This window comes from Quercus lobata, chromosome 4 (genome assembly GCF_001633185.2).
Source record: "Quercus lobata isolate SW786 chromosome 4, ValleyOak3.0 Primary Assembly, whole genome shotgun sequence".
Taxonomy (NCBI): Eukaryota; Viridiplantae; Streptophyta; class Magnoliopsida; order Fagales; family Fagaceae; genus Quercus; species Quercus lobata.
This window is the reverse complement of record NC_044907.1, coordinates 95,651,624-95,795,802: the sequence shown is the minus strand read 5'-3', so window position 1 is coordinate 95,795,802 and position 144,179 is coordinate 95,651,624. Positions and strand designations below refer to the sequence as shown.

Sequence of the window (144,179 nt, the reverse complement as noted above, 5' to 3'; positions counted from 1 at the left end):
TATAAATTGCTATTTTTTTTTTCATTTAAACTTTCATTATTTTATAAGGAAATGAAAAAAAGAATTATGGAAAGTTATGATTAATAAAATATAAATTATAAAGTGAACACTCAATTTTAATTTTTGATATAGAATTGGTTGTTGTTCTAGTCTTCTAGAATTTTTCCCTATAATAAAAGTCAATCCAAAACTTGACATTTTTTATGGGAAAATTTTACTCTTTTTTTTTTTTTTTTTTGTAAAGATAAAAAGTAATAAAGCCATTTTGCTCTCATATGGTATTTTTTGTTTAAAACTCTGTGGCCAACACACTGCCCACGAATAGCAAAGTAGTAAAGAATGACTCCCACCACTCAAAGAAAAGACAAGGTATATAAAGAACTTTTTAATTTATTTATAACTATCGATAATTCCATTAAAAACTTTGAATAGTGGTTGGAAACCCCTTTTTTTTTTCTTTTCCACCAAAATAAAATAAGTCAGAAAGACAAAGAAAAAAATATATATATTTTAAGATCCCAAGAGAATATAGATATACATAAAGACCCATTGAGACCCTTTTGAGATAGCTTTTGTTTCCATCATCTTGTGACTTGTCTTTCACTTTATACATCATCAGCAAAACAGAGAGAAAAAAAACAGTGAGTGATCATCATGACAAAGAGGGCGGTGCTGATAGGGTGCAACTACCCAGATACGAAGGCAGAGCTGAGAGGTTGTATCAACGATGTGAAGAGGATGCACCAGTGTTTGGTGGACAAGTATGGATACTCAGAGGAAGACATCAATGTTTTGATTGACACAGATGAGTCTTACACTCAGCCAACAGGGAAAAACATCCGCAGGGCTTTGAAAGATCTGGTGCGATCGGCTGAGCCTGGAGATTCGTTGTTTGTGCACTACAGTGGCCACGGGACTCGTCTGCCAGCGGAGACTGGTGAAGATGATGATACTGGATATGATGAGTGCATTGTTCCCTGTGATATGAATCTCATCACTGGTTAATATCTCTTTCTTTCTCATCTTTTTTAATCTTCTTTTTTGTTTGTGTTATGGTTCCTTTTTGATTGTTTACTTTATTGGGTTTCTTTTTTCATTTTTCTTTTTTCTCTTTTCTTTTTCATAATTCTGATGACTTTGATTTCAGATCTCTTTGTCTGATTGTGGAATTCTTGAACATGATCTAGAAATGGTCCTAAGTGATGCGTAGGTTTTCATTAGAAAAAAAAAATAAAACAAGAAATCTTTCTTGAATTTCTCGAATTTAAGGAATGAGATGTGGATCATGATCCGTGACCCCTGGTTTTTTGTCATTTGATTCTCAATCTATATTTGAATTACAAATAAAACATCATGATAAAAAACACCAAGAGAAATTTATGGAAGAGGCAATATGATCTGTTTTTCCAATGCTTGAAGGCAATGTCTCTTGGGTGAAATTTTTCCTCAAAAAAGTTTTCTTTTTTATTTTTTATTTTTTATTTTTATTTTTATTTTTATATTGGGAGTGCTTTATTTAGTAACGTGCGTTGGAATTTGGAACCTTGGAAGAATTCAATTCATCATAATTATTATTAGCACCTTGACAGCTCAAAAGGATCATGGCATTTGAATGGTTGAATCTCATCTTTCCTGATCAGAAAAAAGGGATGCTAGATGCTAACGCTTAATAGGGCTGTGTGTGTAAACAGATGATGATTTCAGGGATTTGGTAGACCAGATTCCAGAAGGTTGCCGGTTGACCATTGTCTCTGATTCATGCCACAGCGGTGGCCTCATTGATGAGGCTAAGGAGCAGATTGGGGAGAGTACAAAGCGTGACGGAAATGGCTCAGGCTCAGGCTCTGGATTTGGATTTAAAACTTTTCTGAAACAGAGTGTGGAAGGTGCATTCGAGTCCCGTGGAATCCGCATCCCACATCGTCGTCATCATGAGGAGGAGGAAGAAGATGTTGACAGAGATATTGCTTATGGGGAGCACGGCTATGTGAAGAGTAGGTCTCTGCCACTCTCCACTCTCATCGAAATACTCAAGCAGAAAACCGGTAAAGATGACATTGATGTTGGGAAGCTGCGGCCAGCACTTTACAACATCTTTGGGGATGATGCAACCCCAAAGGTGAAGAAGTTCATGAAGGTAATCTTTGACAAACTTCAGCATAGGCAAGATGAAGGTGAAAGTGGAGAGGGCGGTGGGTTGTTGGGAATGGTTGGAAGTCTGGCTCAAGATTTTCTCAAACAAAGCCTGGAGGAGAACAATGAGGGGTATTCAAAGCCAGCCCTGGAGACACAAGTAGGTAGCAAGAAAGAGGCTTATGCTGGATCAATGCAGCGAGCACTTCCCGACAGTGGAATTCTGATTAGTGGCTGCCAGACTGACCAAACCTCAGCTGATGCTACTCCTGGAGGCAATGCTGCTGCAGCTTATGGAGCTCTTAGCAATGCAATTCAGACCATCATCGAGGAGACGGGTGGTGAAATCACCAATCAGGAGCTTGTTTTGAGGGCTAGACAGCTGCTAAAGAGCCAGGGTTTTAGCCAGCGACCCGGCCTCTATTGCAGTGACCATCATGTTGATGCTCCTTTTGTGTGCTGATCCACAAGTTTTTTTGATGTATTCATAGTGGGAATAAATTACAACGTGTTTTGGCATTTTGGTTGAGGTGTGTCTGTCTGATGTAATTGTATTGCTTTGCTTTGGATTTGGTAAATTAATCTATTCAAAAAGGATTTTCTATTTCATCTAATATTTAAATTAAAACAGTATGGTTTTTGATACAAAATTAGTTCAAGCAGAACTATGATCAATACAGCCTAGTAACCTATCGTCTTTTCACCTTTCGTGACAATGTTGACAATATACAAAATTGGAGCCAGATTCCAGAATCAAAAAAATCACAATGAATGGGACTGCACAGTGCCTTTGGATGGTGCAGAGTATGCCTTTAGTGCCTTTGGAGTGATAACGGATTCAAACCGCTATCACTTTGAGCAAAAAGCTGTTCATATCAACCGTCGATATCTTGTACCCATGCTAAATCTGCAATGTGCGCAAATAAAAATTATATTGATTTCCCCCATGTTTGAATTCCACCGAAGAAATAAATTCGATCAGGATACAAAAGATATGTAGTTGGAGGCTTCATTCATGAGCTCTCTAAAGATGTATTTTTGGATCTTTCCCCCTGATATCAATAATATAGTGTTGTGGAGAGAGAGAGAGAGAGAGAGAGAGAGAGAGAGAGAGAGAGAGAGAGAGAGAGAGCAACCTTGAAGCACTAATTCAACCACTGCATTGGGGGAAAATTATTAAGTACTCTTGGAGTATCATAAATGCGTATTTTTCCTCTCACATGAATGGTGGGTCCCACCATGAATTTAATTAGTGAGATCTACCATTCATGTAAGAGGAGGGAGTACGCATTTATAATACTCAGGAAGTACACAATTATTTCCCTGCATTGGGAACAAGAAGCCCAACTATTCGGCGATTGTCTGCAGTAGTTTCTATATGCACCACATGCAGCAAAGGTTTTCAGACCCGGACCGTTCATTGAACCGTAAAAGGGAGAGGTTCAAGGGTTTTGAGGTCGAACCGAGGTCGAACCGGGGTCGAACCGTAATGACGTCATAATTAATTTAATAATTATTTTAAATATATATAAAAACATTAAATTAATAAATAAATAAAAAAAATTTAACTAGAATAGTCTAATTCATTTAGAAAATGAAAATGTTGTTCACATTCCCCTATATTTCAGTTGTGTTGTGCAATCCAAATGAACATTGTTATAATTTTGTCAAGCCTGCATTTACAAATTACAAGTATGTGAGAAAATAAATTAAGAAAAGAGAGAAATCATTATTCTTAAAAAATGCAATCCTCAAACAACACTTAAAAATATAAGTGGGAGTTCAAAGTTTCAATAGGCTGCAGTTTGCCAACAGTGTAAACAATGCTTAACTTAAAGTTTAAAATATTATTAAAAAAAAAAAAAAAACTTTTAATAATAACAACCTACATCCACAAGTATACAAACTTTTATTTAGAAAACTGAAAGCCACTTCCAAGTATCTGTGCAGAGTCTTTTAGTTAATGATTGTTGAAACTTTCACCAAATAGTAAAGCAGCATTTATAGCATAAATTTCGCAACTAATATTTCCATAATTAACTATACCAAGAAAAATTCTCACAATACCTGTTGAAACAGAAAAACAACTCCAAAACTAACCATAAGAACCCTCATGAAACACCCTTAAAAAGCCCAAAAAAACCAACCAAATCCCTTTGTAAAACCCAACCAGTCCCAGGAAATTTCACAACCAAAATCCCAGCAAAACCCACTGAATATATCACCAAAAACAGCCCCCATGAACCCAGAAAAATTCACAACAATCATCAAAAACAGCCCCCACGAACCCAGAAAAATTCACAACCAAAATCCCAGCAAAACCCACTGAATATATCACCAAAAACAGCCCCCATGAACCCAGAATTTTCACAACCAATCACCCAAAACAGCCCCCTTGAACCCAGAAAAATTCACAACCAAAATCCCAGCAAAACCCACTGAATATATCACCAAAAACAGCCCCCATGAACCCAGAATTTTCACAACCAATCACCCAAAATAGCCCCCTTGAACCCAGAAAAATTCACAACCAAAATCCCAGCAAAACCCACTGAATATATCACCAAAAACAGCCCCCATGAACCTAGAATTTTCACAACCAATCACCCAAAACAGCCCCCATGAACACAGAAAAATTCACAACAATCACCAAAAACAGCCCCCATGAACCCAGAAAAATTCACAACCAAAATCCCAAAAAACCCACTGAATATATCACTAAAAACAGCCCCTATGAACCCAGAATTTTCACAACCAATCACCCAAAATGAACCTAGAAAAATTCAATTAAAACCTCATTGCAAACATAACACAGGACACGAAATTCTTAGCCAAACACCATAGGAAATCAACCAAGAAAAATTCTCATAATACAACTACACATTGTGTACAACCTTGTTTCTCATAATAATGTTTTCCAAGTTATAGTACACAAACATAATACAAAATATAAAATACATAGAAATTATCTCTAAAATGTTACAGTACACAAACAGAATACATAGAAATGTTTTCCAACCTTCTTACAAAAAGACAGAAATTATCTCTAAAATACAAAATATAACTTCAAAGTTCAAACATAATTATCATAAATCATAAATCATCAATGTCCAAATCATCATGCTCATCATCATTCCCTGGAAATCCAGGAGGAGGGCCAATAGGTTGTCCAAATGTTCCCAAATCAATTCCTTCAACCTCACTGCTATCATCTACAGATTCTATACACAAGGTTGAACAAAATAAAAAGAAAAATCATAATAATGTTTACACAAGCTTAAAAAAATAAAAGGAAAATCAATATAGGTTATTATATTTTTTTTACATATAAACTAACCTTCAATATTAGAAGAAGGCCCTGCACTTGCTGGATATGCACCCTCTTCATAAATTGCATTCTCCAACTCTTCATAATTAAGATATGGGTCTTCCTCTTCCACAAATACCCAAAAATCAGTTTTGTCGATACTTGCATAATCAATGGGGTCAAAATTAAACTTTTTGTTGTAAAGCCTGCATCATAAAATGTCATGCTCATTATTGGAATTTGAACATAATTAGTAACTAACAATTACATTAAATAAATGATTTTTAAAAAATTAATATAATGACAAGATATAGCATTTAGTTACCTATGTTTCAATCGCAAGTTATGATGAACAAACACAAGATCATTGAGCCTTTGATGCTCCAATCTATTTCTCCTCTTAGAGTGTATTTGGTCAAATAAACTCCAACAACGCTCACATCCAGAAGAAGCGAAAGTTTGGCTAAGGATTCTAATTGCCAATTTTTGCAAGTTTGGAGCATCAACACCCCACAACTTCCACCATTCATCTAATTTTCATAACACAACATAATCTAATATTAATTAACATAAACATATAGTCCAAGACTAGATTCTCAACATATAGTATTAAAGTAATTAGATTCCCTACTACATTACTTGAATGCAACACTAATTACTTGAATGCACACTATATCCTTTAATAAACATATGGTATTAAAGTAAACTAATTACTTCTCACCTGGATGAGTGGTTGTGCTTGTTGACAATGCAAGCTCTCTATCAAAGCTCCCAATACGGTCTCGAAAATATTGGGTTTCCTTAATTACCTTCTCTTTGTCACCATCATATTTTGTCCCAATATAGTCCAAAACAGCCATATGTACTGCTGGTTTCCGGCAAAAATTCTCCTCATCATATTGAAAAGCGGGATTTAACCAATATGCAGCAGCATGAAGATCTTTACGCAAATGTTTGTCCCAACGGTTTTTTATAATTGAGGTGTATGGCTTGTACAAGTGCTTCTTCATTCAGAAGATCTTCTTGATTCCCAACCGTGCTCTATGCATGCCCTCATACACATATCCTATTGCAGGCCTTTGATCAGAATCAACAATCCGTAACAAACGAATGAGCGGCGATGAAATCTTGACAAGAACATTAATATCATCCCAAAAAGAATTATCTAAAATGATAGAAACTACTTCTTTTGCCTTTGACTCTCTTGCTAATCTATTGTCCACAAAGAACTTGCTAGTCACTAAGGCTTGCAAGTCATGCTTATGCACATGAAGACTTCCAAATGAAAGAAAAGTAGTAGCAAATCTTGTTGCTCCTACACGTACAATATCTGTCCAATCAGGTCTCTTCCTCAACCAAGCAATCAAAGCTACATGATTATAAATAAAAACTGTAATTTTGGATGCACGTTTTTTAAGTCTCTCCACATGAGGCATGTCTCCCATATCCTGCAACACAAGATTCAGGCAATGTACTGCGCAAGGAGACCAACTAATGGTCTTATACTTTTCACACAACAATTTACCAGCAGATACATAATTGGAAGCATTGTCGGTAACCATGTGAACTATGTTTTTTGGACCAACCCATGTAACTACTTCATCAAACAGTTTATATAAGTTTCTAGTACTCTTCACAATATCTGAGGCATCAACTGATTTTACAAATACCATTCCCCTAGGACAATAAACAAGGAAATTAATCAATGACCTATGTTTAGTATCCGTCCAACCATCAGCCATAAGTGTACATCCAACTTCTGCCCAATGCCTACGTTGTGACTCAACCAACAACTGAACCTCTTTCTTTTGATCCCTCAACAAAGGGACCCGTACAGCATGATAAGATGGACCTTTGTAGCCAGGACCAGTAGCAGCTACAGCATCAATCATCTTTTGGTAGTACACTGAATTGACTACATTAAAAGGTATGCAATTGTCATACAGAAACCTTGCAATAGCTATATCAGCTTGCCTCACCCTTTCTTTACTTTGGAACACACTTTTAAGACTAGGTTGAGCTCCTGGAGTAGTTCTTGGAGTAAAATAATTATCCACCGGATTTGTACCCTTTCTTTTACCTAAAACAAGTTTTTTAGGCAACCCACTACTATACACCTCTTGAACATCTTCATCTTCTTGTATATCACTATTTGTGGAAGGCACACTAAACATTTCTGCTTGACGTTGTTTTTCAGCTTTTTTCTTCAACTCAAACTCCTTCACATATTCCAACATTTGGTATCTCACATCATGAGAAACCTTTTTACATGATCCAATATCACCTTTTATCCCCGCAAGGTGTTTTTTCATCCTATTAATACCCCCACCTTTATATGTTTGCCTACAATACATACATGTGAAAGTATTTCGTCCCTTCTCATCCGCCCCAAGGCTAAAATGTTCCCAAGCCGGATCAACCTTTTCCCTTACTCTAGAGCTAGACTCCATTACATTGGAATCAACTCACCCGGTCTCTGTTTCCATTTTAATCTAAAAGACTAAACAACCAATCAAACATGCATAGACCCATCAATTTTTGAAATACAAATAGTCAAAGAATCACAACTTCATACACGAAGTCAAATTAACAAACTAACATACACAAAGTCATAGATTCAAAGAATCACAAATTGATCTATAGGTGCTAATATAGAGAGAATCATAAACTAAGCCAAATTGTTGTACCAAGCACAAAATAAAATGAAATGAGAATCCAAACTTTAAGTCTCTCTCCAGCTCTCAAATTCCCCGATCAACCAAATGTGGGATATAAACCCATTAACTTAGTCCACATATAAGTACAGCCAGATAGAATTAAACTCAATCAGAAATTCCAATCCTGTCACATTCCAAACTCTTACTACTTCATCACAAAACTCATCAGAATATCGCAATTCAGGTCTAATGCAATAACCAAAGACAACCCACTAAAGGAGAGTTCAGTCCACAATTCAAATCAATCATACCCATATACACAATTCAGCATAGAAAGGAGAATTCAATCAACTAAACCGAACAAAAAACATAAGTAATGCCAAGAACACAACTTTTTTTCTAAAACTGCAAACACGATCTGTTGTGATTGGAGCTACATCACTTTCACAAAGTGCTTCTTTTCATAACCAAAGAAGTCCACAATCCAAGTCAAATAGTAATGCTAAGGACACAGCATTTATAGCTTTATAGCAACATTTTACTACAACTCCTAACATGATCCATTGTGATTGGAACAATATAACTTCTACTAGGTTCACAATATGCCATGTCAGCCATTGTGAAAAATATTGTCCCTATGCCATTTCTGATTCCAATAACACCAATCATAACATGCCAATTCTTACTTGCATCACTAAGACTTTATATTCTATTATTCAAAACAAACAGCCAATCAAATCCATACCCACATTCATCATAACAAGAAACAAAAACAACAACAAAATTTCCAAATAAGTTAAAATCCTGTGTTCCATCGTGATGCTTTCAGTCCATTCATACACGATATGGTCAAGTTTGTTGTTCAAAATAAACCATATCTTCCAAATCAACAATGCTTTTAGCAAAAAAAAAATCAACAATCATCATCCACATTTTCAATTGACCCAAATCATCAACAATCAACTTGCAAAAATTAACAAAAAAAAAACAGATTAGGGGTAATAAAGTACCAAACGACGGCGACGGCGACGAGGCACAGAGTGAGCTGCGACGGCGACGAGGGAGAGAGGCAGAGATGAGCGTGAGTGAGTGAGCTGTGATCTGGGCTGACTGCGATCTGGGCTGAGCTGCGACGGCGAGAGAGTGATTGAGACTTTGAGATCGAACAAAGGTGGAACAACGGCGATCTGGGCTGAGCCAGAACGGCGGTAGGATTTAGGGTGGAATGACGGCAATTTGGGCTAAGCCAAAAGAAGGGTGGAACGGCGGTGGAACAAGGGTGGAACGACGGTAGGATTTATGGTGGAACGGCAGTAGGATTTATGGTGGAACGACGGCGACGAGGGATAGAGGCAGAGACGAGAGAGTGAATGAGACTATGAGAGAAGTGAGGGTTTCGTGTGATTGAGAGAGTGAGGGTTTCGGAGTGTTCTAGAGAGAGGGTTAAAAAAAAAAAAGGTTGAACGACGCCGTATAGGAGGGGAAAAAAAAAAAAAAGGCTGGAACGACGTCGTTTTAAGGCTGAAGTAATGCACCCGTTCAAACCGTTTGAACTGCCCACGGTTCACAGAACCGGACGGTCGGATCGCGGTTCAGACGGGTTCATGCTTTTTTCGCATGGAACGGTTCCTTACCTTAAACGGACCATGAAACAGAACGGTTCTCGGGTTTCCTGGTCGGACCGTACGGTCCAGTCTGGGTTTAACAACCTTGCATGCAGCTGCTTGTGGCTTTGGGGGGCCTACATAACATTTCAGTACTCATTGATAAGTAATTATTTAAGTAGACAAAATATACATTAGTGCTCACAATTGAATTGAAAAAGAATCATTCATGGGGAAAACATGATCTCTTTTTTCTCTCCCCTGTAGGAGTTCCTTCTCTCTCGACATGGAGCAAGCCTTTTCTCCCTTAAGCTTTAGAGCCTAAGGGTGCTTCCTTCTCACTTTTCTAGTTTTCTTTTCTTACTACCTCGCCTCTATTTTACCACATGACATGGAGCAAACCATCGTTGACAGCCTAAAAAACCTACAGCTTACTAAAGAAGAGGAGGAAGATATTTTCATATCATTCAATAGCACACCAGACTTGGTGGGAGAATGTGCACTGAGTTTGTTTGGGAGATTGCTGGTAGATCGCCATCAAAATCAGCGAGCCCTGAAGAATACTTTGAGATCGGCATGGAAGATGGGTTCTGACCTTAGAATAGTTGAGATTGGAAATAATATCTTGCAATTCAAATTAAGTTCAATGTGTCGGCTAGAGTGGGTGGGGAGAAGTGGGCCTTGGAATTTCGAAAATAATCTCCTGCTCTTATGCCGATGGAGAAGGGGTTTATCATCAGCCAATTTGGTCTTCACTCATGCACCATTTTGGGTCCAAGTTTAGGGCTTACCATTCGAGCATATGACAGAAGAAGCTGGACGTGTATTGGTGGCAAGATAGGAAGAGTCATTAAGGTAGACAAACGGTCATGGCAAGCAGACCAAGCTAAGTTTATGCGAGTATGCGAGTAAGGGTAGACTTACCCATTGAGAAACCATTAAGAAGGGGTGGATATGTTACAAATATGGATGGAGAAAGATGTTGGGTATCTTTTAAATATGAGAGATTGTCCACATTCTGTTTCACCTACAGAAAGATTGGACATGATGAAAAGCATTGTGGTATGATGATTGAGAAACAACCATTGGAGCGTTAATATGGAGAGTGGATGAGGGTAGGGGGAACATCAAAAGGAACAAATGAAGGATCCAGAGCCTCGAGAAGTAGAAGTCACAAACCAAAGAGTGGAGGTGAGCCAGGAACAAAGTCCCTGACCACGGTGGGGGACCTAGTTGTTTCCATTCAAAGTGGAAATGAAGGGAGCGGTAGCCTGGATGGAAAAGACAACCTTGAAGAAAGGAAAAATTTTGAAAAAGAGAGACATGATGGAAGGTCAGATTGGTGTGTAGCAAGCAACTAGAGTGGATGGGAAAACTTCGAATCTGAGAAGCAGGAATTAAGCAAGGAAAAGGGGTCACGTATTGCACAAAAGGTAACTAAAAGTTTTCAAGTCAAGGAGTTGTTCAAAACTAACGAGGAAGAGTTATCAATAGTGGGCCAGTCCATGAAGCCCAATAAGGATGAGCAAGAAGTAACAAGTCCACTTAAGCCCATGACAAGCAAGGAAAACAATGAAAGTGGAGATGTGCTAGTCGGCCCAAGTAGAGGAAAATGTGGGGCGGGTAAAGGGAATTTAAAAAAGATTGCTATGGAGGTTGGAAAGGCCTATGAAGCTAGCATGAAGACCTAGGAGGTATTAGTGGGTACGAAGAGGCGGGAGAATACAAAGGAGCTAGCAGAAAGTGATGGCCGGTTCCAAAAGAAAAGCTGTGATGGTGAAGGTAAGAAAAAAGAGAAAATTTGTGAGGAAACGCCGGTGGCTACTAGGCAGTACCACTGAGAGTAATGATTTCCTTAGGATGGAACTGCTGAGAGCTTGGGAACCTCTAGACAGTTAGAGTGTTGGGCGAATTAGTCCAACGGTGGGATCCCAAAATTGTTTTCCTTTCGGAAACAAAAATAAAGAAGAAAGCAATGAAAAAAGTAATGGAAAAAATCAATTTTGTTAATGGGCTTATTGTGCCTAGAAAGGGTAGGGGAGGAGGTTTAGCAATGCTGTGGAAAAGAGAAGTTGATTTGGAAATCATGGGATATTCCAGAAGCTTTATTGATGCGATTATCACAGAACAAGGTTCAGGTTTCAGGTGGAGAATTACAGGTTTTTATGGGAACCCAAAGGCACATAGAAGGAAGGAGTCGTGGGAAGAACTTGCTGCTTTGAACAGAAAATTTCAACTCTCTTGGTTGTGCTATGGTGACTTCAATGAGATTCTGTCTGGGGAGGAAAATATTTGGGAGGTGGGGGGGGGGGGGCGCTCCAAGATCCCAAAAGCAAATGGATGGCTTTAGGGAGGTGGTTAATGCCTGTGGTTTTAAAGATTTGGGATATAGCGGTCCTGATTTCACGTTGTGTAACATGCAAGAAAGGGAAAACCACATATATCTGAGGTTAGATTGAGCTCTCGCCACCAACGAGTGGATTAACTATTTCAATGGAACAAGAACCCTCCATTTGGTAGATTCGACCTCTGACCATTGTGCTTTGTTGATTGTCGACTCCATTGCTGTGTAGCCCTCACAAAAGCATAGGTTCCATTTCAAGGAAATGTGGACAAAAAAAGAGGATTGTAAGGAAATCATAAAAAATGCTTGGGAGGGGTGCTTGCACCAAGGCACACCTGAAGGCATAGCTACATGTCTTCAAAATTTTTCAGCAGATTTGGTGAGATGGAATAAGTTGGTTTTTGGTTATGTGCCTAAGCATATCTAGAGCAAAAGGAAAGCTCTCAATGAGTTGACTCTCCAAGATAGAAACGGAATCATGGGGAAGGAGATAAACAGTTTACGAAGGGAGATTAATGATCTTCTTGATTGCGAGGTGATATGATGACATCAGAGGTCAAAAGTTCTTTGGTATGGTCAAGGGGATCGCAACACAAAGTTTTTTCTTTCGAAGGCTTCTCAGAGGAGAAAGAAAAATACAATTAGTGGCATCTGGGATGAGCATGGAAACTGGTGTAATACAAATGAGAGCATTGTAGCAACGGCTATTTCTTACTTTGAGACACTGTTTACTACCTCTCACCCTAGCAGAATTTCAGAAGTCACTGATACAATCCCTACCAGAGTAATTGATGAGATGAATCAGAGATTGATTTCAACATATACAAGGGAAGAAGTGGAAGCAGCTCTGAAACAAATGTACCCCACAAAAGCCCCAGGACCTAATGGTATGTCTGCTATCTTTTTTCAAAAATATTGGGATGTGGTAAGGAATGATGTTACGTGTATGGTTCTGAATGTGTTAAATTCTAATATGTCAATTGCTGATATAAATAGAACCAACATTACCTTGATCCCAAAAATCAATAGTCCATCCAAAATGTCTGATTTTCGGCCAATAAGCTTAAGCAGTGTAGTATATAAGCTGGTATCTAAAGTAATTGCAAACCGCCTAAAAAACATCATCCCTCAGATTATATCTAAAAACCAAAGTGCTTTTCTTTCAGAGAGACTCATTACTAACAATGTTTTAGTCGCCCTTGAATTAATGCACTATCTAGAACATAAAAAGGAGGGGAAAGAAAATTTTATGGCGGTTAAGCTCGACATGAGTAAGGCCTATGATCGCGTGGAGTGGGGTTTTATTGAGAAAGTAATGGAAAAAATGGGCTTCCATGAAAAATGGATTCAACTAATTATGCAATGCATTACTACTGTTTCCTATTCTGTGATTATCAATGGAGCGGTCCATGGATGTATTTTCCCTACAAGAGGTCTCCAACAAGGAGACCCTTTATCTCCTTACTTGTTTCTGTTATGTGCAGATGGTTTCTCATCATTAATTAAGGATGCAGCAAGGAATCATATGTTGAGTGGAATCTCTATTTGCAGGGGATGCCCTATGGTTACTCATTTATTTTTTGTGGACGACAGCTTACTGTTTTGCAAAGCTACTGATCAAGAATGCCATAAACTCATTGAGATCATTGAGCTTTACAAAGCTGCCTCTGGTTAGAAAGTAAATGTTGAGAAGTCTTTTGTTTTCTTCAATCACAACACTCCTCATGAAAAAAGGTGTGAGGTGTTAAACATCCTTGGCCCAATGCAAGACATTAGGCATGGTAAATATCTGGGGCTTCTGTCCATTATTGGAAGATCTAAAACCGAAGTATTTGCAAAAGTGAAGGAAAAGGTTGGGAGGAAATTGGCAGGGTGGAAGGGAAAATTATTGTCCATTAGAGGAAAGGAGATCCTGATAAAGGCCATAGCGCAAGTGGTACCCACTTATACTATGAGCTGCTTCTTAATCCCGAAAGGGTTATGTGAGGAGATTGAAGGAATGATAAGAAAATTCTGGTGGGGGCAAAGACAAGAAGAGTCAAAAATTGCGTGGGTGAGTTGGGAGAAAATGTGTAAAGCGAAGTCAAATGGTGGAATGGGTTTCGTAACTTCCAAGCCTTTAACCTAGCAATGCTTGCTAAGTAAGGATGGAGACTCTTGTCAAATCCGGACTCTTTTTGTGCCAAAGTCTATAAAGCTAGGTACTACCCAAATGGGGATGTTTTAAATTCAAAGCTGGGTTGCAGTCCTTCTTATACATGGAGGAGTATTTTTAAAGGCCTGGAAGTGATCCGGAAGGGTACTCGATGGAGAGTAGGCAATGGAAGGATAATTCATATTTGGGAGGACAAGTGGCTCCCCACCCCAACAACCTTTAAGGTAATCTCTCCCCCTCGGCTTTTTGATGATTTCCCTATGGTTTTTGCCTTAATTGATGAAGATACTAGAAGATGGAAGGTTGATACATTGAAGACTTTATTCCTCCCTTTTGAGGTAGAAACAATCCTCAATATTCCACTGAGCTATAATCTTCCAGATGACAAAATAATTTGGGTGGGAAACAAAAGGGGGTAATTTTCAATGAAAAGTGCATATTACATTGCCCTCACTGTGATAAACTCATCAGGAAGTGGAGAGTGCTCTCATGGTGATCCTAGAACACCCATTTGGAAGCGGATTTGGCAATTAAAAATCCCCCCAAAAATAAGAATTTTCACATGGAAAGTTTGTGTTAATGCCTTGCCAATGATGTTAAATTTAAGAAGGAGAAGGGTGAACAAGGATGGAATGTGCTCCGTGTGTGGACTGGAAGCTGAATCTATTCTCCACGCTTTCTTCAAATGTGGTGTTGTGAAGGAAATATGGGATCAGTGGAAGGAGTGTCCAATTGTTATTGGGGTTGAAAATCTAGATTTCTCTGATTTGGCTTTAAAACTTTTATATACAAGAACTCCTAGAGACCTGGAGCTTTTGGTCGTGGTAGCTTGGGCAATTTGGCATAATAGAAACTTAAGAGCGTTGGAGGCAGTCAATCAAGGGGCTGATCAGGTCTAGAATTATGCAGTAAGTATGCTCTTTGATTATAAACAAGCTGCGATGTTTTTTTTTTTGTTGGGTCCTTCGTCCTGTGAGGTTTGTTGGAAAAAGCCTCCAGCTGGGGTATACAAGATAAATGCTGATGGGGCAATTGCAGATGATGGAAGGCGTTTAAGTATAGGAATGGTTATAAGGGACTTTAGAGGAGAGGTTGTTGCTGCACTTTGTAGAGTACTTCCAGGCAATTTTTCTGTAGGGGAGACTGAAGCTTTAGCAATCAAGGCAAGGATCCTACTTGCAAAGGAAATGGACCTTCACCAAATTATTGTTGAATCTAATTCACTCTCAGTAGTTCAAAGCATTTCTTTCAAGGATTTCAGAGGAGAAATCGACTATATTTTCCATGGTATTCTTAGTTTCCTTGAAGGGTTTAGCAGCTGGCAGGTCCGGCACCTGAAAAGGGATTATAATAGGATAGCGCATGAGCTTGCCCGTTTTGCTAGATGTAATGATATTAACTAGGTGTGGAGAGGTGTCTCCTCCAGTAGTGAGAAACCTGATCCACATGGATCGCTTGGAACTAGGCTGCTCTCTGTGCTTTGTTGTATTTTAATTTCAGGTCTAATGAAAGTCTTCTTATCAAAAAAAACAAAAAAACAAAAAAACAAAAAAGTCCTCACAATTGAAGGACCAAAGCCAAAATGTATTACTTTCTAGCAAGCCAAAATACAGTCTTAATACCTCTACATTTTAACATGATGAACTAAAATATTAGGGTCAGAAAGAAGTATGCTTATTACTAGACAAGACATGTAAACACAGAATTCCCAGCCCGCCCCATCTTCGTTGATGGGTGTGGTTAGCTGAAGCATTTTATGTTCACAGTTTTGCATTCAAATAAATTGAAGGATTGAAGTCTTGAAGCAATAGGCTTGTTTGTCCCAAAATGTTAGAGAATTTGATTGGTTCCTATTAAAGAGAGATTTTATATAGTTCTATGAAAGTTATTAATGCTACACTTAGTTTTTTCTTTTTCTTTTTTATAAGAGTGCTACACTTACAAACAATCATTAAAGAGTGATTTTCATTATTACTTGAGCATATAATCTCATGAGAATTATTAATCACTTCCTTAGTGAGATATTTTTACAGTATTCTATGTAGCAAGGGAGAAGGGAAAAAAGTACAATGATTTTTTCTTCTTCTTCACTTCTAGAGGAATCCCAATGCTCAAGAAGTTTTAAACTGCAACCTATATATAAAATATTAGATCAAGATCCTCTTTATTTGCTGTGAGATGGAAATGATTCATTTCTTATAGTAAAAAATAAATGGGTAAATTACATTGTACCTAAATGGAGGTTTGGAAAAATATTATGTGTATTTGTGTATAGGTTGGTAGGATGCTCCTTTGAATTGCATGGATTAAAAGACAGGATTGCCCTAATCCCATTTTTTTGATACCAAATAAAGAACATTCATTCGTTAAAAAGCAGTCTACAGGTCAAACTAAAAAGTTAAGTCAGGCCTAAGCCTACAAAAGTGGACTGGGAATACAGTTGTGATATGGGCCATATACAATGGGCCCTAATGATGGGCTCGATTAACATCTTTATGAGGCATTTATTTCAACTTTTGACATTCTTCTTGCCATGTTAAGAATAAATTTCTTTAAAAAATATTATTATGTTGTGGTAACGGGTAACCTAATGGACAATAGATTCCATTTTTTTAACGGCTCTAATTTCACGGACATGAATTATCTACTTTTGTTGAACCTTAGTGTTTTAATCATGATTTTGAAACTCAGATTGTTAAAAGAACCAGAAAATGGAGAGGTTCAAGATTTTTGAGGTTGAACCAAGGTCAAACTATGATGTGTCATTTAATTTTTAATGAATACGATATTTCAATTGTATTTATGCATATTAATTTTTCATTCTTTACCAAGAGAATACATGTGGCCCAATGAAGTATAATCCAACCTATCATTTTAGTGCCTTCTCTTGTGTTATTGGCCAACACATGGGCTTCCTTATGGGCCTCTTGACTTACAAATTGGTCCATAAGTAGCCAAAAATAAGCCCACTCCTTATCCTCCATATCATACTCATTCAATTTTTCCTTATAAAATACATAGGCTTAGCCCATGTACAAGATAAAATAATACAAATAAACCCAAAGAGGGCCTTGTGGGCTTTTAAAGTCTTTAGAAAAAATGAGCATTAACAAATGTCATATCACACCACATCTAGAAGAGAGAGGAAGGAATATATATATATATATATATATATATATATAATGGTAAGAAAGATTAGCTCACATTCAAATTTAGGTTTTAAAGTGAATATTTAGTAGGTGGGTGATTTGAAGGAGATGGAATCACAACAAAGTTGTCTAGTGAGACCGAACAAGTATAGCTCTAGTCAAGGGTGTAGTTATCTATCAAGAAAAGGGAAAACCTTTAGTGTGAATAGGCTAATTAGTGGGGATGCAATTAGGGGTGTACTTAGTGTGGTTTGGTGCGGTTTTGGGTCATATTTAGCATTGCACCATGCAGTGCAGTTTGGGGGCAAGTGTTTGTTAGTGAATTCCACCAAGTAGAATGAGGAAGACTCCCATGCCTGCACTCATGGTTGAGTAAAGAGTTCTACTAGGTACCTATTAATGACTCCTATAGTTGTGCAAGGTAGACTACAATGTTCGCCCTAACCATGGTCGAGTAAAGGGCATACTATTGGTGATGGTGATGTATGACACTTGGATTGTTAAGAAAAAGCTTCTATTCAAGAGAGAGATTAAAATTGAAGTACCCCTAGTGACTCCGTAGCTAGAAGACTCACACATGAAGAGGGAAATTTGTTGTGATATTCACGTGTGAATAGTGTGGTTGGCTAAGGAGTGAAGTTCCACATTGAATACTAATAAGAAAAGTAAGTGGTTAATTGAATACAGTTAAGCTCATACCCATAGGGTTAAGCCTTTTAGGTCAAGTGGTATCCATATGTTATATTAAGGGTTTAACTTATCTCCAGTACTTTTTTACTGGAATCTCCTTTTGTTTTAATAAGAGACTATCACGTCACCCACTAACTAAATAAAATGTGGAAATTAAACCCACCACCACTTGCCATTATATATTTAAAACAAAATGATACGTCCAATTAAAAAAGTACTAGAGATAAGTCAAACTCTTATATTAAGTACTCAATTGGAGTCTCTCGAAGGTGTTAACATCACAACACAAGGAAATAGGGAAAACGATATAAATTATAAATTACTATTTTTTTCATTATTTTATAATGATTGATAGAATATAAATTATAAAGTGAACACTCAATTTTAATTTTTGATTTAATATTTGTGTAAAAGGCACAAAAAAACATTAAATTAAATAATTAGGATATAAATTATAAACTGTAGCCACATCATAAAGTTGTGAAAATAGATATAGAATTAATTGTGGTTCTAGAATTTTTCCTTTTAATAAAAGTCAATTCAAAACTTTACATTTTTTATGGGAAAATTTTACTTTTTTAGGGGAAAATTTTACTCTTTTTTGTGCAAAAGATAAAAAGTAATAAAGCCATTATGCTCTCATATGGTATTTTTTGCTTAAAACTCTCTGGGCAACACACTGCCCATGAATAGCAAGTAGTAAAGAATGACTCCCACCACTCACAGAATAGAAAAGTTAAATAAAGAATTTTTTAATTTATTTATTACTATCAATAATTCCATTAAAAACTTTGAATAGTGGTTGGAAACCCCTTTTTTTTCTTTTCCACCAAAATAAAATAAATTAGAAAGACAAAGAAAAAAAATTATTTTAAGATCCCAAGAGAATATAGATATACATATAGACCCATCGAGACCCTTTACAGATAGCTTTTGTTTCCATCAATTGTGACTTGTCTTTTGAGGTAATTTGCAGGATAGCATTAGTGAGGGAAAGAATATGATAAGTTGACATGCGTTAGAAACAATACTGGAAACTAGCATCTCAAGTTTTAAAGGCTCGATTTCAATCTAAATATTGAGTCTTAAATACTCAAGTTCCACTTGCTAATCTAGGGTTTTTTTGCCATATAGATCTTGAGTCTTATAGACTCAAGTTTGTAAACAGTAAATCCGAGTTCACAAGACTCGATTTCTATAGTGAAATAGATCAAAACAAATCAAATCAGGCAGGAACAGAGAAACAGAGAACAGAGGAACAGAAGAACAGAGAACGGAGGAAAAGATCAGGAAGGAAGAAGAAGGAGAAGGAGAAGAAGAAGAAGAAGAAGAGGAGGAGGAGGAGGAGGGGAGGAAGAAGAACAGAGGACCAAATCGGGCAGGAAGAAGAAGACTCAGATTTGGAAGGAAGAAGAAAAGAACTGAGGAAGAACAAGAAACAAACTTGTTTATGGAATGGAAAGAATGGGAACTTGAGTTTTAAATCCTCGATTTCCACGTGGATTTTTTTCCGTATCAAACTACCATCACATGCAATTCGAGTCTTACAAACCCGAGTTGAACCTTTTAATTCGAGTTTAGAGTCTAGAGATGCTAGTTTGCTATATAGTTTTGCAAACATGATAACTAACTAAAATATTTCAAAAATAATGTTAAAAGCAAAAAAAAAATTCGAGCAAACAGTGAGTGATCATCATGACAAAGAGGGCAGTGCTGATAGGGTGCAACTACCCAGATACGAAGGCAGAGCTGAGAGGGTGTATCAACGATGTGAAGAGGATGTACCAGTGCTTGGTGGACAAGTATGGATACTCAGGGGAAGACATCACTGTTTTGATCGACACAGATGAGTCTTACACTCAGCCAACAGGGAAAAACATCCGCAGGGCTTTGCAGGATCTGGTGCGATCGGCTGAGCCTGGAGATTTGTTGTTTGTGCACTACAGTGGCCACGGGACTCGTCTGCCAGCGGAGACTGGTGAAAATGATGATACTGGATATGATGAGTGCATTGTCCCTTGTGATATGAATCTCATCACTGGTTAATATCTCTTTCTTTCTCATCTTTTTAAATCTTTTTTGTTTGTGTTGTTATAGTTCCTTTTTGATTGTTTACTTTATTGGGTTTCTTTTTTCTTTTTCATAATTGTGATGACTATGATTTCAGATCTCTTTGTCTGATTGTGGAATTCTTGAACATGATCTAGAAATGGTCCCAGGGTATATTCCTAAATGATGCTTAGATTTTCATTGGAAAAAAGACAACAAAAAATCTTTCTTGAATTTCTCGAATTTAAGGACTGATGTGGATCGTGATCCGTGACCCGTGGTTTTTTGTTATTTGATTCTCAATCTATATGTGCCTTACAAATAAAACATCATGATTAAAAACATTTAGAGAAATTTATGGAAGAGGCAATATGATCTGTTTTTCCAATGCTTGATGGCAGTGTCTCTTGGGTGAAATTTTTCCTCAAAAAAGTTTTCTTTTTTAATTTTTTATATTGGGAGTGTTTTATTTAGTAACGTGCGTTGGAATTTGGAACCTTGGAAGAATTCAATTTCATCATAATTATTATTAGCTCCTTGACAGCTCAAAAGGATCATGGCATTTGAATGGTTGAATCTCATCTTTCCTGGTCAGAAAAAAGGGATGCTAGATGCTAACGTTTAGTGGGGCTGTGTGTGTAAACAGATGATGATTTCAGGGATTTGGTAGACCAGATCCCAGAAGGTTGCCGGTTGACCATTGTCTCTGATTCATGCCACAGCGGTGGCCTCATTGATGAGGCTAAGGAGCAGATTGGGGAGAGTACGAAGCGTGAAGGAAATGGCTCAGGCTCAGGCTCAGGCTCTGGATTTGGATTTAGAAATTTCCTGAAACAGAGTGTGGAAGATGCATTTGAGTCCCGTGGAATCCGCATCCCACATCGTCGTCATCATGAGAAGGAAGAAGATGTTGACAGAGATATTGCTTATGGGGAGCACGGCTATGTGAATAGTAGGTCTCTGCCGCTCTCCACTCTCATCGAAATACTCAAGCAGAAAACCGGTAAAGATGACATTGATGTTGGGAAGCTACGGCCAGCACTTTACAACATCTTTGGGGAAGATGCAACCCCAAAGGTGAAGAAGTTCATGAAGGTAATCTTTAACAAACTTCAGCATAGGCTCGATGAAGGTGAAAGTGGAGAGGGTGGTGGGTTGTTGGGAATGGTTGGAAGTCTGGCTCAAGATTTCCTCAAACAAAGCCTGGAGGAGAACAATGAGGGGTATTCAAAGCCAGCCCTGGAGACACAAGTAGGTAGCAAGAAAGAGGCTTATGCTGGATCAATGAAGCAATCACTTCCCGACAATGGAATTTTGATTAGTGGCTGCCAGACTGACCAAACCTCAGCTGATGCTACTCCTGGAGGCAATGCTGCTGCAGCTTATGGAGCTTTTAGCAATGCAATTCAGACCATCATCGAGGAGACAGGTGGTGAAATCACCAATCAGGAGCTTGTTTTGAGGGCTAGACAGCTGCTACAGAGCCAGGGTTTTAGCCAGCGACCCGGCCTCTATTGCAGTGACCATCATGTTGATGCTCCTTTTGTGTGCTGATCTACAAGTTTATTTGATGAATTCATAGTGGGAATAAATTACAACGTGTTTTGGCCCTTTTGGGTGAGGTGTGTCTGTCTGATGTAATTGTACTGCTTTGCTTTGGATTTGGTAAATTAATCCATTCAAAAAGGATTTTCTATTTCATCTAATATTTAAATTAAAACAGAAAGGTTATTGATACAAAATTAGTTCAAGCAGAACTATGATCAATACAGCCTAGTAACCTATCGTCTTTCACCTTTCGTGATAATGTTGACAATATACAAAATTATATCACAAAAAAATTGGAGCCAGATTCCAGAATCAAAAAAATCACAATGAATGGGACTGCACAGTGCCTTTGGATGGTGCAGAGTATGCCTTTTTCTTTTTCTTTCCCCTCTTTCCTCTTCTTCAGTGACAACCTTGCATGGGCTCCTTTAAACATTTTACGTTCCCTGCTTCAAAAATGTTGCATCTTGGCAGGAATGATAACGGATACAAACAGCTATCACTTTGAGCAAAAAGCTGTTCATATCAATCGTCAATATCTTGTACCCATCCTAATTCTGCAATGTGCGCAAATAAAAATTATATTGATTTCCCCCATGTGTGAATTCCACAGAAGAAATAAATTTGATCAGGATACAATAGAAATATAGTTGAAGGCTTCATTCATGAGCTCTCTAAAGATGTATTTTTGGATCTTTCCCCCTGATATTAATAATATATTGTTGTGGAGAGAGAGAGAGAGAGAGAGAGCAACCTTGAAGCACTGATTCAACCGCTGCATTGGGGACAAGAAGCCCAACTATACGGCGATTGTCTGCAGTAGTTTCTATACGCACCACACGCAGCCGCTTGTGGCTTTGGCGAGCCTACATAACATTTCAGTACTCATTGATAAGTAATTATTTAAGTAGAACAAAATATACATTAGTCCTCACAATTGGAGGACCAAGCCAAAATTTATTACTCTCTAGCAAGCCAAAATACAGACTTAATACCTCTACATTTTAACATGATGAACTAAAATATTAGGGTCAGAAAGAAGTAGCTTATTACTAGACAAGACATGTAAACACAGAATTCCCAACCCGCCCCATCTGAGAAGGCCATGCAAAGACTAATATATAGTCACATTTGTCTCTCCTCATACTAGCATCCAAATTCTTACCCTTGAAAATTTTGCTATTTCTCACTTTCCAAAGACACCAAAGATACAGACATTTATCCGAATGGGTTGTCAATAGGGATTCAATTTCTTATTGTTGACCAAAACACACACACACAATACGCAGCAAAGCAAGACTCTATAAAAAAAAAATTTTGGGGGGGGGGGGGGGGGTTGCCTTGAACCCTAAACTACTAAAGTTTTGCAATCAATACTCTTATTTGATATTAAGTTTACCCTAAAACCTAAACTACTATGTTTAATTTATTTGAAATTAAACATAAATTTGGACAGTGGGGTAGACATTGCAAAATAATCACAAATAAAGGTGTTTATTGCAAAATTTTGTAATTTAGGATGCACACTGCAAATGGCCCAAAAAGATTAGGATAGATAGCTGTGATTAACTATTTGATGCAGGAGACACAGGAAGATTTTTATTTAGTATTATTTATGTTTGCAAGTCAATTGCATTTTTATATTTTAGGTCCTAGTAGTTTATTAGACTATTAGTATTTCAATTTGAAAGCAGGGCTATTTTTGAAATAAGGAAATTAAGGTTTCCTACGCCAATTAGAACTACGGTTTAACAATCCTTTATAAGTAACCTATTGTACTCCTTGAGGAGATGGTTGATATTTTGATAAATGAAAAAACAAATGGCTGTTTGGTCTCTTTGGTCTGGTGCTAACACCAATTCCACCCTTGGTGCTGACTCCTAGTGGTTTTCCCACTTGGTGCTGACTCCAAGCTAGGACTCATTGGTCATATTCTTTTATTTTCCTATCTTTCAATTTTATTGTTAAATTGTTCTGGTTGCCCTGTGTCACTCTTATTCCAAATCAGGACGAAATACCCAAAAATAATCTTTGATGGAGCTCAAGCTCCCAAATTCCCTTTTCCAGGATTAAGAACATCTATCAAGCATTCAAAATTACAATACGCAGAATCGGAGAAATAAGCATCCAATATCAATATCTTATTTATCCAAGAATCTACTCCTGGATCCCTTGACTGGTGCCTTCTCAATGGCAAGAATCGACTTGAACTGAGAATTGAACATTAATAATTTTCTGTATCAAACATTATCCTAAAAATTATACTTTTTCCTTTACCCCATCACAAACTCGATCACCTTTCGAAATTTGGATAATGACTAAGCAATTAGGCTAAGGGATAAACTACCCCTTTTGATAGTATCAGTTGGACGACATAGCTTTGGGGACAAGGAGGAAACAAACTAAAAGAAAACTTAGTAAAATAAAAGTAGCTTGCTTTTGCTGTATCGTATTTTCTGCTGCTTCACTCAAAACCGGAGCAGTGATGTGGAGAAAAGGGAGGTTCAGGGAAGTAGTTCCAATGGGTTAATCTTGGAAAGAACATGTACAAGAGTGTTCAAAACCTCTATTAAGAAGGAAGAAAGAAAGATAGACTAGGCAATTGAAGTAGAGTACAACCTAGAATCATGGAGATAGTTTGACATTCTAGTGTCTGCATGACACAACTTGTCACATTATTTTTTTTTTAATTTTTAATTTTTGGATTAGTACAAACTTGTTTCACAATTAATATCCAACTTCCAACTCTAAATTTTGTTCACCTTCAGATGCAATGAACTCTGAACTTTAACCTGAACATAAAAATGTTTACCTTCTATTTTCTTGGTAAATAAATGCAGAACTGAGTAGGACTCTTTTGAATCTTGAACACAGTTAATACCAAGTTCGAAAACAGGCTTCCTTTTAACAACTATTTGCTTTGCAAATTACAAAACCAGCACAGATATATTAATTGAGAAGCAGGTGAAGCAAGGTTACCTGCTTAGAAAGGGCCTTCTCAATAGTGCCCCAAACAGGAAGGATGATCCCACCCAATACATTTACTTCCTGTATTCTTCTGCCAGTTTGACAGTAGTCACCAAGCTTACAATTGGGGCCATGCATGCACTACAAATAAAGATAAATAAGCTACAAGAAAAAGAAAAAAAAAAAAAAAAAAAAAAAAAACAACCAGAATCGACAGGCATGTACACCAACCATTAATTTAGGGTATCAGGTTTAGAAATTAAAAATCTACAGTACAGATTCTTGCACTAGTACAGGATAGATGACAGTTTAATTAATTCTAAAGACTCATAAAATTTTAAGAGAGAAATTCAAGTAGTTAAGGAGGTAATACAAGGAATCCTTTGCACTTACTACTCCAGGGTTCTTACTTATTTATATAGGCTAAAATTTAAGCTACACCTAATGTAATTATGTTAGTTCCACACCACTTAATAACTTTTTATTGGATGAGTTTTTGAACAGTCCAACATTGCATTATAGTATCTCCTTAAACCCTCCACATAATTTAAAAAATATCAAGATGATTAAAAATCAATAACTACTAAATCTAAAAAATTTGTTAACATTTCAAGTTTTTCATATTTTAGAATTGTACATAAAACATAGTTTTTTTTTTTTTTTTTTTCTTTACAAGTAATAGTGCTTCATTGAAAATAAGAATAAACAAAAAGGAGAACCCCAAGTACACAGGCAGTGTACTTTGGATACTACATATAAAATATGTTTATGGATCGAATGGTAAAAAACATCCAATTGGCATGCAATTTGGCATTCGTATTAAAAACATATAATCTAACATTGGGATTCTCTTAGTCTTGTACAACACTTTTTTGTTAAAAATTCCGTTACTGCTAAATAAAAATTTTGCACCATGCGGTGTGTAAACTAGATAATGCTGAAAAAATAATGAGTTTGCAGTATCAAACATTTATGAGTCTCCACCTGTTTAGTCGGAACAACTAAATGTTAATCTTCATAGTCCAGCAAGACTTTTTAGGAAATATTAGGTGGAAAGAAATGATGAGCCACATTGTTTCAGCATATACATCTAGTTGAAGGTGGCTTGAACAGCATTGTTACAGAATAGCGAGTGAGCAATTCATGCCTTTAATCACAAATATAATAGCAATTTTCAATATCAAGTCATGTACACCTAATTAGCCAATTATTCATATGAAATTGATCATTAATGTTGTTCTATGCAGACATCACTCGACTATATATACAAAAATAACTTCATCAACACTCTCTACCTGTTTAGATGATACTTCATATTCATCTTCCCAACCACTACGAGCTTTCTCTAAAGATGATAATTTTCTGTACTTGTTTTTAAGCTCTGACAGGGTCATTTCCCTGGAGAACATAAAAATAAGGTGGTTAGAAATTAGAGGCTAAAGTGCAATGCTTAATAAAGCCAGGTAACTACCAAGAAAAAAACAATATAGTTATGATCTTTTATCATATAAATCTATTAATTATGAAAATAAAAAATCTATACCTTATTGACTCCCCAACAGCAGGACGGACTATCTTATACATTCCAGAAGCAGAACTGAAACACAATTCAGAGCAAAACAATGAAAAGAGCAAGTCAAGCAGGTGGCTTTACTGATTTGAATTATATATATGCTATTGTGTACGTCAGTGTGCATTGGTAATGCAGGTGCACATAAATATGACAATTGAGGTTTTTATTTGTAAGATTTAGTAAAGAATAAACTATATGGGATGGTTTCAAAATAAAAAGGAAATAAGTTCCAATAGTAGAGTGAAAAAATCACACTAGGTAACTTAACCCCAAAAAAATATAGTCAACAGATATAGACCTTGGGATGGTTTAACGTAAAAAGTAAACTCAAGCCCGCAATTTCAACATGTCAAAGAGAAACAATAGGTTTTGATATAAGAACATCAAATTACATTCATATTGTTCAACTAACTCAAGATAACTTCCCTTAATGCGAGAAGCATGTCTGGACTTGGGAGTTTCTAGCCACTCATATTCTAGCAATTAGTAACCAAAGTAGATATTTACTTAATGGTACTGTGCAAGATGAATAACAAGCAATTTCAAGGGGAAAAAATGATAACATTAGCTAATCCCATATAATACCAATATACAGTCCAGTCTAGTTAAAATGTAATACACCCTCTGTCCCCTTTTTTTGTCCACTTTTAATACACACACACACACATATATATAGACACACATACTTAAATAATATAAATGGCAGGGTATTGGAAAAAGAGTAATTAATGACAGTTGACTTTTAAAACTAAAGCATTTTAGGACAACCAAGAATAGAATACTGGACAAAAAAAAATAGGATAGGGAGAAATATTTACCTAAATTAAGGAATAAATAATACACATAACGAACAATATTATTCAACATCAGTTCCTCTCATCCGAACGCTGCCAAAGATCTAGTACCTCTAATCTAAAATTCAATATGTATGACTTTGGTTGACTTTGAAACTGCCACCCATAATATGAGCATAGTGGTGCAACATTCCTTGTGTTTTTAAGCACAAGATATCCAAATTCTTATTGTATCAATTTAGGGCCAGTTTGGTAGAAGGTTTTTAATACATTATTTTGCTTTTGAAACCTGAGAATGCTGGGTCCCACTTATGAATCTAGTGTTTGGTAGGTGTTTTGAGGATACAGTTTTAATAAAATAGTTTCCAAAATACAGTGTTCAAAACATGTATTCTGAAAACAGCCCTTGGGGGGTTTTCAGTACTCTGAAAATTGCTTTCAATGGCATTATTGTAAATATTTTGGCCCCAAACAAAAAAAATTTATTTTCAGTTCTTTAAAAAAAATTCTCAAAAAATGCAGCCAAACACACATAATGCAAAAATTTGTTCCCTGGAAACTGATTTCTAACCCAATTTTTTGAAAAACATATTCACATTGTTTTGAAAACAAAAACAAGAATCCTCACACCAAACAGGCCCTAAGCATTTTAGAAATAGTATCATTCTTATGAAGACAAGCCAACAAGTCAGAGAGTTGAAACCCCCAAAAAAATAATATATATAAAGAAGACATGAAAACAATAAGTTGTTCTAGATTCCTTCTTAGATTTATTTATGTAAATGTATATTTTTTATAAGTAATAAAATTTTTATTAAAAATCAAAAAGTAGATTATGTACACAGGAAATTTATATTTATATAAGTGCATGATTGCATGGATATAAGATTCAACAAGAAAAAGCATGGATATAAGAAAATCCAAATATAATACCTTTCAAATGCCAAAATGAAGTGACGTCTCCCCAACCACTCCCTTCTAGATTCATAGAACCCATCATTTGCTGAACTAAGCCCATCTTTTTGCTTCTCGTCAAGCATGGTACTTGCAGACTGACACAGGAAAATTGAATTAGACATGTTTAGTTACTTTCCAAAATCAACAACCCACTCAACTTAACATTTGGAATGGAAAAGGCACCTCCCACGTGACTCCACGATCAAGAGTGAAAGTAAACAGCACTGTTGATGCCCCAGACATTTGATCCTCGTGAACAGTCTGAACAGAAAAAGAAATTAGTAAGACAAAATTTGAAAACCCGGTGAGAGATTTGGAAGAAGAATTAACCTTGGGAGTTCCTTGCAATTCAATGACATTAGCTTTGATATCAACAATCCCTGAGTCAAGATTCCCTTCAATGCGTGCATTCTGAATAAGGAGATCCAAGATGCTGATGAATAACTCAAACAGCCTGTGTTTCGATGGATGTGTTAAGATAACAAGCACAATTCTAACTGCAGTGACCATATCACTTTACAATCAACAACCCACAGACCTGTTTTGAATATCAGGGGGCAAGCCTAAAATCCGGTTAAGGAAACGTCCAACGTCATGCATGTCTGAGTCAACAATACGGCCAGACAACTTTCCAGAATCTTTTCCATTAGCTGTGCCAAATATAAAACTCGATCATATATATAAAACCAAGTAAAAGTGATAGTTACAAGAATATGAACAAGTAGATGGTTTTATTCCACTCAGTTGTAAGTAGATGGTTTTAGTATTAAAAATTACCAAGAACTGTGTCCCTAACTATTCCAACAGACACAAGAGCAGCTTTTGCCTTCACAATGAAATCTTGGATTGTCTCTAGTTTTTCCGATGAACATCCAGGAGGTACAACTGGCAGAGAATCCTGAAAAGTATGAGTTTGTTAGTTCCCACAGTATACCGCTTATTTTTTCCACTGGTTTTAGCACAAAGAGAGCAAGAGAGATATTATTGTCAGGAAAATGCTATAAAATAAAATAAGAACCTGCTCCATTATTCCTTTATACATCACCACAAGGGCCCTCTTTCCATAAGCACTATCATAATTATAAGCACTCAAAGATGGCCCTGCCCTGCAATGTATTCAACCACATATAAGGCACAGGATTCAGTGGGTTCACGAATAAGTTTTTTTTTTGATAAGTTGAATTCACATAGTGCTTTCATAACCAAAATATCAGAACAAACCCAACTTGCCTGCGGTCTCCCTGTGTTAAAGCACCAAGGGATGCTAATCTCTTGGCAACAATTGATGCAAATCTGCGCTCTCCGCCTAGATTAGTGAAGAGTAGCCTGCAAAGCATAGGAGTAAAAATTAATTTGTCAAACAAATTCAAAAACTCCATAAATCATCAAAGACATCTACTTTGAATGCGGCAACCATTTGCAACTGTCTCAACTAATTCAAATTGGCAAAAGCATTACTGGGGTATAAGGATTGTGTAGTTAACGGAGTTGTAACAAGCGTGAGAACAAGTGGAGATGTCACAAGTGAGTTTCCTATCACAATAGGATTGCATCAAGAATTCCTTGTGTTGATTATGAATGAACTTACTACACTTTCAAGTTGAAGTCCCTTAGTGTATGCTTTTTTGAGGACAGTATAGTTTTAGTGGATGAAATTAGTCGCATAGTAAACACGAAGTAAGAAATATAGAGGGGTACTTTAAAATCTAAAGGACTGAGCCTAAGTCTAAAATAGAGTACATAGAGAGCAAGTTTAGTAAAAAGAGAAACAAGCATGAAAGTTGTAAAACGTAATGGTCAAGAGACAAATGGATGGCATAACCATAACATGGTTAGAGAAATACTTATAAAAAAAATAACATGGTTAGAGAAAGAATATCCTCTTTGGAAGCCTAAGGTTAAGGCAAAATCCAAGAATAAGTGTCCACAGTGATTAACTAGGGTTTATATTTTATTTTATGTTTTATTTGTTCATTCTAGAGTCAAGGGTATTTTTGTAATTCTACAATTGTTGGGTATGGGCCATAGTTATGGCCATGGGTTTCATTTTTGAAAGGTACAATTTTAATAATTGAAAAGGACAAAAGCACCAAGCAGTACACAGGATGAATACTGAAGGTGAATCAAAATCACTGAAAAGTATGGCAATCAAGAAATTCCAGCAAACTAGAAAAAGAATGACCACTTAAAGTAGCCATCCACGCATAGAAAGTACTTAAAAACTGAGCTTCAAATTCGCAATAGATGGTTCCATGCCTTCGAAAGTGTGGCTATTCCGTTCCTTCCAGATAACCCACAAGATACAAAGAGGGATAGCAGTCCAAATATCTCCAAAACTGTGGGCTTTGGTTTAATTCAATTAGGATTTGGTTTACTAGTTGAAGCAGAAGTCCTCATTCTACTAAAAGAAGTTAGAGTTAGGGTCTATGAGTTTTGTACTCAAACAAGTTACAGTTGATCAATAAAATATTGAGTGTTTTGAGTATTGAGACACTTTAGCCTTATTGATCTTTTTCCCTTCCTTTTCTCTTCGATTTTATTTTTTTTCCCCTGCAATACTATTCATGGAACTGTTAACAGGTTGTGAAAAAAAATCGACTTATGTTTTTTTTTTTTTGCTCTTTTCAACCCTAAATCAAATCTTCTCTGTTCTACTACAACCATTCTCAATCTTGAACCCTAACCTTTCATCAACAATTCTACACCCTAGATCCACCCTAAACCCTCCACAACCACACACATTTGACATAGGTCAAAGAGAGGTCGCCTTTTCTCTTTCATTTCTGGCGCAAAGTTAAAAGAGCACAAGCTATTTCCTTTTCTCTTTTTCTTTTTGCTAGGCCAAGCTATTGCAGCTATCATTTGAATATATGGCGTTTAGTAACCTGTACTCAGGCGCTGAGGCTTGATTTGACCGATGAGTTCTTCCAAACTGTTGAATTGCTCGGTCAGCACTCCATGGAAGTTCTAGTGTCAAATGCACCCTTCTTTTCTGTCATTAAATAGTAAAATGAAAAAAAAAAAATGAGAAAAGGGAACAGCTTGAAAAGAAAATGGCGAATAAATTACATATCTGAATCCTCTAGGGATGTTATATTCAGTTCTTACTAAGAAGAAAATTGCAGTAAGCATGCAGATGAGGTAGTCGAAAAACTATGCCCTGCATATGAGAAAAATTTTCACAAAATAAACATACCTGATTTGTGGCTCTTCTATCTGCCTGCAAAGAAACACCAGCCGACCCCGCTTCAGAAATGATGGCAACCAATTTCTTACCATCCATGAAGAGCTGCTTCTCATGCATGTTGACCATCTCCATTGTGACATCTTTTCTAAAGCAATATACAAAATAGCAACTTTTAGCCACCATGAAAAAAAAAAAAAACAAAGAACCATGAGGAAAAGGATACCCAAACTCACGTGTTCCGTGCTTGGTAAGTTACACCTTTTCCACTAGCAGCCCTTACAAGCATGCCTCGCCTCCCTGTAATTTCTGACACTTTTTCAGGCCCTCCAAGCTGCATAAAAGTTACATGCATGGTCAACAAGGATAATAGCATTAGATGCAGCAGAACTGCCCATGATTCCACTGTTAACTAAACAGATCCAATGTCCAAGTATAAAAAGCAGTGAAGCTTGACAGTGCACAGAAGAACAAAGATTAACACGTGAGGCAACAAATTACAATAATAAATTATCACACCACACACCCCCCCCCCCTCTTTTTTACTCTCCCTCCCCCTCTTATCCATATTAAAAGAATGTAGTCACCTCCCCCACAGATAGGCTTTGTTAACGAGAAAGTAGCTGTTGAGCTTTTAAAGGACTCAGGAAGTTACAACAGTATCACAACTCAACTAATGGCTTCAATCTGGAAAAGCAGACATAAAGTTCACAGTTCTTAGTCTTTCAGGACTGAAAAACAGAACCTAGCAAGTTGAGATAAGGTTCTTTCACTAAACATGCATGCCCTCATTTACTCAAAGTCACCGTATTCTCAGTTCTGTCCTACTCAGCTTTAACTTCCACTACTACAAAAGAACTCCTTAGAAATGGAATCAAGGGAAATGGTGAGCATTTCTAGTTAGATGTTATGACCCAACTGGTACGATGGTGAATATTAAGCACTTGTTACTGTATTGTTATGATGTTGAGGTTGTAGGAATGTACATAAGCTCCCAAGTTGATGGTGAAAATCTATATCAAATCATACACTCAATATATTTTATTATTTGTATTGAAACTTAACATGGGTTAGTTACACGACAATGTCACCTAGGAAAGCCACATCCCATCTGCCAGCTATTAGGTACAGGACTTCAACTATTAACTCTGAACTAAATATAATACTCAAGGGCAGAATATTGGAAAATGTTCACCCCAAATGTTGCTGCATTCACTTGGCCAATATTGCTTTGTTTGCCAATTCAAATCCCACTTCACAGGTCAATGACACCATACCCTGGTTAGGAAAGTCTTGTTTGATTTCAGAACTGCAGCTCATTTTGCATATTCAGTAACTTCAGCTGACTGCAGTTCTTGGGTTAGTAATGGAAGTTGAATAATTAAGTCAGATACAATCATACAAAGAAGCATCTCATCAATCTTCACAGGTTCCCAAACCACAAGCATAGAGGTTGACTAGCCATGTTTCAACTCAATGCCAAAAAATCATGAAGCTATCCTTCTTCAGCAGAATTTTGGAAAACTTTTGAAAAGCCATGGAATGCATACAAAACTACAAATATTCATACTAATACAATGTAAACAATTCATGAAAATGATAACGACATGTGGACACCACCTGATCAATAATGTCATCTAAAGGATTGTTTGGAAGACCCAAAGAACGAATAATCTGCAAAATTTTGGTCTTACGCTCCATAGCCGCTTCATACCTATGACCAAGGTTTATACACATGCATTACTGCCTTAAGCAATTTGTAACTTAAAAAATTACCACCCCCAGACCCATAAACCCTCCAAAGATGAACAACTCTTGAAATAGGAAACCTCTTTAAAAGTTCGGTTAGATAGGCATGTCTTGCTTGAAGATATTCTTCTGTTTTTTCCTTGCATGAATGACATGACCAATCTCCGATTACTATTTCCGTGACAGGTGGGACTAAACAAGCAGGATGGAACAGTTGGGAACAACAGGAACATTGAAGCAATTTCTTCCTATCCTGCAGGGAAGGATGTAATCATTAGTAACATATTGCAGACTCTCAAACCAGCTTGTTATGTCAAAAGAAATTACCTCTTCAAGATTGCAAATATCGCAAATCTGAAACTCATCATCAGATTCAGTAGATTCATGAGCAGAATCAGCTGCATTGATTAAACAGAAACTTGGTGACAAGAATTCAAAGGAAAAAAAACCTTAGTGACAAGAAAGCAAGTACTTCAACAAGTTGACAACTTTTGCCTCAGCAAATAATATGCACCACACCAAAAGCAGTAACACCCAAGTAAAACATATATTATGAATGATATTATTTACAAAAAAATTGTTGCACCTACTAAACAGTCTAAAAGTGATGCACCCTATGAAGAGTCCAGCGGAAGATAAAGATAAGGAAAACAAAAAACAATTGAGAAACCTCCCGACATGAAAAAGGTCAGACATTGATGAAGGTCAAGGTCGGGTAATGGCACACCAAGTTTGCAAGTCAAATACAAATAAATAAAATCTGATTTGCAAAAGCTTTATAGTACAAAAGAGAAGGTAGTTGATAGATAAATGCAACAGATCCAACAGTGTCTAGTAAACTTACTATCAGATTCTTCATCACTTTCACCATCACTTGCAGGTTCCCATTTTGCAACTTTCCTAACCCTCCCTTTTATTGAGACACCGGGAGTCGCTGAGTGTCTTTTCCGTTGAAGCTCCTTTACACTTTCCTCTCCTATAATATAATAAGAAAGCAACGCTCAGTTAAGAAGACTTATGAAAGATACAAAAAAAGCTCTAGATAACCAACTACATGCCTTGGACAGGTTCAGGCTTTTCTGGCAAAGGATAATTTTCCTCCACAAATTTTAGCAATAGTTCTCGAGGTCCCGAAATAAAATCATCTAGTTCAAGACCCTAGTTCAAGGCAAGGAATTAAAAAGCATTCAAATATGAATATCAAATAATCCAAAAAACATAGATTAGTAGTAAACGCATAGAACTAACACAAAACCAAAACGCACATATTTTGTCACAGCTTCCTCAGTCCGTGCCTCTCCAGTACTCTGAAGGCCAATCACCACACACTTATCTTCATTCAATGCTTGCTTAGCTAGTCTTACAGTAGCAGGCACCTTAGCTGACATACACATATGTCTAAAGAAACGCTACAACAGCACATGGAGAAACATAGCAACTATGTGAATGGAGTAAGAACTTGAAAAAGAAATAAAAATTCAAATGCAATGCCAAAAATATTAAAGCCAGTACCAACGACCCTGCAGGTCATATACCTGATGGCTTGCCCAATATAATCGCCACAACTGACTATTAGGTTTCTCATTTGAAAGAACCGCACTTGCTGACAGCAATTCCACGCGTAACTCTGCCCAAAACTCTGCAGCCTTTTTATACATTTCCTAAGAAAAGCAAAGTAGGATGATAAAACTCTAGAGATCTACAGAAATTTCAAGAAACAAGAAAATTACAAATTGAATATAATATTGAAAATAAATAAGGAAAATGCGTTCATACAAGATATTGAATTTAGTTGTTCACAATGATCATTAAAAAAAATACACCTCAGCAAAAAAGAAGCAAAGCCTACAGAAAGTCACAAAAAAACATTTAAAAAACAATCAGCAGTTCCCATCCCTTAAGCTCAAACCAGACAACTAGTATAATTTCCACTACACTGGTCACAATCATAATATTGCAAAGATTTTCTCTCTTTTTCACCCACAGCAACAGAATTCAGACAAACATGCATGTCTGCACATGTGTGTGTATTTAAAGTTGCATCTCCACGAAAGTGCCTCCTCCATTCCTTTGGCTGGCCTACTCAAGGGGGGCCTGATAGAACTTGAGAACAAGGTCTAACCAATTAACAATTTTTCCCCCGTTTGGGGGGGGGGGGGGGTGGAGCACAACATCAAGGACAACAACCAAAATAAGCTCACCCAAGAGCAACAAACAATGTGAGCAATTTTTGGATTACGGCCAAGTACCAACATTAATTTTCATTAAGCCAAGGCAAAAAACTGAGATTATGAAGCATGTACACACCCAAACTGTTGCTTGCATTGGAAACATATACATATCAACTAGTAACAACAAAAAGTGATTTTATTTATGCAGTGTCAATATAGCAAATTAGTGCCTTATACCATCATTTCATCTTCTAATGGTGCTTCAACAACTTCAAACTCTGCTCCTTTGTAGCTAAGTGTACGACATACATACATCCCCCTGACATGTGGAGAACATATTTTTGATAAGTAACAAAAAATTTATTGATAAAAAAAAACACCCATGTGCACCAGCAGTGTACTTGGGGAGTACAATTAGTCCCTCAAATTTCAATGCTCAAGTAAATCTAGCAAAGAAGAATAGGGAAGAGATTTAAAAGCAACATTCCATTATTAGCAAAACAAAATATTTTCTTTAATTTTACAAAAAAAATAACCTTGCTTTCATGTCCATGGCAACAAGTTCCAATGCTCCAACACCACCCTTTTCAAGAGCATCTGCAAATAAATTTCTTTTAGAAAATGATCTGTGTAATTTTAACTAGTTTAAGTAGGACATTAACAAAGTGACATAAAAAAAAATTAAAAAAAAAAAAAAAAAACACAAAAGTGATTTGGGGAAGTGTAACCAAATTGTATGAACAGTAACCATTAACCAAAAATGAAATATTATTTACCTTCATTAATAAAAAGTAAATGAATTGATGCATTTTGTGCTAGTGTGTGGTCTGCATGGATGATGGATGCATGCATATATTTTTATACAATGAACTGCTTCAACTAAAGCCATGTATTTCAACATGACACTGCAATTGAGATTGTCACTTGAGCAATTAATTTTCTGGCAAATTAAATAATGAATTATAGATAGGGAAAGGAATGACACAAGAGTAGATAAGAGAAGCTAGCATGATTAAGTTATTGTAAACAGCAACTACAGGTATTCTAACTTTTGAAACACGCAGACATTCCAGTTATAGTTTACTAACCCAAATATGATCATATCAATATCATATTCTACCCATAAACTATATCCATATTCACACTTCACGGGCTGGCATCATTTAAGTTGCCTTGCTGAGACACCATAACATGCTAAACCTGGGCTTCAAGCTTAAAGCACGCCTGGTGCAGCAGGGATTCTGTTTAAGCTTATAACATGCACACATTTCGGACTATAATCAAGTGACACACAAGCATTCTATTAGCCATGTCAGCAATTTCAACAATAAGATGACGGAAAGGATAGTAACAAGAGACAGTACAAGAGGCATATTTAAGTTGAGGACCAAAATGAAATCACCCCTAAAAGTTGAGGACCAAAAGCATATTTAAGCCAAAATTATATAAAGTGGCAAAAAAAGAAGCAAAGAAGGCTATCCAAGAGGAAAAATTTAAGAGTTACTATGAATTATATAGCAAGTTAGGGACAAAGGATGGAGAAAAAAATATATATATAAATTTGCTAAGACAAACAGAAATGAAAACATAATTATCATAAACATTAGAAATGAAAACAAGAGACTTGAATTGTGCCAAGCGCATTAAAGATGAAGATCAAATAGTGTTAGTAAAGGAAGAAATTAAAGAAAGATGAAAAGATTATTATGAGAAACTTTATAATTGAAGAGATACATGAGATTGGAGCGATTTAAGTAAGCCAATAGAGGATAGAAACCTTATAAGTACTTGGGTGAAAAATGAAAATGGGAAAAGCTGAGTTTAAAGACACATTGAGGAGGGTGAAAATGTTGGGAAAAGCCATGGAACCTAATGATATTCCCATTTAAGTTTAGAAGTGCTTGGGTCATGTGGGTATATGCTAGTTAGCAAACATGTTCAATAAGATCTTAAGTGCTAACAAAATGCCTACCTGAACGGAGGAGAAGCACTCTACTATATTTATTAGAACAAGATATTCAATACTGTACAACTTTGTGCAACTATGATGCTAATAATAAAGAGTTCAAGGAAAAACAACATTAAGTACCAAAGGATTCAATATTTGTGGTCTGGTTTAGATGTGGGGATTTCATGGCACCTTTCATAGGCTACTTAGTTATTATTTAGTCTTAGTATTAAGTTTCTTTATGTTAGAAAGTTGTTGGTTCAGTTTTACTAAATTAGGGGCAGTTTGGTAGGTTCCCAGTATTTAAGAAAGGCCTTTCCCTAGTTGTACCAAACGCCCATGAGTTATTTTGTGTTTTGAGTACTTTCCCTATTTGGTTTACAAGTTCTTAAGTACTTTCCTTTATTTTTATTTATCCTAGTTGTTATAATATTAATTAAATTATTAAATTCACCATTTCCTAACAACTTAAACTTTTGGGACAATCGGTAACTTAACAAAGTATCAGAGCAAGAGGTCTTGAGTTCAATCTTTATCTCCACTCTACCTCCCACTTAAAATGTTAAAAATCTCACATGTTGAACCTTACTTCTCAAATGGGAGTTTGGGCCCACACATGAGGGAAAGAGTTAGAACTTAGAATTATCATTAAATGGTAAAATTTAGGGAAAATCATACTTTATCTCCCTAAACTATACCCTCATTTACACTTACTACCCTGAACTTTTAGAATGCATGATTAACACCCTAAACTATAACGTATATTTCACTTTGCAACCTACCGTCAATTGGATGTTAACTTGAACGAAAAAGCATGTCACATGCGACTCATGTAGCCTTTGCAAATGTGCCACAACATGAAAAGACCAAATTTTCCTTCTCCAATCCCTTAAAACAAAATCGTTTAACAAATTTAACTCTTGTAGTGCCACGTAATCATTGTTTTTGTTTTAGGGGATTGAAGAGAGGCAATTCGGTCTTTTCATGTGGTGCCACGTATGTAGAGGTCGCGTAAGTGGCATGTGACATGCTTTTTCGTTCAAGTTAACAGCCCAATTGACTGTAAGGTACAAAGTGAAACACGAGTTATAGTTTAAGGTGGTAATTGTGCATTCTGAAAATTCAGGGTGATAAGTGTAATTGGGATATAGTTTAGGCCATTTAGGGTGGTAGAGTATAATTACCCCTTAAATTTACAACTTCCTAACAACTTAAGCTTTTAGAACAATCGATAATTTATCAAGTTAGAATTATGGTTAAATGATTAAATTTACAATTTCCTAAAAATTTAAGCTTTTAGAACAATCAGCAATTTATTATGGTATTAGATCAGGAGATCCTAAGTTCGAGCTCTGTCTCCACTCTATCTCCCATTTAAAATATTAAATCCCACATGTTGGACCCCACTAATTAAGGTAGAGTTTGGGCCCACACGTGAGGGGAGAGGGTTAGAATATTAATTAAATGATTAAGTTTTACATTTCCCACAATCAGTAACTAAACACTTTCTTTCTAGGAATAGGTTAGTTAGGAATCCTAGTCCTTCTAAGAAAGGATTTAACAATAGCCTATATAAAGCAGTGTTGGTAAAAGTGCACTTAAGTGCAAAGCCTCAAGGCTCTGGCACTTTTTGCCTCTAAAGCGAGGAGCATTCAAAGAAGCAGCTTTTTTGCGCTTTTTCAAAAAGCCCAAAGCGTGATTTTCACCCTTTTTTATATTTTTCAAAAATCAACCAAAACTGAATTAAAACTATGGGATCTTGACATTATTAATATAATCCATTGATTTGGCATAATTTTAGTGTAACTAACTTATCAAAAATATATATATTTTGAATGTAACTTCTCTTGAAACCCACAACCCCTAGTTCTTCTCTATTTTTATTTTTATTTTTTCTTGGTTTTTTCTCCCCAAAGCAGTAACACACCCAGCTTCTTCTTCTTCTATCTTTTTCCCTTTTAAATATCTGCTCGATACAAATTACCAGACTGTTATTTCCTAATATTCTTAGCTCATTCATGAAAAAAAAAAAAAAAGAGTATGATATAATAAATTTGTGATAATTTTTTAGTTACTTTAGTAGTTGATGTTGAACATAGCAGACTAATTCTTATAATCTTATAGTCATTAAGTGATTATATTATTAACTATTATTAGTAATTAGTCAGGGAATTATGGCTATTGGAGATTTAAGAAAGGTTTCATGGAAATATTCATATCTAGCTGATCCAAAAAATTAAAATGACTTGACTCACAATTTTTGTGTTAAAAACACAAACATTGCAAAAGTAGGGCTTATATAAATGTTATATAAATTATATAAAATGTTTTATTTCGATTTATATGATAATTTGATCATTTGATTGTTGTCTTCCTCATTAATAATTATTTTTAAATTTATTAAATTATTTTTTTAAAACATGTGCTTCACTTCAATAAAGTGCGCGCTTGCGCTTTCTGCCTAGGCCTTGGAGCTTAAGTGTGCCCTGCGCTTTTACCAACACTGATATAAAGGCTTTATTGTAGTCAATAAAATTCATAGTGAGATTGATTTTAATAAAATTCTAGCAACCCATTTAAGTTGAGGATATGATTTCCAAGTGTTCTTGCTTTATTTCATGTTGAAGTCATTCTTTAATACCAAAAAGTCATCAATAAATCCCGTATTCTCATTAACTAAACCCTTAAACAACAACCCATGTTAAAGAACCTTTCAAGATCTCAACAAGAAATATAATTTAGTGCTAAGTTTCTAAAGATACTACATCAAAATTGGTAGCAGAGCCCATTCAAGCTTCCGTCTTGTGTTAGATTTGACATAGTGCTTTAACATAGTGCTTTGACATCATGGGAGATCCTATACAAGTGGATTGACTTAGCAAGATGGTAAGGTGCCTCTTGGAGAAAAATTCTTCAATGACACCTTCAAGATTTTCTGCTTGATTGGTTGTATAATCTTGGGCAAGGTGAGTGCACGTGATTGATTATGCAAAGCTATAGAAGAAATTATTTATTATGTTTGAAGTTGTAGAAGGTGAACCTGTGACTATTGCTCGATTCAGGAGTGGGCTGAGGTATGAAATTAAAAAGGAGATGTCTCGTGTACCTTTTTTTTTTTTTTTTTGAGAAACTGTCTCATGTGTACTTAAAAGATCTTGAAGATGCTACAGAAACTGCCCTTTTGCAACTTGGAACATGTTGAAAATTCAATTTGGTCAAAACCCTAAAAAAGGTGCGTAAGGGGGAAAAAGGAGAGAGTAAAGATTTTTTTTTTTAATAAGTAAGAAAGATGTATATTCAATAAAGATAAAATAAAAATAGCACAATTATGCATAGCATGACTTAAGAGACAAGAAAACACACTCAGAAAATCACGGAAATCTATGAAACTTGTTCCAGCTCCCCAAAGACCAAGGCGGACCATATAACCCATATTGCGTGGTTCAGATGCACCAGTTGCTGAGCAATAAACAACACGAGCTTCAGGAAGTCGAGCCTGTGATATTCAAATTTTGAACATTTTAAGAGTTAGTGGACACCCAGTTTTACTATTATCTGCCTGCATCTAGGTTTTTTAGGACAAACCTGCAGATCAAGAACTGCTTCACCCGTACGTGTTGGCTGACTTCCAGCTTCCGGTACCAAATTTTTGGCTTTGTGGCACTACAATGAAGCCATTGACCCTTAGCAATGAAAGGTAAAAAAAAAATATATATATTGAAACCTTGGAGCACTTAATTGCATCAGTTACACAACTTAAAAAATAACATTTCCAAAGAACAAAAGTCTAGTACCTCATCAAATATGACAAGACCATCAAATCCTGATGCACACCACTGCGCAAGCTGCTGCAGACGAGACCGACCTTTCTCAGAAGATGCTATGAGGCTGCTGTATGTCAAAAATACAACTCCCTCCTTGACCCCAACGGACTTTGAATCAAGCTTAGAATAAGGCAGCTTGTTCAAAGCATGCACTACAAACATAAAATATATTATAGCAATCAGGCAAGGAATAACAGCAATAATCCTATAAACGTTTCAAAAATCCTTAAAATAAGCAACCCAAATCTATACTTAGTAGTTGAGACGATAGTGCCCTACAAGTAATATTCTTCTTTAAATTATTTTAACAAATTGATCACTTACATGTGAAGAATTAAACCAAGCAAAATCAAACAACAAAATGAGGCAACCATATAGAAAGCAAACAAGCAAAAAAATTCAAAATCCCCAAATACACTGAGAAACCATGCAAAAAAATATACTTGAAATGCAATTTAATATAAAGAATTTTACTTAAATATAATTGCTAAAATTACTCCCCAGTGCTCCACAATTAAAATTGTGTGGAAATTGTAACCAAGGATCTCTTTATTTTTCTCTACAAGTGAATAAGTCATGAAACTCACATCACATATAACTTTCAATCGCCACCCCATCCTCAAATTTATTAAGTGTAATGCCAATCTTGATAAAGCCTTTACATTTGCAGAATTACAACACTCTAATGAGAATATTTTATATACTAAAACTACCAAATTATTGTCTATAAATTCCTTCTGGAGATAACTACAATTTCTTTTTACCTTCAATACAATTTGCTCCCACATCATCCAAGTCTCTTCTAGCATCAAACTTCAAGTCTGAACCAACAGAAATCCACCTGTGTAAGATCATTGAATATAGGAAAAAATAATTACAAAACATGAATTGAAATATATTTCAAGTACTGCCCAGCAGCATATGCAGTTATCTTTCCTCCCACGGGGAAGGGAAGGTTTCAAAAAATAAATAAATAAATATATATATGTGTGTGTGATAAGAAACTAAGCATGCACACAGAGATTGCAACTGAAAACATACAATGATTTCCTCCTCCCATGGTGCCAGTTTTCCCATATTAAACCTGCAATTGTTCGGCCTTTACCCACACCAGCTCCATCTCCGACAAAGAATCCCGCCCTAGTACCAGTGGGAAGGTGCTGGAGGTGTCTCTGTCATGGAAACTCACATTATCTTACAAGTAAAGGAGCATTCAAAGAATTATAACCATGCGTTTTATAAAAGCTACCTGACAAGCATAGACCAATGTCTCAATTTGCAAACATGACAAAGCTTTGGAGCTTTCCAAGTCATCTCTGATTGTCAGATCATAAGTCGGCTCAGGTGGCTGAACTGCAGATAAGGATGATGTCTCCACAATAGGATCTGGATGGGGAGGGCCAATAGATAGTTTCGGAGGGCGCTGCAAAAAGATTCATGCAAGAATCATCAGAAATACTGGTTTGAAAGTTTCAACTGAAATGTCAAGTCACTATAAGAAAAGAGAGAAAATGCCCAAATAGCAGTTCTTATGTCTTGAAAAACAAATCACTCACATAGTCTGTGAACGTCTCTCCCACCAAGCCACCTTCATCTTCTTCTCGCTCTACTTCAATGGCTACCTGACAAAGTACAATGTAAATGGGAGAACAGAAGTACTTATCAAAAAAAAAAAGGGAGAACAGAAGTGTAGGTGGAAGGAAACTAAAATGACTTTAGAATAAAATACAATCGGAAGAAAAAGTCTTCCTAAACAATTAATGATGATGGCATGTACAAATTTCACAAATTAAAAGCAGATATTAGCGTGAGGATCACTGAAAATAGGAACCTTTAAGGACTCCTTGCTGCCAGCAACATTGAAGCAAAGGTATCAAGTGTCACTAAGGTTAAGACTAGGGTGTGAAGACCAACAAGATCTGAGGATCTGGTTGCTATACAAATTAAGCTGCATGTGGTGACAATTGGTAGTAGGGGCAGACCAACTTGCCTGAAGTGATTGGTGGAAAATTATATGGTTTTCATTCGCATTTCCGAGGCATGCCTTTGTTCTTTGGCTTGCTATGAGGAACAAGCTTACCACAAGGGGCAAATTAGCTCAGTGGAGAATCAAGGTGAAATGAGGTGTGTCTACTGCAGAAGTAATATGGAAGATAGAGAGCATCTATTCTTCCAATGCAGCTTAACTGGCAGGATATGGAGAGAAGCTATGAGATGCTGTCTAATTGAGAATCCTGAACTGGATGGAGTACATTGTTGGATTGGGGTCTAGTTAGCTTGAAGGCTATAACTGATAACATGCAAAATTGGGTGCAGCAGTCTACCATATCTGGTCCCTGAGGATGCAAAAACACATGGAGGCCAAGTCCAAAAGTAAAGAGCTGATGATGCAAACAATTAAGAGGAAAGTTAAAGTCAGAATTTATGAAAAGGAAACATCAATAAATCGGAGATTAATGAAGCTTTATGTAGAAAATGAGAGATTCCTGGCAGGAAGGCCTCCCCTTAGTGTAATCAATAGCTTTATCTTGGTTGGAACCTGGCTGTGGGTGTAGTTCTGAATGAGTGATGAAAAGTTGCAATGATTTGTATGGTAAGGGATGAGACTCCACTGCCTTGATAATTAATTACTTAAATTGCTAATTCCTAATTTTCCTAAAGCAAGCATGAAAAACCTGGCGTTGTAAAGATTGATGGCAATTTTTTTTTTTTAAATAGAAAACTGAATCAATGAAAATGTAAGGGAAGGTTTGAAATTGCTAAACAAAGAAGAGGATCGCCTATTCAGGGGCTCGTATAACTGCTAATAGCTTTCGGTTTTGGGGGAGGATTTCTTGCATTCTCTTAAGGGTATCCAGCACGTTTATTAAAATAAGATGAGGTGCTTTAGCCGTTGACCAAATACAGAAAATGAAACCCTATCCTCTAACATAAATATATAGTGCAATCCAATTTGTGATAGCATACAATTTCACAAATTGGGAAAACTCTTAACACTAATGTGCCTTCTTTTATTGAATGAAGACTGCATGTACAAAATTTGACACAAGGGAGTCTGAAGAAGTTCAAGAAGAAAATTATGTACACAAGAGTAGTGACTCAATAAAATCTGGTATGGAATTACTATTAGTAAAACCTCATGCAAGGGACTACTCATAGAAAGATCAATGGAACAATGCTATCAAAAGAGTCACCGAAGTTTCCATATCCTCCAACGTACAATGGTTTTGTTCCATCCATAATGTCAAGACCAAATATAACAGCACTAAGTTCAAAGTATCTGAGGAAAGTTTATCAACCCAATTCCTCCAGCCACACAAGAGATCAAGGACTTTTTCCGGTACCATCCATTGCATTTAAGACGAAACTCCACAAATCAAACGCAACAATGCAGTGTAACAATAAATGATGCACCATCTCCCTTCTACACTGACACATACAACATCAAACTACTAACGTATATCCTCACAAAATGAGGTTGTCACATGAGGATCCTCCCCCAAGTCGTCATCCATAAGAATGAGATCCTCTTTTGGGTCTTAACACACCAAATACTCTTCCATGGAAAAGGCACTACATGTAGACCCCTTAAGGCATTATAAAAAGAACTTACATAAAAATTTCCACTCCCTTTCAACCTCCAACTCAATATATCACCGCCTTCTCCTCAAGGGATATTTGAATAAAGAAGAATAAGGAAGGAAGCTACTACCCCAAACTCCCAATCATTAAAATCAAAAAGAACGATTACATCCTGACTCCTCATTTACCCTACGGTCTGTCTAACCAGCATAGAAGCAACCAATGCCTCTCTAGCAATGGGGCATTCAAACAAAACCAGAAAGAACTCCTTCAAAGAATGATCCCCACACCATCTGTCGTGCTGAAAACAAATACAAGAACCATCTCCTACATCAAAGTGTAAACACTGTAAAAGTATGTCCTAAACTCCTACCCCATCCTAATGCTTTACCATAAGCCACACCCATATGCTCTTCAAACAGGTTTCTAACTCGAACCACCCAATTCCTCACCATACTTCATAGCTACTAAACACCTCAACAAATGCGTTTTTCTTCTGTTTTGAATCGCCATAGCCATTTTCCCATTAGGGCTTGGTTAAAAGTTCCCATCATCCTAACCCTCATGCAACCATTAGTAATAGGAATGCAAACCATACCCACCCCACCAAATGGTACTTGAACTCATCACCTATCATTGAGAGACAATCTAATAGACCTTATACATCTATTCAAAAGATAAAAATAATCATAAGTGCATAAAGTGATTTTGGGTCACCTTTTGCTGTATTTGATTGGTTGCTCGATTTTTCTTCATAAGAGTTAGTGACACATGTCCTTTATCTCTACACAATGATCTTTTTCTTCTGTTGGACATCAAATTAGAGGAAAATGCAGATGAATGGCAAACATGATAATGAATCCATTCATATGCTAAGTCAAAACTGGATTAGCGCCTTCTGTTGTTTAATTCAAAAAAATATATGTATCCGCACTCATGTTTTCTAGGTGGTGATTATAGGTAAATAAATTTCAAACTGCAGAAATGTTTATCTTTATTGGTAAGTTACACATGCACCTAGTGAAATTTGAACCCATTACCACACCCTCAACCCACACTAAAATGTCATTTGATCCAGGACTCATTGGCTACAAGGCCCAAGCTATGTCCAAGTCTTACAAGTTCTCACATTATTATTAAAGAGTCTATGACTTTGTATAGAATTGACCAGCGAAAAAATAAAACACATGACAGACCCTGATTAGTCTCATGAATATACATAGTCAACCCCAAAATTTTCAGATTAAGACTTGGCTTTGTTGTTGTTGTATTATAAATAGAACTTCTATAAACATAACAGCATATATGTTATGCTATATGTGTCAATGCTAAACCATGTGCCATTCAATAGAAAATTCATTTCTTGTGGTATGGGGTTTCTTTCCATTTCTAGCACAACTATGCCAGAGTGTGCGTTGAGGTGGATGCTCAAAGAATCTGGTCGAGGATTTTGATCAATTAGGTGATAATGGCCAGTGGCTAAGGGTGTATGCAGAGTATGATTCTTCTCAAGAGACCCACTCTGGCAATGTCGCAGGTATCTTCCCACCTGGTCAAGTAAGAACCTCCCTTATGATGACTTCTCTTATCTTTCAAACAATATCAGTAACGTTTCAATTAAAAATAAATGAATCCTAAATTCTTATCCGTATCGATCAAACAATGTACATCCTCCCACAGCAAACACAACTCATCCTCGTCAATAACTCTAACATTATAACCATATATGTAACCAATTCAATCCTTTAAGAAAAACCTCTATACTTGCCTTTGTTGTTGTTGTTGTAGTATTATAAATAGAACCAATATAACATAAAAGCAATACATGTTAATCTGCATCAATCAAACAATGTACATCATCTCGCACCAAATACAACTCATCCTCGTCAATAACTCGTATAACATTAACCACACATGTAATCAATTCAATCATTTAAGCAATTCCACCAATAGTAACACTAGCATTAGCACTGGCACTAGTAGCAAACAAGACAGTCACAAAACCTAATCAATTGAATGAGATTTACAGTGAGAAAAGAAGCAAAACCTCGTTGATTTCCTCGGGAGGCGGAGGCGGAGGCGGAGTCTGGCGAGGTTGATAGAACTGCTTGAGCTTGGACAAATCGACAGCGAGGTCAACGTTGCACTGAGGGCAAGTGAACCTGGCCAAGCCATGAGGGACATTGAGAATGGCCTTGCAGTGAGCGCACGGCACCTGGATCTTCGTCGGATCGATGCCGTGCGCCGGCACGTGTTGCTGCGGCTGCGACGAAGGAGGCGCGGGGAGAATCAGAGGCGGAGGCAGAGACGGAGAGTAAGAGGGAGGAACCGCAGGAGGAGGAGAAGGCAGCTGCGGTGGAGGCGGCGTAGTCGTCGTGGCGGCGGCGGCGGCGGTCTTGAATTGGACTTTCATGAGCTCCGGAGGAAGCATCTGGGGCAATTGACAAGTCGGACACACGAATTCCGTCACGCCAGGCGCCACCGTCAAGATCAGTTTGCAACCGGCACATCGAACCTGGACTCCGCCTCCTCCGACGGTAGACGGCGGCGGCGCCGGAGCGATTGGCGGAGGAGGCTGACTCATAATTGAGTGATTCCGGAACGATCACTCTCTCTCTCTCACTCAGAAATGCAATGATGTATAGAGTGTAGAGAGAGAGAGAGAGTGTGTGTGTGTGAGTGTTGTGTATAGGAATAGATAGCAGGTTAGGGCGCGAAGAGGGTTTGGGGATTTTTTTTTGCTTTCTTTCTTCTTCGTTGGCGTTGGCGTTGGCGCTTCGTGTTTTGTCTCTCTTTCTTTTGTAGTATTGTATTGTATTTGGGCTCTAACCAAAAATGAGACCTGTGACGTTTGAAATGGATCATTCTCTCGCCTTTAACTGCTAACAGTATACGCTCTCTATGCTCACGTGACATTTCCACGTGATCATTATCCCTTTCATGTCCTTTCCTTTCCTTTTCTTTTTTTTTTATTTTTTATTTTTTTATAAGAGAGTTCAACTTATAACATTCACTCATGCCGATAATTTTTTAACATTAAACTAAAATACCAATCAGTTTTTGGTATAGATAAGAATTAAACTTCAAATCTTTTATTCAACCATCAAAGATTTCACCGGTTGAGCTAACTAAAACCCTCATTTTCTTTCCTTTTTAATCTTTATAAAATCGGGAAAACAAATATTAGGGCAAATTACTAGTGCTGAAAATAAGTTAAACCGTTTAAACAACTCGATAAAAAGTTCGTTCATGTTTTTTTTTATAAACGAACCAAATTTGAGCCTTAATTTTAAGCTTAAACAAGCCGAGCTCAAAAAAAAAAAAAAAAATGGTACATGAACATGCTAGTGAACAATAGGGATCTCGATAAACATTGTTGATGCCCACTTTTGACAAAAGGCCCAGTAGCAGAAGAAACTCAACAATATGAAAAAAAAATGGGAAGAGAGAATAGTAAAGCAAGTTCAACAGGCTAGAATTGCAGGAATAATGGTCAGTAAGCCCACAAGAATGATAAAAGGTAAAGAAGAAGTAAATAGGCCGAGAAAGCTCAAAAAATGAAGTAGTAAACCCATGGGAACAATAAGAGATAAAGAGGAGGTAAATGGGTCTAGGAAGCCCAAGAAATGAGTTAGTAAATTCATTGGGTTGGCTTAAAGGCCAATAAGCCCGAAAAGTAATAAGAGGTAAAGATATGGTAATTGGGCCGAGAAAACCCAAAGGATTTAGCAAAATCCATGGAAGTAAAAGAGGTAAATAAAAAGTAAACGAGCCGAGGAAACCCGAGGAACGAGATGGGCTGGCACAGCAAGAATGCTGGCTCATAAGGGCCAAAAGAAGTAAGGATATGGAAAATGGACTAGCACAGCAGAAATGTTGGCCAATAAAGCCCAAAAAAGGTAAGGATGTGGAAAGTGGACTGGCACGGCAGAAACATCAACCCGATAGCCCATAGGTAACAAGGAAATAAAAGAGAGGTAATGATATAGTAGGAGCAATGCAATGGCGTGGCAGGACCCCCAGCCAATAAGCCTATGAACACAAGAAAGAAGATGGGCTAAGCAAAAAGGAGAGGGCTTGCACCCAAGCAATGCCCAGTCCAAAGAAGAGATGGAAAGCAGAGAATGTGAGCCCAAAGGCCCATATGTCTTTCACGCCGCAAGAGTTAAACACCTAGCAGAACATACAGCAAAATCAGACAAATACGAAGGTAATAGCAAAGGCGTGAAGGCCAGAAAAGTAATGGATTCAAACAGAAGTGGAGCATACACACAGAGCCTAAGCACCACCTACTTGTACCCAGCTAAATACATGAGAGGTGAGCCATGGGTCAAGGGTATGAGAAAGTGTGGCTGGTGGTGGGGAGAAACAGAGAGTCTATTTTGGGGTTCCCGCTTAAACTTCTTTGGGGAGAAATGTCCTACTGGGATGACATCTCACCTAAAAGAAGTAAGTATGAACTAGAATCATTAGATGCATGCAATAAAAATAGGTGAGAGAGGGATTTAACCCTTATCTAGATGAGAGTAGTGAAAACAAAGAGAGGTAAGAGACAAGACAAGCCATTTTTATCTACGAATGAGGCGTGGTGCAACCAATATAATGTAATGGTAGTGGTTGGGTAGCCGGCGGGCCAGTGGGCAATCTTGGAAGAACGCCCACAACAAGCCAAAAGCGGTTGAGGGGTAAAAATGGTAAATCCTACCATGACAAATAGTATGAAAGGCGATAGTTGTGAATAATGAAAAAAGGAAAGGGAACAACCACGGCAAGAAATAGAGATAGGGCAAGGGAGAAAAAGAGAGAAAAGAAAAACACAAAAATCAGAGAAAAACATGAGTGATAGGAATAAAGGCATGCATTAGTAAGTTACCCATTTCTCTCCCTCTCGACAGATCCACTCTTTGAGAAGTTAAGAATTAGGGTTTAAGCCATTTAGGTCATTTTTCCAAAGTGTGTAATCTCTGTGGCATGAGTCTTCTCTGAGGTTACCCACTTTAGAGATTGGCTCCCTTTTTGGACTTGCGTTTGCTGAAAAGCTAAAGCCTATTTTCTTTGGCAAACAAGTTTTACTCTTTGGTTGATGAATGATTTCACTTGTTTTCTTATTACTGTTTGCTATAATCATGTTATTCATGATTTATTATTCTACCACGACCTTTTTATATTCCTTTGTTGTGTTTTTTAGGCGTTAGAGTTATTCGTAAAATGTTTTAGTTACTTTGTTGTATTGTGTTTCCTGCTGTAATATCTATAACAGTTATTCCTGTCGTGAGCACGCTGTACATTCAAGACTCTTGCCAAGGTGCGTTTATAATGGGATGGCCCAACTTGTGCACAAGCTGGCCTAAAGTGTGTTTCACTTAGGCCAGTTCCAACTCTCCTATCTTAGAATCACGGGCCGTTGTGCAGCAAGAGAAATCAAAGCCTAGCAACACAAAAGGCCCACCACAAACAACAAGCCAAGTTTTGGCTGGTTTATATGGCTTAGTAATACAGCTTGACATGAGCATGAAAAATGAATTAATATCTTACTAAACCTTTACTTGATTTGAAGTTAAGATCACATGTCTAAACCAAATGAGCTTAATAATCAATAATGTACTTGTATTGGATCTCAAGCTCAAAAGCTTGATATTGAGCTCAAGCTCTACTTGACTAATGAATTAAGCCAAGTTGAGCTCAAGTTTTTGGGCTATCTAACAAGCTCAAGCTCAAGTTAAGTTTGAATATTTTATATTTATTGTCAAATACCAAGCTTAAACTTCTTTTTTTTTTTAATACAAGATATAAATTCTACTCTAGCTTAATCTAAGTGTATATGTGTGTGAAGTTCCCTTTTGAAAACTTGAACCTCAGCTCTTGCCCCTTACACCTCACAAGCACTTATACTTGTGGAGTGACCATCGCACTAAGGGTGTGTAATGATAAGTTTGAACTTTCAATACTTGATAAAACTCGACTCGTTTACAATCCTACGATTTACATATAAAACACCCATAATTTATACTATCATCATTGTCACAAACACTATGTGTGTAATCAAAGGTTTTTTTTTTTTAATGTCAAAATTTTGCATTCGACTTACTTTCTTCTTTCTTTTTTTTTTTTTTTTTTTTTTTTTTTTTTTTGTGATGGAGAAAAACATCACCCCAATTTGGGATTAATAAATTTTTTTGAAAAGAAATCTATATGCATGCGATTAGGCTAGCCTTCTTTTAAAGGGTAGTAAAAGCACCAATTTATTTTTCCTCTTCTTCCAAAGGTTATAATCTTCAACTTAAGATAGTATTTACCAAGATTGTTATGTTTTATATCCTCTTGATTTGGTTTAGTTAAAGTTCAGAAGAATACATATATGGTTATATGGCTTGCTTATGTTATTTGCCTAAATTTTATTTAAGAGTTGGATAATCAAATAATGATAGGATTGATGATTAGGTAGTCTTTAAATAAATCATGTCTACTTGTAGTAGATAAAGATAAATTTCTTTTAAATTTAAATGTTAGCTTAATCTTGTAAGTTATCTACTTATATGACCTGATGTTGGATAATAAACTAGACTAAAAAGAATTACTACAATTATTGAGTGAAATTTTACTTTAAAGATCCAGACTCCTTTAAAGAAGTCCATTTTATCAAATTAAGAGGTCTTGATTCCCTCAAAGCAAAGAGTAAAGAAATTAGATAAGAAGTCCATTTTATCATATTAACGGGTCTTGATTCCCTAAGCAACCAATAAAGAAATTAGATCCTCAAGTTCAATATTTGAGCCTGTATGGGGACAGATATTGCTTGTGTAGTTACTATAACTACCGGTTGATCAGGTACTTCCACCGTGAATAGAGCATAGTAGAATTTCATGCATATATTGGGAAATTGCCTTTGCACGTTTCTTTCTTTCTATTAATCTTTTTCTTCAGTTTTTTTTAATGCCTCATTTGACTGTTCAATTTAGTATGATTGTGTGTACACAAAAGAAATAAAAGTCGTACATTCACTAACAATGTTGTAGTACTCCATCATGTAATGTTTCTAATAAATTATGGTTAAGTCTTCCAAGCACTAGGGAACATTAATTGGTTTTGCCTATCCATACTCGAGTATGGATTGCACTCTGTTAATATATAAACAACTGAACATGTTTAAACAACACCAAGATTCACATCCCCCTGACAAATAAAACAAAGCTCAATTAATCACTCACTAAACCTCTAGGAGTTAAGGAGAAAACCAAGATAAAAAATGTTTATTATTAATGAGCCCAATTCAATGATTTTTGGATATAACGAAATTAACCTAGTTAAATTTCAATATCACCTTTCATTCTTATCAAAAAAAAAAAAAATTTATATATCCCCTTTCATAGAAGATTTCTTACCACTTTTCCAGGGTTTTTCACGAGTTTGTTGCACAAATTGATGATCTTAAAGGGCCTGAAAATCGGATAAGCCACTCACTTATCTAGCATGCGCACTTGTGCATGAATTATGCGTATGCACTTTCTCAAAAGAAAGTCTCTATTTACCCTCTCTCTCTCTCTCTCTTTTCATTTCATCTGCCTCATTTTTACAAAATCAGTTCTAAACAAAGCAATGAAACTCCAACGTGGTTCAAAAATACATACATTTAGATCATAAAGTTCAAACATTGACATTCGTTAAAACTTTAATTTTACATTCAAATGTATGAACTAGCCCTGGACCAAAAAATGATCTTTTTTTTTTTTTTTTTGTTTCCAACAAAATGCTGGAAATGTTAACAAACACATGCACATACACATAACAAAGACAGAGAGAAAAAACATAAAATAACAAGTTTATGAATAGATCTAGTAGCAAGGTCTTCTCATTCTCTTCGAGACTCGTTGAGCAGTGATGCTCCCTGAAGAATTGGCATCTCTTGTGTCATCCACAGACTGATCACTCCCCTTATACAGAAGGCGAGAATATCGAGTAACCTCTAGCTTTAGGTTCCCGACCATCCATATAAGGTCCTGCACCTCAGCATTTGTGATCTGCAATCAAGTCAAAATGTTAGAAACATAGGAATATTGCAAAAGAGACAAACACTTAAAAGTGAAAGGCCAATTACCTGGCGAGTCCCAAGGGCCAGTGGATAGTGGATACCCCATCACATTTTTCTTCCGGGGTATTGGTACCTCTTTGATGGCACCATCCTTTGTGAAGACAGGGTACGGTCCAAGAAGGCAAGACTGGCTCTTACCCCTGGAATTTAGAAGGAGGTGGAGCCTCATCTGAATTATCACCTGAAGAGCAATCCTAAAAGAATCGAAATGAATGGTTAAAAGTGAGGAATATAAACTTTATAGAAGATGCAGAGATTGAAGGTCTCTAGTCGAGCTGATCATGACCAAGCAATCGCAAGGATTATAGAGATTATAGTTTTGACCCTGTCTACAAAATTGATCATAACTTGTTAAATAAAAAACCAAATTAGAGATAGTTTTAACCTTAATTAGGACGCATATAAAATAGATCTTTAAACTCACATGACTATTACTATAATTTGATTTTACATGTGAGCAATAAACCTCGAATAAACAAATTTCTAAAGTAGTAAGAAATTAATCTAGATGTTTTTTTTGAGGAACAATTAGGGTCCGTTCGGATACCGTTTATTTTGCTAAAAATTGAAAATACTGTAGTAAAATAATTTTTAAATGTATGAATAGTGTCGTAGAACCCATTTTGAATGAAAGTTTGTGTGAAAAAAGAGATTTGTGGATCCCATGAATAGTGCACGGACCCACTGGAAAAACATTCCAGCCATAGAACGTGCTTATAAAAAAAAAAAAATGGAAAATGCAGACGCAAACGTCTGCCTTTTCATCCATATCCAAACCCAGCTTTAGTGTGCGTTTGGCATGTTTAATTTTGCCAGTTTATTTAAGTATTCAGCTTATTTTTGTTACTATTTATAAGCCCTATTGCACTTTTTAGTACTATTCATGGGTCCTACTGCATTATTTCAACTAACTTTATATCTACAGTACTTTCAGTAAAAAAATTTTAATTTCAGTAAAATAAGCAGATTTCAAACAGACCTTTAATCTAAAATTTAATGAGTACAAAAATGGAGTGTCTTAGGTGGGCGGTGCTCTAATATTTCTAGATCAATGTATGTAGTTAGCTTGTGCGTATGTAGTTAGCTTGTGGAGGCATATAAGAAATGGTAATAGTAAATTATAGAATTTGTTTAGTTAAGATAAGGTATGGGTCGAGAATCAATTTCATGTGGGACAACTTGTCTAAGGATGCTTATGCTGGATTTTACAACTTACAAGGGATAAAGATGCAAAGGTGTTAGATTACTTAGAATGGAAGAATTAATAGGGGGTTATTATTGGATCCTATTTTTTTCTGTTCTTTACAGGATTGGGGATTAGAGTCCATGACTACATTTTCAAAGATTTATCTGTTGTTTAGATTAATGCCATATATATAGCATGATTTTTCTTCCTTCAACAAGTAGGGATTCCAAGTTAAAAATTATTACAAAAGCTTTGAAATGGGGTGTGGGGGTGGGGGGAGCATTTGAAATGGGGTTTTCTTTTTTTCGGTATGGACAGAAATGATGGGAAAAATCCTTAAAATAGGAAGGATATTATGATCATGGATTGGTATTGTATGTGTAAGATGGATAGGATTTGGTGAATCATTTAGTTCTCCACTGTAGTGTTGCTTGTGAGGTATGCAAGGAGGAGTTCATGTTGGTCATGGTACTAGTAAATGGAATCCTAGAATGGAACCTTATATCTCTTTAAAGTGTAAAGGTATTAATATTATAAATCTTATTAGAACAGCCTGATTTTTATCAAAAGCTTGTGATTTAGTTTTTGATACAACAAATTAATAAGGGAAAGCAATTCTTAATTTTTGGTACCAAAAATAAAGCAGCCAATTCAGTTCTGTTTAGTTGTGATTAATTAGGCATTACCATGTACATATGGTAGACAGTCTTTTTGAATGTTGGAAACAAAGGGAAATGGGATACCAGTGGACAGATTGAACTATTGAAGAATGTTTTCTTAAAGACTATATAAAATGGACCAATAAGGACATGGATCAGACTCCCTCCTTTACCTTTATTGCCTTAGGCTAGTTGAATTTTAGTACTTAAAGTTTTATTGTCTTTTTATTTTTTTATTTTTTTGGCTTTAGAGTAATGTTTCTTGAGTTTATGAGATATATATATATATATATATATATATATATATATGAAAATATGTTCACTGCTAAGCAATAAAAAACCATTGTCTGAGTGCTATTGTAATCTTAAGAATTTGTGAAATCAAAACTACAATATTAACCTTTTATTACAGATTTAGAGCAACCCTAGAAATCTTACGACAATTTTATGATTTCTTATTTGCTTTCTGGTTTAGACTGGGTTCAAAAATCATATTCTTGCTAGTGAGTCCTTAACTACAAACCCTAATGCTTATTCTCGATTATTGCACTTATCATTGAGAGAAAACTCCATTCCTTAAAGTCTTCTTTTTCAGTTTTAATCAGCAAAGGTCTTGGTAAGTTGGTAATTCTAGTGGTGATGGTGGAAGCCATGGTTTTCGCGGATCGCAGTAGTTCTCGTGGTGGTCATGCAGGTTGTAAATTTTGTGGTAGTTCTAATGGTAATGGTTTCCATTCTATTGGAAATGGTGATAGGATGTGCTGTCACTATGGTATTTCCAATCATACCAAGTCTTATTATTGGGTGAAACATGATAAGCCAAATTATATGTATCAAGTCATTAATGGTAATTAAAACCCATAACCTGTTCTACTCCATCTGGGCATGCAACTCATGGTTTTGGTTCTCATGATGCACCCATTACTCAACTTAGTGAGCATGTTCAACAAGGACACACCACACTTTCCTCTTCTTCCACTGCTTCATTTGATGATTCAACTCATTCAAGTAATGTTGCATGTGTGGCCAATTAATTCCCTCTAATTAGGTCATTGATTCCAATTCTAACAAAACATCTATCTGGAAAATCATCTTCTTCTTTCGATTTGATTCCTATTAGGCACTATATCATTTTAGCTAATGGTTCTCCATGACATGTTCTTTATATATCTTTTCCCATCCCATTAGTCATAACATTTAGTCTCTTAAGTATTTTGACAAACAATTTTTACTACTGTGTAAGAATTAAACAAAAATAATGTATTTATTAATTTAATTTATTATGAAAACTGACTTCTTATTCGTGATTGCTATTTGTAATTAATATGCACCAAATTTAGCTCCACATAAAAATTATTAATAATAGTTCCTCATATTGGCTTCTAGCCTTTTGAGAGCTTGGTACATCAAATGATGTCTTCATGAGTTAGAAGTCTTGCTAAACCAAAGGTAATTAAGGGGTTGTTTGGATTGGCAAATTCCGTAACTCAATTCTCAGTTTCCATAACTCATAACTCAAAAATGGTGAGACCCATAGCAAAAAAGTTATTTGGCAAACGATAACTCTGTTTCCATCACTCAATTCTCTGATTTTTGAGTTATGAGTTATGAAAACTGAAAACACATTTTGGTTGTTTTCAATTTCCATGACTTATAACTCAATGGTAATATTGTAATTAAACACACATAGGGGACCCACAAATAGTACTAGTCGAACCTTTTGACCACTTTTGACTTTTTTTTTTTCCTTTCTTCTCCTGGGTTGGTTGTTCGGTTTTTTTTTTTTTTTTTTTTTTTTTTTTTTTTTTTTTTTTTATAGTTTTGGTGAGTTTGGGTACTGAAAACAAAAACAAAAACAAAAAAAAGAAAAGAAAAAGCTGCACCGGCTGACAGGTATGGGCCCACAAATAGTGTGAAAAATATTGAGTACGTGATGAAAATTGGGTGATGATACCAAACGGGTGTGAAAAATTGAGTGATGAGTGATGAATGACGGAAATTGAGTGATGAAATTTTCTTATCCAAACAGCCCCTAAGACTGATAAATAGTATTGGATTCTGTTACTTATGATTTAATTATAAAATGGTGTATTGGAACACTACTAGAAAAGTGTTTTAAGAGCCTTAATTTTTTTTTTATATAAAAATTGTTAGATTTATTTTATATGCATCCATGCATATGCATGGGTTACAAGCCTACTAACATATAATTTTTTAATCGTTTATAGTGAAATCTTATTAGCTAATTAATATTCTTGAGCGTATGAGATGCACCTTACAGAGTCAAGGCCACAATACCAATGGCATTGTACCACAATGAAAAGCTCACAAGTTCATTTCATTTTGTTAAGTTTATATAACATTTTTATTTTATGCAGTTGTTAATTATTATTTATTTGTTATTGGTTTTATAAAAATATTTTATTAAACTAAATGACAAAAACTCAACACACTAGCACTGAATTAATTATTGACCATACAACCGCACTCATTCATATATAAATAATATACTAAGTACCTATTTAACCAATCAAATGCTTGAACAGTCACAAACGTTACCATTTTTTTTTTATTACCTTGAATCTCCAATTTTATAACACTAAGTTATATATTATAACATGATAACAATACACATACATGTAACAAACTCTATGTATTTCCTAATTATTAAATTATATAAAATTATAATTTATAACTCTAACAATATAACCATATATGTAACCAATTCAATCATTTAAGAAAAACCTCTATACTTGGCTTTGTTGTTGTCATTGTATTATAAATAGAACCAGTATAAACATAATAGCAATACATGTTGAGAAAATGGGCTTTTGCCCTTATTTTTTAAAATATCTAGCACAATGTCCCTATTTTGAAACTATTAAGCACCATGTCCTTGTTTTGAAACTTGATTTTCTAAAAATCGAGTTCTAGATAAGTTCAATTACTTAAATTTTTTTGAAAATTTAAGTAGAACTAGACATTACTAATGTCGAGTTATACTTAAAAATATACACAAAACTTGATTTTGAGGATATCGAGTTTTACACAAAACTAAATTTTGTTAAAATCGAATTTAAAAAATATGGGTATTGATGATGCCAAAAAAATCACCAATAAGTCACACAGTACTCGCGCGCTCGAAGTAGCACATGCACAACAAAAAAAGAGGAGACCCAACAGAGAGCACCGGTGTGATGCCGACCAAATACCCTCCGAAGGTCAAGTTAGAACTATTCTCACAACTCTAGAGTGTTAGAGAGGGTAAATTATGCGTACCTTGGTTTGTGAGGGTATTGAGGCTTTTATACTAGTAGAAGGTTGGCCTCTTTTCCTTGGTGTTGAAATCTTTTCCTTATAGGACTCTACTTGAATATTTCCAAAACGTGGTAAGCAAGATCTTTCCTTGTAGAGAAGATCTTGCTTCGGCACGCGTATCTTCCGGAATCCCTATTGCGCTAGGATTCCTATTTTCTTTTGGGTTTCTAGGATGATTCAGGCGTAGGCAGCAAGTACTCTTTATCCAGGGTTTTTGCTGTATCTATCCACGATGGGCCTTGGCGCAAATTGGGCTAGCCCTTCGTCGGCCCACGGACTTGGATCCGTCAGGTCATATTTTATCCCCTTCAGGTATTTTGCTAAATAATTTCAACACGGGGATATTTTAATACATAGTTTTAAAATTAGGGACAAATGCCCATTTTTCTGTACATGTTAAACTATATATCAATTAAACAATGCACATCATCTCGCACCAAATACAACTCATCTAAAAGCAATTCCACCAATAGCAACACTAGCACTAGCACTAGCACTAGTAGCAAACAAGACAGTCACAAAACCTAATCAATTGAATGAAATTTACAGTGAGAAAAGAAGCAAAACCTCGTTGATTTCCTCAGGTTGGAAGAACTGCTTGAGTTTGGACAAATCGACAGTGAGGTCAGCGTTGCACTGAGGGCAAGTGAAACCTGGCCAAGCCATGAGGGACATTGAGAATGGCCTTGCAATGAGCGCAAGGCACCTGGATCTTCGTCTTATCGATGCCATGGGCCGGCACGTGTTATTGCAGCCGCTGCGACGAAGGAGGCTGAGGCGGGGTCGTTGTGGCGGCAAAGGCGACAGTCTTGAATGGACTTTCATGAGCTCCGGAGGAAGCATCTGAGGCACTTGACAAGTCGGACACACAAAATCCGTCACCCCAGGCGCCACCATCAAGATCATCAACTTGCAACCACCGCACCGCACCTGGACCCCACCACCTTCACTCCCTTGCGGCGGCACCACCGGTGGTTGACTCATAAGTAACTACGTACTCAGCTCTCTCTATCACTTACTAATGCTATCTATTTTACATACTACATAGTATTTTATATGGATATATATATAGAGAGAGAGAGGGGTGTAGTGTATCTTATTTGGGCAGGAAGAGGATTTGAGGGATTTCTTTTCTTGTGATCTTGTTAACGCTTCCGCTTCGTCTTCCCCACTTTTGCCTCCTTTTTTCTGGCTCTGGATTCCTTACTTTGGTAGTAGCATCCATTAATTACAATTCGGAGTTCTGATTGAGGGAGAGATATTGATCATGCGTATAGGATGAAGCTAGTGACGGCCATGTAGCTAGATGTAAATGTAATTATGTCACATGCATGATCAATTATTCAATTTTGAAGGCAGCAACTAAAGTGGAAAACTTAGAGCACGTTTGTTATCAGTGTTTAAATAACATTATATGTATTTTCACACACTTTTTTATCTACAGGTATTTCCAAAAAATACAAACAATATTACTAGAACAATATTACCAAATGGGCCCTTAGCCTGTTAGAAGAAGAGAGCTATCAAAAAAAAGAGAGAAAAGTATAAGGGAAGATAAAAGGAAAAATAAAAGGAAAAGAAAATATTTGTTTGGATGCAAAGGAGAAAGAGATATGAAAGAGATGGAACATATTTTACAATTTTTTTCATTTTAATTTATAACGAAATAAGGATATAAATATAATTTCATATAAAAGGCCAAAACTTTTTAAAGATACAAGAGTAATTTTATAGACTTTGAGAGAAAGTTAAAAGTAAAAAATTGGTAGGATTTATAGTCTCTCCAAGTCTCATTTCTTGCCTCCATTCCTTTTTAACCAAATAAAAGACAATGGGTCATTTCTCTTTCTTTCTCCACTTTTCCCAAAATAAAACATAGCCTTAAAGTTACAAGTACAGTTATTATTTGTCGTGTATGGACCAAAAAATTATGTGGAATAGGTTTTTTCCTTATAAAATTCTAAAATTAAGCTTCCTAGATCATATTTGTCAAAATGTGAATAAGGTTTTTTTTTTTTTTTTTTTTTTTTTTCATGCATCATACCATATTAATGTATCGCAAGATATAGATTCTCTTTATGAAATTTATAAAAAAAACTATATATAGATATAAATATATAAAATACATATTTATTATTGATTTATATTGTATTTATCATTCATATTTCTCTTATATTACTCTGTTGTGTAGTCACACACACACACACACATATATATATACATATATTATCTATAATTTGTAGGTTTTGAATTTTTTGATTCTTTTCAATAGTTATAGCCATGAATTATTTTTTTGAATGTAACTCTTCTTCTTATATTTCTTTATTGTTTAGTCATATATATTTTTTTTCAATAATTTCTAAGCAGTGAATCATCTGATTCTTTAATATTTTTTAGTCTTTCAAAAGTTTTAATATCTAAAATTTTGAGTTATTTTTTCAAGCAATGGCTTCTTCATCAAATTGTAACATAGATTGAAGTCATATAAGAACAAATCATGCAATTGTAGTTTCTTAATCAATTTAAGATTTTATAAAATTATTTTAGTTTATCTCACAATTATATATATAAGCCAAAATTTCATAGGAGAGAGAGAGAGAGAGTCCTTTTTTTAAGAAAAACAAAATACTAATGAAAATGCTATTTTATTAGTTCCAACAAAATAACCCAATATTTGGTCTCCAAGATAAGCCCAACAAGTTGAAGCATCAAAAGAAGTCAAAGGCATAAGAATAAACAAAATTGTGATTTATGTGTTTGTTTAGATAAGAATTATCCTGCGTCTGTGTTTTGAGTTTTCACGTTTCCTTCCTTTTTTTTTTTTTTAGCCGTGATTTTTGACTTTTCCACCCGTGCACTGTTCATGCGACAACCACTTTATTTAGAAAAAAAATATTAAAAATGAGTTCTACAGCACTATTCACACATTTAAAAATTATTTTACTATAGTATTTTCAGTTTTCAGCAAATAAGTTGTATCCAAATAGACTAATATCTCATTTACCGAAAACGTGAGCTGCTCTATTATTGATCTACAACCTAACTAAACTTGCAACTTTTACTAACTTCCCACCGTTTGATATCTACCAAAATAGGTTCAACTTCCTATTACGAACAAGAGCATTCACACCCATATTAATGCAGTTTTAGCAAAATTTAGTTTAAAAATCCAACTTTGGCTATTTTAAATAGCTTTAATTCACACACTTATATCAGGCCCAATACTAAATCATTCCATTGGTAGATTTTCTTTCTTCTTTTTTATTTAATTTTTTTTAGTCTTCATCCAATTTACTACCCAGTAGGATTCAATATTTTTTGGCTGATCTAAAATATTTGTCCACTTATGTTTTTCCTAAGTCATACTATCTGTCCACTAATGGAAAGGTTCAATAGAGGCTATTATTCCTTACATACTAACTTTGTTATCACTTTTTCCTGTCCTTATAAAAAATTCAAGTTGGTTCATGATACTCCTGTACACCAGTTTTTGTCAAAGAAGATTAAGACATTGCAATGTAATTTAATTGAAGTTTAGAAATTAATTGGTGGTGATAGTGAGTTTACTGCATATATCACGTTGATTTTTTAGACATAACTATCATACTTCAACCATACTGAGCCCAAATTAACTTACTTAGAGGCATGTTGCTGAATTCAACAGAAGACCTTGATGATGGCTTAAGAATTGAGAAAACATTGTTTTTTTTTTTTTGGGGGGGGGGGGGGGTGGGGGCGGCTAATTTGACTTGTAAAGAATTTTGGCAACTGCCCTGATATTGATAGATTGTGATCAAAGCTGGATACTCTATTTTGTTTGGGTCAGGTTCTCATTTACAAGAATTGTGTAATTGGTCTTTTTCATTATCAAGTGCTACTAATTTAAAGCTTTATTGTCAACGAGTTCTAGCTCAAATGACACATCATTTCCTTATCCAGAAGGAAGAAAAAAAATACTCTTTAATGATGCATATTGTTCTCATGGGTTATGCTACACTTTCTTTCTTCCTTAGTTCTTCTTGTTCTTTTTTTTTTTTTTTCAATGCATTTTGATTCATACGTTAGAGTTTAGTGCTAACTGTCAACTAAATGCAAATGGAAGAGAGCTTGCTATGTTTATTCATTTGAGCATTGTATGTTTTTCTGTTTTTGTTTTTATTACTAGGGATGGATTTTGGTATTCCAGGAGGCACATCTTTTACTAATCTTATAGAAGATATCTATAATGAATATATGTCTAGATCTTCACATATAAGTGGTGAAGATAGTATTCCACAGGCTTAAACATTCAGCCAAATGTCTCCAACAATCCACAGTTAAGAAATTACAATGTGGTAGCAACTTCTCCATATAAGAAGACATTCTTCTTGTGTTTGCATTTTTCAATGTCAACCAAGATGGTGTAAAGTAATAACCAAACCGTAAAACATACTGGTCGAGAATTTTGGAGTACTACCATGAGTAGAAGGCTTTCACTTCTGAGTGCATGGCAGGTTCTCTTATGAATCGATGGTCAAAGATTCAACTTTGAACCAATAAGTTTTATGGGTTTTTGTCACAAATTGAATCGAAGAATGAAAGTGGTAAAACTAACAAAGACAAGGTTCATCTCCTAAAGAAATTTGAGTTAATTTGCTAATTTGTTCCGACTGTTTCAAGATAGTAAGTTAGTAACTATAATTTATTCGTTAATTTTTCAGCTTGATACAGCAAGACAACTTTATCAAGTATTCCAGGGTTCCAAACTTCAATATGAACATTGTTGGAATTTGTTATGTGTTAGTTTATTATTAGTTGTTGTTGAGGTACTTTCATTAGTCCACTCACAAAAATACACACACAAGCTCATAAATTATTTTGAGCTCACATAAATATTCCCCATATATATTACCCAAATATTCTCCATGTTATTAGGCTCTCATAAATATTCCTACACAAGCCTATAAATTGCCTTTGGGCCCTCTCACAAATGTTACCCATTATAGCCCACATATTATCCAACTTGGGCTTTCACAAAAATACTCACCATATAGCTACCATATTTAGCGGCCAAAATGGCCCAATACCATCTATTTTTGAAATTTTTAGCAACAGAACACTGTTTCGGAAATTATTGGGGATCTACCACTTTTTTCTGGTACTCGAGTTTGGTGAGCTCGAGTACCATATTTTTTAATCCACTGTGGCACGATGACATGGAAAGCTGGAATTAAAATATTCCGCTTGGTACTCGAGCACCTGAAGCTCGAGTACTGTTGAACAGTACTCGAGTCCTACATACTCGAGTACCATCTGTTCATTTGTGCACCACTTACTGGCAGGTGTAGTACATGCACAACAAGTTTTGCATTTACCAAAATCCTGACAGGTGTAGTGCATGTACTACACCAGGTTGTGTAGTACTACATCAAGTTTAAGAGAAGCCCATGCGAACTGACATTATGTTGCAGGTATAAAAAACAAACAAACAACAAGACAAACAAACAACCTTTCAATCTAATCAATTCTTTTTTTCAAACAATTATGTTTTATTTTTATTTGCCTCTTCATTTTTTTTTTTTTTTAAGAAAAGGTATTACGAAAGAGAATATGGGATCCACGAATGTAAAATATTTATTTTGTGATAAGATTTTTTTAAAATTAAATTTAGGGCGAAGATGAAAAAAAAATGGTAGAATAGAAAATAATGAGAAAAATAAAAAAGTGAAAAAATAGAAAATGTTTTAGTTTTCTTTGTGTGTATTTAGTTGATGGTAGAAAAATAGAGAGATTAAAAACTCTTTTTTTAGTAAACTATAATATTTATCAAAACACACAAAAATAATAATATTTGTGTTTTAAACCGGATTTATAATAGTGACTTATTAGACATCAATAAAAAAAAGTTTAAAAAAAAAGTATTAAACTTTTTTTAATTACCACGAATACCTTTGAAAAGTCCACGTATTTCTCAAAGTTTAATATCAATCCATATTAATTTTATCTGTGTTTTGGTGCATATGTAATTTCCGCTTTTAGCTTTCAGGTTTCTTGTGATTGCGTAGTGTTTTGGTACATATGGTTGTGCAATAAATGTTTTGCATGTATAATATCAGGTTTTGCTACACAAGTGGGTGTGCAATAAATGAACTACACCTGTCAGTAAGTGGTAAATGCAAAACCTAATGCAAAACCAGGTGTAACTTGATGTAGTACTACACAACCTGGTGTAGTACATGCACTACACCTGTCAGTAAGGTGTGCAATAAATGAACAGATGGTACTCGAGTATGTAGGACTCGAGTACTGTTCAACCAGTACTCGAGCTTCAGGTGCTCGAGTACCAAGCGGAATATTTTAATTCCAGCTTTCCATGTCATCGTGCCACGGTGGATTAAAAAATATGGTACTCGAGCTCACCAAGCTCGAGTACTAGAAAAAGTGGTAGATCCCCAATAATTTCCGAAACAGTGTTCTGTTGCTAAAATTTTCAAAAATAGATGGTATTGGGCCATTTTGGCCCATATTTAGCCACAAAATTATACCATCTCTATAAAAAGTCCAAAAGCACTTACCTTGTGGGAAAATCCAAAAAGCCCAACAAAACCCTTTCCAAAGCCAGTTGCTACACGGCAACTTTACAAAGCCCGTTGCTACACGGCACCTCTAAAGCCCGCTACGATGCGGAACCTTTAAAACCTATTGTTACATGGCATCTTTACAAAACCCGTTGCTACATGGTACCTCTAAAGCCCATTACGATGTGGCATCTTCAAAACCCTCTACGATACGGCACCTCTAAAGCCCGCTATGATGCGGCACCTCTAAAGCCTGTTACGATACGGCACTTCTACTAAGTCCGTTGCTACACGGCAATATTTTTGCAAAATCCTACAAAACCCAAATGCTAATTTGACACTATTTTCATAAAACCCAAATGCTAATTTGGCAACTATTTTACAAAGCTCAAATGTTAATTTGACAACCTTTTTACAAAGCTCAAATACTAATTTGACAACTATCTCTAAAAGCCCAAATAATAATTTGGCACTATTTTCATAAAACCCAAATAATAATTTGGCACTATTTTACAAAACCTAAATGCTAATTTGGCAACTATCTCTAAAAGCCCACATAATAATTTGGCACCTATTTTACAAAGTCCAAATATTAATTTGACACTTATTTTATGAAGCCTAGATTTATTTTGGCAACTATTTCACAAAACTCAAAATATTATTTCGGCAAAAACAATTACTTTATGCTCAAAACCCAAATACTAATTTGGCATCTATTTTATAAAGTCCAAATATTAATTTGACACTTATTTTATGAAGCCCAAATCTATTTTGGCAATTATATCACAAAGCCCAAAATATTATTTTAGCAAAAACAATTACTTTATGCTCAAAACCCAAATGCTAATTTAGCACTTATTTTCACAAAGCCCAAAATACTATTACTTTATGCTCAAATCCCAAATGCTAATTTGACACTTATTTTTGCAAAACCCAAATATTATTTTGGCACTATTTTACAAAGATTAAATGCTATTTTGGCACATACTTACAAAACTCAAATATTATTCTTGACATTTGTTTTACATATACTAAATCCTTCACTCATGGGAAATATAATTATTCATCCCTCAAAGAAATACCTCTCTTACAAGATTTATGAAAGCCTATGTATATCACTCATGGCAAAACTATTCATTTTGTAAAAATGACTAAGCCCAAAGAAGCTTAACTACAAAACCCAGCTGGGTCAGCCCAGCTCACACACAAATTCCAGCAGCTGAAGCTCACGCGAGGTGACCAGTCAAATCTCAGCACAACTAAACATCTGGAGCCCATTCCCATCAAGTCCTAACTTGTCTAATCAGATCAGAAGAGGACACGTGTCCATCAGGGGTTAAACCCTTCCTCCACAAGCTGAAAATCCATTATTTTCTCATGTGACATGAAGCTGAAAGGGATGTGACAAAAAGTTGGGAAGTTTCAGCCAGCTGTCACTTCTTTCTTCTCCAACCCATTCAGTCAAAAACCAAGAGTAACTATGACCAAGCCATTAAAGCTCCTGAAACCACTTGAAATCAATCTATTTTCATACTAAAAACGTGTATTTTTTGGTTCATGGACCAAGTACATGAACCCCAAATGGGGCAACTTAGGGAAATGTGATTTGGAGGACACCAAGGGGATCCCAGCAGAATTCCCAGCATAGGGCTCCAAGGTTGACACCAGGCTTGGGGTGAAGCAACCTACCCTAGGGAACTCTGATTCTAGCAACAGCATAACCAAGATCATTAGCCTAAAGCATGCTCTAATCCCATCAGCCAAGGCCAATCAGCATTCAATGCTAAGTCAGAATCCCAACTATTATTACCTAAAACAGCAAGAATCTTTTAAAAGTTGAGCTTACTACTATTGGCTAAAATCCCAGGAACGATTCTCTAAGGATTTTCTAAGGATTGAGAAAGATTTAGCAGAGATTATTTGCTAATCACCTCTTTAAAACCCAGATATAAATGGAACTCTCCATTAATGCTTAACCAACACACTAGAAGAGACCAAGATACACTAAGACATACAAAAGGAAATTTTTTCCTTAACCTCTCTATTTAAACCTTCTCTAAGGTTTGAAAAAAGCACGGAGTTCTTAGTTTCAAGCCTAGAAACTAAGTCCTTAACTCATAGCTCAAAAACACTTCTCATAGCTCCACCCACAAACACTTATCTACCCCCAACAAAAAGCTCCAGTAGCCTTATTATACTCTCTTACTCATTACTCATACTACTCACAAATGACTCTCTCTACTAATTACTCACTATATATTTACGAGCATGTCTTGGCACCATAATGATCTTGCTGTGCTAGCTGGGATCTCTCTTTCTCCCTTCATCTCACACTAAGTTTTTCTTATTATTTGTCATAATGGAACCCATGATATTTACTTATTCATTTACTATTAATAGTTATGATGTAACTGTTACTATAGAATTTTTCCCTCATATTGTTGTATTAGAAGACTCCTCTCCAGAGCTAACGGATGATGAGTCTGAAAGTGTAGATATTTTCCTTAATCTGTGAAGTAGCTAACAGCTGGAGGTTTATCCTGTTTTATCTTATTTTACTACTAGACTATTTTTTGCAGAAACACCTTACCGCTAGGTCATTTTCTGTAGAAACATTTTACTGCTGGGTTATTTCCTACAGTATGCTTTTTAACCATGTTGACGTGTTCGCTATAGGAATTGTTTATGGGCTACTCTTGTCAGTTCCAATCTAGGCCCAAGGCATAAAATATGGTGGACTCCTTGAATCTTCATCGATAGCCTTTGGACCATGCATCAAGCCCATCGTTGAGTTTTGGTTTAGATCCCCCAACCTAACATAAATCTCATTTGTCGGAAATGAAACTTTTTTGTCCCCGACAGTTGTCATTATCTATTGCTAATGTGAGTAGATGTGACAATTTTATTTTGTTAAGTTTATATAACAATTTTATTTTATGCAGATGTTATTATCTATTTTTTTATTAGTTTTATAAAAATATTTTAAAGTAAATGATTAAAACTCAACACAATGGCACTGTATTAATTATTGACCATACAACTACACTCATCCATACATAAATAATACATTATCTACCCAGCCAATTAAATGCTTGAACAGTCACAAACTTGACTATTTTGTTTCTTGAATCACTAACTTTATAACAATAAGTTGTTATAACATTATAACAATAAGTTATTATAACATTATAACAATACAAACACATTTCCCCTAAAAAAAATAATACAAACACATGTAACAAACTCTCTGTATTTCATAATTATTGAATTCTTTAAAATTATATTATATTTATACTATACATGCACACATTCACACAAATATCATTACAAAAACAAAAAGATAGCGCACATGGTTAGTATCAGACACACACACACACACACACACACACACACACACAATATATATATTTATAATAAAGAAAGACACACTGTCAACTCACAAACACTTGATCTTTACTTTTAGAGTCAAAGATATCAATATAATCAAATAGAGAGAGAGAGAGAGAGAGAGAGAGAGAGAGAGAGAGAGAGAGAGAGAGAGAGATGTGATCTGGGCTAGGTTGATGTGCTCAAGGTGCACAAGAATATTTTTAAAGGTAAATTAAACAAGTAAAATAATATTATATATATACATATATATATGTGTGTGTGTGTGTGTATTTTCTTTTTGTTGAAGTTAGGGGTTCATTTGAACCCCCTCGTTGCCATGTAATGCAAGCGCTGTAGGAGAGGACACATGAATTATGTGATTTGCCCAAATAGACTACATCTATAGAGGAAGCCTTGAGTGGCTACATCTTTGCAATCAGCACAATCTATTACAAAGAATCCTAATAGGATATTTGTGGGGATGAAATGAGTTAGAGTTAGCCCTAGTTGGGCTTTACAACATATTAGGCATCTTGAGCCATTTCACATACACCCATAATAATAATAACCCATACTTTAGCATGAAGGTTTGGCACCCTGATGTTTGCTTTTCACCTGTGTCTATAGTATGTTCCAAGTTTGGATTGTTCGCCCATTCAAACAGTATATGACATGAGTTCAGAACATCATAAGATAATTTTGTCCATATCCAATGTGAGTGTTAGATAGACTCTTGTGTATGTAAGTGCATCCTAAAAATTTTGAAGCTTACATAAAAAGAAGAAGAAGAAAGTATAGGAATATTTTACAATTTAAACCCAACCTCACAAAATTTTTAATTTATAAGTATCCACCAAAAAGATACACCACCAAAGCCAAGTCGATCATGAGACTTAAGTGATAATCTAGTGATAATATCATTTTATTTTTATAGTGTTTCATATATTCCATTTGAATTTTGAATTCTCCTTAAAGAATATAAAAAATCCAAACCAATGACCTCTACCTCTATAGCCTCGTTACCACCAAACAATCTTGACCTCCTTTTATATATTAAATCAAATATGGGAGTTAAATTAAATAAGAGACTTGGATTTGAAATTCAAAGCCATTATATTATTAAAATAAAAACATAATGGATGTGTTGGATCCCTTCTCTGGCTCCCTACTTTTTGTTAAGCATCCACATTGGTGGAGCCATGAATTTAGCAATATGACTCCACAAAAAGCTACTTTATTTATTTTACCTTCTCATTTTACAAAACACCTAATATCAATAGTTTTATTTTAACTTTTAACACAATAAAATAATATAAACAATACAGTAAAATAATATTTTTTATTACATATGAGCTATAGTATGAACACGTGAATGAGCTACCGTTGAATAATAATAAAAAGTAGCATGAACACGTGAAAAATAATACAAAAGAGCGAACAATAATACAAAAGAGCGTGAACACATAAATAAAGTATCCATTTGGATTGTACTGTCAGCCCGCAATAGTTGACTTGTCAATTGTGAACAGTGTACCTATACATTGTTTACGGGTCTTACAAATTATACTTTTTAGTAACTTTTTCATTAAAAATAGGTCCCACAGTACTATTTACACATTTAAAAATTATTTCACTACACTGCTTTCAGTTTCAGTTTTCAGTTTCAAAAAAAATAAACTCAGGGTCCGTTTGGATTGAACTTATTGTTACTGAAACTGAAAACACTATAGCAAAATAATTTTTAAATGTGTAAATAGTATCGTGGGACCCATTTTTAATATTTTTTAATACGTGAACAGTGTATGCATAGTACGTGAACAGTGCATACACCGTTCATAACAGTAAATGCTGTCTCCCAAAGTCAACAAATGCGGAAAAGGAAAAAAAAAAAAAAGAAAGGAAAACATAAAACTTTGAAAACGCAGATGTCAGATTCAGTGGAATCCAAACGGCCTCTCAATCCAAACATACCCTAATTTTTTTACATATAAGCTACAGTACCGTACACAGCCAAAAGTAGCTTGCTGTTTCAACACCACCAATAATAATGCTAATACCACCGCAACAAATGAAATGTCACCGTCAATCAAAACATATAGTAGTATTTGTTAATAAAAACTCGCCCCTTAGTTAAGCTCTATATAAACTAAAATACGCATAACGAATAAAACGTGAGACACAAACTACATCAGATTTGGAGAAATGACTAAAGATAAAAAAGCATGGTGAACCGGAAATTATTTCGCCGGAAAAATCATTTTGGTCGAAGATTTTTCGAATCCAAATCCAGATCCAAAAGCCATAGATCCGAACGGCAAGAAGATAACGGAGCTCCGGCTGGAACTCGCCGGATCCGGAACCAGTATCACTTTCTTGGAGCTTCTGGTTACCGAGTCAAGGCCTTGGATCGCCGGATCATGGTTCGCCGACTAAGCTGGTCTAAGTTTTCCTGTGCCCGCTTGCCTCCGGCGAGTTCAACGGCGAGTTATCCGAGTCGACTCGTCCAACTCGAACGAAGACTCATCGGATCGAGCTAGTTGACGCTGCATATACTGAGTCAACTCGACTGAGTCGACTCGGATTACTCGAGTTTGAACTCGCCGGAACCGGAGCTGATTGAATTCCGGAACCGGAGTTGATTGAATTTGAAGATGTTGCGTGCCTTCATGGTAGTTGGGTTCTCTACTTTTCGTAGCTTTTTAAAATTTCTGATATGCTTTCTCTGGACCATGCGTGGCCCAATCAAATTAACCCATCAGTGGAATTTTTATAAAAAGGACGGGAAATTATAGCGGAACACGTCACTTCTCACTTATTCTATTAAAAGATTTTTAGTTGTTTAAAATTATTGAGTCAGTGATAGTTTAAAAAAATTTATATTTTAGTAATTTTAAACAAGTGAAAGTTTTTCAGTAAAATAGTAGATTACGTCACTTGTCACTTTTCTGAAATGAAGACTTCATAATTTCTCCAAAATAGAGGACACTATAAAATTAATTCTTACCAAACATGAGGGCTACCTATTATTATACGCTGAGTTATAAATTTTCCTACCCACTTTTGTGTAAATTATATAGGACAAAATTTTGGTATAGTATTTTAAATGTTATTTTTTATGTTCTTCTTTTAAAATTTGGCTATTTGATTACATAACTAAAAAATATATTTCTTTTTTATAAAAAAAAATTCATATGACAGAATTTTTAAAGAGAAACCTAAAAAACAATATGTAAATATTGTATTAACTTTTTATAAACATAAAACTCAATATTGTTAATATCAAATTTTACCGGTAACTCAATTTTGAAAAAATTGTGTTTCAAAAACAGGGATATTTTATTAAATAGTTTTATAATATGGCTATTGTACTGTGTAATTTATAAATTAAGCACAAGAGCCCATTTTTCCGTATAAACCAGTTTCCATCCAATATAAAATGGTTATTGATAGGTACTGACAATCTTCAGCACCTTCTTTACACTACACGCTGACAGCTCAAAAGTCTCACTATCGAATTCGATGCCTCTCCTCCCCCTTTAAGCAAAGCTCTCCATAGAACAAAGCAACAGAAGGAATCTAATCCGTCTTGTTTTCTTTTTATATTTTATTTTTTAACACAGGTAATGTTTTTTTTTTTTAATTTTTTTGAATAAACGGTAAAATAGTATTTATTTTTGTGCACTCTTTATATCCATGTTTGGTAGGTTTTACTGAAAGAAGATGAGAAATGGGTGGCAGATTTTCAAAACGTAATAGGAGTTTAAGTAGGCGGAGAAGTGTTGCAAGTTCAGGGGAAGGAAGAACGGGGTCATCTCATCATCATCATAATCCTGTTACAGCTGCTATATCCAGACTACCATCAATGACTAGTACCAGTAATGGACCAAATATAGGAGCAGGAGGAAAGTCTTCAGCCAAGAAGAAATATGCTTTCATCCCTGATAATTACCATACCCTTGAAGAGGTTAGTTTCCTTTAATTTGTCTCTTTCTATTAGTCTTTGTGTGAAAGTAATTTACATGGAGTTTTTGCTAAACAAAAAATTGAAACTATATATGTATGTTAAATGAAGAGTAGATGGTGGTTGTGGTTGTGGTTGTGGTGGTAGTGAAAGTGGTGGTGAGTAAAGGGCAACAAAAAATTGAAGCTAAGAACATATTCATCACTTTTTTTTTTTTTGGGTCTGTCTTGTTTTCATACCCTTGACCAGGTTAGTTTCCTTTAGTCTCTTTCAAATGGTCTTTGTTTGAAAGTAATTTACATGGAGTTTTGCTAAAAAAATTGAAGCTAAGTATAGGTCCAAAAAAAATTGAAGCTAAGAACATATTCATCACTTATTTTTCTTGGGTTTATCTTGTTTTCAATGGCTATGAAAAATTGGGTTTCATTTATTTTGAAGTAAAGGGCTTAAATTTTTTTTGATAGGAAAGGAGTTAAAAATCTTATCTAAATATGGTGTTCGATGACTTCAAAATCCAAAAGTCAATATCTAGTTGTCTACACTCAAATTTTATTTTTGAATTTTAATCTAAAATATATTATTATTATATTATATTTTGATTTATTAATTTTTGTATGGAAGTGGGTGCGAGCGAGGGATATCAATTCAAAATGATGTTTGGGCCCATGATTCTTTAATTTTGCTGGATATTTGCGCCCGTGAAGTTTTCAAATATGGATATATAAAGCTTGGTACCAAACAATGTTGTTGACTTGGTAGACATTAGTGGTTCTTTGGTTTTGTCAAAAAGTTTGTTTGCTTTATGGGTTAGAGCCGTTTGCTTCTTTAGTTAATAATAACATATCAATTTATGCTTCGTTGGAAAACATTTTCTGTAATTTTCTTGTTTAGTGCAGAAGAAAACATTGTACAACAAAACAAGAGAAATATAAATAACATTTCCTTTTGTCTCTACCTTTTTGTTCTTTTCTGCTAACACAACCCACCCTATAACCTATTGTTATTATTGCCACCACTATCTTTGAGGAAACATATATAACTTTGTGTTTTTGATAATTCAAGAATAAGAAATATGCCAAAATTCAAAACTAAATTAAAAAAAAATGATAAATTGTAATAGTATGTATTTAGTATTAACAAAAAGAAGAATTACACGGGAATCATTGAGGGTAGTCTCAAAATGTTGGCTATAGGTTTCAAACTTACGAATGTATAGATTTAGATTTCATGAGAACTTAGGAACTATTAGACCAACTCTTTGAGTTTTAAATCAACTATTATCATTTTAATAAACCAAATCAAAGTCCATTAGAATGTCTTCTACCATTTTGTTACAAAACCTAGTTTTGATAATATTCTTGGTTGAAAATGTTCATTCCACAGTTGTCTTAGAAACTCAAAGAATTGGTAGGCTACTAAGTAAATAATTCATTAGGTAGACAAATCCACATTACCCAAATCTCAAAATACCAAACTTTTTATTTGGATAATCAACCTATCATGCCAAACACATTTTTTAATCAAAGAATATTTTTTGTTAAGAGATTTGCTTCTTCTTCTACATTTTTTTTTTTTTTTGATAACAGTGGAATTTTTTTGGAAGGGATATAAGTTGTGGGTTTCAGTTAGTTCAACCGGTAAAGTTATATGATCCTCGGATGCCACATGTTAAAACTCTATTAAAAAATATATATATATATATATATATATAAAAGTTATATGACTATTTTAATTTTTGAGGTTTTTTGGGACAAAATTTAAATTTTGGAGCTGGCCAATTGAAAAAAATCCAAGGGGGCATGCCCCTTCTGGTCTCTCACTAGTTCTGTCCCTACCATCATTGGTATAACCCACCATTGCTATTACCATCATTAGCACAACCACCACCATAATTCTATGTCAATATTCCTGCAATTTTTATTACCGTACCACTTATCAATTGTTTCTATTACCATTATTGCTTCTATATGAAAATATTAAGATTTTTCGTGTGGTCTAAACAATTAAAAATATTTTTCAGTCATATTAACAATTGAATATATATAGAAGAACAAGTCATTTTCCCACTAAGGAAAAATATTTCTACGGAAAATAAATGGAGCATTTATCTTCTAATTTGATTTCGATAGTGTATGTCTTTTTGTTTTGTTTTTATGTTTTTAAAAATATTTTGTAGAAATTGTCACTAATATTTTTTATTATTAAATATGCTTCTATTAATAATGAAATAAACAAAAACAATGCCATTTGTTGGGGAATTGTTATAGTTGGACCATCATGGCATAGCAGTTTAAATTTGCCAAATTTATTTACTAAAGTCACAAATCATGGATTTTTTCAATAAGCTTCAACTCAAATGTGTGTAAATTCTACCAATTTTTTTTATAAGGTAAAATAATAATTTAGGGATAGCTGAATATTTGATAGGCGAGAGTAGATCATATTAGTGGCATTTGACATATCATAGAACAAGGTTAATTGAGAACAATTTAATTGGTTTTAATTGTTTTGTTCAAAATGGGATTTGACATATTCCCTTAAAAGGTTAGTTTTATCTTAATTTATTTTTAAAAAATTACATTCACTCTAAAATTAATAATGTAAGTTTTCAAATCTATATCCCCCATATCTTTATATTTAAACTTTTTATATGTATGGTCCGATATGATTCTAGATAAAATTGATATAATATAAAATCATTTTAAAATTAAATTAGTTTTGTGTATGATTCAGTTTACACTTAGATTTGAATCAATTTTGTGACTTTGCCAAACACTTCCTTAATATATATGTATATCTTTAGGACAAAACTTTGGAACAAGTCTTAGGTATATTACATTAGGTTCTCTAATTAAATTCAAACACATTGTTGTATTGAAATTAATTGTCCTTAGAAAAGAAAAGAAAATATTGTACTATATTTAATTGAGAAGCCTTAATATATTACACTTGATGTACTGTATTGAACTTTTGTCCATATATTTGTACATATTAAGTGTGAGAAGCTAGGAAATGTCCTTGAAATGTTTACATAGAAGACACTAGGAAATATTAGTTAATCTAAAGATCATTAATTAGACTAAGACATCAATTGGTTTTTAGTTTAGGCAGAGATTGAATCCTAAATCTCTTATTTAATCATAAAAGACTTTATTAATTGAGTTAGCTGGAATCCACAAATCGGTGAGTTACCAATCATCAATAAAGTTGCAAGGATTATGCAATAAAATTTATAAAATCTTTAAGGAATATGCTTATTTGATTACTTATTAAAGAAAAAAAAAAGAATATACTTATTTGACTTATTCAAAGCTGTAAAATATTCTACATCCACAACAAGGCACATGATGCCTCGTGGACCACATGGTGTATACTTCAAAATCAAATCATCCATTCATTGGAAAAAGACTGTTAGGTATGACGTCAACGCGTTTTGTTTTAAATAAAGGAAAGGTCCACTACACTTATCGCTAATATAATTGCATTGCCTGTAGTTAAAACAGTGGGCTTTACTTTGCTTCTCAGTGTGTCCCACCACTTACGCAAAATAATTTGAATATGAGAGACCCACAAAAAAGAAAAAAAAGTAAGAGATACCGGACGGACAAGTCTCATGACTTGGGGTTTGTCGATCCTCAACAACTAGCCGTGTGTTGGTATTTTTTATATCTAATTTCTATTCTAAATGGTCCTAAAAATAATATGAGTTTCTCATAGACCGAGAGTTTGGGGTCTTGTCTAGAAACGGATAGGGTTCTATTATGGTCACGCTTAGCTAAGGAAGCCACACTAATTACACCCTCTACCCATTTTTTGGTAAAAAAAAAAATAATAAATAAAGAATTTGAATATGAGACCCACCAAAAAGAACAAGTACCGTGAAACACGTCAATCCTCACTGTCAGATATGTTTTTGACCGGTGTTGTAGTGTACCACAGGCCAGTTTTTATTAAAGTACCAATTGTCACAGTCAAGGCATTCTTAATTTCTCAAAATAATTAGTCCCCACCCATAGCACGAAAAAATTTGAATTAAAATATTTACTCATAACAATATGATACATATTTAGAAATTATGTAAAGAGAAATTTTAGTAGAATTTGATTAGTTTTAAGTTTTTTTTGGGTAAATTCCAATAAACTATCCAAAGGTTTGAGCTAATACCAATTAAGTTCAAGACTTATAAAAAATAACCAATAAAAAATAACCAATTTGGTCATTAAAAGACAATTGTGTCACTGACTCCGTTTAGCACCATTGCTTTATTTGAGGGAAGTACACTAATTAAAACAGTTTATATACATAATTACATAACCAAAATTTTTGATTGATTGTCAAGTCTAATTGAGAAAGGAATACAAGGCTTCCTTGGCTTTCCTTGCATTTATGTAATTTTGGGAGGAGAGAGATATAAAATAGGAGCAAAAATACATATTTAGCCTAATTTTTAATAGAAGTGAGTTACTAAACCCTAATTGAGCTAATCTCAAGCATGTAAAGTGTGAAATTTCAAACCACAGGTAAGCAACCTAAATTTCGATCAAATCGCAAATGGGTAAGTTGTAATTAGCCCTATATATTTAGAATGATAATGTTGAAAAATGTGAGTTTTCCAAAAACCTAAATGGCAAGTTGGCAAAATTTTAGAAGAAATGAACAAAAAGTTATATATATATATAAATAGAGAGAGAGAGAGAGAGAGTGTGTTTAAGGTCTTAGCCTATTAAGAGAAGAGTTGTTGAACTAACAATTTGGGGAGTCGGAATAAGTCAAGTTCTCAATTTATTTTTATGGGAAAATTACATAAACTCGAGAAATGATCTCCCTTAATGTTGTGATAAGCACAACATAAACAAATACATCTGTTTTGTCTTTACACTGTTGGTTTAGGTTATGATGTTTTTTAGTTTTGGGTGAATCGGATTACTCAATGACAAAATAGAGATTTCATTGATAAGCCAAGTGCAAATTAGGAACATTATTGCTTAAACCATCTCAGGTTCATCCACAAGATTTAGGGTCACTTAATGGTAAACTAGGGATTTCATTTTTTATGCAAAGCCAAAAATAGGGTCACTCAAGAGCAGAATAGGAGTTTTATGTTTTTGTTACACATATTCACCTTATATATAATTATCATTTTGAGGTGTAGTATATTATAGTATATTCCAAAATGTGATTGTAGATAATTTTTTTCCCTTTAGAAATTAAACAATTTATAAAAGTAATTTCTATTTCTCTATTTTTACAAATATATAATTGCGGGGGGTAACAAACTGGGAAACCCATGTCAATATCTACACTGGGCCAGGGGCCCAGTCCAAGTAAGAACTCTCCTTGGCCATGGATGTAGCCGAGGACAAAGGGAGTAGCCTACTACTGGGAGTGACACTCCGGGTCATTCCATGGAATAGGGTAAGTACTAAGGCAGAAAAGGACAACGGGAAGAAGGGAAATATCTAAGGGAAAGCTGCCATTATTGCATTCAGTGCTCCGTACCTGACATAGCCATGCCTCTCTGCCTTTACAACCACTCCCAGCAACTTTGGAAATGGGCAGATAGGACAAGTAAGAGTGCTATGAATCTAAAAATCTAGAGGAGGGAAATGGGGTATAAAAAGGATGGAATGGGAGACAACTGGGGGGGACTCTGGAACCCCTACCACTCAACGCGAACTGGAAAAGGCTCCTCAGATTGTGCTGAGGACCAATTTTCCTTGATAAACTCAGTTCATCTCAGCTTGATCGTGACAAACACTATATTAACTGTTATACGTGCACTAAAGCCTGGCTCTTCGATCCACTCTCTACAAATTTATTGTACTGGGTTCACTGGTCCAAGATCTCATATATCTTGAGCTTGGGTTGAAAAACGTGACCCTACAATTGACGCCGTCTGTGGGAAGAGCTTGTGTGTTAGCGAATGTAACGGTTAATCATGGTGGGATCAAGCTCTTATCAACAAGAGTCCCTTGAGAAGACCATTTTGGCGGTAGTGCAAGCTAAAGCGAAAGCTTCCTCATTATTTCCAAGAACACACCGTTGTTGTCATAACTCAGCTTCCGCTTAGGTCTATACTTCGAAGTACTGATTATGCGGGAAGGATTGCTAAACGGGGCGCAGTTCTAGGGGTTTTTGACGCCAAGTATGTGCCTCATGCACTTGTCAAGGAGCTAGTTCTCGCGGGTCTAGTAGCCTAGTTCGTTGAATTCCCTTCGGAGAAAGAAGTTGAGGGCCAAAGCAGAATCTTTTGAAGCGGTTAAACAGAACCTTAGCTATGTCGGGTCTTCGGACCTCCTGCTTTGGGGAAATTAACACGCACCAGGATCTTTTGAAGCGGTTAAACAGAACCTTAGCTATGTCGGGTCCTCGGACCTCTTACTTTGGGGAAATTAACATGCACCAGGATCTTTTGGAATGGTTAAACAGAACTTTAGCTATGTCGGGTCCTCGGACCTCACACTGACAACTTTCTAAATGACTAAGCTGGACTCGATCATGCCTCGGTCCTCGGACTCAAGCCTATGGGGAAACTAGTTACTTCAAGAAGAATCTAAGTACTAGACAGAACTAAGGTCTTGTATGGTCCTCGGACCTCCTACTTTGTGGAAACTAACACGCACCGGCAATTTTCTAAGTGTTTAAACTAAATTCAATCATGCCTCGGTCCTCGGACCGACACTTAAGGGAAGCTAATGCTATAAACATCATTGTAAATGTTGAAAAGAACCTTAGTACCCAGTGATCCCCTCGGAATGTTTACTTTAAATTACACGTCCTTTGGCGGTTGCGCTATTTGCAATGTAGAGCACGCGGTTATCTTCCTGATTAGCCCTATATAGTTAACTTATTTGAAGTTAGTGGTCGTGTGCCTGTCAGTTTTGGTAAATCCAGGGTGACAACTCTTTACCATCAACGGCATTAATTTTAAATACTATTCGAAAGAAAAGTTGCCAACACACCCATTCGAAAGGAAAGGTTCGCAAAGTAAAATAAAGTCATCTTTTTATTAGATAAAGAAGAAGTACATTGTACATAAAAGGGCTTAGACAAGCCTGTTTCAAAAGCTAACTATAGAAAGTAGTCCATGGGAACGATAAATCCACAACCTTGCTCCAGCAACAATCGAGCAAGTATGGATGGTATCGGCGATGGGAGAGAGACGCTAAATCCACAACCTTGCTCCAGCAACAATTGAGCAAGTATGGATGGTACCGGCGATGGGAGAGAAGAAGAAGCAGAGATCCTAAATCCACAACCTTGCTCCAGCAGCAATCGAGCAAGTATGGATGGTATCGGTGATGGGAGAGAAGAAGAAGCAGAGACGCCAAATTCACAATCTTGCTCTAGTAGCAATCGAGCAAGTATGGATGGTACCGGCGATGAGAAATCCAAATCCGCAGTGACACATGGTGTCGGATGAAATCCAAATTTTGTCGCACCAAAAATCTAATGCGACCTACACCTGTTTCGGATTTTGGCTGAACGAAGAGAGACTTCTTTCTTGTCCGATCGAATGGGAGAAATATCTTTGGCCTCTACTTCCATTGCATTAACTGTGTCATTCTGAATCTTGGTGACGCCAGTGGCTTCTGAAGAGGGCTTGGGTCCTTCACCCTCACCCTTATCCTTGATTATTTCATTCCCTAAATCTCAATCACCACCTTGGTGGGGCCCTTGGGAACATTTGAAGAGTTAAGAGCCTGAAACTCTCCTAGGACTCAAGGATCTGTGAATGAAGAAGAACGACCCCCCCATGTGTCTTATATAGGAGGCAAACCTGGTGGCAATCAATTCGTCCAAATCTCCAAGAAAGAATTACAAGCGAGATAAATCTTGCTCAATTTCCAAAGCAGCCTTCAGCCATTGGATTCGCGTCACCTCATAAAAAGACCTTAATGAAAGCGCGTCTCGTGTACCGAAACGGCAGGAACGCAACTTGGATAAACTAAAAGAATGTCTCACAACCAGGCACAGTGCAAAATGGGCACGAAAGGACAATCATCACATCGAGATCCTTCTTTCCTCCCTATGGGGAAGAAAAGAAGAATCTCGAGGGGCTATTGTGGGGGGTAACAAACTGGGAAGGTGGGAAACCCATGTTAATATCTACATTGGGCCAGGGGCCCAATCTAAGGAAGAAGCTCTCCTTGGCCATGGGAAGAACCCTCCTCGGTTACATCCATGGTCGAGGACAAAGGGAGCAGCCTACTACTGGGAGTGACACTTCGGGTCATTCCATGGAATAGGATAAGTACTAAGGCGGAAAAAGACAACGGGAGGAAGGGAAATTTCTAAGGGAAAGCTGCTATTATTACATTCAGTGCTCCGTATCTGACATAGTCATGCCTCTCTGCCTTTACAACCACTCCCAGCAACTTTGGGGATGGGCAGATGGGACAAGTAAGAGCACTACGAATCTAAAAATCTAGAGGAGGGAAATGGGGTATAAAAAGGATGGAATGGGAGACAACTAGGGGGGATTCTGGAACCCTACCACTTAACGCGAACTGGAAAAGGCTTCTCGGATTGTGCCGAGGACCAATTTTCCTTGATAAACTCAGTTTATCTCAACTTGATCGTGACAAACACCATATTAACTGTTATATGTGCACCCTGGCTCTTCGACCCACTCTCTATAAATTTATTGTACTGGGTTCACTGGTCTAAGATCCCATACATCTTAGGCTTGGGCTGAAAAACGTGACCCTACAATAATTTATCATATTTGGTATTTTTGATTTACTCAAATAATTGACTGACACAATGACATCTTCAAATAAATAGACAAGTAGATTGTGTTTTTTGATATAAATTCAAATTCTCACTTCCAAAGGATTAACTCAAAGAAAAAAAAAAAAAAAAAAGATCAAACCAAAGCTATAAAAAGGGAAAGAGAGAATTTGTGATGGGGAACTCAAAAAATGTAACACTAAAATGTATCAATTGAAAGTAGAGATATTAAAAAAACATAAAAATTTGTCAAATTAAAGTAGAGTTGCAAGAAAGAATCAAAAATCTAAAGAGAGAGATAGCATAATCACCTCTTTTTTTGGGAGAAAATATGAGAGAATAGTAAATTTATAGAATAAAATATAATGAGAATAATATTCAAAATGAAAGGTAAGAGTTATAAACACCAAATTATCCAAGTCATGCTATGTAATAGAATCATATTATATCATTATAGAGTCATGTTAACATGTGCCCTTAGGGTAACTGTTAATAAACCATTTTAGGAAATTTTTGATTTCACTTTCATGGAAAATATAAAAAATCGTAAAAAAAATTAATTGCTTTTTTCTTTTCTTATAAAAATTTTAAATTTTTTTTAAACCAATGTTTTTAGGGCATCCATTAATTTTTCCCATCATTATATATCATATTTTTAATAATATAGAATCACATCTAACAATCAAAGGAAAAAAAATAACAGTTTTATTTATTTTTAGTTTATACTCACCATAAAAAAATAAAAATAAAAAATCATATTCCACTATTGTATTCATTTTCATATGCTAATGTAGTATTCACGGCCAAGTTGAAGGGTCCAATTCTGCTCCCGCTTAAAGAACCATATGTCATTTTCATCAACTTTAAGAGATAGAGATAATAATAATTAAGATAACAACTTTATTTAGTTTTAGTTTATACTCACCTGAATTGGATTGAATTGGGCTTGAATGGATTGAAGTGGACTAAACTAGATCGTAATGGACTGAAGTGGGAGCTTATTATCTTTATCTTGAAGTTGATAAAAATAATGTATGGTTCTCTAAGTAGAAGCAGAACTGGACCCTTTAACCAGTCCTTAAATACTAGTTAGCATAAAAATATGAATACGGTGGTGAAATAGAATTTTTTTTTTAGTATAAACTAAAAATGAATAAATATAAATAAATAGTGTCTTCACTCAAGTTGTTTGTATTACATGTAATTTCTATTATAAGTTACATTTAGGTTCAAGAATATGTAAAGTTATGGTAGTAAAAAGTGATGGTCCTTTCAGAATCATTAAGTTTCAATTAGTTTTGAGAATATGTAAAGGCATAATACATTATTGCATACATTAATATATATATATATATATATATTTATATTAAAAAGGATAGAAAGAAAATTATGATATGCCTGGTGATATAGCTATATATATAAATATACATTCTTATCAAGTCCTATTTTTCAAAAAATTTGATGATGTAGCACAAAATGTAATGACTTATAATGTATTTCTTTAATTAATTAACATATCCTTTCATAAACTTTATTGGGGTTAGGCTTTCTGTCAGCCATGTCTTCTATGCCTTGTAAAAAGAGGAGTCTTGTATAGCGGACATGAGTATGCGACAAAAGAATCCTTGTACTGTTTATAGAAAAGCTCATTTTAATTATTTATTTAAAATTATAAATAATAATATGTTTTTTAGCTAGTATTTGTTGAGAATTCCAGTTTTCTTTTCTATAGTGTTCTCTTTAGGATTGTGACATTGTCCATAGAGGGTAGCTCAATTGGTTGGCCACCCCCCCCCCCCCCCCCCCTCTCTTCTTTCGTGGTTAAGGTCATGTATTTGGGGTTTACTAGGCAAGGTTGGGTACACTTAGTGGCCCTGCCTTAAAGAGGTTTCTCGTCATTAGAAAAAAAGGATCTCTGTTGATGTGCTGTGCAAAAGCGACAAAAAGCAGAACATGTCTACTTTAAGGAAAAAAAAAAAAAAAGGCCTTTGCTTCAAGAATATAAACTCGAACCCACGAGGGTTCCTTGAGTCCATAATGAGAGAAAGTTTGGAATCCACCCGAAAATAGAGAGAAAAAAGTTTGAATTTTTATTAATTAAATAATTTAAATAAAAACAAAAACGTTTACAGACTTGGAGACTTATTTAAAGGCTCTATAAAACTTAACAACAAGAAAATATATTCTAAAATAAATCCTAATTAATACCTAAACATAATAGGAGCCTAATTTGGTTTTAAAAGCACCTAAGAGTAAAGAAATAATAACCCTAAACTTAAAATAACAAAAATTACATAAAAATACCAAAATTAATGAATTACAAAAAATAAATTATAGATTCTAAAATCTTCCACTCCAAATAAACAAATACTTTGAATGGTTTAGTAACTTAATATGATTTTGAAACTTGTATCCTTCATATAGTGTAGCATAAAATTTCTTCTCCTTTGCCTTCAATTTATTTGCAACATCAATCAACAAAAAGTTAATGATAAAATCAAAATTTTCTACTCCAAGAAAATCAACCGATTGTGTAGTCATCTTTAGCCAATCAACCGAAACCTAGGCACTATGGGTTATGGACTCATCCTCATATTTGACCTCAATTGAATCTTCCACAATATTCTCAATAATTACCATCTTTTGATTTTCACCATTATTCACAATCAACTCAATTTTCTTTTCTTTGACATCTTCATCAAACTTTTGAAAAGTTATATTTTCAACATTCAATTCAGCAAATTGTTGCAAGTTTTGATCTTTTTCATTCACTTCAAAATTTTCTTTAAAAATTGGCTGCATCTTGTCAACCCTCAAACCCTTTTCTTTACTTGACACATGGATTTGGATGTGATAATATTGGTTTTGTGGTTGACCTTTCATGTTTTCAACATATTCCTTTTCATATGAATATACAGATCTATAATTAACACTTGTATAATCTAGTATATTATAATAATCTTGCGGAAACCATAAATCAACTAACATCTTTTTCATTCTTTTCCTAAAGTGAAATGGATGCTTACCTCGACACTTTTTATCGATTTGAATGTCTTACCACAATTCCTCTACTTTATCGTTCAATATATTAAATGCAAGCTCTACTCTTTTTTCATCACAAATCTTCCAAAAGTTAAAACATTCTTCCAAATCAAGAAGCCAATCAATAAATTCCAACTTGCTCATCATCCCATCAAAGAATGAAATATTCTTGTATTTAGGAGTGTGTTTTTGAGTATATCGATTGGAGTTGCCATGGGATTATTTCCTAGCGAGAGGGGTAGCAACTGCTGGCTGTAGTTTGCATAATACTTGTTGGGCATCTTGCTGAAGTTGAATGAATTCCTTTCTAAGAACTTATGCTTTAACATTTCGGTTACTAGAATTGCTGCTGTCATGTTTAGTAGCCATCAGACCAGGGTAAGGACCAGACTTTGATACCAATTGATGCAGGGTGCGGAAGTGACATTTCTTGAGTCCACAAGGAGAGAAAGTCTAGAATCCACTAGAAAATGGAGAAAACAAAGTCTGAACTTTTATTGATTGAATAATTGTTAAAAAACATGTTTATAGACTTGGAGGCCAATTTAAAGGCTTTGTAAAACTTAACAGGCAAGAAAATATAACCTCAAAATAAATCCTAATTAATACTGAAACATAATAAGAACCTAATTTGACCTAAAAAGCATTAAAAACACCTACAAATAAGGAAATAATAACCCCAAACCTAAAATAACGAAAATTACATTAAAAAAAAACCAAAATTAATGAATTACAAAAATTAGTAGATTTTTTCTTACATCACCTATAGGATTGTTGGATTGCATCCGACATTTTGGCTTAGAAATCAAAAAGAAAATAGAGAAAAATTAGATGTCCCTCTATTGTAGTGTAATCTTTAATCTTTAATAAGCATTGAGGAAATTTTTTTCATTGTCCACTCATTAGTTGGTTGTAATGTTGTTTTGACACGCAGATTATAATCTTAAGCAAAGTCATTTCCTATATTTCTTATACAAAAGCCTGCCAAACCACATGTAACACAAGGCCTTAATTTACATTTAAGGAACATCTTACAGAAGGTTAACTGTAATACAGTGTTCTGGAGTTCTTGGTTGATCTTTATGGATCAGCGGTCATACTCAATGGTCTAGTTCCTACCCAACTATGGCTAGTAACAGAGTGCTGAATTTTAGTAACCATGGATGACAGTTTGTATATTTCCCATTCATTAAATCATCAGATTTTTTGAATTTTTATAATCTGAGAGTTTAGAAATTATTGGCAACAATATGCATGCCACAGAATAACATTGCAAAATCATCTGATACTTAATGTATGTAGAACCTTTAACATGAAGATGAATTTTTGAATCGGCTGTCTTTTCTAATAGGTTACTGCAGCATTGAGAACGGCAGGTCTAGAATCATCAAATCTTATCGTTGGAATTGATTTCACTAAAAGCAATGAATGGACAGGTTTGTGGAAGTAGATATACACACTCTACAATTTCATTCATTATCGTATGAGTTATTCGTGGGGCAGAAATTGAGGTCCCCTGGTTAATATTTGTCTTTACAAGACCCTGGGGTTTAATCTGACTTAATTTGAAAAAAAAAAAAGATTATGTTCCTTGTTATCTTCTTGAATAGTTTTTTTCTCAACCTTAAGGGATATGCATTATTAGACTTGACGCTAGATAGTTTTGGTGTAGAAGGTATTTTAGTGAAGGTCACTGCATCTCTAGCAGGCCCTCTGTAACATGTAATCAGTTGTTTGTCCCTCCTCCCTGTACTTTATTAACATGCGTTTTCTACTTATGATGCCACTGCCTGTCCAGTCTGGGTATAATGCAATGATCACATAGTCAAGAATCTAAAGTGGAGCAATGCATCAGTTTTGTCTGTGGTATTATTTATTTGTCAAAATGGTTTGCATTTGGTTGTGTATCTGGGAAGCCAATGCATCGTTTTTGTTATTGAAGGCAAAACCTCATTCAACAACCGAAGCCTGCATGCCATTGGAGATACACCTAATCCATATGAGAAGGCAATCTCTATCATTGGGAAGACTTTATCCCCTTTCGATGAAGACAACTTAATTCCTTGTTTTGGTTTTGGTGACGGTATGTCTAGACCCTAAAGTTGAATATCTGGGCAAGTTTCTCTCATTTTTTCATATAATCACTGGATCTGTTTTCTGTTATAGCGACAACTCATGATCAGGAAGTGTTTAGTTTTCACAATGATCATACACCTTGCCATGGTTTTGAAGAAGTTTTGTCCTGCTACAAAAAAATAGTTCCTAACTTGCGACTTGCAGGTTGGTTTTTTATTCCCTTTTGTTGAAATCTGGTATTTTCACTAATTGGCAATTACTTTCCACTACCAAAACCATGGACTTTTCTTGTTTCACATCATTCTATAATATTTTGCTTTTTCTCAAAAGTTGTGGCTTTTCATTGATTTGTGTAATTGTGTTTAAGGGCCAACTTCTTATGCTCCGGTAGTTGAGGCTGCAATTGACATTGTAGAGAAAAGTGGTGGACAGTACCATGTACTGGTTCTCATTGCTGATGGCCAGGTTAAATTCAAAGTCATCTTTCAAAATCTCTTGAACTGACAGTGTTGCACGCACACAATCTTTCTTATTTCAAGCAATGTCTTCTATTGTGAAGGTTACAAGAAGCGTCAATACAAGTGAGAAAGAACTAAGTCCACAAGAAGAGCAAACAATCAAATCAATTGTCAATGCGAGGTGACCTTGCAGATTAATGATATAAATTTCTCCTTTTAGGCCTCTGTTAAATCAACCCCCACCCACCCGCGCCTTTTGATCTTATAATTTATCTTTAATTTTCAATAATTACATTATGAGCTATTTTGCTATCCATTTTCTGTGTCATTCTTTAAAAAGCTAGAGTAGGCTTTCTTCTGTTCAATAATAAGAAAAAAAATACTGGAGATTGTTGTCAATGAAAAAAATTACTGGATGATGAATTCAAATCCATAAGGGAAAAAAAATGAACACACTGATAGTGGTGCCATTAGATATGGTATGAATCTGTTGTAATGCTTAATTTTTCTGTTTGACAATTGGTTATTCTGAAGAATGTATGACAAATAAGGTACATGTGCAGCAGTTTAGTGTTGGTCATTTTAGTTTGTAGGTTGTGATGGGCAAGGTCTGTTCAATAGTTTATGTGCCTCACTGACTGATAAATTTTTTTACTGACAAGAAAGAAGAAAAGAGGATTTTTTTTTTTTTTTGCCTTGTAGAACCACCATGTTTCTGCCTTGTGGGTTATTACTGTTATCAACTGTTTACAAAACATGTTTGACATCACTCTCAACGCAAGTCCTAAGATTAAGATTAAAAACTTTGCTATGTATAGATTTCGTCTCCTTTATTTTCAGTAACTGTTGTGCAATAATTTACAAGGACTGAGAAATAAGTGAATATGGTGGAGCCACTGACGTCAAGGTGTCAACAAACAGACATTAAAGAAAATTGCTAAAGTAAAAGCAGTAGTGTTGAATTAAACAAATTTACCTTTAAATTTTAACTTCCAGTTCATATCCACTCTCAATTGTTCTTGTCGGAGTTGGTGATGGACCCTGGGAAGACATGAAGAACTTTGATGACAAGATCCCTGCACGTGAATTTGATAATTTTCAGGTATCGCAGTACTAGCACACAATTAGCTTTGAATGCCATATAAGTTCTCTGTATCGTTCCATATAAGTTGAATATAATTCAACATGCATTGACTTTTAATATATGTCTTCTTTGTTTGTAGTTTGTTAACTTCACTGCAATTATGTCTAAAAATGTATCGCCCTCAGAGAAAGAAACAGCTTTTGCTCTAGCTGCCCTAATGGAGATCCCCATCCAGTACCAAGCAGCAAGGGAACTTGGCATACTTGGGTAGGATTGCTTATCCATCTTTTTCATTTTATAGTTTTCTAATATTTGGTGAAAACTTGATGGTACTTATCTGAGATTAGAGCTTTGCTGCACAATGGAGGTAATTGGACAACCAATAATTTATGAATAAAACTTAAAAAAGTATTTAAGTTCCCGTTTATATTCTACATTCGCATTAGCCAAGAAGTCATATAGATGAATTTAATTATTTTTGGAAAAGAGATAAAACTGTTTGTATTGCATTGACCAATGCATGTATGTGGAAGAATTTAATTGAAAAACTTAAATAACACCATTAAAGTAACTATATTTAAGTTTTGCCAATAATTTAAACGAGGATTTAAGATATAGTCTAAGATGCGCAAGTACGGGTATGGGTATGATATGGGATATGGCAATTCTTGAAAAAATTGGATACCATATAATGGGTATATGTGAATTATTTACTTATTAAATATATTTTATTTATATATATTTTAAATATATTGTTAAGCATTTATTTTTTCTAAATTATTAAGCATATATTAATTTAAAAACAATAATGAATAATAAAGTAAATCAATAGCCATTAAATGTTGTTTAAAATACAGACCAAGCTCTAAAAGAGTAAATAAAAGACAACTAGATAATTTTATACCAAAAAAAAAAAAAAAGACCACTAGATAATTGTCCAATATTGAAATGATTAAAAAAAAAATAATATAAATAAAAATTCTTACAAGTTTGAGTTATCTCTCACTATCAAGGGGGTTGGGTTACAACAGTATGCAAGCAGTATCACGAGCGTGTTGGTACTTTTTCTTAAAAAAAAAAAAAAACTGAGTACGTATCTTAGAAGTATCTATTATGATATGTATCAGAAACAAGTACTTGAGCAGAAATGGGGTATCTTTGCATCCTAGCTTATAGTATCAATTGTAGATAAAACATAAATGTGATGTGATTGAACTTAAACTAGCTTGTGAATGCTTTCTAATCTGCATTTTCTCTATTGGACAAAAGACGTGCGACAGGAAGAGCAAAGAAAATTGTTCCACGCCCTCCTCCAGTTCCGTACAGTCGTCCTCAAATGCCAACTCCTCAGCCAAGCAGCCTTCCATCAACGGAGGCAGATGAACGAAACCAGGCGGTATAATTATAGTGTGTTTTGCATTAAACATGAGCATATTGCCTGTTTATATATCATTGCAATGAACATGGCCAGACTAGGTGGCCAAAAAATCATGAAATGATTAGAAATAAGACTGAACAAAATGCTTGGTTTGCTGCCCCAGTCAAATCCTGCTCACTTTTCAAACATTTGGAGTCACTAATTCCGTACAATTTCTATGTGACAAATGGTATGATGGTCTACAATAAGTCTCATGATAAAAAAAAAAAAAAAGAAAAAGGAAAAAGAAAAAGAAAAATTTATATCAGGTGGCATGTTGTGTTTGGTGTATAGTAACAAAGGTGTCAGTATTGGGCACACAATAAAATGTTAACTTAATGCAAGGTCTCTTATAGTGTAAATTATTTTTCTGGTCCATAAAGCAGGCTTAGGAGATACTTTCTCGTCTTACAGGGTCATGTTAACTTGTTGAATCTTGTTTCTGGTCTGCACGAGTATTGCTTTGCTTACTGGATTTTTTCAGTTTGGGAACACTTATTTATTTTCTACCCAATTTGCATACAGGTTTGCCCTATTTGTTTAACGAATGCAAAGGACTTGGCCTTTGGCTGTGGGCACCTGGTGAGCTAAACTCATTGATATTTTCATATTTTGCCTTTGTCCTCTCCGTCGTTTAGGTGGTATTGTAATTATTTTGAGTAAATTATTTCATTGCAGACTTGTCAGGACTGTGGAGCTAGATTGAGTAACTGTCCAATATGTCGTCAACCGATCAGAAACCGTCTCAGGGTGTTCACGGGGTGATGGAGAAGAAAGATTGTCTAACTGTCTGATATGCCGTCAACCGATAAAAAATCATCTCCCCCATCCAAACAAAAATCAAGTGTACATTAGACTGCACATATCTAGGCGTTCTATCAAGAAAAACTATTCAATATTTTGGAAGTAGTGTTTCTGTCTTCTGACATAATTTCATTATATGTTAATTAGTAAAATCCACTATTATGTGAGAGGAGAGAGCATTATTTCATGAGTATTGAATAATTTCCCATGTCAGAGCTTGTTTGGATTTGGATTTGGATTTGGGACCCTAGATCCTATCTGTAAAGTTTCTGTTTCATACCTTGATGTGTGGCAGTATCCATTTGTAATGTTAAGTTGTTAACTATGATATTTCATGTTCCTCTTTATCGTTTCCAAGATCCAGCCTTGTGATTATGCAACCAGGATCTTACCCAAGACATACCGTCATTGTCCGGGACATACTATTATCCAAATTTGGGCAGCTATTAACGTTACTAGCCGTAGATGCACGCGATGAGAATTAAGATTTTAATTGACTTCATTGTCGCAGCTGCCCTTTCAACAACATCTGTCAAACCTGTTTACAAATTCCATTCATTTTAAACTCAGATTAAAGGACTAAAAACAAAATTTCAAATTGAATTATATGGTGTAAGTTGTGTGTAATACTGTGACTCTGTATGATTACGATCCCATGATTCAACTTGGTATCCCATACTAGCACTACTTCACAAACAATTCTAATATAATTTTGAACGATTTCTGTTGTGCAAGATAGTGTTGGTGTTGAGAAAAAGGGAGGGCATACGTTGTTGCCGAAAATCGAAAGAAACCTTAAAGAACTCTCTATATCACATCACATGTTTGACCACATAATGATGAAGGCGGCCGGAAAACGAAGCCTAGCAATTTCTAATATTGAAAGAGAAAGTACGATTAACAAACTGAGATCCGAGTCGCTGTTTGTTTTACATATATTGCACGTTGAACCAGAGTTTAATGAAGAACGACACTACACTGTTTCTGTATTAAAAAGGAAAGATCTACTGAGTTAGTGACTCTTATGCATAACGACATCGTTTGGTTAAGTGGGGAGGACACATTTTTTTATTATTTTCTTGACCGTTGCTTTGCTGCCCTCCTTCACACAAACGTCACTACGACAGTGACACTTTCTATCCAAAACACCGCGCATAGAACAATGACACTTTTTCTCCCGCGCATAGGACAATGACACTTTTTCTCCAAAACACCGCGCATAGAACAATGTACTCCCAACATAAAATGAAGGAATGCAGTTTAGAACAATTATGTCTTTCTCTATTTCTATTCCAACTATAATCTGATCTTCTCTGTTTGGACGATGGGATTAAAGGCATCTAAAAACAAGCAGGATTCTGGATTCCACACGAATTGGGATCAAAATTTCGTGAGCATAGGCATTCATGAGTTACAAGATGATGAATTTGACAGGTAATAATATTCACTCACCCTCATTTACCTCTAATCTGTAGGTTCCTGAGAATCTGCTATTGCTGCATAGTTTTAGAAGTTGAGAAACAATCTGTTTCAATGCCGTGTAACAGATTGTTTCTCAACTCCTTGAAACACTCGTTATTCAAACTATTGAAGTAAGTTCTTTTCTTAGCAACTAGCAAGTTATTCAAACATGAAATGTTGATATTTTCAGAACTCATACTAACACAAGCGGAAACACCAGCATAGTAAGAGGAATGGCGCACAGCTACTCTTCCCTTGAGGAGGTTATTTTGCTGCTCCCTCTTTTTTGTCTCTTTTCATTTTAAGTGCTGTGATAAGGATTCTATGTTGACTACTATCATTATCAGTATGCAATGGTTTAATGATAATATATATATATATATATATATATATTTCATTTATTAAATGACTTTAGTTGGATTCCTCTGTTTGATCGTGAGTGAAAAGTGATTTTTTGGGGGGTTGATTTTGTCGATGACCTCAAACTCTGTATTCAAACTGATCATTTGGTTAGAAATTTGTTTTATCTTTGGTTCTTTTATATATATACTCTCCAAAATCAGGTTTTTTTTTTTTTGTTGAGAAAAAAAAAATGATGTTTTCACATGTTTATTCCTACCAGAATGAAGTTTTAAATTTGAAAATTTTACATGATTGTTAGCTAAAGTTCGTTCTAATATGACTATAGACAAACTTGATATAAAGCAAAGACCAAAATACACGGGTGATCCCTAAAGTTTACTTAAAGGTTAAAAAATGAGCACTATTTTAGTCCTCTGTTCACTTCTATTAGCTTTCTTGTGCATATCTAACGGAGCAATGATGTGGCTTTTTTGATGTCATAAAAAATTGTTATTTTATAAATTGAAACCCAATGCTATAACCCGATTGAGAGACAGACCTTACTTTAGTATGCTTGAGGATAATTTTTTCACAATGTCCACTCATTAGTGTAGTTTTGAGATGCAGATTATGATCTTGAGTGAGGTCATCTCCTATATTTCGCATACCAAACCTGTCATACCATATGTAATACGAGGTCTTGATTGACATTAAACATCTTACAGATAGTTAACTGTATCACAGTGGTCTGGAGTTCTTGTTTTTGTTGATTCTTATGGATCAGCACTCATAGGAAACAGTCCAATTATTACCCAAATATGCCCAAAACTATGGCTTGTAGCAGAGTGCTGAAATTTAAGTAACCAATGATGACAGTATGTTTCCTATTCATCAAATCATTTCATTTTGGACTTTCTGGAGTCCGAAACTATGGCAATTTATGGCAAAAATGCGTATGCTGCAGAATAACATTGCAAAATCATCTGATTCTTTTTTTTTTTTCTTTCATGAATTTGAAATTTCAAAGTTTTGAATGGGCTCTCTTTTTAAACAGGTCAGTGCAGCATTGAGTAAAGAAGCTCTAAAAGCATCCAAACTCCTCTTTGGAATTGATTTCACTATAAGCAATGAACGGACAGGTTTGTGGAGTAAATATAATAATCTCTTTTTGTTTATATTCCATTCAATAATGTGTGAGTTATTGATGGAGCAAAATTGGGATCCCCTGTTTACAATTACACCTACAAAACCCTGGGGTGTAATCTGACTTGTACCAAAAACAATTACTATGTTCCTCATTATCTTCTCGAATAGTGTTTTCTCAATTTTAAGGATAATGCATTATAAGACTTGACATTAGATAGTGTCGGTGAAGAAGGCATTCTGTGAAGGTCATTACTTCTCTTACAAGTGTTTATTGGTTTAACAATAATGTGATATCATATATTTTTGAAAATGGTTCGTATTTGATTTGTATCGCCCTGGAAGCCAATGCATCAGTTTTGTTATTACAGGCAATGTCTCATTCAATAACCAGAGCCTGCATGGCATTGGAGATGTACCTAATCCATATGAGAAGGCCATGTCTATCATTGGAACAACTTTAGCCCCTTTCAATGAAGACAACTTAATTACTTGTTTTGGTTTTGGTGATGGTACGTGTAGTCCCCTAAATTTGGATCTCTGGAGAAGTTTCTATTATTTTCTAATATGACCCTGGATTTATTTTCTGTTATAGAGATAACTCATGATGAGGAAGTGTTTAGCTTTCACAGTGATCATTCACCTTGCAACGGTCTTGAAGAAACTTTGTCCTGCTACAGAAAGATAGCTCAAAACGCAAAACTTGCTGGTTGGTTTTCTGTTCCTTTATTTGAAAGTTAACATTTCATTAATTGGAATTTGCTTTTTGTAACCAAACTCATGAACTCTTTTCTGGTATGACATCAGAAAATCCTGTCGATAATATTTGTTGAGATTAACAGCTTTGTTTTTGTGTTTAAGGGCCAACTTCTTATGCTCCTGTAATTAAGGCTGCAAACAACACAGTAGCGAAAAGTGTTGGTCAGTACCATGTATTGGTCATCATATCTGATGGCGAGGTTGACCTCAAAGTCCTCCTTTTTGCTCTCTCTCTCTCTCTCTCAAATTGTTGCATGCACATAATCATTCTTATTTAGAGTAATGTCTTTTATTGTGTAGGTTACAAGAAGCAGCGATACAGGTGATAAAGATCTAAGTCCACAAGAAAAGGAAACACTCAAATTAATTGTCAATGCGAGGTAAAGCCTTGCAGATTGATGGAATTAATTCTTGTTTCAGGCTTTTGTTGACTCTTTACCTCCCCGCCCACCCCCCTCTTAGAGCTATTTTGATATCCATAAGGAAACTCTCTTTAGTATGACATCTCATGACATCTCCATCCTTGGAAGGCCTTTATGTCTCCAATTGAGGAGATTCTTAACAATGCTGGCATATGAAAGGTTGATAAAGTTTCTGACATTATATTGGGCAGAAATTGCTTGCCAAAATTTTGAAAATCCTTTTACTTGAAGTTCTTTGTTATTGAGTGGTTTGGCTCCCCAAAGTCAATCCCAAACATGATTGATTTGCTAGTGGCAGTGAAGAAATTATCCCTAGGGCTTTGTTGTTTTACTTGAGACCATGGAGTATGCACCATTTAGTCTCCATTTTCTTTCATTAACAGAGTCTGGAAATGGGATGCTAAAAAATCTGGCTTAAAATATGTCAGTCTCATGTTTGAGTAATTTTGTTGAATGGGCAAATGCAAATATGAGATAATGTTTTGGCTACCATGTCAAAAGAGATTTAAAAAAATTATGTTTTGTGGAAGGAGAGAAATAAATGCATACCATAATGTACATACTGAATTATTCATCATAAGAAAACATGTACAAACTGATAGGGATACCATTAGAAATGCCAATGATACTGTTGTAAGGCTTAACTTTCTGTTCGACAATTGGCTATTCAGCTACTCCGAATAATGTAGGATAAGAAAGGTATGTGTGAAGCACTATGTTGTTGGTCATTTCAGTTTCTAAGTTGTGATGGGCAAGGTCTGTTGGAGAGTTTGATAGCCCTTTTGGCTGAGTTTTGAATGGTAACTATGCTTCTTTTGATGCTAATAAATTTGATATACTCAGAAAAAAAAAGGGAAACATTTTTTTTTTTGCCTTGCACTATCAATTGTTGGCTATGATTGTTTCGAATGTTTCAAAAACTTGTTCTTATACTCCCAACCTAATATTGTTTGTAGTATATCATTAGAGAAAAATGCTGTACTTTACACTGAAGGAAAGCGTTGAACAAATTAATGAGCTTTCTTGAGTCTTAGCACTAAAAATTTAAAGATTTTGTACTGTATAACTTTCATCTCCTTTATTTTCAGTAAATGTTGTGCAATAATTACAACCGTCTTTTTAATTAAGAAACAAGTGGATCTGGTAGAGAAACTGACATCAAAGTATCAATGATACATTAAAGACAATCGACATACTGAATTATTCATCATAAGAAAATATGTACAAACTGATAGGGATACCATTAGAAATGCCAATGAATCTGTTGTAAGGCTTAACTTTTCTTTTTGAAAATTGGCTATTCAGCTACTCTGAATAATGTAGGTTAAGTTATGCGCGAAGCACTATATTGTTGGTCATTTCAGTCTCTTAAGTTGTGATGGGCAAGGTCTGTTGGAGAGTTTGATAGCCCTTTTGGCTGAGTTTTGAATTGTAACTATGCTTCTTTTGGTGCTAATAAATTTGTTTTACTCACAAAAAAGAGAGGAATTTTTTTTTGCCTTGTACTATGAATTGTGGGCCATTATTGTTTAGAATGTTTCAATAAAAATTTCATATACTCCCATCCTAATATTGTTTGTAGCATATCAGTAATGAAAAATGTTTTAATTCACACTGAAAGAAAGTGTTGAACAAGTTAATGAGCTTTCCTGAGTCTTAACATTAAAAAATTTAAAGATTATGTACCGTATATCTTTCATCTCCTTTATTTTCAGTAAATGTGGTACAATAATTCACAACCCTCTTTTTAAATAAGAAACAAGTGGCTCTGGTAAAGACACTGACATCAAAGTATTAGTGATACATTAAACACAATTGCTTAAGTAAAAGCAGTGGTGTTGAACTAAAGCAATCGAAAATTTTATTTTATTGTCCAGGTCATATTCACTCTCAATTGTTCTGGTCAGAGTCGGTGATGGACCTTGGGAAGACATGAAGAACTTTGAGCTCCGTGCACGTAAATGTCAAAATTTCCAGGCATTGCAGTAGCAGCATACAATTAACTTTGAATGCCATATGTGTTGAATTTAATTCATGCATTGACTTCTAAATAATATATTTTCTTTGTATTTAGATGGTTAACTTCACTGAAATTATGTCTACAAATGCGACATCGGCTGAGAAAGAAATAGCTTTTGCTCGAGCTGCCCTAATGGAGATCCCCTTCCAGTACAAAGCAGCAGTTGAACTTGGTATTCTTGGGTAGGGTTCCTTATCCATGTCAAATTATAATATTCAAGTATTTGGTGAAAAATTTCTGAAATGAGATCTCTGGTGTGCATAATGGAGGTAGCCAATAATTTAAATGAGAGTAAAACCTTAATACTTATAGTCTGCTTCCGAACCCAATTAGTGGATGAAATATAAATGTCATGTAATTGAGTTTGAACTAGTTTGTGAATGCTTTCTAATCTGCATCTACTTTATTGGAAAAAAAGACATGTGACAGGAAGAGCAGAGGAAATCATTCCACGCCCTCCACCAGTTCCTCCAACTTGTGAGACAAGCAACCTCTTGGTATGATTATGATATAGTGTGTGTGTGTTGTTTTGTTTTGTGATTTTTAATGAATCAGAATCTTATATCAACGAATCAAGAAGAAGTTACCCCTCTAAATGTACATATCACTCTAGAACAGATAAGGGAATGCCTCATTTACTTCCTATCTACTAGATTGTGCACTTTTTTTCCTCAGTTTTGAAGTGGCCTTGATGAACTCTGGTACTGCTCTGCATTCGAATATTATACCGGGCAGCCACATCCAAAATGATAGTGTGTTTTGCAATGAATTGAGCATGTCACCTGTTTATTTATCATTGCCATGAGTCCATGACACATACACTGAGCTAGGTTGCTAAGGAATTCCATAATAATTATATAAATATTAAATATTTGATTTATCTGTACACATTGAACCTTTTGCTTCCGGCAGAGATCAAGGATGTGTATGCTGAAGGGGGTATATGTTCAAGAGATTAAGACTGATAAAATGGAATCCAATATTGTTCAAAGTATTTGGGAATTCTGGGTACAGCTGGGGAGGTTTTGATAATGTGGGAAAAAGGGTACTGAGGAAGTTAATAGGGACATTCTTGCTGGCTTCCTTGCTAAAGAGTGTTGAAGATGGCTGAGTGAGCGTGTACCAGGGTGTATCACCCAAATGACAATAGTATAAGGAGTCTTACATGGGAGGAGCTAAGGGGTGTGAGAGAGAGGTGGGATGCAGCATGGTGTAATGCAGGTGAATTCAATATCATCAGATACCTGAGAGTGCGAGGTTAAGGTGCAATAGGTTTAGCTTTGAAATGTTTGATTTTTCTGACGTTGGGGAGTTTAATATGATTGATATGCCACTTGAGGAGGGGTATGTACCCATTATTGGAGGGTGGTAGAAGCTGATGTGATGAATTTTTTTGTGGAGTTCTATAGGTATTGTAAGATTGACAAATCCCTTGATGATACTTTTATTGCTCTAATCCCTAAGAAGAGCAATGCTATTAATATTAAAGATTTTCATCCTATTAGTTTAGTGAAAGTGTGTATAATTATTGGTGAAGGTGCTGGCTAATAGGTTGAAAATGGTACTAGATAATCTTATTTCTGAGTGATAAAATGCCTTTGTTGGTGGTAGGCAAATTCTTGACTTTGTCCTAATTGCTAACAAATGCTTGTATAGTTGTATCAATTAGTTGATTCCTAGCATGATTTGTAAGTTAGATATTGAAAAGGCTTATGGTCACATTAGTTGTGATGAGTTCATATATCTGTTGGGGAGGATGGGATCTGGGGAGAAATGGAATGGTTGGATTCGTTATTGTATTTATGCTATTCACGGCTTCCTTAGTAGTTCATAGAGATTATGACAAGATGACTAGTTATTCATTTTGTTTGTTATATTGGTTATGGAGGTTTTGGGTCTCATTCTTTGTTTGGATTGAAACCTGGGAGAAAATTCTTACTCGTGATAATCTAATCAAGAAGGGATATACCTTAGTTGGGTGGTGTTGTATGTGACAGTGCAATGGAGAGATGATAGATCATTTGTTGATTCACTATGATGTTTCTTATGGTTTATGGAGTTCGGTGTTTATAACTTTTGGGATTCATTGGGGACTGAAATAGCCATACTTCTGAGAATACAGACAGATCAAGTAATCAACTAGAAGAATTGTTGCTTTGCAGTTTGTTGGCGAAAATGGCCAACTGGCCTTAAAAACCAAACAATCTAGTTAGTAGGCGAGACTTAGAAAGATATTTGGTTAATAGCATCTCGAGCCTCAGAGGCTCGATTTTAGTCTCAAAATCGAGCCTTTAAGCCTCGATTTCCTTGTGTGATCTGGCGTAAAATGGTCCACCTGGAAATCGAGTCTTATAGACTCGATTTCGACGTGAAAATCAAGTTTCTAACAGTCGATTTCCAGCCGTGGAAATCGAGTCTATAAGACTCGATTTCCAGCTGGAAAACGAGTCTCACGAACTCGATTTTTGAGTACAGTACTCTTACTTTATTCGTCTGATATCTGGTCATGTCAAGCACAGCTCTAACGTGCCTTTGCTGCACAGCTCTAGCGACTGGTCATGTCAAGCACAGCTCTATAACTGCAAAGTCAAGCACAGTCAAGCACAGCTCCGTGCCTTTGCTGCACAGCTCTAGCGTCTGGTCATGTCAAGCACAGCTCTATAACGTGCCTTTTCAGTTTGCACAGCTCTAGCATGTGCCTTTGCAGTTTGCACAGCTCACTCATTGTAGGTTACATTCAATTGTTTGGCTTATAGGTACACACATGCACTACCCACATCCTTCCTCTCACTCATTTTCATTTCAGCATAAAATTCTGCATCTGGCTGTGCTGTTTTACTCTCATTCAAATCTCACCCCATTACAAAATTCAAATCAACTCACCCCACATCCTCATGTCAGGTAAGGTTTCTCAATCTCTCTAATTGTTAGTTTCATATATAAATATAATATATATATATATATATATATATATATATAATATATATATATGTATATAATATATACATATATATATATATATATATATATTATTAGGTTTTTTTATGGGTATGTGTATCATGATTAATTTTTTTTGTTTGGTTTGATATTTTTTTTTATATTTTTGATAGAATGATTTGAAGGTTTGTAATGGGGTGAGTTGTGTGTTTAGTTTTTTTATTTTATTTTTTTTTTAGTATAATTAATGATTTTTTATTTTTTATTTTATTTTGGAAAAAAATGATAATGATTGGGTGTGTTTGTATGTGAATATGCAAATGTGGGGTTTGTAAGAAGTTATATTTGGAAGTGTATATATTTGCTAGGATTTTATACAAAGTAAAAAATTTATTTAGGTATATATTTGTATTGTTAGGCTTTTATCATGACTAATTTTGCAAGTTAGTGTATATAATTTGCTAGGATTTATACAAAGTAAAAAATATTGTAGATATATATTTGTATTGTTAGGCTTTTATCATGACTATTTTTGCAAGTTAATGTATATATTTGCTAGGATTTTATAGCAAGTAAAAAATATTGTAGTTATATATTTGTATTGTTAGGGTTTTATCATGACTATTTTTGCAAGTTAATGTATATATTTGCTAGGATTTTATAACAAGTAAAAAATATTGTAGATATATATTTGTATTGCTAGGCTTTTATCATGGCTATTTTTCTTGTTATTTGGTTTGATATTTTTATTTATATTAGTTAGAGCTGAGTTGAAATTTTGTAATAGGGGTGAGTTTTGTTTTTAGTTTTTGTATTTGTTTGAGTACGAAATGATAATGATTGAGTGTGTTTGTATGTGATGTGGGGCGAGTATATGCAATTGTGGGGTGAGAATTTGTGATTTTTGTACTTTGAGTAGATAGAAAAGGTTTTGTAATTGATGTTAAATGAAAAAAAAAATATGTCGCTAACATATTATACTTGACTCTTTAATAGGTTCACAACATCTGAAGAATATTGATATAAATGTATACTACGGTGGACCTCTTAACAATCCTGGGGGGATTGAGGGATTTCCATTTACAGGGCCGGGTATCCAATGCTACCCCATGATGATACGTCGTAAGTTGATGACGTTGAATGATTTGAAGTTGAAAATAATGGACGAATTGAATTTGAACTCTGCTTGGTATGACATCAAGATTATTTATCGTTACCCACAAGAAGTCCTACATGAATGGATAAATTACGGGTATATGGCGATTAAAGAAGACAAACATGTGAAGATGATGTTTAATAGGATCCAGAAAATGCCCCAAGTAAATGCTGCTGAGTTGTACATAAGTTCAGAGCCGCTTGCGGAAGTTGATACTGAGATGGTGCAACAAACAACTACGTCTTTACAATTTACAGCCCTTGATGATGGATGCACTGCAATGGGAGGGTATACAATGGGAGATTATATGCTCCCATCTCAAGATCATGTTGTAAATACTGGTGAAACCCTCCATTGTCAAGAGACACATTTAGAGGAGGATGACGAAGACGAAGACTATGTTGAAGACGAAGACGAAGATGAAGATCATGCTATGAATGATGGTGAAAGTATTGATGGTGTGGATGAGTACGAAGAGAGGATTGAATGAGGTGAGCTTGAGAACGATGTGGATGACCATGAAGTCGTTCCCCATTTTGAAGAGGAAAATATGGAGTTCCATGATGAAGATGATGCAGACGATGATATTGGCATCCAGCGTGATACAAATACGACCACTGGCTACAGACCTCCTGCCGACTCATTCTACGCAAATACTTGGGAAAATATGTTTGATCCTTCACGTCTATTAGAACCATTTGTTTGTACTTGGTAAGATGGGATGCATTTTTGTAAAGGATTGACTTTTGCAAATAAATCGGCGGTGAAACGTGCATTGACAATATACGCAGCAAATGATAATAGAAATTTTATAACCCGGAGGTCAAGCACCACAAAATTGTGCGTTGCATGCGTTGATGACAACTGCAAGTGGTATGTTGGGGCATTCAAGAAGAATAAACTTAATGGTCTGTGGGTGGTCACGTCTTATGTGGGTCCACACACTTGTATACCCTTTGGCCTGCAAAGAGACGGTAGAATGATGGATTCTAATTTTGTTGCATCAGAAATTGTGGAAAAATTGCGACAAAATCACACTGCTCGTATTGATGAGCTCTGGGAGATCATACGTACTAAGTATAATCATGAGCTTTCTTACTATAAAGTATGGGACGCAAAACAAAAGGCAATTGCTAAGATATTTGGGGATTGGGAGGAGTCTTACCAAAGGTTGCGGAAATTGTTGTTGGCATACTTGGATCAGGACTCAGGTACCAAGTACAGCTATCACACCATACCTAGGCCATACGAAGGTATTGCGGTACTTCACTATGTATATTGGGCATTTGCTCCATGCATTGCTGGATTCAAATATTGCAGGCCAGTGATCAGTATTGATGGGACTCATTTGTATGGTAAATACAAAGGGGTGTTGATGATTGCAATGGCAACTGATGCTAACCAAAAGGTTTTGCCTCTCGCCTTTGCTGTTGTAAACAAGGAGTCAGGGCCTAGTTGGGGTTGGTTTTTAGAGTGTCTTAGGACTTCCATAGAGCATGTCATACCTGAGGATGACATTTGCATTATTTCTGACCGACATAAAGGTATCAAATGCGCCATTCGAGAGTGGCCTATAGGTGAGGACGGAAGAGAACAGGTATATCATCGATATTGCCTTCGACATGTTGCTAGCAACTTCAACACAAAATATAAGGACCCGACTTTAAAGGCATTGGCCTTGAAAGCTGGATATGCAACTCATGAAGCAAAATTCACGTCCATAATGCAAACCATTAAGGAGGCCGAGATTAATTTACTGAGGGGTGTAGACCCTACTGATCGCCACATCCTACGCTATATGCCTTACACATATCTAATGAGTGAGGATGTTGATAAATGGACCCAGTCACAGGATGGTGGAAGACGTTACGGGGCAATGACAACCAATATCTCTGAGTGTTTTAATGGGGTACTTAAAGGTGCCCGCGGTTTGCCCATTGCTGCAATGGTTGAGTTCACATGGTCCAAACTTGTTGCATATTTCTACGATCGACATGAAAAAATTCTTTTTGATCTCTCTCAAGGTAAGGTGTGGAGTGATTATGCAATGAAGATCTATAACAAAAATGAGCAGAAAACTGCAGGACACACTCTGAGGAATTTTAATCATGAAATTGGTGTATATCAAGTGGTTACCCCGTATAACGATCATAGAGGTGAAGGGGGAAACCACAGTCATGAAGTGCATGTAATTGAGCAAACATGTGGTTGTGGGAAGTGGCAAAACTTGAAGATCCCTTGTTCACATGCAATTAAAGTTCTTAAAGGTCTGCACCTCGATGCGACAAGCTATATTGACCCATGTTACAGTTTGAACAACGCCATTCAGACATATTCACATCATTTTGTGGTGCCAAAATCAGAGTCATTGTGGAGGGATGTTCGCGGACCACGATGGGTGCCTAACCCACAGCTGTTGCGGGGCAAAGGTCGTCCTGTGAAGTCAAGATTAAGGAATGAAATGGATGGGATACAACGAGAACGGGGAAGCCAGAGGGAAGATCCGGACTTGAGAGAGATTCAACCAAGGCAACGATGTGGAGTGTGTCATCAAGAGGGGCATAACCGCAGATGCTGTCCCAATTCCCATGGCGCTTCGACAAGTGGTAGTGCTGCAAACTAGGCAAGTGTTGTCACTGTTTTTATATAATATGCTCAGAATGTCATTTGGTTGTTGTTCTTCACATTTGGAAACTAACAACTGTACCTTCGTGGTTGTCAGGCGAGCGGAGACTGGATTTTTGAATGGCATTGTACGTGGGAGTTGTGGTTATGTTCGGTATGGACAAGTGCAGCAAATTCTATGTAGACTATGTTGTATCAGTATGGAAATGTTATAGGTGACTATGTAGAGTATGTTGTATCAGTATGGACAAGTGTTAGACGACTATGTTGTATTGACTTAGTTTTTATTTTGTTAATTGCTAAATATTGTGCTAATTGAACATTTGTTATCCATTGTACTCGTTACATGAATTGCGTTGTGCAGCTTTTGCCTGTAATGTAATGATATGGCATTGGCAATGTAGCTACTACTTTGCCAACTTCAACCACAGCGGCCTTGTTTGAACCGATGATAATGTATTGACTGTTTTTGTGTGCTAAGGGCAACTAAAATGCCCATGAATAGTAATTGTTTGAATCCAATTATTTGCATCTGATGTACTCTCTCCTTGACTGGTGATTATGCTTGTATCTACTTCTTTACCGCTGACCATGTGATGTGTTCTGGATATCTTTTACTATGGTAGGGGACGGACAAAAGTCATTCTGGTTTACACCTACAGGACTGCAAAACAAACGGAAAAAAAAAAAAACTTCCCAGTGGAAATCGAGTTTTAGAAACTCGATTTCCAATCGGGTGGCATTATCGCAAATAAATGACACAAACCAATTTACAAAAATGCCACATTCAATGGAAATCGAGTTTGAGAAACTCGATTTCCATTGAAGTGGCATTTTTGTAAATTGGTTAGTGTCATTTATTTGCGATAATGCCACCCGATTGGAAATCGAGTTTCTAAAACTCGATTTCCACTGGGAAGTTTTTTTTTTTTTTTTTTTCATTTGTTTTGCATTCCTGTAATTGAAGTGGCATTCTTGTAAATATATTACTGGAAATCGAGTTTCTAAAACTCGATTTCCACTGGAAATTTTTTTTTTTTTTTTCATTTGTTTTGCATTAATGTAATTGCAGTGGCATTTTTGTAAATATGTTACTGAAAATCGAGTTTTTAAAACTCGACTTCCACTGGAAAATTTTTTTTTTTTCATTTGTTTTGCCTTCCTGTAATTGAAGTGGCATTCTTGTAAATATGGAAAGCGAGTTTCTAAAACTCGATTTCCACTGGGAAATTTTTTTTTTTGTTTTTCATTTGTTTTGCAGTACTGTAATTGAAGCGGCATTTTTGTAAATATATTACTGGAAATCGAGTTTCTAAAACTCGATTTCCACTGGGAAAATTTTTTTTTTTTTTTTCATTTGTTTTGCAGTACTTTAATTGAAGCGGCATTTTTGTAAATATATTACTAAAAATCGAGTTTCTAAAACTCGATTTCCACTGGAAAATTTTTTTTTTTTTTCATTTGTTTTGCATTCCTGTAATTGAAGTGGTATTTTTGTAAATATATTACTGGAAATCGAGTTTCTAAAACTCGATTTCCACTGGAAAATTTTTTTTTTTCATTTGTTTTGCATTCCTGTAATTGAAGTGGCATTTTCGTAAATATATTACTGGAAATCGAGTTTTTAAAACTCGATTTCCACTGGGGAATTTTTTTTTTTTTTAGCATTTGTTTTGCATTCCTGTAGGTGTAAACCAGAAACTCGATTCAAAGGGTTGTATTCGGTAATCACCTATGTAGACTAGTTCTAAGAGCATAAAAATCGTGAATGTAGTACATTAAAAACAAAATGTATTGCATTTTGAAATTATTAAATATAACATTATTATAAAATACACCAAGAACATTACTGTCCAACTTTGTAAATGCCCAGCATACAATCTCATAATATAAATCTTGTAATACAAATTTCTACAGAGCAAACCTTTCCAGTAATACAAATCTCATAATATAAACCTTGTCATACAATCTCGCTCCTTGGCAAAAAATTTCCTTGCAATTGGAATAATTACCCTATCATACATGGGGACCCAAAAAATAAAACTGATGACATCAAAGGATGAGAGAGAGGCTGCGGGAATGGTGAAAGAACCAATGCTTGTGTCCATCATCATTCCTTGCTCCACAAACATTGTACACATCTGGGCATAAACAGCAGAAAGAATATATGACACATCAGGGTGTTCTTTTGCAGCTTCAGCAGCTAACGAAAGAATATCCTGTAAAGTGACACAAAGCATATTTATTAAAATAGAAAGAAAAAATCAATGTAGTCACCAATTCGGTACAATATATCTATAATCAAGGCACCAGAGGAAAGTAAGCCGAGCTACCTGATGCCAGTGTCGTCCAAGGAAGAGAAAAAATGGGCTTACAATCACATGATCTGCACCTTGTTGAATGCAAGAAAAAAATGCATCTCTTATCGATGGTTCTGCCAGCTCCTACCCATATCAAAGATATTTCAATAAATGAGAAGCCGTTTGCGCAGAAATAAAACCATGACAAAAGCAACATAGTATGATGTCCACCCAAAAAGGAAAGAAAACCAAGCAGCAGCGCTACACGCAGTAAAAACTAACCTAAATCATCAAGGCAGTACTGATCAACACAAGGTTTGATCCCACCAGTCCCCAAAGCAACCAGATAGAGCCCGAAGAAGAAGACCATGTACTGAGCTGGAGTAGTTGACGGGCATACAGTCCCCATTTGGTCCACTTATCGATTGAATACACCTACCCGACTTCTTATGATACACCTCCATTTTCGTGGACCTCAGAGGTAGGGTCCAACGAAACTGATGAAAAGGCTGACGAGGTTTTGAAGTTTGATAGCTTGGACGGTTGGACTCCAGAAAATCATTATCGATGGTCTAAACCTAGAAATGTTTAACACTTAGATTTAGTCCATCGATAGTGATTTTCTGGCGTCCAACAGTCCAAGATATCCAACTTCAGAACCTCGTAGCCTTTTCATCAGTTTCCTTGGACCCTACGTACAGAGCAAAGTTCAAAAATAGATGCGGTCCTGATAAACAACATAATCATACAACACATTTTCAAAGTCCCCAACTTCATGAGGCATAGCCTCTCTAAATGTTGTTAAGAAGCAATATGTTTATAAAATAAGTGTAATTGAAATGACAATGTTAAGATGAATAAATGGAAAAAATACCCTTATATATTCAGCCCTTCATTTTAAAACCAGGGTCTAATATTAAAATTGTGATTAAATGATGTCATGCATTTCCCTCTATATTACTCCCAAACAAGGTTACTTACCCCTCATTCCTTTGCATCCCTTTATTTGAAAACCTCTAAACAATGTTACTTCATTCCTTTCTTTTCCATTCCTTTCTGTTACTTAAATGCATTCTATTCTATTCTATTCCATTCCTTTATGATTTACTCAGTCCATTCCTTTATGAACTCCCAAACAAAGTGTCAATGACCAATATTAATGATGAACAATTTAAACACTCCAACCAATACCTTGTCATGTGAGATATGGATTATGCAAAATGAGCATTGATAAAATACAAGCAGCAATGCAGCATAGCTAGAGTACTTGACTGACACAGCTAGATCCTTTGCTTTAATTTTCCAGGGCTGTTAGGGTGTAAAAAACCCAAAGCTTAAATCTTCTTAAGAATTTTTCCCCACTATGGGTCGTAGTTGGGGTGTGGGAAACTCAAGCTTACATCTTCACAAGATATGACATGATCAGGACAAAAATGAGAAAAAAACTAAACCATTTCAAAATATGCATAACACTGAAATACACACCACATCTCTCCATTGCTATTGAAGCCTCATCTCTTGTGTACCCCATACTCATTAAGGATGACAATTTATTATCCTCATCAAACACGGTATTTGTGATTTCCTGCAAGATAGATCCAATGTATATGCATATTATCAGCAACCAAAAAAAAAAAAAACAAAAAACAAAACAAAACAAAACAAAAAACAAAAAACGTAATTGCAATTGTCATGATCCTACATGTCCCTCGTATGTGCATCAATGATTGCACAACTTTCAACAATATTGCAGAATTATATTTCCATGTAGGTGGGTAGGAAGACAAGAGCCACTAGGAAGCCATGCATAATAAAGAGTTGCTGGTGGGCTCATATTTGCAGAAGGGTATATTAGATGAAAATTGGTTCAGAAGTCCATACAGTAAACATAATCTAAGTAATTAGTTTAGCCCAAAAAAATAAAAAATAAAAAATCTCTACCTCATTGTCAGACCAACTGTCAACATCAGAGAACCCATCCAGAAAGCTCCCATCACAATCCAAAGAGTAATTATCAGAATCAATATGTTGCTGTTCTTGAGGAGATGTTTCAAGAGTCTGAAAAATAATTAATATAAAGGTCAGAAATAGATAACCCCAAATGGCAGATTAATTCAAGTTGTGAAAGGTGAAGCACTAGTATGTTCACAATAGAATCATATGACAGCCCACAGACAATAAATTCTGGTCTAACAAGGTAGCCAATCATTAAGCCATAGAAGAGAATTTTCAGTCCAATGTGATAGACAATTTATTAGGCCACTCAAACCATATAGGGAATGAGCGAAACGTAAGTAAGTCTTGGAACAGTTTACAAGTGAATACCATCCATATTTACGGTTCCCCACTCTCCCCTCTCTTGAAAAGATGATCCCCAATTTTTAAAGAGTCCAAAAATACCAGGTTACTGAGTTGGGTTTGTGATAATTTCCATTTTTTTTTTATTGTTAAGTTATACACGCACCTGGGTCCTGAATCCACAACCTCATCCTCTACCTAAAACTTCTTAAGGGGAGGAGATGCTAATTGAGCTACAGCACATTGGCAGTTTGTGATAATTTCTAGAATAAATATGCTTGTAACAAGCAAGATAAGTCCCAAAAAATCTGGGAATTTTTTAGTAATAGTACAGATGGACCTTTCATATAGTTGAAGTCAATTGTACTTTATATGTTTTATCAATTCTTTCTCAATTTGCTTCATTATTGTAAATGTACTTATTAATAATTTCTTTGGTCACTTCAAGTGCAGATTCCAAAAACCAACAAAAAAAAAAGAACTTACTTATGTAATTATTATTTTATATTATTTAGTTATAAAGAATAATACATACACATATATTTTAATATTTAGACAAAAATAATATAATAAAAATATTTATTTAATTTATTACTTAAAAAAATGCATTTGGAGTTAAACAATATCATTTAGTTCATACAAATAGAATCTACATGAAGAGAACAGGGAATACCATGGTACTATGTAGCCAAGACAGGAGTAGGAACTACATCATCTGAGAATTAGGAAGCTATTAATAGGTGATGCAAAATGGGTTTGCATGAATAAGAATTAAAATGAGAAAAAGAAAATCTTAGGGTACACCACCTATGGGTGCTTGGAATCACCAAAGCTATAGAGAAAACTCTTTTAACTTTTTCTTTTTTTTTAATTCAAAATTGTCTCAAACTATACCTATAGCAGATTCTCCCCCCACCCCCAGCCTCATTTTTAGGGCTTCAAGGATTAAATAAGGTCACAATTACATCCCATTAGATCCTCAACAATATTGAAGCCCAAATTTGAATTCAATAATTAATAACTGGTATCATGTATAAAATGAGTAAAAATCTAAAATTATTTTGGTTGTACCCCCGGCATCACACCTTGGTTGGTGAAGACCTCAAATTTGAAGTACTTATGATAAGAACTTTTGCAATTAACACTTGCAAAAACTCTTGGAGCACTTGAAGTTGTACTAAAACCAAAGAAGCTTGTTGTCCCACTGTATTAAATTCATTTAGAATGATCATATCAATGGGTGGAATAAATTATACAACCTTATCTTGACTGTGGGGTGTGTGGGTTCAGTGGTGGTTTTCACAGTTTTGGGCTATGACAAAGACTTCGAGTACGCTATAAAACGGGTTTGCATCAATAAGAAATAAAAAAGGGGAGGGGTGGGAGGGAAGAAAATCCTAGGCTTCACAACCAAGCTTTAGAGAAAACTCTTAAATCGGAGATTTTATATTCAAATTGTACTGTCTCAAACAATTCGTAGAGGTTGTTTTTAATGGCTTCAAGGTTACATGAAGACACAATTACGTTGCATTGGAAAAAAATCCTCAATAGCATTAACGCACAAATTCAATTTAAAAATTCAAATATGAGATCAGGTATCTCAAATAAGTACAAGATGAAAATAATCAATTCAAAAATAATTTGTTTTCTTGTACTCCCTGCATCACTAACTCACCGAGCATGTAAGGAGTGTATTTAGAATTGAATCTGTATTGTCCTCTCCTGGATATTCATCAGAGAAGGGTTATTTATAATGCTTATAAGTTAAAAATATACACTATATATATTATAATAATAAATGACCCAGAAGCAGTAAAGTTATATGGTTAATAACAAGTTAACAACCAGTTCGATGCTTAATTGAACATTGTTTCGTGCTTTTGCAATGGCAGCAACTCTCAGATAAGCATCAACATAGTCTGGATACTGCAAAGAACGAACAAAGGAATTAAGCAAAACCTACCAAATGAAATAATATATGGACAAGGTCATGAAACATCAGACAATTATTACAGAAACTAGTTGAGAAATCTATAAACAATTAAACATAGATGAAAATAAATAAAACAAGTTGATAACATGCAGAAACATTCTGCAGTTAAGCAACTCTTTCGGTATACATGTATATAACAACAAATTTACTGTCAAAAGTAAGCCCCTTCCAACCAGTTGGGGTCATATGGGTGTGGTTGAAAAGAAACAACATAGCTAATAACAGCACCAATTAAAAGGAGATGGCTCAGTTCAAGTTAAAGAGCACATACACACAACGCAAATGGCCAAGAAAACTATGAGTTGAGGGTATGAAGGAAAAGATACGTCCTAGGAAAAGCTAAATGGAGAACAAGATACATGTGGCTGATCCAACTATCTCTCAAGTATTTCTACTAAATGTTAAACAAGAGTTTCTATTAACAAAGAATCCTAATTAATGCCATTCCAATCCCCTTAGTGATATTTATGTATAAAAAAGAACCTAATCGAGATTCATGTGTATGTGCACATATACAGAAATACACCACATACCTTATATAACATTAGTCGGTACAAAATGCTTGCAGTTTCAGCATTGTGTAACTGCTCTTGTAATCTGGCAATATTAAATAGCGGTGTGACTTTATTCCAAGGTAGTTCCACATGGCGACCACTATCTTCAAGTCGATGAAATAATTGCCTGTCCTTGTATTGAAGAACAGATGCACTAGCATCAATCTCTTGGAACTTCTCACTACCCTCAATGAAAGGAAGCCAAACTCCATCACCTAGAGCCTCCTTGAAAGATTGTTCAGCAAGCTATCAAATAAGAAGACATCAAGGTTATTATTGCTGGTTGCACCAATAAATTTGCTTTCCAAGGAAAAAAAATGAGTGTAAACCCACTCAAGAACAATGGAAAAGAATACTAATTGTAACTTCTTATCTAATCCTTTGACAGTGGCACAAACCTCAAACTCTCCCCTTTCAAAATGATGAACTCCAATAGTGTTAAGCAATTCAATTGGTACTTCTTGACCTCCCTTTTTCAAAAGACTGCGAGCCTGTAACATTATTTGAAGTCTCAATTATCCAAGAAAAATTGCAGGACTGGATGAGGAATTAACACTTGCTATCTCCAAAAGAGTAATGGATAGGAAGCCCTTACAGTTTTGAAGGCAGCCAGAGCTGCTCCTGTGTCAGATGAAATTAACAATTCCCCCAGCTCAAAAAATGCCTATATCATAGTTAGAAGAATCTTAAGATGTAAAAGTAGAAGGTAAATGAAGAATGTAGCAAACTGAATTAGCTTTGGCTATTTACTTGAAAAGTTGAAAGCATGCAACTCAGAGGACATGGTAGTTTGCATGTTAAAACCAAAAAAAGATACAGAAAACATCCTATATTCCTACATTATCATACGAAAAGAAGGATTTGGCTGTTTCACCTTTTCAAAATGATGAAACTAGCCAAAAACACAAATATCACTATACCTTATTAAATTATTTTCAGCAAATAAAAGTGGACTCCGCCATACACGTCCAAACAAATGCAAGACACAGGTGATAGTGTTGCAACAAACCAGTCCTCGGTAGGGAGACTTGTTCAATAAAACATCAAGAAACAATAGATAACATAAAAAGGATCAACTACCTGAGAATCACGTGGGTCAATTTTGGTAGCCTTCCTCATAAATTCCTGGGCCTTCTCAGTCTGGCCAAGCTGAACGTATATGTGCCCAAGAGCCTATAGCATGAGAGAAACATCAATTCAACATGAACCATAAGGATAAAGTTGGAGGGCTAAAAACAGATTTCTGATTGGTTTGGACCTTGCATGTCAAATTATCTTTAAAGACATTTGCAGAAAAATGATTTGTTTTCTTGCAATTTTCTTGCCTGAAGAAAAATAAAATGAAAAAACTAATATATTCTAGTAAGATGAGGTAGTGGCACCGGCAGCTGGTGTTGGAAGATGTGGAAATTATTTTCACTCAGGTTACATTCACAAAACAATCAAGCCTACAAATCATGAAATAACACTTTCAATTGACTAACTCACTTTCAATGTCTCACAATTATCAGGGTAAATCGCCAAAACCTTATCGAAGTTTGACTGTGCACTTCTCAAATCCCCCAACTTCAACTGTACTTGTCCCAAACCTGTCATCAAATTTCCAGCATATGAACAACAAGCGATAGATCAAAAGAAAATAAATATGAAGACCAATTATAACAACTTTGCAAAAAGTGCATCCACTTGGATACAGTGTTGAACAATATAGTAGTCACCGCATTATGCATGTTGAAAAGTGGTAATAAAACCCAAATCCATTTGAAGTATTAAATATGAATCCCATATGATTTTATGAACACAATTAAGCATGCTTCAAGTTACAAATACATCAGGCATTTATCTGTTGCATAAAATAGCAATAATCAAGTCAACTCAACTCAATTAAGCCTTAATTCCTACTAATTGGAGTTGGCTGGGGCCTGGGGTATCCTTCTTTGCAATCTACCATATCCAAGGCATATAAGCAAAATATTATATGATCATATTGTTCCCCAATTTACAACGGAGGAAGCATGTGTGCACCAAACATATCAAATCATGCCCCAATATGGCCTCTCCAGGCTGACCCAGTTTTTCATCATAAATAGTTGAAGAAGCTCCTAGTCCTTAAGTGAAATTTAGCTCTAATGGTGTTATTTACCATTAGGGTCACCCCTACACCCCAACCCCAATGTTCTCAACTTCCATTTCTACATCACACTTTTTGCTAGTGAGAGTCCCATGCACATGGCACATGAACCCCTCAAGTACGCAAGATGTGGAGAGGACATATGGTATACATTAAACCTATCATAAATTCAAGTCAGCCTTAAGCTCAACTAAGGGTTAGCTAAATACCAAATGAAATAATTGACAAATATTTAAAGAATTATTTCAAAGACAATAAACTCCTAGACAGACTAAAATAGTGAAAAGAGTATTGCATTGCAAAAATGCCACAAGTAATAAAGAAAAGGCTTTTTTGGGCAAAGTTAGCATCACATTATCATCTAGAATGTCTAACATACCAGGTTAGGAAAATAGATGGAGATTTTCGTGAGAGAACAAATTTTCAATGCATGGAAACAAAAACTTTCAATTTGACCAACTATGGTTCACTACAGGACAATAATGTTACAAAATTTACAATTAAGGGCAGAGCAAGGTGATCCTCAAACAAGAAAGGAATAGCAAAATTGAACATACCTGACCCAGAAGAGCTGGAACATTATCACGATCTCCATCTAATACAATCTTAAAAGCAGCAAATGCCTGTTCTACATCACCCTTAGCCAGTAAAAGCTGACCTGTAAGCAGCAGCAGCATAAATTTTTTAAAAAGTATTCATGCAGTGACCTCTAATCTAAAACATGGCTCAATCTGTCAGTGAAAAGCAACATAGCACCTAGTTTTGAGAATTTAAGAGACACTCGTTCAAGAAGAATAACAGTACAGGTAACTTGCATATACTGAAAACCAGCATCTTCCAGAGAGCTTAACAAAGAAACACATTTTAGGATGAAAAGAATTATGTACATTTCACAGGTTGTGATAAAAAAATCTTACAAATAAATAGTGAAAACAGTCAATCATTGTTGTGGGGAGGTTAAACAAGACCGATGCATCAAAGGAAAATAGGACTATCCATATAGTAAGTAAGTAAGTAGTAATTGTTTAGTTGAAGAGTTCCACATCAACAACAAGTATGTATGTATGTATGTATGTATGTATGTATGAAAGACTTGACCTTTGCCAACCCAAGTAGAAGGCTCATGCATGTCGATCCTAGATGCTTTGTTATAGTATTGAGTAGCCAAAATGAAATGTTCCTCCTTTTCTCTTTGTTTCGTCTAAATCTTTCCAAGGTAGCTATCTAAGCCCCTAAAGCATTTAAGATGGCAATCCTCTCATATCTAACATCCGAATAATACTCATCAATTTCTGCACAAAAACAATTTCAATTATTATTATTATATGACCAGATCAAATAACACTATGAAAAATAACCTAAGAAGCATCATGGAGTCGGAGACAAAATTACCAGGGCCTGAACCTTCCTCCAAAATTTGACGGAATTGTTCAACTTTTCCTTGTTCGAAGTACTCCCTCTGCAATGCATCATCATTTACAAAAATAAATAAAATTACTACTAGTACTAGTACTAGTGAAAAATTTGAGTGAATTTGGGGGAAATTAAAATAAAATAAAAAAGTAAGGGAACTGACAACGATGATAAGCCAGAGATCGAGAGGGGCTTGCTCGGCCTTGAGAATCGACCTAAAAGCTGCCTCCTCCAAGCTTATTGGCATTGGAAAGGTTATTTCTTGGTACTTTTATTGTGCTGAACTTGAATTTTGGTGCTTCCGGCCTTTTCATACCATCATCATCTTCATGAACATAATTAATGAACAAACCATAATGATTAAGTAATTATTATATGACAAATAATGCTTTTTAGTTGGTCATATATTGTTAAATAAACTTTGAAAATGTATCATTTCAGTTACCTTTTTTGGACCTTCTGCCGTCTCGTATAATAAGGAGGAGGTCTTGCATGTCCTTCGTCAGATGCCTCGGGCCCAGCGTTGTGTCCATGTTTATGCCCTCCTGTCCCACAAGGAGGTGCCTTTGATATGCGTTTCGGCCGACCTTCTTGTTGAACAGGTAACCCACTAGCTTCCTCAACATGAACATGGGGTGGGGTGATGGCTGATGAAGGGCCAGTAGACATACTGCCAGAGGGTGGCTCCTGCTGTATGTCAGGTGGGGTTAGATGAATACCCAAGTCAAAGGATGGAATGGGTGACACATCGGGAAATGACCGTGGGGTGGGTGGAGGAATGTCAGGCCCAACAGAAGGATGTGGAGTCAATGGGGGGATGGTGGGACTACGAGATGGATGTAGGGTGGGTGAAGGGATTGTGGGGCTAAGGGATGGATGTGGGGTGGGTGGAGGGGGCTCAGAGGTAGGGACAACTCGAGGGGTACGAACACGCAAACGTCTAGTGGGAGCTATGCTTGTGCTTGGGCTCTCAGTAATGCTTGGCCTCTGAGTAGCTGCTGCGGCAGGAGTAGCTGCCTCCTCATTCAGGACCTCAGGGTCCCGAGGTTGTACACGGCCAATCGCCTGTACTGCAGTCAGCACATCTATAATATCCTGGTGGTCCTCCGTGCCCACCGGGTGACGGCTCAACAAACGGAGGTATCCTTCAATCTGCACATGGAAAAACTAAGTATATTAGTAATGCAATACAGTTTATGTATGTACGAATGAACAATCAATGTTTTATAGGCCCTCTGCTTGTAGGGCAATTGAAGTTATTCCATAAAAAATTGGGAAGAAGAATATATACCATAACTCTAACGGCTGAAATAAGAAATATGACCTTCGATTTTGAAATTAGATTTTGAAATCAACAAAGTTCTCTATAACGTAAACAAATAAAGTTCTCTATAAGGAATCTTACGTAGAAAACAACTTTAACCTACTTCTTTGATGCTAAGCATACATTGGACCACCTAAATCATGTTCTAAAGAGAGCGTACTAACTGGATAGTTTCGTTTTTAAGGCCACTTGGCCATTTTCGCCAAAAACTAACGTAATACGATGTATTTTTTTTTTCCCAAGATATCCAAATAGAGTTTAATTCATTTACAAAAATAATTTAAAAGTAATTATTTTTTTGGACTTCAGGCCCAAAAAATCATGAGCTCCAAAATTTGACTTGATTTCTTCACAGTTGTACACCGGCTCATTACATTACAGCAGCAGTTTCCCTATTTCATCACCTTCAACAAAGCTTTTGCGGTGAGTCTATGTTTCTCTCAAGCGTTTTTAGTATTTTGTCTGACCAAAAAAAGACATCTTTTATTGTATACTACAAACCAAAAGATGAGCTTTGCTAATACTAAGTAAAATTGAACCATTTGATTACTAATTTGGTGGAATTAATGAGGGTTATTGACTGGTAGTTGAAAAATAGTTAATGGGTTTTTTGTGAGATGGATAGATTGAGCAAAATTTTTGGTCATATTTTGATGGCCAGAAAATATCATTTGAAAGGCTTTCAAATGATTGTGAGTAAGTTGGACTGTGATGGGTTTAACCTAAAATTTTAGAGTTACTTCTTAAAAAATAATGAACGAAAAAGTTTAGTGCTTCCTTTGGTGTTTGTGAAAAGTGAGTGCTTCCTGGAAGTGGTATTGAAAACCCTCCAACGTTTTGGTGCTCATAGCCATATGAGCTTAGATACTCAGTGGATAATTCACTGAATATTTGCAAAATTATGGACTTAAAAAAAAAAAATATTTATGTACATGAGTTATTCAAGGTGATACTGATTCTCTAGTAATGTGGATCTATGCACATTTTTTCTTTATATCTTATAAGGTGGTATATCCTTGAAGTAAATGGCAGGTAAGGCTTTGTTTGCAGGTTTGAAAGAGTTGTTTTTTGAAATGGCAAAACTTCTACTAATCTTGTGCTTCTACTACTTGAAATACATATTTGATAATTGTTTAAAGAGTATCAACAATGAAATGATGAAATATATGACATGATGTGAATTGTGAAGTGTCTTCTTTTAAATTAGAAAATGCGAAGGACATGTTAAAAGAACAAGCTTCAAGTGTCTATAATCTCAATAAAGTTGGCTTTCGATGGATACACAGGATTGATATTTGATCACTAATTTGCTAGCAGGACCAGTTTGTAGGGAGCTTAAGGTGACAATGGAAAGCCAGGACAGAGATGAAATGACACGTGTTGATCACTAATTTGCTAGCTTCAACTGTTTTCATGCTAAGGAGTACGGTAAAATGTACAAGATGTGGAGAAGTTACCAGTATAGTCAATGTAGCACCAGGAACATCAATGAACCTCCGAGTCACCCTTTTGAACCATCCGAAGTACTCATGCTGTGGAGGCATATCACCAAGCACTCCTTGACAACACCGTTGAAGGCGGTTACCCCAATTTAGTAAATGCAGAGCATGTTTCCGCATCCAATCAACGCCCACCTTCCCCCTCAAATCAATGGCATGAAGCACGGGGTCAGTGTTAACATCTTCGGGAATTTCTTGGATCATCCCAAATTGACGAACGACACGATCCGGTGTATGTATCTCTACTAGGTGGAAACATACAAGCAGCACCGTTGCCGTCCACACAGCCCTCCCTGCAACGCACCATGGCAGAAGGTGCTCAAAATCAGCTTCATATGGCTGCCACACCACCTACAGTAGCCCAAAAACAAGTACGCAACATATTAGGCAACTATGTTTATATTTCAAAATTCACCAAACATATATCTTGTTCGTAAACATGTTAACATATTAAACAAGGCATTTTCATACCTGGCTTGGCAGCATTGAAGCTATTTGCTGGCGATACCTATCCCTGAAGATGTGGGCAGGCCTGTTTTTCTTGTTTGGGACCCACGCCCACCTACAAGTGTTGTCAAGAACAAAAGATCAATATTTATAACTTTCCTACTAAGATAATGTCATGACTAAAACTATAATGTTATCACATATAACTACTAAGATAATGTTATAGATAAAAACTAGGCAATTAATAATATCACTACAATAAGAAATAATCCTTATAAGGTAGATACTTACTTCAGGTATAGAGGACCACGCGCTGGAGGACCATAAGCGCCTGCTGGTGGGCCACGCTCAATTGCCGGGCACAAATAAGGGAACCTGGCCCATACCCAATACTGCAGCAACAGTAAGCATCCACCGATTTGACTGGTTTCCTTATGGCTTGCCCTGCATAGCTCTCGGTACAACCATGCAAGACAAGCACTCCCCCAACTGTACCTTCGTGGGTTGCGAAGGTCTTCCAACTGCTGCACCCACATTAGATGCACCCTATCGCCAGATTTGTCCATGAATATTGTGTCCCCTAGTAGCGCTAGGATATAGCATCGTGCGTACTTATGCAGCTCATCCTCTTCGGCATTAGGCGGCAATGGATTAGCAACTTGCTCCAAAAGCCGTTTGATGAGAATCCTTTGGCCATGAAGTTCCTTATGCTGGTCTTGAGTTATAGGTTGAAAGCCAAGGAACTCCTCGCACACAGCCGTCCAAGTTTTCTGTGTGCTCCCTGTTACAGCGTCACCATCGATAGGAAGCCCGAGAATCACCTCCACATCCTGCAATGTAATGGTCATCTCACCATGTGGCATGTGGAAGGTGTGAGTCTCGGGCCGCCATCGCTCCACTAAGGCTGTAATTAGGCCGTGGTCAAGCTCTCTACCCGGCTGCCTCAGCAGTCCCTCCAAGCCCAATGCCTTAATAATATCAACAACTCGATCATCTACCATTGGTTCTCGGTTGGAGAACTCTTCAGTACGGCCACGGCAAGTAAGGGCCCCTGGATCCTGCACAAAACGAATCCTTGGATTAACATATGAGAAACGTCTGCATGTATATTGTATGAATTAAATACGTGTACATTTTACATAAATATTTACTGCTGTATTGTACCTGCCCATTCCAAATAGCTTCTGATCGATGGGTGGATTGCAACGTTAACACCGAATCGTCAATAGGGCCAGGCCGTGTATGGTCAATCCGTCCAGCATTTGCAGCATCCATACTGCACAAGAATGATAAGCAATTAGCACGTAATATTGACATTGCAAGTAAACATAGATATGATGGTGCAAAAGTTTTTTCTGAGCTAAATAAAACAAAAATATGATAATTTAATATTTTACTAGCTATATAAACTTGCTGATTAGAATCTCAATGAGATCACTTAGGTCTAACTAGAATTACTATACTCCAATGAGAACACTTAGGTGTTCATAACCTTCCCATTTTTTCCCCTATATTGAATAATGGTCCAAAGCCACACGTAAGTGGATTGGATCCATATGATATTGCAGCAAATTGAACTAATCCTTTTACAAGTACACTACAATTATGTGACCTTAAATGTTTAAAAGTTCTATTAGTCGTGATTTATGAGGATCATTGTATAATCTCTACTTATTTGTGCTTTTCTTTAGTAAATTCTCTTGGTGAACAATTAAAAGTTATTTTTACCTTGTGAAATTTTTTTTGAATAGCCATTGTTGGGGACATTACACCTTCAGATGGGATTTCAAAGGAAGAGAAGAGTCGACAAGAACGAGAAGCATTAGACCACATGTGCAAATTACTTGGTGGAGGGTCAAGAGGTACTTTATTCACTAACTCTATGTGTGCGCACGTGTTGTTGTCAATGTGAGGAAAATGAATTTGTTATTCCTCTACCTGAAAGTAATTAGTTGTTTGACAATTTTTAACTTCCTATTTATAAATTGCAGCCCAGGAAATAGGTGTATTTTTCTCGAAATATGAGGAGAATTCTTCACCAAAGGCTAAAATTGTTAAGGACCTTGACAAGGTCTATTGCGGCTATAGTAATGCATTTTATTTAATAATAATTTAACTTTGATTCACTCACTACTTTTGCCAAGAAGCCTTATAGTTCAATGGCATTGCTTGGTGTTTCCAACAGAGACATCTAGGGTTTAAATCCCCACGCCCAACTTAAAATGTATCAAAAAAACATTGTTGGTAAGTAAGTTTACATATGCATCCAATATGTCTTGAGCCCAAGACTTCACCGTCCACCTAGAACTTATAAGGGGAGGAGGTGCCAGTCGAACTAGAGAGCTCAAATGTCATATTTTTTTGTTATATGCAAGTTAAAGTTTGATGACATAGATGTAAGTCAGTGTTTAATTCATTCAATGAAAATCCTGCCTCGCTAAAACATAATATATTGGAAAGAAATAGGAAAAAGCTTTTAACTAACTAAACTTCTTGCCATGGAAGTAAAGAATGTTCCAGCTCGAGCAATCTAAATTGACATTCTAGTCTGTTGGAAAGCAATGCTGACACTAGGAAAAATCAATGACTGGTTTAGACCTAAAAAGCATCTGTAATGTAATTTCATATAACTCGAAGAGACCATCACCATGTTCTGACACCGAGGCTCCACCCCACCTCCTCTAGTGGTGTGAACTCACACAGGTCTGAAATAAGGTTGGACTGGATTCAAGAAACTACAATGCCCCAAGCAGGATTGGGTGCAATGGCAGGTTTTATGGTTGCCCCATAAATATATATATATATATATATATAAAACCTAGAAGATCAATTAATACATACTTGGGTTACAAGTCTGGATCTATTGGTATTATTACAAAGTCTGTTATGATCAGTACTCCACTCAACTCTTGTCTCTCACCTTGATTCCAACTAACTGGGGTTGATCCGTTATTCCATTGTCAGCTAGGTATCTTTCTTGGCCATTCCACCCTAAGGCCAGATTCTTCAGTTACCTCTTTGTTTTATCATATCCGTCTTTACTACTCGAACATCCCTCTTACCCTTTTCATTCATTCAAAATGAAATCAAGCCTCTCTTTCTCATTAATGCATTTGAGATTTGTTGTACATACTCAAATCATGTTGGGCATCTCTTCCTCATTTTTTTAATACGTGCTATCTCACTTTTGAATGGATTTCACAATCCTCCTTTTTATCCTCTAATATAAAAATTGAATAAAGTAAAATAACAGGGGTGGAAGGATAGGGTTGCGCCACCTCACATTCACTCCATTTCATAAACTTGATTTCCTTTTTTTTTCTTTGAAACAATCTTTTTTTTTTTTTTTAAAGAGTATAATAATACTGGTAATAATCTGATTTTTCTTTCACTTCAATGTTTGAATATAAGCCTCAACCAAGTAGACATTGGAAACTAACCAGAATCTACAGAGACAATCACCATTAACAACAACAACACAACTTACAATTGACCAGCGCAATTCATACTATTCAGCCTCCAATATATGTAAGTGCATGACCTCCTAGACTATACAGTTAGAAGTGAATGATTGCTAGAGCAAGCTATGAGTCTTAATTGCAATGTTTACTATCCATACCGCTCATTTGGAAGATGATGTTTTTATACAATATTTTATCGGGTCACATTTGAAATTTACCTTTCAAGCATGCATTTCATTTAAAATTTTGAACATTTAAAATACATTCCTTGTTAAGTATTCTTTCTAAAATAAAAGATAATTAAATGTTTGACAAGAATGGAAGAAAGTAAACAAAGGTCACATGGCTGTTTAGCTTTATTGCCATTTTCTTATAGTCACAAGTGTATTGCTAATTTCCTATTGATCAACTTCAATATTCAAGACCAGCAAAAAAGGGTGTGACAAACTACCATAAGCTGACCCCAGTAAACATTGCCGAATCCCCCTTCTCCAAGCTTGTTATCATAATTAAAATTGTTTGTAGCTGCATGCAGCTCCCTTAAAGAAAAGACTCTCCAAGTTTGACACAATACCATTCCTAACCGAAAAACCTAAAGCATAACCAATCAACCAAAATTCATAACTGAAAAAAGACTATGTAATTTGTTTCTTCAATAGCAAACTACTAAGTGCTTTTTTATATGCATATAATTTAGTAATTTGTAATGGTACGCAAGCACTATAAATATATGAGATAACTATTTCATATAAACTTGTAAGTTCTAAGCTCCTAATAGACAAGCAAATGAGCCTAATGAGATATACAATTCTCTCGTATAAGCTATAATCCTAATCAGCAATAACAATCTAACCTGAAGCCAGAAATTTGGAAAGTCTTAAGGATGGCAGCAACAATATGCACTATCCAAGCAAGAATGTCATCTGCACTCACCAAATCCAAACCCAAATTTCATAAAAATCATAAAATAAAAATTAAATAAAGTATCTACCACAAAATCCAAACCCAAATTTCACAAAAATCAAAACTGAAAATTAAATAAATAACCTAGATGTTAAGTATCCAAATCCAAACCCAAAATTTCACATTAATCAAAACAAAAAATCATATAAAAAACTTACCAACCAAAATCGGAATGGGTATGGGGGTGGTAATGAGAGAGAGGGAGAAAAGGAGAAAGGATCTCCTAGTGAGGGAGAGAGAGATCGACGAGGAGAGGAGCCGATGGCTGGGCTCAGCCTCGTCGGCGTCGTCGCTGGGCTGGGCTGGGCTCTGCTCGTCGACGCCGGCGGGGTTCTGTGTGTGTGTGAGCGTGTGTGAATGTCAGAGGCCGTGTGAGAGATAGAGAGAAAATGAGAGAGTTTTGTGAGTGTGGGAAATGAAAATGTAAGACTGAGGGTGAGAGAGTGAGAGCGCTCTGGTTTGTGTGAGAGTGAGAGGGTGTGAGCGTGAGTGTGAGTGAAAGTGAGACAAATGCAATAGACGAAGACGTTAAATTTGAAAATCCCCAATTGGAAACCGAGTCTCTAAGACTCGATTTCAGTCTGGAATACACGTGGAAATCGAGTCTAAAAGACTCGATTTCCAGCTGGACCATTCCACCGTGTACAGGCCACATCACACAAGAAAATCGAGGCTCAAAGGCTCGATTTTGAGACCAAAATCGAGCCTCTGAGGCTCGAGATGCTATTAACGAAATATGTTTCAAACGAAAGCCTACTAACTAGATTGTTTGGTTTTTAAGGCCAGTTGGCCATTTTCGCCCAGTTTGTTTGTTTGTTTGTTTGTTTGTTTGTTTTTTTTTTTTTTTGAGAAATAGATTTGTACTTTGTTTGATTGGTCTTGACTCTTTGAGTGTGGGGTCTTACAAATTGTAACACCCTCATACACTTCTTTTTATTTATACTTTTTTGTGATTATTTTAAGTTATGGAGTTCTCATTATCATGAGCATGAATTAACCTATTTAATAATGAAAGTTTATTACTTGTCATATATATATATATATATATGAAATTATGCATTATTAGAAATAAGAGTGAACAAATTAATGCTCTACCTGGCTAGCTGCCCAGTCAAAACCCGTTAACATTTCGACCTAGTTTTTGCCTTTTGTATGATGGTCTAACCAGCTTGACTTAGGTAGGGGCTCTTATAGTTACAGGGTTAACTTGTCCAAGCTAGTTTTTTGGTCCACATGACATGAGTTTTGCTCACTGCAGTTTTTTGAGATCACTTATTTATTTTCTGCCCAATTTGTTTATAGGTCTGCCCTATTTGTGCAACGAATCCAAGGGACTGGGCCTTCGGCTGTGGGCACGTGGTGAGCTGAACTCATTGATAAATTGAGCTTTTCACCTCTCCCTGATTTACATTTTATTGCAATTATTTTGACTATAGTTATTTCATTGCAGACTTGTAGAGACTGTGGGGCGAGATCGCCCAGATGTCCAATGTGTCGTAAAGACATCACAGGAAGTCATATGTTGTACCTCTAGTGACTGCTCCTAGAGAATTGAAAATGTTATTTGGAGTTTGGACTTTGTATGGGAGAGTTCTCTTCTCTCCCTCTCCAATAATACATAGATTACATGCACATCATACTACATACACTACATATTATTAAATGAACATTAGACTGCAAATTGCGTACTGGGCTACTGACTCGGTAGCATGGGATTCAATTCCAGGGCACCTGAGTGTGGGGAAAGACATGTAAATTAAGGAAAAACAATATTTACCGATTTTTATCACCAATAAGTGGCGTTTGAAAGACAATTTCTCCATTAAGTTGTTCATTTTCAGTTATTCACAGATTTTACAAAACATTAGAGAAAAATTCACAGAATCCCTCAAGATTTCTACTTATATATAAAATCCATGCTTAATTTTATCATGAAAGTAATTTGCCTTGAATCCATTAACAAACTCAATTGAGTGGCGGCAAATATCATTTAAAGGAAAATAGCTATTTTATGCCTCTAAGTCTACTTCAATTTTTTGTTTTCTATTGATGTCTCCTAAAATTCCCAACAAACTTAAGATAATATTCAAAGAGTACGAGGAAGAATTTCAAGCGATGGCTTTCTAAATGATGAATATCAAGTTCTAACTTATAACTAAATATGGAGAATTTTAGGGATAAAAGTTATCTTGTTAATGTAACCATATAGAAGATGAAAATTTCCATGGAATTATGATTCAAATACTTTTGGTTCTCTCTTTAAAAAAAGTTACATTTGGTTGTCCCTTTTTTTTTCTTTTTTTGTGCGGAGAACTTTACATGATATAAGTAGCAGACTGCACTAGAACCCCTCATCGAAGAACAATATTCAACTTGCTCTGCTCCTGCTCTCTTACATTCCGCTGCGTACCACAATTAAAGAAACAAACTTGAAATGATTAATCATCTTCACCAAAAACATACTCAACAAAATGAAACGTCAGCAAAATTTTATCATATGAAATACCTGCAACTCATTAATTTCCTTGCAACTCATTAATTTCCTCATCCGTGAGTGAACGTTCCATTGACCGATTTGCAATCCTATAACAATGACTGGTCATTCCTTTCTTGTTGGTGAAATTGTCTATCAGTTGCACCTGAGAGTCACAAAGTTCAGTTTTAGACAAGCTTCAGAGGCAAAATTCAGTTTTGGGTGAGAAAGACATATTGGTGAGGTATAAGATCCGTTCCTAAAGAGACAAAACTTAAGCTATGTTCAGTAGTGATATATTTGAAAACAAGGTTGAAAGTATAATGAAATTATTAATTATAATTTTTTTAAAATGATAGATACTATAGGTTCATAAAAAAACACCCATTTGTATTACAAAAAGATACAAATGACCTTGTCAAAGCATGTGACAAATTCCAATGGTTTGCCAATGTCTAGGAGAACCAATGACACTAGTAACCACACCTTGGCCCTTGGTTTAGTGGGAGATCGACATTATGGGCCCATTTCCGCCAGGGAAGAAGCTAGTTAGATTTTTGGTCATTGCAATGGATTACTTTACTGAATGGGTGGAGGCTGAGCCATTAGCGACAATCACAGAGGCCAAAATCCGAAGCGTCATATGGAAGAATATTATACCCCACCTGTAAGCTATTCACCTAGCAAAACAGTATCTATGAAGTGCAGTTTTAACCTAGGAGTGGCTAGGGTTTTACTATGATTGCACCTATGTAGGAAAGCCATACTAGTCATCCCCTTTCAACTATTTTTTTTTTTTAAAAAAAAAAAATCCAAAAAAAAGGGTAAGAGTTTGTGTTTCCTGACTTGTTTGGCATTGACTATAATTTTACGGAGTCCATCTTCTTGGCAATTTAAGACTTGACAAAGAAACGTTGAATATGTTGGCCACCTTGTGGAATTTCATAGCAGCTTCTTTTCTTTGGTCTTTGCTCTTCATTTTTCCTCCTTCTAGAATTTCATACTAGCTTTTGGTTTTCCTTGAAAGAGTACCTGTTATCATAATTGAATAAATGAAACTTCCTTATTCTTTTCCAATAGTCCAAAACTTGATATGAACCAAAGTTAAAGATGAATTTATTAATTATAATTTTTTTTAAATTATAGATACTATAGGTTCATAAGAAACACCCATTTCTATTGATGTAATTGAGATTCAAATTTAAGTGCCTTGTTTGAGTAGATTTGTTTTTAGTTGTGGTAACTTGAGGGAACTCATGAATTTATTAACTACTTTTTCTTTTGATAATCTGACTTTGGGGATGGTAGGGTTTTAAACAAATGTAGTCAATTACGTACAGAGGTTATTTAAGTTATGTTGTGAGAATGATATATTTCAGTATCAATTAATTTTGGTCTATTGTTTTGGTATTATCATATTGTTATATATTTTTTAAGCCATTTTTTAATGTATTTATGTATATCATTTATATTTTTTATATTTTTGTAAACATATTATTTAAAATTCGCATATTTTATAAGTTCAAATATTAGCCTAAATACATTTACCTAATGTATTAGCTAAAATAAAATATTTTATAACATTTCTTTTTCTTTTCATTTTTAATATTTTAACAATTTTTTTATTGTACTAGCTGAAACACTAAAAAAATCTTAGATACAGCTGGTACAAAGTACAGACTAGTACAACATGTTACTTTATTAGTTCATTTTAGAGGAATAGTAATATGGTCAAAATGGTATTGACTTTCATAACCACACGGGATGTGGCTTGATAGTAGGAGTCCTCATTCTGCACCCAGAGAGGAGCAGTTCGACCGATAGCTCCGGCAAGGCTCGTGTGGTACATGTGGTATTATCCATTGCCATTCTGCACCTAGAGAGGAGCAGTTCGACTGATAGCCCCAGCAAGGCTCGTGTGGTATATGTAGTATTATCCATTGCTGTCACATGGCGTGGGGTCGATGAGCCCACACCAGAGACTCTCTTTTTTTATTCAGCCAAAAAAAAAAAAGTATTGACTTTCATGACTTAAAACCCAACATTTTCTTTAAAAACATTAAAATGTGTCAATAACTGAATTAAGTTACACTACTTTTTTCCTTAAAAAAACAAAAAAGTTACAAGGATTTAGGTGAGTTTTTATTTGGATAAGGTTTAGCTACAAAATTTATTGTAACATAAGGTTACAACCTTACTCAATAAAATAAACATTACTTCATATTTTGAAAATCTAACCGTTGAATTGTATTTTCTTTACATTCTCAATACACATGTTAAATTTTGTCAATCAGATGTCATTTACTATATGATTTACAAGATTATATTTTATACATAATTTTAAATTATAAAAACTTGCAATTTAAAAAATTTGTTGATGAAATAACTATTGATCTTTAATTTTCTAAAAATTTTGCAAGCGTGGGGGATATAAGAAGAAGTTGTAATCCAATGGTGGATTTGTCAAAATTCAAATCTAATAAAAAAATATTAAGTAAGGTTGTAACTTAATGCTACAACCAATTTTATAGTTAAACTGAGTAAAAAAAAATTTCCTTTTGAAATTGTCATGAAACAATAGGGGAAAATGTTTTTGAAGACTGTGCAAAAGATGAAGATTAGTGTTGAAAAAAGAAAAATTGAAAAAGGAAAAAGAAAACAAGAGAAAAAGGAAACTATGCCAATTTTAAGCTAGAGACAAGGTGCATGCCCGGCTATTATATAGATAGAAGAGTAATGTTATAGATACAAATATTTTTACAAAAAATTTTACAACTTGTTGAGATGGTGAGTGATTATTGGTAAATGAAAAAGTGATGTTAATGGTGAGCCTAGATGAAAACTAATAAAAAGTTGGATACATCAACGGTTTGTATAAATGTTGTAAATAGTTTGTCCCTATAGCATTGCTCTAGATAAAAAGAAATAAGAAGAAGATAGAAAATAATCATTTTGAAGTATTGAGCTAACATTTAATGTCTACTTTCTCTTCTTCTTACTTTGAAAAAATATGTTCTTCTCTATTCTATATTTCTAGGTAAGAAAAGTGCTATGTTGAGAGCTTCATATCCTACAAGCAGTGTAGCCTTGTAAGAATAATTAGTAAGGTGGCTGGGTTGTTATATTCCATGGACGGCATGCGCAATATTAGTTTACTACACGAAAATTCCGTAAACGGCATGTATCGTTTCAAAATAGTAACATGGTCCACGTCTCAACTTCCCCATCTAAAAAACTCATAAATTGATGGTAAAATATATATCATATTATGATATCCACTTTAAAGTATCATCAAGGTAACATCTCTCCTATGTTCTCAATTTTTATGGTAAATTGTAATTTATGTGAATTATTATTATTTAAATGATTTTTTGAATGTTGTGAAATTCAATTTATTTATTTATTATTGTTCTTAGTAACAATATATATATATATATATATATATTCTTTAAAAGAATCTCCAAATTAGATATGCAATGTTAAAGGCAAAGCCAAGATTTTGACTTCAGGTGAGAAAATCTATAATTTACAAACATAAGTTTCCATACACTTGTGAACATACTTAATTTTATAGACATCATTGATGAAAATACTGCTCACATGATTATTAATTCAGGGGTAATTTGATGTTAGATGTCCAATAAAAAGATAGTATATTCATTATATTATATCAATTTACTAGGGTTTTTTAATCTAAATAAGTTGTGTTGTAATTTTTTCTTGTACAAAACTTCACTTTTAATTCTCATATAATGATTTAGAAATGAGATAAATTTAAAAAACAACTTATATCAATCAGTTTAAGATTTAGCCACATTGACTAGAATTAGGTCAGGGCCTACATTGACTAGAACTTTACGGGGAACATGTTGGCCATATGGTCATGTACAATCAATTTCATAGAGAAATTTCATACCAGTTTCTTTTCTTTGCTCTTTATTTTTTTTTCTCCTTGTGGACTTTCATCCTAGCTTTGGTTTCCCTTGAAACAGCGTTGTCATAATTGAATAAATGAAACTTTCTTATCTTTTTCCAAGGTCCAAAACTTGATATGAACCAAATTTAACAGATGAATTTATTAACTATAATTTTTTTTTAGGTGATAGATACTATAGGTTCATAAAAGACACCAATTTGTTTAGATGTAATCAAGATTCAAATTTAAGTGCCTTATTTGAATAGTTTTTTATTAGTTGAGGTAATAGAATTCATAAATTTATTAACTACTTTTTCTTTTGATAATTTGACAGTTAGAATTGAAGGGATTTAAACAAATGGAGTTAATTACGTACTAGATTGTTTCGGTTTTGTTTTTAGAGAATAATATATTTCAATATCAATTAATATTTGTGTATTGTTTTGAGATTACCGTTGTTTATATACTTTAATATTTCGTTATATGTTTTTTAAGCCATTTTTTATATGTATTTATGCGTATAATTTATTTTTAATATCTTTAAAAACATATTATTTAAAATTCATATATTTTATAAGTTCAAATATCAGTCTAAATACATTTACCTAATGTATTTGCTTAAATAAAATATTTGATAACCTTTATTTTTCTTTTCTTTTTTAACATTTTAACAATTTTTATTGTATTGACCGAAAAACTTAAAAAAAAAAAAAAAGTTTCAAGTATTACTGGTACAGACTAGTACAACATGATATTATATCCAGTTCATTTCTTGACTTAAAATCCTACATTTTCTTTGAAAACACTAAAATGTGTCGATTAGCTGAATTAAGATGCAGTTTGGATAGGGCGTTTGCCCGTCTACGTTTCCTCTTTTGTGTTTTTTTTTTTTTATTCTCCCCAGCTGCAATTGTTGACCCGGTTTGCTGTGAACAGTACACTATTCACGGGTCCCACAAACTCTACTTTTTATCAACTTTTTCATTAAAAATGGGTCCCACAGCACTATTCGCATATTTAAAAATTATTTTACTACAGTATTTTCAGTTTTCAATTTTCAGTTTCAGCAAAATAAGTTCTTTTCAAACAGATCCTAAGTTTCAATACTTTTTTCCTAAAAACACAAAAAAGTTACAAGGCTTTAGGCGGGTATCTATTTTATTTTATTTTAACTATTTGGAAAGCTGGGTAAAAAACTCCACCCCCCCCCCCCCCCCCGCCCCCCCGGGGCGGAAATTGTCATGAAACAATAGGGGGAAATGTTTTTGAAGTTGTATGTAAAGAATATCAATTACACAGAGCAGTGGATTGATTTATATGATCCAGATGATTGCATTGATCCAAGACAGCTTCGAATCCCCGATTTAACTTCATCTCCTTTTGATTTTTGGGGCATGCGTAACTACACCTTCTTCAATTGTTCAACTTACAAGGATTCACCTACGGATCATGTTACGCGTATCCCTTGCTTAAGCAGTACCCATCATTACCAAATCGCAGCTTTATGGTCTGATGCAGATGCTATTTATGTGCCGCAATCTTGCCGGAAGATGTATGACTTAGAGCCAGTTCCTTTTTCTTTGAAATACGACGACCACGACGGAAAGTATATTTCATTGCTGTGGAACAATCCAATGTGCCGAACCTGCTATGCATTTGGCCAGAAATGTACAAGGATAGGAAATACCTTAGAAACTCGATGCTTACTCAATATTTCCAAACATAAAACAGGTATTTACTACTTAATTTCTTAAATTTATTTCAATGTAGGTCCATTAGAACTATCCCTCAATCTATGTAAAAGCGAAATTTGTATAAGTTTGAGGGGGATAGTTAGTTAAGCCAGATTCCACCAACCATGGTTTGCAATTTTATTAGAAATTCTAGAATTATCAAGGGTGAAACTAGAAATAGGTCATGGCCTACATTTATTTTAACAATAATTAGGCCATCGTCTAATTATTAAAGAAGGCCCCCAAAAATTTTAGTTAGCAAAAAAATTTATTGAAAAAAATAATTAAAAAAATATCATAGATGGATTGTTTATTATTATTCCCACCCAATAAGGCCCTTAAAATTGTGGATCAAAAGAAATATAACCAATTTGGAACTTTAATTTAGAGCCATAAGTCAGACTACTATTAATGATCATTTCTTATAATTTAAGACTTGAAAGTTAAAATTTTGTAAACAAGACTCCTAGTCAGTAGATTGTCAACTTCAATCATCTATTATTCAATTTTAGCTTTCCTTCCCCATGAGCGCCTTATCCAAGGTATATTAAGACTCATAAAAAATCATATTTTTACCGCAGATCCATAATATTGGATTTTCTAATTAAATTTGGTTTCACTAGTTTTATTTTGATGGTGTTGGGAAATTATTTTATTAATGAAATTTACGATTTTGATAAACTAGATTCTATTGTTCTACACTTTAATATTTATTTTATACTCATCCTATTATATATTTTATCTTGTAGATGGTATATATTATATATACATATATATTATTCAATTATAAATGCTTACCAAATATATCAATTTGAATATAAAAAAATTAAGGGAACAAATGAGAGAATAATAGAAAATTTAACTGACTTCCAAATAGGATTTCTTGACAAGCTATTATTAGAAGATTTTTTTTTTTTTTTTTTTTTTGAGAAATAGAAAAGTAAAAAATTAATATAAAATTTATGTAAAATCTCACAAATTAATTGGAAATGAATCAAAATGACTTATAAGTTATAATATAATGACATGGTATAATTGGAAGATGTCAAGAGTCTTGTAATTTAATAGTATAACCTAATCTTCTCTATGAAGAGAACTAACATTCAAATCTCGCCTCTCACACTTATTATAAAAATTATCCGTAAAAGAACAAAGAGGTGACAATAATAATTGTAAGGACACGATTCCTTTGCGGCCCAATAATGATGTTGGGCTCGCATATGAAAGATCCCTCACAATATGATTTGTAGAGAGTGAGCTTGAAAAGCTAGCCGCTGGTCACGGGGCGATGTTCCGGGCTCGATTTTAGAGGGATTCCAATAAAAGAAAAAGGGTTGGGTTTGACCATTTAAGCCGTGAAGCGTGGCGTCCACTGTGATTGGGCTCCTCGGACTTGGTCCGAGGAGCATTAAGGTCTTCCCCGATTACCCAACGGCGAGTCCTTTTATGGTCTACACATGTTATTAGGGTGTTTCCCCTTAGGGAGTCTTTCTTTTTTGGAGATCGTCCTCCCCCCAGATTCACTTGCTTCTTCTTTTATACTCGCCTGCATTCGCTGTCCTTCGTCCACGTGTAGGGTCAATCTTTACAAAACTGACATTTGTCCCATCAGTCCAATCCCGGAATTGTTGGGGATGGTTGATAAAGCTGGAGAGTACGGCTCTGTCAGGGGCAGCGCATTGAATGGCAATGAGAGCAGCTGTCCCGGATATTCTTAGATTCTCTTTTAAGTCTGGCCCTATACCAGTTTTACCCTTCTTCTTCTGGTGGGGTTTTGGATCTGCCGAGGACTGAGTTGTCCTCGGCTACATCACAAAACCGTTAGGTGCTCTGTATTGTAGAGCTTGGGCCGTAGTTTGCCTCGGCTCGGGCCTTCGGACTCTCTAAGGGCGAATGGGCCTGACCCATAAATTATTGGGCCCCACAATAATAATGATAATAATAATAATACTAATAATGTTCTAATACTTAATATAACAATTTTTTATTATATAAAAAGTACTAAATTCTTTTCGAAATACACATATCTCTTATAGAATTTTACTGGCAAAATTTATTATTGTTGTTTTTAAAAAAATTCAAAGTTAATACTATTCTATTTAAAATCGATTATATTAGAAAACAATTAAATGGATTAGTCATACTCAATGGCAGAACCAAGGAGGAGAGGGGGGGAATTATGCCTCAGGGCATGGGTTTAAGTTCTCCCACTAGTAGCGTATTACAACTCCTTAGGATGTTCCTCAAGCTTGTCAGCAATTGTAGTGTGAGGTCTTAGTTTGAGAATAGTTAGGGTACTACTACAGTAACACCCAAATAAAAAAGCCGTATTGATCACCCTCGTCTAACAAATATTTTAAAAAAGAAAAAAAGAAAAGAAAAAAAAAAGATGTCTGACCCTTGACACAAATTCAAAAAGCCTCTCCACTAATCTATAAGAGAAACAAGCGAGTGCTCATAAAAATAAATTAGAAACAAGTATGTCTAGAGAAACACATATCCATACTACTTTTTGACTTTTCGGTTCCAATTAAAACTATGCATAATTTCGAAATTTTCTTTACTGCCACACACACACAAGATCTTAGTGCATTCACATTCGTAACATAAACAGCTCATTTATCAATACACCATTCACCACATCTTCTATTTTATTAGTAACATAAACACAGATGGAGAATTCCTTAAAATTGTGCATAATTCTCTTTTGCTTTGTCCTGTTAGCAAATGCTTCTGAGTTTGGAGTAGAGCCAGATGATGGGTGCAAGGAAACAAGGTGCGGAGATGATGGCCCAACCATCCAGTTCCCGTTTTGGCTAAAGGACCAACGGCCAAAACATTGTGGATACCCCGGCTTTGAACTATATTGCACCGAGGACAACCATACCATGCTCGAGCTGCCACATTCAGGGAAGTTTTATGTAAAGGATATCAATTACACAGGGCAGGGGATTACTTTATATGATCTAGATGGTTGCATTAATTTAACAATGGTTCGAATCCCCGATTTAACTTCATCTCCTTTTGAGTTTGACATGCATAACTACACCTTCTTCAATTGTTCAACTCACAAGGATTCACTTAGGGATGATGTTATAGGTATGCGTATCCCTTGCTTAAGCAGTAACCATCATTACCAAATCACAGCTTTAATGTTTGATGATGAAAAAGCTATTTATGTGTCGCAATCTTGCCGGAAGATGTATAACTTAGAGCCAGTTCCTTTTTATTGGGATTATGATGACGTGAAGTATATTTCATTGCTGTGGCACAATCCAATGTGCGGAATCTGCTATGCACTTGACCAGAAATGTACAAGGATGGGAAATACCTTAGAAACTACATGCTTAGACAATATTTCCAAAAATAAAACAGGTATTTACTACTTAATTTCTTCAATTTATTTCAATGTAGACCCATTAGAACTATCCCTCAATCTATATATGTAAAAGCGGAATTTGTTTGATTTTGAGGGGGATAGTTAGTTAAGCCAGATTCCACCAACCATGACTTGTAATTTTATGGGAAATTATTTGAAATCCTAGGGTTTAGTTTGACTATCTAAATTTTACTTATTTATTGTTAATGTAATTTTTGATTTTATTGTTTTACTATCAGTTAAAATTTTTTTTTTCCCATCTTGAATGTTAGAACTTTATTCATATAATGGAAGTATATACAGTTGTAAGTTGTAACACAAGGCGTGCCAGCAAATCACATCCTGCATGAGTTGCCAGACGTAGTAATTGAAAACCAATACTAATACTAAACCAAATCTTCAAACTCTCGGCTTTCATCTTCGCCTCCATTTCTTCGTGTTTGCTCTGTTCCTCGCCTCCATTTCATGTAACTTTCTTGCCAATATGGTTCTATGTTTTGCCCCTTCTTCTTTGGCAAGCTTTGATTTTGGCGCCTTTAATGCTCATGCGGTAGTGGTGACGGAGAAAGAGAGAGAGAGGCTTGTTGGGGGAGAGGAAGAAAGAGGGACTTCTTAGGAGAGAAAAATTGTATTTGACCTGGCTTTTTTTTAACCTTTAGATTGTGTATTTGCCATGTGTCATTCATCGGTTTTAAAATAGGGAATTGGAGGGGAGCCTTAAAAAATTATCGTAAATGCCATCTTAATTTCTTCTAAATTTTGTTGCCAAACGAGTTATATAACACAAAATACGAGGAGCTAATTTTTCTTTAAAAATTTAATGCATGAATTTACACTACAGTGAGAACCAAGGGGTCCAACACGATAAAACTTAAAGAGTATATTTTGTAATTATTTATTGGTGTTTGTGGTCTCAATAGAATTCTATTCTTCATATATAAAGGAAGCTTACATGAGTTAGTGGTGTTTCTGAACTCAGCTCTTCAACTTTGTTTAATTATTTTCATTTTTTTTTTTATTGTATATTATAAGTACCTCTCATGCTGTCCCTTTTAACCTATGAATTTGTTTCTTTAGGTGTACAGGAAATTCAAGAACGCCGTCAAGGTTAGTCCTCTCTCTTTTCTTTTTCATATATATATTTTTTGCTCTTTTGATGGGTTTCGTAACTTTTGTTTGAATGTTTGTTTGAAAAATTCAAGAATGTTGTCCAAGTTAATCCTCTGTCTCTTCTTTTCTATATTTTTAATCTCTTCACTCTCATTCACCTTTTGCAATGTTGTTAAGGAATCTATTGCTTTTGTTTCGAAACACAACAATTTAAGTTATAGAATTATAAATTTAGGGCAGAATTCTGATAATAAACATTATAGTATAAGGTTGTATTTCATTTTTTTAAAATAATTTGATAATTGGGAGAGGAGGAATTTGAACCTTGATGTTTCTTTTTGGAACATCTAGAAATGCCAATTGAGCTGAAGGATCTTGGCAATGAGCACTTCAATTTTAAAGCCAACAAAGAAGAAAACAATTGAGAAAGAATGATGAGAGGGAGAATGAGAGATCAATGCTGCAAAGGAAAGGCTTCGAGTCATTGTGGCTTGTCTTGCTTAGTCTAAATTCTAGTTTTGCACTCGTAGGAACCTAACTCACTTAACTCTTGGGCTTATAGTGGTTTCCAAAGCTATGAACTGAATTTGGAAGTATGGTTATCTGATAATTCTTTTTCATTTACATCTGTGCAGGTTCACCGACAAAGCTAATAGGTAAAGTTGTTTATTCATATTTTGTTTCTTTTCTATTCTTTTGGCTGCCAATGTACATTTATAAAGGATTCATAGTTGAAATGGTTTACATGCAGGATCACTCCTGGGTTCCTTAACCTTTCTTCATGTACTAGTCCTCTACCATGTCTTCCGCTCAAATAGACTAGAAAAAGAGAGTCAAATAAAGATAGAGAAATTTTTGCAGGATTACAGGGCTCTAAAACCCACAAGATACACTTATGCCGATATACAGAGCATAACAAACCAATTCAAGGACAAATTGGGACAAGGAGGTTATGGCACTGTCTTTAAAGGAAAACTTTCCAATGATGTCTTTGTAGCTGTTAAGATCCTCAACAATTCCAAAGGAAATGGTGAAGAGTTCATTAATGAAGTGGGATCAATGGGGAGAATCCACCATGTTAATGTGGCTCGCTTGGTAGGCTATTGTGCTGATGGATTTCGGAGAGCTCTCATTTATGAATATTTACCAAACAAATCTCTAGATAAGTACATATTCTCTGTTAATGGTAAGAGTCATATACTTGGTTGGGAGAAGCTTCAAGATATTGCTTTGGGCATAGCCAAAGGAATTGGTTACCTCCATCAAGGGTGTGACCAACAAATTCTACATTTTGATATAAAACCTCAAAATATTTTGCTAGACCAAAACTTTAACCCCAAGATCTCTGATTTTGGTCTTGCCAAGTTGTTTTCCAAGGAAAAAAGTGTGGTTTCTATGACTGCTGCAAGGGGAACAATGGGCTATATTGCACCTGAGGTTTTATCTAGGAATTTTGGGACCGTGTCACATAAATCAGATGTATTTAGTTTTGGAATGTTACTATTAGAAATTGTTGCGGGGAGAAAGAATATTGATACTACAGTGGAGAACACAAGTCAAGTATACCTTCCAGAATGGATTCATAATCAATTGGATCAAGGAGAAGACCTAGGAATTCAACTTGAAGAAGAGAGACATGCCAAGATAGCAAAGAAACTTGCTATTGTGGGACTTTGGTGTATCCAGTGGTATCCTGTTAATCGCCCTTCTATGAAAGTCGTGGTTCAAATGTTAGAAGGAGAGGGTGATGATCTGAAAATTCCACCAAATCCTTTCGAGTCCACACATTCAATGAATCAGAGTTTAATTGTGGCTGGTAGACGCTCTCATATAACACTAAGTGTTATTTCTGAATCAGAATGAAAACAATATGCAGCCACACTCTAGAAAGCATGCGCAGTATCTGAATTTTTCTACCTAATACAGAATGAAAGCACAATATATAATTAATAAGTAAATGGTTTTTGTTAGACTGTTAGATTACATTCTCCTCAGGCCAAAGCTCAAGTGGGCCCATTGTAATTTATATTGTTTTTATTTATGAGAATATATATTGTTCTTGTTTTACTACTTACCATAGACTAATATATTTAAGTTTAATATGTACATTTTTAAAGTGTGATTTAATAATATATGGACAAGGCTTCCTTCAAACTCCTCCGATATCTTTTAATTGAATACGAATTTTAAAAATCTAATCATTGGATTGTATGTTCTTAATGTTCTTAATAAGCTCTTCAAATTTCATTCAAATCTAATGTTATTTAGTATTTGATCAATAACTTTTTTCTTATGCATAATTTTTTACCACAAAAACCTGAAAGTTAAACATGTCTTTGATGACATAGCTTTTAATCTTTAATCTTTGTAAAATTTTGTAAGAATGAAGGATATCGTGCAGTTCAATGATTAGATTTTCAAAATCACATCCAATCAAAAAATATTGGACATCTCCAAAATAATTTAGAGAGAAACATTTTCCATAATATATTCCTAGTTTAAACTCAGTATTAGTCAATTATATCCTTTTTAAATGGATTTATATCATGGTTCATATTAAATTTTACAAATCTAAGTATACTTACTAGCACATTATTTAAAATTTCAAATGACGTTGTAGTTTATAGGCAGTTAGATCTAAAAATTATATCTTAATGAAGAAATAGATGAAATAAAAGGGACTTAAAATGGAGAGGATCCTATTCCAATTGGAAGTTTGTAGGAAAATGAGAGTGGAGGGTAAGAGGGCAAGGAGAGGGACACGGGTAATGATGAACCCTTCCCCTTATTTGGATGTATTAAAAATTAAGTAGGGGGAGCGGAATAGATAACACTCTCTTTAAACATTAAAGGGGAAGGAGATGAAATTGTAAGAGATCATATAAATTAACAATCATAGTCCTCTTTTGTTCAATATAAAGAAGTAAATATAAATTAATATTGTAAACACCTCATTTCACATCCATCATTTAACCTTGGAAGAAGGCAAAATGGTCATTTTTTGTACCCCAAAAAATCATGGTTGCATTTAGTCACTAATTCATTCATCACATATCATGAAAATGATCTTAAGGCTTCAACGATCACAACGATACGTTCGGTTTCCAAATCAGATGGTTGGATCGAAAGATATCGCAAGCTTAGGCCTTATTTGGATGGTGGAAACACTATTACTCATCACTTATCACTTAAATACCATCACTCATCACAGAAATTCTAGCATTTTGCCCCTATTTTGTAAAAAAATTGGTAATATGCCCCTATTTTGAAACTATTTAGGTCTATGCCTCTATTTTGAAACTCGATTTACTCAAAATCGAGTTCAGCGTCGCTATAGGTTCTTAAAATGTCGCTATAGGCAAAAAAAAAAAAAAAAAACTTGCATGGAATTCGATTTAGAGAAAATCGAGTTTCAAAACATCACTATTTGTCATTAAAAAGTTGCTATAGGGCTCCTTAAAACGCCACTATAGGGTTGAACTCGATTTAGAGAAAATCGAGTCTCAAAGCAGGGGAATAGACCTAAATAGTTTGGAAACAGGGGTATATTGCCAAATTTTTTAAAAAATAGGGGCAAAATACTAGAATCTCCCACTCATCACTCAATAACTCATCACTTATCACTTAAAAATCCCTAAGTTACACTCTTGGCATGTTTGGCACTACAACTCGGTTAGAGTTTTCATTCTAAAAACTCAAAATACTCACCTTTATGTGGGACCCATTGACTGAGCATTGTGTTCGCTCATAGTTAGGCTATCGGCGTGATGGAAGAACCCCAGACCCATTTCACTTCTTTTATTCCCTACATCCATCTAATTTTTTTTCACCCCATTTTTTTGTGTGCCATGGATGATCCAAATATAAATGGCATTAAACACTCATATGTTCGTATTTTTTAAAATCTATTTTTTCAATTTGTAAAACATTTCCCCAAATTGCCATATATTTTATATAGTTCAAACCAGTCGATTCCCACCTTTCTTGTGCAAAAAATTGACAAACAATGGTTTGAGTTTAACATACCAAACATATTTGCACCTCCATCAAGGGTGTGACCAACAAATTCTACATTTTGATATCAAACCTCATAATATTTTGCTAGACCAAAACTTTAACCCCAAGATCTCTGATTTTGGTCTTGCCAAGTTGTGTTCCAAGGAAAAAAGTGTGGTTTCTATGACTGCTGCAAGGGGAACAATGGGCTATATTGCACCTGAGGTTTTATCTAGGAATTTTGGGACTGTATCACATAAATTAGATGTATTTAGTTTTGGAATGTTACTATTAGAAATTGTTGCAAGGAGAAAGAATATTGATACTACAGTGGAGAACACAAGTCAAGTATACCTTCCAGAATGGATTCACAATCAATTGGATTGAGGAGAAGACCTAGGAATTCAACTTGAAGAAGAGAGACAGGCCAAGATAACAAAGAATCTTACTATTGTGGGACTTTGGTGTATCCAGTGGTATCCTGTCAATCGCCCTTCTATGAAAGTCGTGGTTCAAATGTTAGAAGGAGAGGGTGATGATTTGAAAATTCCACCAAATCCTTTCGAGTCCACACATTCAATGAATCAGAGTTTAATTGTGCCTAGTAGACACTCTCATATAACACCAAGTGTTATTTCTGAATCAGAATGAAAACAACATGCAACCACGCTCTAGAAAGCATGCACCGTATCTGAATTTTTCTACCTAATACAGAATGAAAGCACAATATATAATTAATAAGTAAATGGTTTTTGTTAGATTGTTAGATTACATTCTCCTCAGGCCAAAGCTCAAGTGGGCCCACTGTAATTTATATTGTTTTAATTTATGAGAATATATATTGTTCTAGTTGTACTACTTACCGTAGACTAATATATTTAAGTTTAATTTGTACATTTTTAAAGTTTGATTTAATAATATATGGACAAGGCTTCCTTCAAACTCCTCGGATATCTTTTAACTGAATATGAATTTTGAAAATCTAATCATTGGATTGTATGTTCTTAATGTTCTTAATACGCTTTTCAAATTTCATTCAAATTGGATGTTATTTAGTATTTGATCAATAACTTTTTTCTTATGCATAATTTTTATCACAAAAACCTAAAAGTTAAACATGTTTTTGATGACATAGCTATTGATCTTTGATCTTTTTAAAATTTTGTAAGCATAACAATATCGTGCAATTCAATGATTAGATTTTCAAAATCACATCCAATCAAAAAATATTGGACATCTCCAAACTAATTTAGAGAGAAATATTTTCCATAATATATTCCTAGTTTAAACGCGGTATTAGTCAATTATATCCTTTTTAAATGGATTTATATCATGGTTCATATTAAATTTTACAAATCTAAGTATACTTTGTTAGGTTGAATTTAATCAACCATTTTGTTGGCTTTATTCCGTGCCAAATTTGCTTGTATTTCAGCAATTAGTAACCCTGTATTTAGGTGGGTTTGTTGTAAGGGTAGTGAGTGAGATAGAGTGTTGAATGCTCAAGAGTGTGCAAGAAAATAGAGTTTCGCGACTGGATCTTGCGGGTGACTTGCGGTTGCAAGCCGCCAGAAGCAGCACACGTGCCAAGCATGCCAGAAGTTGAAGCGTCATGCTAGCTGGAGCACTATAGGACAAAATAGGACAACTGGCCGTTCTATTATCTCGCGGCTGGATCTCGCAACTCAGTCAAGTCGCGAGGCCAAGCCGCGAGCCAGCCCTGTTTTGAAAAACCTGACGTTTCACATTTCTTTCTCACCCTAGTATAAATACCCCTTATACCCACGAAAGAAAGAGAGCTTCCAGAGAGAATTTTGAGAGAAAAACCCTAGAGTAAAACAAGATTGATTCATCCACAATCTTTACATAAAAGACTCTTCAAATTCCTCAACTCTCTTCCTCTCCATTGTTAAATCCTTGAGAGGCATTTTACCAAAACCTTTTTCTCATCATATCCATTACTGTGAGAGGGTTGTTTGGTGTTCTGGGAAGTAGTTAGGAAGGAACCAATTTACATTAGTTGATGCTATGGTTAAGTAGCGGAATCCGAGAAACTAGAAAAGAAATAGGTTCGGCGCAACCTCGTTGGAGCAAGAAGCTTGGAGGGCTTAGCTACAGTAGGTAGATTAGGCTTGGAGGGTCTATTACTGTTCATGTATCCCAACTACATTTTCTAGTGGATTGTTTACCACTTGGAGGGCGGCGGAGACGTTTTACGCCGAGGGCTTCGGTTTCCTCTTCGATAACACATCGTGTGTTGTCCTTGTGTTTGCATCTCTCTTCCCTTTATCTTTGCCTTTTATTTTCTGCTGTGGATGTGATTTTAATTGGCATAAATTGTTTACCAATTCTGTATTAAGTTTTTGTTCATGTTCCGCACATTAATTGTTTGATATAAAGCTTGAATTGGAAATTTGTAAATTGGGGGTCTAAACGTTCAAGGGTATTTTTACACTATTTTGAACTTTCAATTGGTATCAAAGCAGGTACACTTTTAGTGGTTTCATTACCATAGTGTGATCCTTGACTCCCTATTGAGATGGATCGGTCTCAATCCCTAAATGCACATCCATATTTTGATGGTAGTAATTATACTTTTTGGAAGGTTCACATGAGAGCATTTCTGTGTTCCATTGATGAATCTATTTGGGATGCTGTTGAGATAGGTTGGACCAGACCTGAGGAAGCCAAATCCACATGGGATAAGGCAGCACTCGCTGCATCTAATGTTAACAGTAAAACACTCAATGCTATTTTCTGTGGTGTGTCTCCAGATGAATTTCACAGGATCTCTCATATTATCATTACCAAAGAAGCATGGGAGATATTGGAGACCATCTACGAAGGAACAAAGAAAGTGAAAGATACCAAGCTGTAGATGCTAACCACTCGGTTTGAGGAGTTAAAAATGAGTGAGGATGAGTTCTTTGACTCTTTCTATAGCAAGCTGAATGAGGTGATTGTAAGCAAGTTCAATTTGGGAGAGAAAACGGAGGATTCTAAAATTGTAAGGAAGATCCTTCGATCATTTCCGGAAAGTTTTCGTGCCAAAGTGACAGCGATTGAAGAGAGCAAGGACCTTGATGACATCAAAGTCCAAGAGCTGGTTGGTTCTCTTCAAACTTATGAAATGTCGCTGCCCAATCAACAGAAGAGTAAATCTCTTGCTCTTAAGACCATTAATGAGAAGGTGGAAGTCCATGACTCATCGAAAGAAGATGTGGTTGGCAAAGATGTTGCATACCTTGTAAAAAATTTCCGAAAATTCTTGAAATTCAAGAATAATGACAAATTTGGTGATAAAGGAAAATTCCAAAGTTCAGGAAGGGAGAAAAAAGAATTCAAAAAGAAAGATGGAAAAGAATCCCAATCTACACAAGGTGTCATTTGTTTTGAATGCAACGGGCATGGACACTTTTAGAAAGAATGTCCGAATTATTTGAAATCGAAAGGTAAAGTGTATGCCACGACATTGAGTGACTCGGACTCATCTGACTCAGATTCTGAGGAAAGCTGTGACGAAGAAGGGAATTACTCTGCTTTTATGACTATTGCTTATGTTGATTCTTCAGACGAGTTGAATCTGCTTGTACAAAAACTTGGAGTACATAGTGATGAAGAATCATTTGGAGCTATTGAGGAATCAGATGCAGAAGAAGATGGAAACACAACCAATTTTCAAGACAATTATAACTCACTCCTAGAGAGGTCGGGTGAGTACACAAGGGTGGCAAAGGCAGCTGTGAGAAAGATGAAGAAGGCAGAGGAGGACTATAAAAGTCTTCTAATTCAATATAAGGAGGCCAAGTGTGAGATAGAAATACTGAATGGTGAGCTGTTAGAAGCCTACACAAAAGTGAGATTGCTTGAGCAAGAGGTTGTGCAAGCAAATGCCAAGATAGAGAGGGTTTCCACCAAGAAGATAAATGATGTTATTTCATCTCAAAAGCATTTTTCAGACAAATCCGGGTTCGGATATATCGGAGGGAGTAGCTCGTTTGGCATTGTCACAAAAGAAGTGAAGTTTATAAAGGCCAAAGAGCTAGTTGAAGTTGGCCCTACTGCTGAGAAGCCCAAGATAGAGGAGAAGAGGAATGTGGAGAACGAACGGTTGTTGAATCCATGTAATCAATCTGTGGGCAGGTTTGAATCCCGAGCCAAGTCTCGTCCACGACCACAAAGAGGTCCTAGATCAAATTATGTGTGTCATCACTGCGGATTTCAAGGGCATACTCGACCAAATTGCCAAAAGCTGAGAGTAGTGAATAGAGTAACTCCTCAAAGGTCACGAGGACCTAGAAATGATAGGAAAAATTGGGCTGGTGAACCATCAAGAGATCAAAACGATGATCTCGGAATGATGGACGTGATGAAGATGATTGGTGCATTCACCAACTGCTTGGAAAGCTTCACACGAAGGTTTGAAAGCCCTAACTCCCGTATCCAATCCTATAAGGAAATCACCCAAAATGCAAGTGACGTGTGGGTGAAAAAGGGTACTCATGCATAAGCATTACAACATGTCCATGCATCAATACTTCCTATGCTTTGTGACGGTGCTTGTTTGTTTGCTTATTGATTATGTTGGTGGTTGTTTGTTTGTTTGTTTGTGCATACTTTTGTTCTTTTTTGTTTTTGATCAATCTTTTACTTCTTTTGTGTCAAAAATACAAAAACCACATAAAAATAGAAAATCAAAAAGTTTGATTGACATTGTTGAGTTTTGTCTCAAAACTTGTTTTGCCTTGTACCTTTGTGCTAATGGCTTTGTGCATTTACGAGAATAACTTGTTCCTTTGCACTCTTATCACTGTGGAAGAAATCTTGAAATCTATGTAACTGTTGTAAATAGGTCTTCAAACTTGTCATGAATGATTAGTGAATGGTTATGTTGATCTTGAGACATGCATAGACTTGTGCTTATATATCTTCTCACTCTTTATTTTTGTTTTTGCTAAAAAGAGCTCACCAAATGTAAATCTCCAAATGAAAAGAGATATTGAGCTGCAAAAGCCTGTCGCACATACTAGTATTTGACTAGGAAAAAGGGAAAGCGACCAAAAATTTATGTGAATGATTATTCAAAAAGCCAAATGCTATCTCATCAAGGTGAAATATCAAATATCACTCTCACAATGAGAGGTGATTGACCAAAAAGATCAAATGTTATGATTGAAAGTGGAGTCAAATGTAAAGTTCCAAGTTATGTTATCAAGTCTTGTGGGAGGTCATATAGGCATACTTCTATAATTGAGATGGGTCACATGATCTAGTGCTAATTGTGTATGCCTTGGTTGAATTGATCATTGAAACTTCACATTAGACTAAGGACTATTTCATTGTTGATATCCACACACAACACACAAGTGTATGTTCAATGAATGCCATATTCATTTGTGTGATTATACTTGATAAAATGTGTTTTCACATGCTCAATCTTTGTTAATTCAAACACAAAAAGATTTTTGAGTGTTTAAGTTGTTTTTGGAAAAGTGTTTTGTTTTTACAAAAACTGAAAATCTTCAAAAACAGTGTGTTCTGTTTTGGCGACTCAGTCGCGGGTTACCCAAGTCGCGAATTTCAACCGCGAGCTTGCGTGTTAATTTTGGTAACTTGTTCGTGAGTGAAAGGTCCAGTCGCGAGGGTTACACAGAGATTTTCGCGGCTCATCTCGCGACTCCCTTGTGGGTAGACCTTCCAGTCACGAAAATCACTTAGAAATTTTTTCACAATTTTGTCTTTGAGTGTTTTGGCGGCTAGACCTGGCGTCTTGTTGGCGACTCACTTCAGTTGCGAAAAACACGTGTTTTGCACAGTGAGGGCAGTTTTTAGAATCTTTTCCAGTTTTCCCTCGAACTTTTTGTGATTGTTCACTTTCTCTCTCAACTGTTCTTACCCAAACACTCTGTGTCTCCATTTTCGAACTCCATTGTTGCTTCATTTCTTCTTAAAATCATCAAGAAAAGGTATGAGTCTTCTCTTCCTCACTTCATATGTCATGTTTTGAGTATTATTTTCTTGCTTTTTGAGTTGTTATTTTTGTCATATTGTGTTCGAACATTTTACTCTTGGTGTGCTGGGTATGGTGGATTGTTTTTTATGCTGATTTCATCTGGTGTCTTTTTGTTGGTCACAATGTACTTATCTTTGTTCTGTGCTTTGGCGTTTGTTGGTTTTCATACTCTTTTGGGAAATGGGTTTGGTGTTTTTCTGGTTTTTACTCCGTTTGTGTGTATGAAAGTTTTCTTGTGTCTGTGGTTTTGGATTGCCTATCTTGTATCACTGTGTTTTTATGTTGTCATAACATGTGTGTGCTTCTGTCTTGAGTGTATTACTTTAATACATTCAATTTTCAGTTTGTTATGTCCCACTGCCATCTCTTTTGGTTGTATGTGGTTTTCATTGTGCATTTCAGACTCATGATAGATTGTCTTATTAACAGTTATCTATTAGTTTGTCTTACTCTATGCTCTATTGCACTTTCACCATTTTGTTGCACCTGCCTCATTCTACATTGACATGACTTATGTTTGAAATTGTGTGTGATTTCTATGGTCTACATTCATATCTGAGTCTAATCAAGTTGATATCTGTCCTTTGTGGTGCTGTTTTTGGTTCTTTGTTGTGTGCCTATTCTCTTGCAGATGTCTCGTCGATCTTCTAAGGGCAAAGACATTGTTACTGATGATCCATCAACCCCAGTGGCTAAAAGGACTCGACTCTCATCTCAGTCATCTCAAGACTCCAATTTGGAGAGGTTCAGAACCCCGCTTACCTCACACATCTACTCAAACATTTTTGACAGGGCATCTCCTATAGTGGAACGGTGGTTGAGTTTGACACCTTAGGGACCACTTTTATCCCTCAAATCTTTGAGCCAAGAGATTGGGCAAACTTATTTGGGAATTTTGTCGATCCAGTGGATGAACTGGTTAAGGAATGCTACTCTAATTCAAGTGATCTTGGAGTTGCGTTAGTTTGCTAGGTAAGAGGAAAGGAATTTATCATCACCCCAGACTCCATAGCCGAAATTCTTCGCATCACTAGACCTATGGATGTGGACCTAACTCCATATGATGATTGAACGCCAGAGACTCAAGACATTCTACAAGTTCTAGGACCTGATCATGAAGTATCCAGTACAGGCACATCCATAAGCATCGCAAAGATTGCACTAGAGTTGATC

The 144,179-nt window shown here is 35.4% G+C and overlaps 9 protein-coding genes and 1 long non-coding RNA gene across 12 annotated transcripts; 6 read left to right on the top strand and 4 right to left on the bottom strand.

Moving 5' to 3' along the window:
• Nucleotides 1–528: 528 nt before the first annotated feature.
• On the top strand, nt 529–2,742 carry LOC115986491 (metacaspase-4-like). Its single transcript, XM_031109574.1, has 2 exons — nt 529–1,000; nt 1,692–2,742. The coding sequence occupies exons 1-2, from the start codon at nt 655–657 to the stop codon at nt 2,594–2,596; spliced, it is 1,251 nt and encodes a 416-aa protein (XP_030965434.1). The 5' UTR covers nt 529–654; the 3' UTR covers nt 2,597–2,742.
• Nucleotides 2,743–2,972: 230 nt separating this feature from the next.
• On the bottom strand, nt 2,973–47,221 carry LOC115986489 (protein FORGETTER 1). 3 transcript variants are annotated; one of them, XM_031109570.1, is made up of 32 exons: nt 46,433–47,221; nt 42,360–42,425; nt 42,053–42,226; nt 41,845–41,975; nt 41,568–41,644; nt 40,774–40,955; nt 40,565–40,642; nt 40,343–40,475; nt 35,568–35,628; nt 35,269–35,350; nt 34,396–34,521; nt 34,126–34,269; nt 33,919–34,018; nt 33,705–33,836; nt 33,188–33,258; nt 32,941–33,113; nt 32,732–32,825; nt 31,348–31,445; nt 31,124–31,259; nt 30,813–30,919; nt 29,158–29,253; nt 28,946–29,033; nt 28,705–28,825; nt 28,466–28,577; nt 28,258–28,381; nt 28,111–28,188; nt 27,904–28,022; nt 26,147–26,200; nt 25,899–26,001; nt 24,616–24,744; nt 22,391–22,502; nt 2,973–3,040 (listed from the first exon to the last, which is right to left on the bottom strand). In XM_031109570.1, the coding sequence occupies exons 1-32, from the start codon at nt 46,967–46,969 to the stop codon at nt 3,009–3,011; spliced, it is 3,870 nt and encodes a 1,289-aa protein (XP_030965430.1). In that variant the 5' UTR covers nt 46,970–47,221; the 3' UTR covers nt 2,973–3,008. The 3 variants fall into 3 exon arrangements, with proteins under 3 accessions (XP_030965430.1, XP_030965429.1, XP_030965432.1); XM_031109569.1 differs by lacking the exon at nt 2,973–3,040 and adding an exon at nt 21,766–22,193; XM_031109572.1 differs by lacking the exons at nt 2,973–3,040; nt 42,053–42,226; nt 42,360–42,425; nt 46,433–47,221 and adding an exon at nt 21,766–22,193 and having other exon boundaries at nt 41,568–41,624; nt 41,845–41,960.
• LOC115986490 (metacaspase-5-like) lies at nt 19,715–21,789 on the top strand. The gene is made up of 2 exons (XM_031109573.1): nt 19,715–20,080; nt 20,735–21,789. The coding sequence occupies exons 1-2, from the start codon at nt 19,735–19,737 to the stop codon at nt 21,640–21,642; spliced, it is 1,254 nt and encodes a 417-aa protein (XP_030965433.1). The 5' UTR covers nt 19,715–19,734; the 3' UTR covers nt 21,643–21,789.
• Nucleotides 47,222–70,982: 23,761 nt separating the features above from the next.
• On the top strand, nt 70,983–89,495 carry LOC115984364 (E3 ubiquitin-protein ligase RGLG4-like). Its single transcript, XM_031107381.1, has 12 exons — nt 70,983–71,183; nt 71,268–71,527; nt 84,651–84,735; nt 85,242–85,382; nt 85,466–85,579; nt 85,743–85,840; nt 85,935–86,014; nt 86,830–86,935; nt 87,057–87,184; nt 88,187–88,313; nt 88,860–88,916; nt 89,013–89,495. Exons 2-12 carry the CDS (start codon nt 71,291–71,293, stop codon nt 89,097–89,099), a joined length of 1,260 nt encoding a protein of 419 aa, XP_030963241.1. The 5' UTR covers nt 70,983–71,183; nt 71,268–71,290; the 3' UTR covers nt 89,100–89,495.
• Nucleotides 89,496–90,800: 1,305 nt separating this feature from the next.
• LOC115986791 (E3 ubiquitin-protein ligase RGLG4-like) lies at nt 90,801–117,014 on the top strand. Its single transcript, XM_031110103.1, has 10 exons — nt 90,801–90,862; nt 91,996–92,080; nt 92,456–92,596; nt 92,680–92,793; nt 92,946–93,043; nt 93,144–93,223; nt 95,143–95,242; nt 95,340–95,467; nt 95,704–95,771; nt 116,768–117,014. The coding sequence occupies exons 1-10, from the start codon at nt 90,833–90,835 to the stop codon at nt 116,836–116,838; spliced, it is 915 nt and encodes a 304-aa protein (XP_030965963.1). The 5' UTR covers nt 90,801–90,832; the 3' UTR covers nt 116,839–117,014.
• On the bottom strand, nt 105,033–107,317 carry LOC115986792. Its single transcript, XM_031110104.1, has 3 exons — nt 107,275–107,317; nt 106,245–106,361; nt 105,033–105,888 (listed from the first exon to the last, which is right to left on the bottom strand). Exons 1-3 carry the CDS (start codon nt 107,275–107,277, stop codon nt 105,700–105,702), a joined length of 309 nt encoding a protein of 102 aa, XP_030965964.1. The 5' UTR covers nt 107,278–107,317; the 3' UTR covers nt 105,033–105,699.
• Nucleotides 111,835–115,767, bottom strand: LOC115986790 (ESX-1 secretion-associated protein EspI-like). The gene is made up of 6 exons (XM_031110102.1): nt 115,474–115,767; nt 113,138–113,844; nt 112,856–113,017; nt 112,672–112,738; nt 112,378–112,571; nt 111,835–111,937 (listed from the first exon to the last, which is right to left on the bottom strand). The coding sequence occupies exons 1-3, from the start codon at nt 115,717–115,719 to the stop codon at nt 113,014–113,016; spliced, it is 957 nt and encodes a 318-aa protein (XP_030965962.1). The 5' UTR covers nt 115,720–115,767; the 3' UTR covers nt 111,835–111,937; nt 112,378–112,571; nt 112,672–112,738; nt 112,856–113,013.
• A 149-nt stretch (nt 117,015–117,163) lies between the features above and the next one.
• LOC115986793 lies at nt 117,164–121,016 on the bottom strand. Its single transcript, XR_004090882.1, has 3 exons — nt 120,545–121,016; nt 120,277–120,346; nt 117,164–117,238 (listed from the first exon to the last, which is right to left on the bottom strand). It is a non-coding gene; the product is annotated as an uncharacterized LOC115986793 (long non-coding RNA).
• A 7,018-nt stretch (nt 121,017–128,034) lies between these two features.
• Nucleotides 128,035–135,064, top strand: LOC115986236 (rust resistance kinase Lr10-like). The gene is made up of 5 exons (XM_031109087.1): nt 128,035–128,506; nt 131,233–131,883; nt 132,965–132,994; nt 133,633–133,653; nt 133,749–135,064. The coding sequence occupies exons 1-5, from the start codon at nt 128,035–128,037 to the stop codon at nt 134,858–134,860; spliced, it is 2,286 nt and encodes a 761-aa protein (XP_030964947.1). The 3' UTR covers nt 134,861–135,064.
• Nucleotides 135,065–137,197: 2,133 nt separating this feature from the next.
• LOC115986235 (LEAF RUST 10 DISEASE-RESISTANCE LOCUS RECEPTOR-LIKE PROTEIN KINASE-like 2.4) lies at nt 137,198–143,841 on the top strand. Its single transcript, XM_031109086.1, has 2 exons — nt 137,198–137,341; nt 143,638–143,841. Exons 1-2 carry the CDS (start codon nt 137,198–137,200, stop codon nt 143,839–143,841), a joined length of 348 nt encoding a protein of 115 aa, XP_030964946.1.
• The last annotated feature ends 338 nt before the right edge of the window (nt 143,842–144,179 follow it).

Bases quoted from the DNA above. Each gene is read 5' to 3' on its own strand.
- LOC115986491 (XM_031109574.1), top strand. From the start codon at position 655: ATGACAAAGAGGGCGGTGCTGATAGGGTGCAACTACCCAGATACGAAG. The intron at 1,001-1,691 runs GTTAATATCTCT...GTGTGTAAACAG, and splicing joins TGATATGAATCTCATCACTG to ATGATGATTTCAGGGATTTG.
- LOC115986490 (XM_031109573.1), top strand. From the start codon at position 19,735: ATGACAAAGAGGGCAGTGCTGATAGGGTGCAACTACCCAGATACGAAG. The intron at 20,081-20,734 runs GTTAATATCTCT...GTGTGTAAACAG, and splicing joins TGATATGAATCTCATCACTG to ATGATGATTTCAGGGATTTG.
- LOC115986489 (XM_031109570.1), bottom strand. From the start codon at position 46,969: ATGAGTCAGCCTCCTCCGCCAATCGCTCCGGCGCCGCCGCCGTCTACC. The intron at 35,629-40,342 runs GTGTGTTTTCTT...ATTTATTTGCAG, and splicing joins AGATTTCCGTGATTTTCTGA to ATGCTCTTGAAAAGGGTGGT. The intron at 3,041-22,390 runs GTTGCTCTCTCT...CGCACATTGCAG, and splicing joins GGTTGAATCAGTGCTTCAAG to ATTTAGCATGGGTACAAGAT.
- LOC115984364 (XM_031107381.1), top strand. From the start codon at position 71,291: ATGGGTGGCAGATTTTCAAAACGTAATAGGAGTTTAAGTAGGCGGAGA. The intron at 86,015-86,829 runs GTGACCTTGCAG...TTTAACTTCCAG, and splicing joins AAATCAATTGTCAATGCGAG to TTCATATCCACTCTCAATTG. The intron at 88,314-88,859 runs GTATAATTATAG...ATTTGCATACAG, and splicing joins CAGATGAACGAAACCAGGCG to GTTTGCCCTATTTGTTTAAC.
- LOC115986791 (XM_031110103.1), top strand. From the start codon at position 90,833: ATGGCGCACAGCTACTCTTCCCTTGAGGAG. The intron at 92,081-92,455 runs GTTTGTGGAGTA...TTGTTATTACAG, and splicing joins TATAAGCAATGAACGGACAG to GCAATGTCTCATTCAATAAC. The intron at 92,597-92,679 runs GTACGTGTAGTC...TTTCTGTTATAG, and splicing joins TTGTTTTGGTTTTGGTGATG to AGATAACTCATGATGAGGAA.
- LOC115986792 (XM_031110104.1), bottom strand. The intron at 105,889-106,244 runs GTAGAGATTTTT...TCTATCTTGCAG, and splicing joins ACAGTTGGTCTGACAATGAG to GAAATCACAAATACCGTGTT.
- LOC115986790 (XM_031110102.1), bottom strand. From the start codon at position 115,719: ATGATCCAAGAAATTCCCGAAGATGTTAACACTGACCCCGTGCTTCAT. The intron at 113,845-115,473 runs GTAACTTCTCCA...TTCCATGTGCAG, and splicing joins GTGCTACATTGACTATACTG to ATTGAAGGATACCTCCGTTT.
- LOC115986236 (XM_031109087.1), top strand. From the start codon at position 128,035: ATGTTTTTGAAGTTGTATGTAAAGAATATCAATTACACAGAGCAGTGG. The intron at 128,507-131,232 runs GTATTTACTACT...TTGTCCTGTTAG, and splicing joins TATTTCCAAACATAAAACAG to CAAATGCTTCTGAGTTTGGA. The intron at 133,654-133,748 runs GTAAAGTTGTTT...GTTTACATGCAG, and splicing joins TTCACCGACAAAGCTAATAG to GATCACTCCTGGGTTCCTTA.
- LOC115986235 (XM_031109086.1), top strand. From the start codon at position 137,198: ATGGGCTATATTGCACCTGAGGTTTTATCTAGGAATTTTGGGACTGTA. The intron at 137,342-143,637 runs GTATACCTTCCA...ATTCTCTTGCAG, and splicing joins CAGTGGAGAACACAAGTCAA to ATGTCTCGTCGATCTTCTAA.